General features: G+C 41.9%; 3 protein-coding genes and 1 long non-coding RNA gene across 6 annotated transcripts; all 4 read right to left on the bottom strand.

Moving 5' to 3' along the window:
* Positions 1 to 18,798: 18,798 nt before the first annotated feature.
* Positions 18,799 to 19,803, bottom strand: LOC132131878 (uncharacterized). Its single transcript, XR_009428963.1, has 3 exons — positions 19,668 to 19,803; positions 19,082 to 19,452; positions 18,799 to 18,962 (listed from the first exon to the last, which is right to left on the bottom strand). It is a non-coding gene; the product is annotated as an uncharacterized LOC132131878 (long non-coding RNA).
* Positions 19,804 to 43,286: 23,483 nt separating this feature from the next.
* Positions 43,287 to 53,520, bottom strand: LOC132140119 (MOB kinase activator 3B). 2 transcript variants are annotated; one of them, XM_059548956.1, is made up of 4 exons: positions 53,440 to 53,520; positions 50,216 to 50,715; positions 44,733 to 44,935; positions 43,287 to 44,055 (listed from the first exon to the last, which is right to left on the bottom strand). In XM_059548956.1, exons 2-4 carry the CDS (start codon positions 50,631 to 50,633, stop codon positions 44,026 to 44,028), a joined length of 651 nt encoding a protein of 216 aa, XP_059404939.1. In that variant the 5' UTR covers positions 50,634 to 50,715; positions 53,440 to 53,520; the 3' UTR covers positions 43,287 to 44,025. The 2 variants fall into 2 exon arrangements, with proteins under 2 accessions (XP_059404939.1, XP_059404940.1); XM_059548957.1 differs by lacking the exon at positions 53,440 to 53,520 and adding an exon at positions 52,869 to 52,905.
* Positions 53,521 to 56,215: 2,695 nt separating this feature from the next.
* On the bottom strand, positions 56,216 to 68,548 carry LOC132140117 (THAP domain-containing protein 1-like). The gene is made up of 3 exons (XM_059548955.1): positions 68,471 to 68,548; positions 57,692 to 57,887; positions 56,216 to 57,293 (listed from the first exon to the last, which is right to left on the bottom strand). Exons 1-3 carry the CDS (start codon positions 68,539 to 68,541, stop codon positions 56,892 to 56,894), a joined length of 669 nt encoding a protein of 222 aa, XP_059404938.1. The 5' UTR covers positions 68,542 to 68,548; the 3' UTR covers positions 56,216 to 56,891.
* Positions 68,549 to 100,457: 31,909 nt separating this feature from the next.
* LOC132140116 (transcription factor Jun-like) lies at positions 100,458 to 105,031 on the bottom strand. 2 transcript variants are annotated; one of them, XM_059548953.1, is made up of 2 exons: positions 104,684 to 105,031; positions 100,458 to 104,243 (listed from the first exon to the last, which is right to left on the bottom strand). In XM_059548953.1, exon 2 carries the CDS (start codon positions 104,083 to 104,085, stop codon positions 103,075 to 103,077), a length of 1,011 nt encoding a protein of 336 aa, XP_059404936.1. In that variant the 5' UTR covers positions 104,086 to 104,243; positions 104,684 to 105,031; the 3' UTR covers positions 100,458 to 103,074. The 2 variants fall into 2 exon arrangements, with proteins under 2 accessions (XP_059404936.1, XP_059404937.1); XM_059548954.1 differs by lacking the exon at positions 104,684 to 105,031 and adding an exon at positions 104,443 to 104,676.
* Between the last annotated feature and the right edge of the window lie 34,543 nt (positions 105,032 to 139,574).

Raw genomic sequence — 139,574 nt, 5'->3', positions numbered from 1 at the left:
ACCAGGTTCAGACCTCAGGTCTGGACCTTGGACGTTTCATTCCCCTAACCCTAAAACCACCCAAAACCTAACCAAACCACTCCAAAAACACTTGGGGACCCCCGAAAACCACTGGAAACCACTCAAAACCAACAAAGACCCCACCAAAACCACCCAAAACGTGACTAAGTCCAAAATTCCCAAAAAATACTAAGTCCAACCATTGACTAAGTCCAAAATTCCCCAAAAACACTAAGTCCAACCCCCACAAAAACACTAAGTCCCACCCATACATTCGAAAATCAAGTAAGTGATCAACTCCATATCTCGGCAACTGGTGGCGCTAGACCGACGAAACCAAGTGCAATCAACTGGGGAGGGCCCAAGGAGTATAATAAACCATGTTTCAGCTCTATAGCAGATACGGATCACAAGATATGGGGGGTCGATCAATTCAAAGGTGATCAATCTTCGCATTTATCCCTATAACCTAACTCTAACCCTAACCCTAAAACCACCCAAAACCTAACCAAACCACTCCAAAAACACTTGGGGACCCCCGAAAACCACTGGAAACCACTCAAAACCAACAAAGACCCCACCAAAACCACCCAAAACATGACTAAGTCCAAAATTCCCAAAAAATACTAAGTCCAACCATATGACTAAGTCCAAAATTCCCAAAAAACACTAAGTCCAACCATTGACTAAGTCCAAAATTCCCCAAAAACACTAAGTCCAACCCCCACAAAAACACTAAGTCCCACCCATACATTCGAAAATCAAGTAAGTGATCAACTCCATATCTCGGCAACTGGTGGCGCTAGACCGACGAAACCAAGTGCAATCAACTGGGGAGGGCCCAAGGAGTATAATAAACCATGTTTCAGCTCTATAGCAGATATGGATCACAAGATATGGGGGGTCGATCAATTCAAAGGTGATCAATCTTCGCATTTATCCCTATAACCTAACTCTAACCCTAACCCTAACCTAACCCTAACGCATTTATCCCTATAACCTAACCCTAACCCTAACCCTAACCCTAACCCTCTAACTCTAACCCTCTAACTCTAACCCTAACCCTAACTAACCCTAACCCTAACCCTAACTCTAACCCTAACCCTAACTCTAACTCTAACCTAAGTTTTTTCAAAGATGTACTGCACCATACAACACCCTAACCTTAACACCCATTTTGTTGTGCAAACCTAGTGGAAATAACCACAAATATTTTAACCCCATTTGGGATTTTTTTGCGTTGACTCATGGACTCGGTCTGGCTTGGGTCGGTCTTTAGTGGTCAGTGGACGGATGGACCGTGCACAACCAGGTTCAGACCTCAGGTCTGGACCTTGGACGTTTCATTCCTCTAACCCTAACCCTAAAACCACCCAAAACCTAACCAAACCACTCCAAAAACACTTGGGGACCCCCGAAAACCACTGGAAACCACTCACTAAGTCCAACCATTGACTAAGTCCAAAATTCCCCAAAAACACTAAGTCCAACCCCCACAAAAACACTAAGTGCAACCATATGACTAAGTCCAAAATTCCCAAAAAAGACTAAGTCCAACCATATGACTAAGTCCAAAATTCCCAAAAAACACTAAGTCCAACCCCCACAAAAACACTTAGACCAACCATATGACTAAGTCCAAAATTCCCAAAAAACACTAAGTCCAACCCACCCAAAAACAATAAGTCCCACCCATACATTCGAAAATCAAGTAAGTGATCAACTCCATATCTCGGCACCTGGTGGCGCTAGACCGACGAAACAAAGTGCAATCGACTGGGGAGGGCCCAAGGAGTATAATAAACCACGTTTCAGCTCTCTAGCAGATACGGATCACAAGATATGGGGGGTCGATCAATTCAAAGGTGATCAATCTTCGCATTTATCCCTATAACCTAACTCTAACCCTAACCCTAACCCTACGCATTTATCCCTATAACCTAACCCTAACCATAAAAACCACCCAAAACCTAACCAAACCACTCCAAAAACACTTGGGGACCCCCGAAAACCACTGGAAACCACTCACTGAGTCCAACCATTGACTAAGTCCAAAATTCCCCAAAAACACTAAGTCCAACCCCCACAAAAACACTAAGTGCAACCATATGACTAAGTCCAAAATTCCCAAAAAAGACTAAGTCCAACCATATGACTAAGTCCAAAATTCCCAAAAAACACTAAGTCCAACCCACCCAAAAATACTAAGTCCCACCCATACATTCGAAAATCAAGTAAGTGATCAACTCCATATCTCGGCACCTGGTGGCGCTAGACCGAAGAAACCAAGTGCAATCGACTGGGGAGGGCCCAAGGAGTATAATAAACCACGTTTCAGCTCTCTAGCAGATACGGATCACAAGATATGGGGGGTCGATCAATTCAAAGGTGATCAATCTTCGCATTTATCCCTATAACCTAACCCTAACCCTAATAGAAACGAAGTGCACCCCACCCTATAAGGGGGTGCAATTTCGCATTTTACCCTATATACCTAACTCTAACCCTAACCCTAAAACCACCCAAAACCTAACCAAACCACTCCAAAAACACTTGGGGACCCCCGAAAACCACTGGAAACCACTCAAAACCACTCAAAACCAACAAAGACCCCACCAAAACCACCCAAAAAGTGACTAAGTCCAAAATTCCCAAAAAATACTAAGTCCAACCATATGACTAAGTCCAAAATTCCCAAAAAACACTAAGTCCAACCATTGACTAAGTCCAAAATTCCCCAAAAACACTAAGTCCAACCCCCACAAAAACACTAAGTCCCACCCATACATTCGAAAATCAAGTAAGTGATCAACTCCATATCTCGGCAACTGGTGGCGCTAGACCGACGAAACCAAGTGCAATCAACTGGGGAGGGCCCAAGGAGTATAATAAACCATGTTTCAGCTCTATAGCAGATACGGATCACAAGATATGGGGGGTCGATCAATTCAAAGGTGATCAATCTTCGCATTTATCCCTATAACCTAACTCTAACCCTAACCCTAAAACCACCCAAAACCTAACCAAACCACTCCAAAAACACTTGGGGACCCCCGAAAACCACTGGAAACCACTCAAAACCACTCAAAACCAACAAAGACCCCACCAAAACCACCCAAAAAGTGACTAAGTCCAAAATTCCCAATAAATACTAAGTCCAACCATATGACTAAGTCCAAAATTCCCAAAAAACACTAAGTCCAACCATTGACTAAGTCCAAAATTCCCCAAAAACACTAAGTCCAACCCCCACAAAAACACTAAGTCCCACCCATACATTCGAAAATCAAGTAAGTGATCAACTCCATATCTCGGCAACTGGTGGCGCTAGACCGACGAAACCAAGTGCAATCAACTGGGGAGGGCCCAAGGAGTATAATAAACCATGTTTCAGCTCTATAGCAGATACGGATCACAAGATATGGGGGGTCGATCAATTCAAAGGTGATCAATCTTCGCATTTATCCCTATAACCTAACCTAACCCTAACCCTAACCTAACTCTAACCCTAACCCTAACTAACCCTAACTCTCTAACCTAACCCTAACCCTAACCTAACCCTAACCCTAACCCTAACCCTAACCCTAATCCTCCATCCATACAGATGTCGAGTTTTTTCAAAGATGTACTGCACCATACAACACCCTAACCTTAACACCCATTTTGTTGTGCAAACCTAGTGGAAATAACCACAAATGTTTTAACCCCATTTGGGATTTTTTTTGCGTTGACTCATGGACTCGGTCTGGCTTGGGTCGGTCTTTAGTGGTCAGTGGACGGATGGACCGTGCACAACCAGGTTCAGACCTCAGGTCTGGACCTTGGACGTTTCATTCCCCTAACCCTAAAACCACCCAAAACCTAACCAAACCACTCCAAAAACACTTGGGGACCCCCGAAAACCACTGGAAACCACTCAAAACCAACAAAGACCCCACCAAAACCACCCAAAACGTGACTAAGTCCAAAATTCCCAAAAAATACTAAGTCCAACCATTGACTAAGTCCAAAATTCCCCAAAAACACTAAGTCCAACCCCCACAAAAACACTAAGTCCCACCCATACATTCGAAAATCAAGTAAGTGATCAACTCCATATCTCGGCAACTGGTGGCGCTAGACCGACGAAACCAAGTGCAATCAACTGGGGAGGGCCCAAGGAGTATAATAAACCATGTTTCAGCTCTATAGCAGATACGGATCACAAGATATGGGGGGTCGATCAATTCAAAGGTGATCAATCTTCGCATTTATCCCTATAACCTAACTCTAACCCTAACCCTAAAACCACCCAAAACCTAACCAAACCACTCCAAAAACACTTGGGGACCCCCGAAAACCACTGGAAACCACTCAAAACCAACAAAGACCCCACCAAAACCACCCAAAACATGACTAAGTCCAAAATTCCCAAAAAATACTAAGTCCAACCATATGACTAAGTCCAAAATTCCCAAAAAACACTAAGTCCAACCATTGACTAAGTCCAAAATTCCCCAAAAACACTAAGTCCAACCCCCACAAAAACACTAAGTCCCACCCATACATTCGAAAATCAAGTAAGTGATCAACTCCATATCTCGGCAACTGGTGGCGCTAGACCGACGAAACCAAGTGCAATCAACTGGGGAGGGCCCAAGGAGTATAATAAACCATGTTTCAGCTCTATAGCAGATATGGATCACAAGATATGGGGGGTCGATCAATTCAAAGGTGATCAATCTTCGCATTTATCCCTATAACCTAACTCTAACCCTAACCCTAACCTAACCCTAACGCATTTATCCCTATAACCTAACCCTAACCCTAACCCTAACCCTAACCCTCTAACTCTAACCCTCTAACTCTAACCCTAACCCTAACTAACCCTAACCCTAACCCTAACTCTAACCCTAACCCTAACTCTAACTCTAACCTAAGTTTTTTCAAAGATGTACTGCACCATACAACACCCTAACCTTAACACCCATTTTGTTGTGCAAACCTAGTGGAAATAACCACAAATATTTTAACCCCATTTGGGATTTTTTTGCGTTGACTCATGGACTCGGTCTGGCTTGGGTCGGTCTTTAGTGGTCAGTGGACGGATGGACCGTGCACAACCAGGTTCAGACCTCAGGTCTGGACCTTGGACGTTTCATTCCTCTAACCCTAACCCTAAAACCACCCAAAACCTAACCAAACCACTCCAAAAACACTTGGGGACCCCCGAAAACCACTGGAAACCACTCACTAAGTCCAACCATTGACTAAGTCCAAAATTCCCCAAAAACACTAAGTCCAACCCCCACAAAAACACTAAGTGCAACCATATGACTAAGTCCAAAATTCCCAAAAAAGACTAAGTCCAACCATATGACTAAGTCCAAAATTCCCAAAAAACACTAAGTCCAACCCCCACAAAAACACTTAGACCAACCATATGACTAAGTCCAAAATTCCCAAAAAACACTAAGTCCAACCCACCCAAAAACAATAAGTCCCACCCATACATTCGAAAATCAAGTAAGTGATCAACTCCATATCTCGGCACCTGGTGGCGCTAGACCGACGAAACAAAGTGCAATCGACTGGGGAGGGCCCAAGGAGTATAATAAACCACGTTTCAGCTCTCTAGCAGATACGGATCACAAGATATGGGGGGTCGATCAATTCAAAGGTGATCAATCTTCGCATTTATCCCTATAACCTAACTCTAACCCTAACCCTAACCCTACGCATTTATCCCTATAACCTAACCCTAACCATAAAAACCACCCAAAACCTAACCAAACCACTCCAAAAACACTTGGGGACCCCCGAAAACCACTGGAAACCACTCACTGAGTCCAACCATTGACTAAGTCCAAAATTCCCCAAAAACACTAAGTCCAACCCCCACAAAAACACTAAGTGCAACCATATGACTAAGTCCAAAATTCCCAAAAAAGACTAAGTCCAACCATATGACTAAGTCCAAAATTCCCAAAAAACACTAAGTCCAACCCACCCAAAAATACTAAGTCCCACCCATACATTCGAAAATCAAGTAAGTGATCAACTCCATATCTCGGCACCTGGTGGCGCTAGACCGAAGAAACCAAGTGCAATCGACTGGGGAGGGCCCAAGGAGTATAATAAACCACGTTTCAGCTCTCTAGCAGATACGGATCACAAGATATGGGGGGTCGATCAATTCAAAGGTGATCAATCTTCGCATTTATCCCTATAACCTAACCCTAACCCTAATAGAAACGAAGTGCACCCCACCCTATAAGGGGGTGCAATTTCGCATTTTACCCTATATACCTAACTCTAACCCTAACCCTAAAACCACCCAAAACCTAACCAAACCACTCCAAAAACACTTGGGGACCCCCGAAAACCACTGGAAACCACTCAAAACCACTCAAAACCAACAAAGACCCCACCAAAACCACCCAAAAAGTGACTAAGTCCAAAATTCCCAAAAAATACTAAGTCCAACCATATGACTAAGTCCAAAATTCCCAAAAAACACTAAGTCCAACCATTGACTAAGTCCAAAATTCCCCAAAAACACTAAGTCCAACCCCCACAAAAACACTAAGTCCCACCCATACATTCGAAAATCAAGTAAGTGATCAACTCCATATCTCGGCAACTGGTGGCGCTAGACCGACGAAACCAAGTGCAATCAACTGGGGAGGGCCCAAGGAGTATAATAAACCATGTTTCAGCTCTATAGCAGATACGGATCACAAGATATGGGGGGTCGATCAATTCAAAGGTGATCAATCTTCGCATTTATCCCTATAACCTAACTCTAACCCTAACCCTAAAACCACCCAAAACCTAACCAAACCACTCCAAAAACACTTGGGGACCCCCGAAAACCACTGGAAACCACTCAAAACCACTCAAAACCAACAAAGACCCCACCAAAACCACCCAAAAAGTGACTAAGTCCAAAATTCCCAATAAATACTAAGTCCAACCATATGACTAAGTCCAAAATTCCCAAAAAACACTAAGTCCAACCATTGACTAAGTCCAAAATTCCCCAAAAACACTAAGTCCAACCCCCACAAAAACACTAAGTCCCACCCATACATTCGAAAATCAAGTAAGTGATCAACTCCATATCTCGGCAACTGGTGGCGCTAGACCGACGAAACCAAGTGCAATCAACTGGGGAGGGCCCAAGGAGTATAATAAACCATGTTTCAGCTCTATAGCAGATACGGATCACAAGATATGGGGGGTCGATCAATTCAAAGGTGATCAATCTTCGCATTTATCCCTATAACCTAACTCTAACCCTAACCCTAAAACCACCCAAAACCTAACCAAACCACTCCAAAAACACTTGGGGACCCCCGAAAACCACTGGAAACCACTCAAAACCACTCAAAACCAACAAAGACCCCACCAAAACCACCCAAAACGTGACTAAGTCCAAAATTCCCAAAAAATACTAAGTCCAACCATATGACTAAGTCCAAAATTCCCAAAAAACACTAAGTCCAACCATTGACTAAGTCCAAAATTCCCCAAAAACACTAAGTCCAACCCCCACAAAAACACTAAGACCACCCATACATTCGAAAATCAAGTAAGTGATCAACTCCATATCTCGGCAACTGGTGGCGCTAGACCGATGAAACCAAGTGCAATCGACTGGGGAGTGCCCAAGGAGTATAATAAACCACGTTTCAGCTCTCTAGCAGATACGGATCACAAGATATGGGGGGTCGATCAATTCAAAGGTGATCAATCTTCGCATTTATCCCTATAACCTAACCCTAACCCTAACCCTAACCCTAACCTAACCCTAACCCTAACCCTAACTCTAACCTAACCCTAACCCTAACTCTAACTCTAACCCTAACCCTAACCCTAACTCTAACCCTAACCCTAAACTCTAACCCTAAACCTAACCTAACCCTAACTCTAACCCTAACTCTAACCCTAACCCTAACCCTAACCCTAACCCTAACCTGGTGGCGCTAGACCGACGAAACCAAGTGCAATCAACTGGGGAGGGCCCAAGGAGTATAATAAACCATGTTTCAGCTCTATAGCAGATACGGATCACAAGATATGGGGGGTCGATCAATTCAAAGGTGATCAATCTTCGCATTTATCCCTATAACCTAACCCTAACTCTAACCTCTAACCCTAACTCTAACTCTAAAGATTTTGGGCATTAGGTTTTAGGGTTAGGTTAGGTTAGGTTAGAGTTAGGGTTAGGGTTAGGTTAGGGTTAGGGCTAGGGCTAGGGCAAGCGGTAGGATAGGGTTTTGGGTTAGGTGTTGGATTAGTGGTAGGGTTAGTTGTAGGGGTAGATTTTGGGCATTAGGTTTTAGGGTTACCATATAATATTCAATAGTAATGTATTAAAAATTAGTAGACAGTTTAAATGTAAATGGTCATGGAATTCAAATTTTTAAATTAGCTGTCGAGAAAGCTGACTTTAATAGCTAAAAACAGCTATTAATCAGTAAAAATTCCTGGAAAAAAACAATATTGTCTTGCCAGACATATTTTTAGAAGCACAAGGTCAGTCTAAGCTCAAAAATAATCTTGAACTCACCCTCATATAAAAATTTAAAGAAAAACATAAAAATGGAAGGCCATTTGTAATACTGCATTTTTTTTTTAGAAGTTATCGCATCCAGCGGTTTTCCTTCTGTGAGGATAATATATAATTGTTTTGTCATAACTTCTAGGATTGAGGCCTGCTAGAAGCGTGATGCCCCGGATTATTGTTTCCTGCTACCTCAAATCAGCTAGATTGAAGGAAATGTTCAAGAAAACCTCTTCAGTAGTGTATCCAAGTAGTAGAGAAAATATTTCTATGGAAAATATTCACCATAGTCAAATTTAGAGGAGGCCTCAGGAATGAGGGTGGGGCAGAATCAGCCGCTTCAGGAGCCATATCGGAAGCAGCAGGAGGTGCAGCAGAAGAGTGAGTGGCAGTGGCAGACTGCTAATACAACAACCAAAGGGCATAAAATATAGTGAAATGGCATAACAGCATTTTAATAGATATGTGATGATACATCAAATGTCATTACCTTATTAGTGTGGAATCCACAATTGCAGGCCCTGGAGCCTCCAAAGAGGGTGGTCTGCCCATGGGCCTGCATGGGGCATTTCTCAATCTGAAAAGATAATAATCATTGTTTACTTTACTAACTTGTCTGAACTATTGTCAGGTGATCTGCATACTACATACTATATAATGAATGAATGATAACTTTGCTTTACCTTCGGGTAGAGGTCATACCACTTCCGTTGCCTTGGGGCTGGTCTGTTGCCTTCTCCAGAAGGCCAAACCCCACAGCGGGCAAAAGTCCTCAGCCTGGCCATCCACTCGCCGTCTCCCATGGCCTTGTGGCTTTTTGGCTTAATGCTCATCTACACACAAAATGGTTTCATTCATAATTCCTATTTAAAATGTTAGGTTAGCATTAGTGATTGTTAAAAAGAGAGACTCTACTTGGAAAAATTAAGGGTGGGCAATAAGACCTAAATCTAATTTCAGGATTTGAGAAATTATTTCACAACAGCTACATATCTCAATATAGTTATTTTTGTTATTTAATTATAATTTAAATGAGAACAAAAGAAGTAAATTAAAAACAATAGGATAAATACATTGGTAAAAAATACAGTAGTAATAATAATATTACAACAATGTAATAAGAAATTTACTGATACACATCCGGGTTTCAACCTAATGATTTAAGTCCCCGCTAACACGGGGTGGTGTTAGCGCAGTGGATAAGACACATGTCTTTGGTGTGAGAGACCCGGGTTCGAATCCACTGTGAGACACCAATGTGTCCCTGAGCAAGACACTTAACCCCTAGTTGCTCCGGAGGTGTGCGACCTCTGACATATGTGGGAATTGTAAGTCGCTTTGGATAAAAGAGTCAGCTAAGTAAATAAATGAAATGAAGTCTATTTATTGTATTCATTTATTCAACACGTAAACACAGATGGGCAATTTGAGGTAATGGTGTGTCTTTTTGACCATTCAAGTGCAATAAACTGTCACAGAAAAATGGAATTCGCGATCAGAAGCCGTCTGTGCACGCGCCGCCGCTATGTTCTTATTCTCTGGACACTGTGCATAATAACTTTATTTGACATCAAGCATATTCCTTTCTTTATTTGTATTCATTAATAGACATTCACTCTTACATTGTGTCAATAAATGTAAGCAATAATAATACATACAGCGAAATAAACGATTGAACAAAATCCCTAATGGTCGAAACGTTATATCTTCATTGAGATATAAGCCATCATATCGCCCACCACAATGACCAATTAAGCACATGGTAAACTGAAACAAAGAAAAAATATTATTTACATTGTTCGATGAGAAGAAATACTATCTATCAAATTGCTCGATGATAATTTTGAAATGCGCGCTCATCAGAATAGACTCCGTCACCATCCAATCTCACAGAGCAGCGATTGGCTCTCATAGCTCACATTGGAGAGCACACATAGCGATTGGTGCCTGAAACCTCACATTGGCGAGCGAGCTCAGCGATTGGCTCTCTTCCAATCTGACAATGACAGCCGATCCTGATCCAGGTAGCGCCACAGAGACAGATGGTGTAAGGTCCTATGGGTAACGGTGGGACCTCCAGTGTTTGCAAGCACTGGTGCACCAACACGTTGCCCAACTCATAAGCTCTTCCAATTCCTTTGCATTAGAGAAACATCAAACTGAAAACAAAGCAAAAGCCGTTTCTCAGCTCGGACCACGACACAAACTTGTCCAAGCTCAGAACAGCTTTATTCGGGAGCCAAAGTTGATTTGGCAACACCGTTAGTGCACAGATACAATAGTGCTGCAAGATCCAGTGAAGCGTTTGACTTCTGCACAGAAATCTGTTATAAACAGCGAGTCATCAAGAAATCAGATTGTGTCAGAATTTTACACTTTTTTTGCGTGTGTGTGTGTGCGCATGAAATAAGAAAAGTCACAAACTTTTAGTGGAATTTTCCACTAAATCACACATTATCACTGAAGTTGGTCAGTTCCATATGCTAGAAAAGTAATGGTATATTTAATAAGAGTGGACTACATATATTTTTTGTGTATAAAAAGTAAATTTTGCACCCGTTACTGTTGTTAATAATAGTACATTTTGTATGCATCTTAACTCAAGCTTAGTGCTTTATTGTCAGATCTGCATAAGCAATAAACAAAAGATAAATAAACAAGAAATGAACATGAAATATTAATAGGAACTGCAATTATTAATGCAAAACAATATTAATTTTATGATCAAATTATCTTTATTTTGAATACATCCCACACATCACCCATCATCTGCAGAACTGTCAAATGTTAGTCTGGAGCCCTTCAATATAAGAGTTTTACAAATAATACAGAACAAATGGTCTATTAAACTCAAGAAAATATCAGGGTGTTGATTTATGTCAGTGGTGGACATCATAATTAGTACTGTTAGAAAACAGATCAAATTGTGTTTGTTTTATTTGAATTTTTGTAAGTGTGGGAAAAGTAGTGGGCAATTGAAAGCTAGAGTGAATACTGGAACCTCCTGCTTACAATAAATGACTCAATGTAAGAATAAAACTTCACATTCATCCCTTTATAGGGGTAGTTTATGCTGTTGGAGGCCATGATGGCAACAGGCACATGGAGATGTTTGATCAACACACCAACAAGTGGATGATGAAAGCCTCTATGAACACTAAACTGTATGATGAATAACATTTACATTTATTCATTTAGCTGATGCTTTTATCCAAAGCGACTTACAATTGCTATACCTGCCAGAGGTCGCACGCCTCTGGAGCAACTAGGGGTTAAGTGTCTTGCTCAGGGACACATTGGTGTCTCACAGTGGATTCGGGTCTCTCACACCAAAGACATGTGTCTTATCCACTGCCCCAACACCACCCCACAATAACAAATAACAAGCTTTCATTGACCTGATGTTCTGCTCTAATACTGTTGTTATTCATTGTTGTTTCATTAATATTTATAGTTATAATTTAATTCTCATGGGATTAAAGAGTTATGTCAGTGCACCTGTCCAGCAAAATAAAAATATTGTATGTATTGACTAGGTGTGGAACGGTTTGCGGAAAGAAATCTAACCTTACGGTTCTCCACACACGGTTCGCACACGCTGGAACCGCGGTTCAACTTAAATCTGACAAATAATCTGTAAAATGGTTTGCTGTAACCATTTACGGCACGGAAAACAAACAGGGTTCTGCTAATGTATGTCTGTTGATGGATGCACATTTTGCACAAATATTAAGTTCTCTCTGAAGTATTGTATTTGAATGGACAAATTCACACAAAAGTATGTCAAAATGCCCGTCTTGGTAAGTATCCTACAGCAGACATAGCCTGCTGAATGTTCTGGATCATTCTCTTAAAGTGACAGCACTTTCTTAATGTTAATCAAACAGCAACAACAAAGAAATCACTCACTGCTCTTGACTGAATAACTTTTGTAACTTTAATAAAGATTAATCTTTAGTTTATACAGTCAAATATGCAATTATGTTTTACATTTTATTACTTTATTAAATTTCTGGACCTAAAACTGTTAGACCTACCTAAAATAAACTGAAAATCACTATTTATTTTATTTGTATATTTACTCTGTTGTATTTATTTGTGCTGTTGCTTGTAGATGGGTAGTTAGATTATTTTTATGTTCTTTATTTTTATTTGACAGTATAGCTTAATGATTATTTTATTTTATAAAATAAAAATATATTATTCCTTATTTATGCACTAAATATTGATTTATGCCCTGTAAAAAAAAGTTACATGCAGGAGGTTATTCAGATGATGATCATTAATCTTGCAGGTGATCAGTGCTCTGATGGGTTAAATAAAAAAAGGGAGATCTTGAGGGGAAAAAATAATGGAATGAAAAAATAAAAAAATAACACACTCATAAAATAATGGTTTCTTGTGGCTCCTGTCATGTTACCTTTATTTTTTATAGCACTTTATCAGTGTTGTGCCAGTTCATACTTAAAAAGAACTAGCTCAAAGTTCAGTTCACATATCTAAAAACGAACTAGTTCACGTTCATTTGTTAAATTATTTTTAAGATAGGCCACTATCTTACTCAATAGAACCTCTTTACCATCCATTACCAGCTGCAAATCACTGCCACTCCAAAACTAACCAAAATTATTGTACCAATAAACAAGAGACAATTATTTATACATTTCAAGCTTTGTGTATTTGATGTATTTGTCATGTCTGTGTGAGGCATACACTGAGTTTCGTTAAGTTAAGATGTGCTCTAGTTGACGTGCAATGCAAGTGAGTGCGCGGGCACCTCCGTTATATTTGTTTTGTCGGCCTATTCATTAAATACAGGCAATTGGTTGATGAAAAGTTGATTAAAATTAAGATACAATTTATACAAAACGAAATTCACTTTAAAGAAAGGCTTTCTATAACAACTTCAACTGTCAAAATCATGTCTGACCCGCTCCATGTCTCATATTGCGCATCCTATCTTACTCGGTCGTGCTGTTCACTTTTCATAAATCAACATAAATGGAAAAAAAATAACATTATATTATTTTAACAAATATTAAACGCGTTTTTTTTAATGGCTACAACAGTATAGTATGCCTACATAGCCTACTCTCTATTTGTACAAATTTCTGCACATTAGTTTAATTCTGAATTTTGCACACACAAGTTTAAAGGCATTTGTTCAAATCAAGTTCACGGATAATTGTGCGTGCATTTATTAGCCTAATCATTATGATACTAAAATCCTAACAAATAGGCTATGCTATGTCCAAAAATCAGATGAGCCCATAAAATGAACGGTTAAGCATTTTCCTCCCATAGAAAACCATTATAAGAACGCTTAATGTGGCTTAATGCAGATTAGAATGTCCCCTTATGTCGAAATAACGAGATATCGATACTAGGCTACGGTGTCCACCGTGGTCTCCTTTTTGATCGGCGGAAACGATTTTTGCTTGTTTGGGATCTGACTGTCCAGCATATTTGAAAAAGTTAAGCAAACTTTCCTGTCTTTTTGACATTTTTCCCCTGCGTGAAACGATCGAGGCTAACAGCAATCTCAACTAGTACAACAAGCGTGCAAGTCATGTTTCACAAACATTGAACACTACACAAACAGTATTTTTTTTTCATTTAGGCAATTAATTTTAGTGACACAGGAGGTGCCGGATCCAATGTCGGAGGTGACTGAACATGTTCCGGCTCAAATTAAATCCTGGTAATACCTGACTTTTCAAATGAGCGTGAACGTCAATGTCAATGTCAATGTCACCTTTATATATATAGCGCTTTAAACAAAATACATTGCGTCAAAGCAACTGAACAACATTCATTAGGAAAACAGTGTCAATAATGCAAAAATGATAGTTAAAGGCAGTTCATCATTGGATTCAGTTATGTCATCTCTGTTCAGTTAAATAGTGTCTGTGCATTTATTTGCAATCAAGTCAACGATATCGCTGTAGATGAAGTGTCCCCAACTAAGCAAGCCAGAGGCGACAGCGGCAAGGAACCAAAACTCCATCGGTGACAGAATGGAGAAAAAAACCTTGGGAGAAACCAGGCTCAGTTGGGGGGCCAGTTCTCCTCTGACCAGACGAAACCAGTAGTTCAAAGGTCTGCCTCCCGAACAATGTTAGGTAGGTTATTCCAGAGTTTGGGCGCCAAATAGGAAAAGGATCTGCCGCCTGCAGTTGATTTTGATATTCTAGGTATTATCAAATTGCCTGAGTTTTGAGAACGTAGCGGACGTAGAGGATTATAATGTAAAAGGAGCTCATTCAAATACTGAGGTGCTTAACCATTCAGGGCTTTATAAGTAATAAGCAATATTTTAAAATCTATGCGATGTTTGATAGGGAGCCAGTGCAGTGTTGACAGGACCGGGCTAATATGGTCATACTTCCTGGTTCTAGTAAGAACTCTTGCTGCTGCATTTTGGACTAGCTGTAGTTTGTTTACTAAGCGTGCAGAACAACCACCCAATAAAGCATTACAATAATCTAACCTTGAGGTCATAAATGCATGGATTAACATTTCTGCATTTGACATTAAGAGCATAGGCCGTAATTTAGATATATTTTTGAGATGGAAAAATGCAGTTTTACAAATGCTAGAAACGTGGCTTTCTAAGGAAAGATTGCGATCAAATAGCACACCTAGGTTCCTAACTGATGACGAAGAATTGACAGAGCAACCATCAAGTCTTAGACAGTGTTCTAGGTTATTACAAGCAGAGTTTTTAGGTCCTATAATTAACACCTCTGTTTTTTCAGAATTTAGCAGTAAGAAATTACTCGTCATCCAGTTTTTTTATATCGACTATGCAATCCATTAGTTTTTCAAATTGGTGTGTTTCACCGGGCTGCGAAGAAATATAGAGCTGAGTATCATCAGCATAACAGTGAAAGCTAACACCATGTTTCCTGATGATATCTCCCAAGGGTAACATATAAAGCGTGAAGAGTAGCGGCCCTAGTACTGAGCCTTGAGGTACTCCATACTGCACTTGTGATCGATAGGATACATCTTCATTCACTGCTATGAACTGATGGCGGTCATATAAGTACGATTTAAACCATGCTAATGCACTTCCACTGATGCCAACAAAGTATTCAAGTCTATGCAAAAGAATGTTGTGGTCAATTGTGTCAAACGCAGCACTAAGATCCAATAAAACTAATAGAGAGATACACCCACGATCAGATGATAAGAGCAGATCATTTGTAACTCTAAGAAGAGCAGTCTCAGTACTATGATACGGTCTAAATCCTGACTGGAAATCCTCACATATACCATTTTTCTCTAAGAAGGAATATAATTGTGTGGATACCACCTTTTCTAGTATCTTGGACAGAAAAGGGAGATTCGAGATTGGTCTATAATTAACTAGATCTTTGGGGTCAAGTTGTGGTTTTTTGATGAGAGGCTTAATAACAGCCAGTTTGAAGGTTTTGGGGACATGTCCTAATGACAATGAGGAATTAATAATAGTCAGAAGAGGATCTATGACTTCTGGAAGCACCTCTTTCAGGAGCTTAGATGGTATAGGGTCTAACATACATGTTGTTGGTTTAGATGATTTAAGTTTATACAATTCTTCCTCTCCTATGGTAGAGAATGAGTGGAACTGTTCCTCAGGGGGTCTATAGTGCACTGTCTGATGTGATACTGTAGCTGACGGCTGAATGGTTGCAATTTTATCTCTAATAGTATCGATTTTAGAAGTAAAGTAGTTCATAAACTCATTACTGCTGTGGTGTTGGGAAATGTCAACACTTGTTGAGGCTTTATTTTTCGTTAATTTAGCCACTGTATTGAATAAATACCTGGGGTTATGTTTGTTTTCTTCTAAAAGAGAAGAAAAGTAATCGGATCTAGCAGTTTTTAATTATTTTCTGTAGGATATGTTACTTTCCCGCCAAGCAATACGAAATACCTCTAGTTTTGTTTTCCTCCAGCTGCGCTCCATTTTTCGGGCTGCTCTCTTTAGGGTGCGAGTATGCTCATTATACCATGGTGTCAAACTGTTTTCCTTAACCTTCCTTAAGCGTAAAGGAGCAACTTTATTTAAAGTGCTAGAAAAGAGAGAGTCCATAGTTTCTGTTACATCATCAAGTTGTTCTGAGGTTTTGGATATGCTAAGGAATTTGGATACATCAGGAAGATAACTTAAAAAGCAGTCTTTTTTGTTAGAAGTTATGGTTCTTCCATACTTGTAACAAGAAGTAGAATTTACAATTTTGGCTATATGAATTTTGCAAAGAACTAAATAATGATCTGAGATATCATCACTTGGCTGAATAATTTCAACACCATCAACATCAATTCCATGTGACAGTATTAAATCTAGAGTATGATTTCGACAATGAGTAGGTCCTGGAACGTGTTGTCTAACACCAATAGAGTTCAGAATGTCTATAAATGCTGATCCCAATGCATCGTTTTCATTATCAACATGGATATTAAAATCAACTATTAAAACTTTATCTGCAGCCAGAACTAACTCAGATGTAAAATCACCAAACTCTTTAATAAAGTCTGTATGGTGCCCTGGTGGCCTGTATACATTAGCCAGTACAAACATAACAGGGGATTTATCATTAACATTTGTTTCTTTGGATAATGTTATATGAAGTACCATTACTTCAAACGAGTTATACTTGTAGCCTGCCCTCTGAGAAATCCTGAAAACGTTGTTATAAATTGAAGCAACACCTCCACCTTTGCCTTTTAGACGTGGCTCATGTTTATAACAGTAATCTTGGGGGGTGGACTCATTTAAAATAATGTAATCATCAGGTTTTAGCCAGGTTTCTGTCAAACAGAGTACATCTATATTATGATCAGTGATCATATTATTTACAAAATGTGTTTTCGTAGAAAGGGATCTGATATTCAATAAGCCAAGCTTTATCATTTGTTTATCCATATTGCTTCTGTTTTTTATTTGTTGAACCTCAATTAAATTGTTAATCTTAACTTGGTTTGGATGTTTTTTGTAATTTCTAGTTCGGGGAACAGACAGTCTCTATAGTGTGATATCTAGGTGAAAAAGTGTCTATGTGCTGAGAATTAACTGACCTCTGTGACGGGAGGCAGCTAGCAGACGGTCGGTTTAGCCAGTCTGTCTGCTTCCTGACCTGGGCCCCAGTTAGTCAAGTATAAACACTAAGACTATTTGCCATATTTCTAGAGAGAAGAGTGGCGCCACCCCAGGAGGGATGAAGACCATCTCTTTTAAACAGGTCAGGTCTGCCCCAAAAGCTCGTCCAATTGTCTATGAAACCTATGTTATTCTGTGGGCACCACTTAGACATCCAGCCATTGAGTGATGACAATCTGCTATGCATCTCATCACCACGGTAAGCAGGGAGGGGACCAGAGCATATTACAGTGTCTGACATCGTGCTTGCAAGTTCACACACCTCTTTAATGTTATTTTTAGTGATCTCCGACTGCCGAAGTCGAACATCATTAGCGCCGGCATGAATAATCTTACTGTATTTACGTTTAGCATTAGCCAGCACTTTTAAATTTGCCAAGATGTCAGGCGCTCTGGCTCCCGGTAAACATTTGACTATGGTGGCTGGTGTCTCTATATTCACGTTCCGTACAATAGAATCACCAATAACTAGAGCACTTTCATCAGGTTTCTCAGTGGGTGCATCACAGAGTGGGGAGAACCTGTTTAATGTTTTGATCGGAACAGAAGAGCGGTGTTTTGACCCACGACTACGCTGCCTCACCGTCACCCAGTTGCCCTGCTGCTGGGGCTCTGTTTCCGGAACCGAACAATGTACAGGAATCCCTGAGCTAGACGCATCCAAAGCCGTATCTAGAGCCCTAACATTTTTACTATCCTCAATTAAAGTTTGGATGCGTGTCTCTAATTCTGAAATCTTCTCTGTCAGCCTAACTATTTCCCTGCATTTATCACATGTGAATCCCTCATCAGCGACAGAGATAGATAAACTGTACATGTGGCAAGAGGTGCAAGAAACAATGATAGGAGAAGCCATTACTCACCGTGCTTGATGAAAATTCTTACTGCGGTTGTTTGATGAACTTGTGAAAAACTGGAGCGAGGGAGAGGATAAAAGAAAACAGCGATAGGTTCGAATAAAGACGCTAATGACAAGCTAACGAGTGCTGTAACGGTGTGCTTTATGTTTTCACAGCTGCACTGTTTGAGCTCAGCACAAGTCACAGTGTTTTAGAGATGGCAGGTGTTTACCTCGGCTGGAGCCGGTGACCTGACTGCTGTTGCTGGGCTCTATGGGTGCCGCTGGTGTTGGGGTTGATCAGGGGTTCAGTGTGGTAGCTGTAGATGTCTCCACAGAGGTTTGGATGGTTGTGGCTTGAATTGAGCAGGAAGGGTTTCCGTCAAGCACAGCTGTTTTCTGAGGCCTGTAACAAGTGACTTCTTTCCCTGCAAGACCAACACGTGAGTTTGCAGATTAATAAATCAAATAAAAACAAACATTAAATAGGCAAAGGCATATGCACCATATCTGAAGATAAAACCCAACTAAAAGGACTCGTTCTCACCTATTAATACACCAGAGTCATTCAGCTCTTTGAATAGGCTTGTGAGCGAGCAGGAGCACATCCATGGGTTCTCCTTCAGATCCAAACTCTTCAAATTTCTCACTCCTTTAAAGATGTCTTTGTCAAGGGTTTGCAATCTATTTCCCCTCAGTTTAAGATATCTCAAGGTTTGTGAGATTGTCAAAGGCTCCAGGAAGCAGCGTCTGTATGTGGTTATAAGAAAGGTCTAGCATCTTAATCCTGAGATGTTTCTGTAAGGTGTTTATATCCGAGGCAGACATCACAAGGGAGTTGTTGCTCAGGATCCATCCGGTGATGTTTGTAGGCGTGTCTTCAGGAATCTCTGTCAGGGATTTGTTGCTCATGTCCACCTGAACACAAATGGTGAATGTTTGTTTGACATCGGAGTGTAATGCTTGATGAGCCAAGAGTACAAGAGACTGCAGGTTCCCTTTTCACTGTAGTTTACACCAACTTGTAACTCTCCACTCTATGATTTGGCTATGACTTGTTAGACAGAGACTTAGACATGAATATCTGTTTGATACAGAACATGTTGGTGTAACTGTGTGTGAAAGACACTCACCTGCTGTGCGATCACACCTGAGCTCATCAGAAGCGCTGCGACCCACACTCACACACATCTGTCTCCCGGACATGATCTCCGTTACCTCTGATAACAGAACTGCATCAACCAAACAAACAGCGTCCTGTCCATAAGAGGAAACACAGTTCTTGATAAATGGTTGTCTGTTGTGAGCTGTAGTCATAAGAGCAGAGAAGGTTCTTGAGAAAGTAAAAACCCTCTTCATGAGCAGTGCACAAAGAGGATCTTTGTGCAGACGAGTCAAGTCAAGTCAAGTCACCTTTATTTATATAGTGCTTTAAACAAAATACATTGCGTCTAAGCAACTGAACAACATTCATTAGGAAAACAGTGTGTCAATAATGCAAAATGATAGTTAAAGGCAGTTCATCATTGAATTCAGTGATGTCATCTCTGTTCAGTTAAATAGTGTCTGTGCATTTATTTGCAATCAAGTCAATGATATCACTGTAGATGAAGTGACCCCAACTAAGCAAGCCAGAGGCGACAGCGGCAAGGAACCGAAAATCCATCGGTGACAGAATGGAGAAAAACCTTGGGAGAAACCAGGCTCAGTTGAAGAATCAGAAGAAAAACAGAAGAATCATCCGTTTCCTGTGGTCTTGTCCTGGTGCTCCTCTGAGACCAGGTCTTTACAGGGGATCTGTATCTGGGGCTCTAGTTGTCCTGGTCTCCGCTGTCTTTCAGGGCAGTAGTGGTCCTTTCTAGGTGCCGATCCACCATCTGGTCTGGATAAGTACTGGATCCGGGTGACTGCAGTGACCCTCTGATCTGGACACAGACTGGATCTGGTGGCTACGGTGACCTCGGAATAAGAGAGAAACAGACAAACATTCTTCATTCACTGCTACGAACTGATGGCGGTCATATAAGTACGATTTAAACCATGTTAAAGCACTTCCACTGATGCCAACAAAGTGTTCAAGTCTATGCAAAAGAATGTTGTGGTCAATTGTGTCAAACGCAGCACGAAGATCCAATAAAACTAATAGAGAGATACACCCACGAATCAGATGATAAGAGCAGATCATTTGTAACTCTAAGAAGAGCAGTCTCAATACTATGATACGGTCTAAATCCTGACTGGAAATCCTCACATATACCATTTTTATCTAAGAAGGAATATAATTGTGAGGATAGCAGCTTTTCTAGTATCTTGGACAGAAAAGGGAGATTCAAGATTGGTCTATAATTAACTAGTTCTTTGGGGTCAAGATGTGGTTTTGTGATGAGAGGCTTAATAACAGCCAGTTCGAAGGTTTTGGGGACATATCCTAATGAGAATGAGGAATTAATAATAGTCAGAAGAGGATCTATGACTTCTGGAAGCACCTCTTTTAGGAGCTTAGATGGTATAGGGTCTAACATACATCTTGTTGGTTTAAATGATTTAACAAGTTTATACAATTCTTCCTCTCCTATAGTAGAGAATGAGTGGAACTGTTCCTCAGGGGGTCTATAGTGCACTGTCTGATGTGATACTGTAGCTTATGGCTGAGTGGTTGCAATTTCATCTCTAATAGTATCGATTTTAGAAGTAAAGTAGTTCATAAAATCATTACTGCTGTGGTGTTGGGAAATGTCAATACTTGTTGAGGCTTTATTTTTCGTTAATTTAGCCACTGTATTGAATAAATACCTGGGGTTATGTTTGTTTTCTTCTAAACGAGAAGAAAACTAATTGGATCTAGCAGTTTTTAATGCTTTTCTGTAGGATAGGTTACTTTCCCGCCAAGCAATACGAAAAAACCTTGGGAGAAACCAGGCTCAGTCGGGGGTCAGTTCTCCTCTGACCAGACGAAACCAGTAGTTCAATTCCAGGCTGCAGCAAGGTCAGATTGTGCAGAAGAATCATCCGTTTCCTGTGGTCTTGTCCTGGTGGTCCTCTGAGATAAGGTCTTTACAGGGGATCTGTACCTGGGGCTCTAGTTGTCCTGGTCTCCGCTGTCTTTCAGGGATGTAGATGTCCTTTCTAGGTGCTGATCCACCATCTGGTCTGGATACGTACTGGATCCGGGTGACTGCAGTGACCCTCTGATCTGGATACAGACTGGATCTGGTGGCTACGGTGACCTCGGAATAAGAGAGAAACAGACTAATATTAACGTAGATGCCATTCTTCTAATGATGTAGCAAGTACATAGGGTGTTATGGGAAGTGTTCCCGGTTCCGGTTTACCTAATTAATGCAGCCTAAAAATCCTTTAACGGATTTGGATATTAAAAGCATATTAGTATGTTATGTGTAAACCAGGTTAAAGAGATGGGTCTTTAATCTAGATTTAAACCGAAAGAGTGTGTCTGCCTCCCGAACAATGTTAGGTAGGTTATTCCAGAGTTTAGGCACCAAATAGGAAAAGGATCTGCCGCCCGCAGTTGATATTGATATTCTAGGTATTATCAAATTGCCTGAGTTTTGAGAACGTAGCGGACGTAGAGGATTATAATGTAAAAGGAGCTCATTCAAAACTTCAAACACTGGAATCTCACGTGGTGGCGAGTGTTGAGACTTTTGCTGCTGTATTAGCAGTTCTGTTATTTCTTGATGTTTTTGAAGCATATTCTGTGTGAAACCAAACCTTCCACCATATACTGAAGCAGTTGATCTAGGTCTTGAAGATGCATGTTGCTGTTCATGATGAGATGAAGCAGGTTGTGAGGTAACATCTGTGCTGCTTTGCATTGTAGTCCTTAGCTTTGTCTCAACTTCTGGATGAGCACTCAGGTTACCAACAGCACTTGAAGTATCATTTTATGTAAATTATCCCTTTTTTACCTTCATAATAAACGGGAACACCACCCAAAGAGAGCTAATGTATCTCTTAAATTGTGAGTATAGTTGCATCTGCATTTTTATTCTTTAGCTTGGGTTAAACTAATTTTACTTTGTTGGATCAGCAGCTATGCTAATGATGTCTCTATCTTGTTTCTATGTTTTGCCACGGGATTTACATCCCGTGGTAACTAGGATTTACACAAGCTCCAGTCTGGATCCAGAACACCTGAGAAGAGATGATGCTGACCCTCAGAGGACCCCAGATGATCCTAACCTTGAATCAACAAACAGAACTAACAATTATTGCTACATGTGTGACTGCATCATATAATTACTATTAATTAATAATATTGATAGTTCATCATCTAGCTGACTACGTCTTGTATTATTATTATTATTTTTATTTTTCTAAAATCCTGTCAGTCAAACGTGCACAAACTACTAGCTACTACTAAATATTGTAGAAACATAATTTTCTGTAAAGTTGCTTTGTAACGATTTGTATTGTAAAAAGCGCTATACAAATAAACTTGAATTGAATTGAATTGAATTAATGTTTGGACTCAGAATTTTCTGCTACGCATTGAGAACACCATGCCATCTATGCCGAGGCTTATAGGATAGCCTCAACACAGTAATAACCTATTCCTTTTCGTTGGGAGATGCTTCTGAATTGGACAGGAGTGGCCTGATCGCTTGGATATTGAAAGGATTGCCCATTTCATTGGATTGCTTACCTTTCACGGAGCCTGGAAGTTATAATTAAAACATCTGTAAGTCCTCACGCAGACCGCAATCACGGAAAGCTGGTGGGTACACTTTCATATATTTCTGCTGATGTATGGAATTGGAAAAAGGTGGACTCTCGAAATTGAAATGAAAGACTGTTTCAGTGTTGTTGCTTCTTAAAATTGAAAGTGCTATGTTGTGTGTGCTGTTGGTTGCCTCTGCATGAGCAAGATTAATTGTGCGGTTATCATTCTTTCTGGAAAAAGAACATCTCAAAATGTGTTTGATGTGAAGAAATGTCTAAACAAATATACCACGTTGTGCAATGAGGCTTCAGAAACCCAAACTACGTTGCTGGAAATGCCTATGCCAGATTCTGAATACGACAAACAACAACATTGGCTTGCACATAAAACAGTGGAATTTAATACATTTGAGAATGACGTGAAGAAGTGGTTGGCCGATGCTGCTGCAAAAAATGATGACGAGAATCTTGATGTGCTGTCTATAACAAATGTTGATATAAGGCCTGAAGATAGTATTTCCAATGTCTCAAGTAAAGGGTCAAAACATAAAAATCACTCTTCTGTCCATTCAAAGGCTTCCAATATTAGTTCTGTGCGTTGAAAGGCAAAGGCTGAAAGGGCTGCACTTTTACAGTCTGCAGCTGCTTTGAGAAAAAAGCATGACATTGATGCTGAAGCAGCAGCCCTTCAAATGGAAAAGGCAAAGCTGAAAAGGAAAAAGGAACAGCTAGATGTTGAGGCCAAATTGGCTGTTGCTACGGCTAGATTGTCTGTGTTTGAAAATGTGTGTGGTGGTGAAGATGTGGAGGAGTATGAGAGGATAATGGAGAGGATGCCATGAATGCCTATCGTCATGCTCATTTGAAATCACAAACATCAAGTTATGCGAAAACAGTTCCTGTCTTGCAACTTCCTAAAACTGTCTCTTTCCAATGGGACCATTCTCTGCCATTGGCTGTATGGCCTAAGGAAAGGCCACATATTCCACAAGCCCAGTCTTCTGACAGATCCAGACTCACCAACGCTCCAACAGCAGGGTTTCAACCACTGACCTCACAAGGGAGTACATGTATGCAATCACAGTCGCACCATCATTCCTCTGTTGACCATGTTCAACACCCTACTTTGTATGACCTTCTGCAACAGCAAACTAACATAATCGGTCAGCTGATACAGAACCAAGCCTTAGCCTCTCTTCCGCCACGAGCTATCCCAGAGTTTGATGGTGATCCACTTAAGTATACTGCCTTCATTAGAGCTTTTGAGCAAGCAATTGAAAGGAAAACTACAGATAAACAAGAATGTCTTTATTATCTTGAACAACATACCAGAGGGCAGCCCAGAGAACTGGTTCGGAGTTGCTATAACATGGCTCCTGGGCATGGCTATGAGAGAGCAAAGAATCTATTGAAAGAAAAATTGCTGTAGTTTATATGGAGAAGGCTATGACATGGCCTACGATGAGGGTTGATGACATTAATGCTCTGCAGTCCTTTTCAATCCTTTTAAGGGACTGTAGTAATGTTATGGAAGATTTACAGCATATGGAGGAGTTGAACGTGCCATCCAATCTCATGGAACCATGGGAAATAATAAATAACCAAGGCAAAGATCCTTATGCTCTCAGGACTCTACTGGGGTGGGTCGTGAATGGCCTGCTGAGAGGTGGTGAGCCGCGTAAAGGCAAGATATGCCTTCCTGAAGTCACTGTTAATAGGATCTCAGTCGCCAAGCTACAAGACTTATTGGTTTCCCAATACCATCAGGATTTCAATGAAAAATCAGACCATGTTTGCCTTTCTAGAGAGGATCAAAGATTTATGCAAATAATTGAGTCTTCAATTCAGCTTGAAGAAGGACACTATTGCTTTGACTTGCCATTTAAGGCTAAAGATGTCATCTTGCCAAATAATTATAGCATCGCAAAGCAGCGTCTCTTAAGTCTTCGCAGGAAGTTCAAGAGGAATAAAGATTATCATCAAGAGTACATAGCTTTCCTCTCCGAAGTCATTGAAAAGGGGTATGCTGAGCTTGTACCACATCAGCAGTTGAAGCGAGATGACGGCAAGGTATTTTGAAAGATGGCACCGTTGTGTGTGGCTTGCCGTTGGATGCCTGGTCCAGTCCTTAGTTTGTTTGTTTTATGCTGTTTGATCTTTTATCTAACACAATGCGCTTCCTCAATATTGATATATGACAGACTAACTCTTTTTAAGTTTGCAAACTAGTACAAACGATCTGATATATCAAGCACGAAACGGCTCATCTCATTCATCTCCGTTTCTGACGTCCATACCTGGCTACCTGCGCCGCTGGCCGTGTTCTCTACCGGTGAGGAGACGTAGGAGAAAACGCGGAAGACGGGGTGGCTTTGCCGTTAAGTTGAAGCATTTCCTGGCTCAACAACAACAACAACAACAACTAGAGTCGCGTCGATCCTTTCTGGGTTTCCATGTGAAGGGTTTGGTCGGCGATTTCTCCATTCGCTGGCGCTCTCTGGACCCAGTGTATCAATGGAATAAGAACACTTCAATGATTATGGCTGAAGCTGCTCCGCTACCTGCCTACGGCTCGCCTCGTTTTCACCGCGCTGGAGTTTGTGTGAGTAATCTTCAAAATTTTTCTCGGATTCGGAATTCGGAGTCGACTGAAAATCTACCTGATCTAAGGATGGCGTTGCTAAATGCCAGATCAGTGGTAAATAAGACTGTTATTATTAATGACTTCTCCTCGCGGGACCTTGATTTTTTATTTATTACTGAAAGCTGGCTTACAAATGGGGACTTAAGTCCGTTTTCTGATCTTTTGCCACAAAACTGTTTTTTAATTCACCACGTACAACAGGCCGTGGTGGAGGACTGATCTCTATTTTTAAAGACAGATTTTCTTGCAGCCAAACTATGTTTCATGCTTATCAGAACTGCAGTTGTTTACATTTGATCTGAATGGTCCACTACTGGTTGCTTTGATATACCGTCCTCCTAAGCACAATATACATTTTTTAAACGAGTTTGCAGACTTCTTGGGGGAATTTTTACCCAAATTTGATAAACTGTTAATCCTTGGTGATTTCAACATCCATGTGTGTTGCACAACGGACTCATCTAAAGAATTTTCTAATCTGATAAATGCCTTTGATTTCATTCAGTATGTGAATGTCCCGACTCATCAGTCGGGACATACTCTTGACCTTGTGCTTCCTTATGGCATTTCACTTTACGAGCTTGAAGTAACTGAAAATGGGTTTTCTGACCATAAAACTGTTATGTTTTCTGTTCCCTGGGTATCAACTTGTACTAAAGTTACTAAATGTGTCCGTAAATCTAGAAGAATTACTCCATCTACTAGCTTATCCTTTTCATTAGCTTTCTGTGATGCTGTTCAAAGAGTTGACATAAGTCAGTGTGATCTGAGTCCAGATGAGCTCCTACTTAAATTTAACTCGACTTCTTTGATTATCTTGGATTCAATTGCTCCTGTAAAGACTTTAAAACTCAAACCTAGATTTGGACCCTGGATTGACGATAACGTTCGCGCCTCGAGGCAGTTCTGTAGACGGGCGGAGCGAAAGTGGAAAAAGGACCGGCTCCAGATTTCGCTGGAATTATTAAGAGATTCATTGTTTAATTATCAGAAGGCACTGAAAGAATCAAAATCAAGGTATTTTGCAGACATTATCAATAATAATTTCCATAGGCCCAAAACTCTTTTTACTGTTTTTAACACTGTTGTCAACCCAACGGTATCAAAGTACCCTGCTGTGTCAAAAACAACGTGTGAGGATTTTTTGAGATTCTTTGTTGAAAAGATTAATTCTATTAGACGGGGGATATCTCACCCTGATTCTGATCCGTCCATTTACTCTGTTTGTTGTGCAGAGTTTAGTCAATTCAAACCTATTTCTTTTGAATATCTCCAAGAAATAAAATGCCGGCTTAAGCCGTCAGGCTCTACCGTTGACATCTTGCCTCCTTATTTCCTGAAACAAGTTTTTGATGTAGTGGGTCCATATCTTGTGACTCTGATTAACCGATGCTTTGAAACTAGTTCTGTACCTGATGCGTTAAAACATGCTACAGTATATCCTTTGCTCAAGAGACATAATTTAGATCCTACTGTTTTAGAAAACTATAGACCAATTTCAAATTTGTCTTTTATTACAAAGATCCTCGAGAAAACAGTGCTTCTACAATTGCAGAGTTTTTTAGATGAAAATAAGATATTTGAGGTCTTTCAATCAGGTTTTCGAAAATTCCACTCTACAGAGACTGCACTCCTGAAGGTTTTAAATGATATTCTACTTGCTGGCGACTCTGGAAACCATTCTGTGCTTGTGCTCCTAGATTTGAGTGCGGCGTTTGACACTGTTGACCATGCAGTCCTTCTTACTCGCCTGGAGCACTGCGCAGGCATAACAGGAAACGCTCTTGAATGGTTCAATTCATATCTTTTAAATAGACGTTTTAATGTTAATATGGGTGAACACTCATCTGAGTCAGCTCCTTTAGCATGTGGTGTACCTCAGGGTTCAATCTTAGCTCCGATTCTTTTTTTTTTGTATATGCTACCATTGGGTTCTATTTTTAGGAAGCATGGTCTGTCATTTCACTGCTATGCAGATGACACTCAAATATATTTGCCCTTAAAAAAAAAGAGTTCCAATGGCTTAGAAGCACTCATGACTTGTTTGACTGATGTAAAAGCCTGGCTGTCTTTAAATTTTCTTAATTTTAATGAGTAAAACTGAGATAATAGTATTCGGTCCTTCAGACTCTGTTAGTTCACCAAAAATAAATTTGGGTGAGTTATCTTCCTCTGTAAAACCTTGGGTTAAAAATTTAGGGGTTATTTTTGATGATAAACTGAAATTTGACAAACACATCAATACTGTGGTTAGATCATGTTTCTTTCAGCTTAGACTACTAGCTAAAGTTAAACCCATTTTGACGAGTAAAAACTTTGAACAATTGATCATTACGACGAGACTGGATTACTGTAACTCACTATATTTTGGGATTAGCCAGTCAGCTTTATCCCGGTTACAAATAGTTAAAAATGCAGCAGCTAGACTCTTAACCAGGACTAAAAAACGTTCTTGCACTGGTTGCCCGTGCGTTATCGAGTACATTTCAAACTTATTCTTTTGGTGTTTAAATCATTAAATGGTCTGGCCCCTCCGTATCTTTCGGAACTACTTACTGAGTATCGTCCTGTTCTTTCTCTCCGGTCATCTAACCAGAAGCTGCTATGTATCCCAAAGTCAAAGCTGAGGTGCAGAGGCGACCGGGCTTTTTCAGTAGCTGCCCCCAGATTATGGAATGCTTTACCTCTGTGTATTCGCTCTGTATCATCCTTATCTGTTTTTAAAACTATGCTAAAAACGCATCTTTTTGAATTAGCATATTCTAAGTGAGGAAGTGGTATTGAAATGTTTGTTTTATTATGATGTTTTTATTGCTTATTTGTTTTGTGCAATTGTCTATTACAATATGTGCAGCACATTGGACAACCTCGGTTGGGATAAATGGTGCTATATAAATAAATTTGACATTGACATTGACATCAAGGTGTGGTATATTCCCCATCATGGGGTATACCATCCAAAAAAGAAAACCCTTCGAGTGGTCTTTGAATGTGCTGCTGTGTTTAAAGGAATTTCATTGAATTCTCAGCTGTTGCAGGGGCCTCACCTCACAAGCACCTTACTTGGCGTACTTACTAGGTTTAGACAAGAACGAGTAGCGCTGATGGCAGACATCCAAGCCATGTTCCATCAGGTGAGGGTGACTCCGGAGCACACAGACTTTTTACACTTCTTGTGGTATCCTGATGGCGATACAAGACAAGCTTCCATGCAATACAGGATGAGAGTTCACTTCTTTGGGGCCGTGTCTTCGCCCAGTTGTGCGAATTATGCACTGTGGAGAATTGTGCAAGACTACAAAGACAACTTTGAACCTAGTGTTTTGAACACAATACTCCAAAATTTCTACATGGATTGTTTAAAATCTGTGTCATCAGAGGCTAAAGCCATAAAAATGGCGCATGAATTGACTGAAGCCTGTGCGAAGAGAGAATTCCTCCTGTTGAAGTGGACAAGCAACAGCAGTGAGGTCTTGGCTAGTATTCCTCAGCCACAGCGCTCCAAGACCACAAAGGGGCTTAACCTGGATCAAAAGGCAAGTCCTGTCGAAACAGATCTTGGTCTTCATTGGTGCATAGATACAGACATGCTGACCTTTAGGATAGCCATCGAAGAGCACCCACATACAAGACGTGGCATATTGTCTGTGGTGTCATCTATCTATGACCCTTTGGGTTTTCTTGCACCATTTACTTTACCTGTTAAAAAGGATGCTGCAGGATATGTGTAGGCTGAACATCGGCTGGGACGCCAACATACCTCATGTCTTCTCCGAGCAGTGGTCTAAATGGCTGGCTGATCTCAAATCACATCACTGATCTCACTGTGGACCGGTGCATCAAGCCGAAGGATTTTGAAACACCTACTCACCTGCAGTTGCATCACTTCTCCGATGCCAGTGAGTATGGCTACGGAACTGCGTCATATCTCAGGATGGAGAATAAGAGAAATCTTGTCAGTATTGCTTTTATCTTGGGCAAGGCCAGGGTTGCTACTTTAAAGCAAATAACAATTCCTCGCCTTGAGCTGACTGCTGCTGTCCTGGCTGTCCAGGTGGACAACATGCTGAAGAGGGAGTTGCAGCTGGATTTATACCCATCAGTATTCTGTACAGACAGTACAACTGTTTTAAAGTATATTGGAAACGAGATCAGGAGGTTTCATACATTTGTGGCCAATAGGGTGGCTGTGATTAGAAATGAAATGGATGTTGCACAGTGGAGACACATTGGCACAAAACTTAATCCAGCAGATGAGGCCTCCAGGGGTCTAAGTGCTTAAGAATTTCTTGCATGCAGGCGGTGGCTGAAGGGACCAGACTTTCTCTTGAGGGGAGAGGTGGAATGGCCTAAGACCATCATGGAACAACCTCTAATCCCTTTGGGTGACCCGGAGGTGAAGAAAGATCTACTCATGAATGCCTTTGTATCCCATCGTCCACTGAATGCAACAATGGTGTTTTTAAGCTACTTTTCAGATTTTAAGAAGCTGATAACGTCTGTGGCATGGATGTTCAGACTCAGAGATGTGCTTCTAACCCTGTCCAAAAGGAGAAAGGTTCTTGAAGTGACTACCTCTATGCCGAAATTCAAAGGGAAAAATTGGCACTTCGTGGACAGTCACTGACTGCAGGTGACCTTGAGAGGGCAGAAAGTGCCATCATCTGTTTTTCCCAGCAAGAAAGGTTTTCCGATGAGATTGCAGTTTTGAAAAACTGAGGATCTGTCAAAAGAAACCGTGACCTCTACAAATTCGACCCAGTGTTGGAGGATGGACTGCTGCGAGTGGGAGGAAGGCTTAGTAGGGCTGCCATTCAAGAAATTGAAAAACATCCTGTCATTCTTTCTAAAGAGCAGCATGTGTCCAAACTCATCTTAAAGTATATCCATCAAAGGCTGGATCACGCAGGTAGAAATCACATGCTCTCTTCTCTCAGGAAGCAATACTGGATTACTCATGCCAATTCTGCTTGGAGGAAGGTCATCTCTGAGTGTGTAGTTTGTCGCCGCCTCCAAGGAAAGACAGGGGAACAAAAAAATGGCTGACCTACCAGTAGAGAGGATTGTGCCAGACTTACCTGCTTTCACAAATGTGGGAGTCGACCCCTTTGGGCCAATTGAGGTGAAGAAGGGCAGGGGCAGAGCAAAGCGCTATGGCGTTCTCTTTACCTGCATGGCGAGCAGGGCAGTTCATCTCAAAGTTGCTTATGCTTTAGACACTGACTCATGCATAAATGCCATCCGCCGTTTCATGTGTTGCAGAGGTCAGGTGACACACCTGACATCAGATAATGGCACCAACTTCATAGGAGCTGAGCGGGAGTTAAGGGAAGCCATTGCGGAGTTAGACCAACAGAAGATTCAGCATGTCTTACTGCAGAATGGTCTGACATGGTCCTTTAACCCTCCAGCTGGGTCTCATCATGGAGGGGTTTGGGAGCATCTTATTCGTCTTGTGAAAAGGGTCCTTTCTTCCACGCTCAGACTCCAAACACTGGATGAAGGGTTTCATACCATTCTTTGTGAAGTCGAAGCCATTCTCAATAGTCGTCCCATTACAAAGGCTTCTGATGATGCGAATGACCTCGAAGCACTTACACCCAACCACATCCTACTCTTAAAGTCAAAGCCACACCTCCCTCTTGGGCTCTTTTGTAAGGATGACCTGTATCTGAAGAGAAGATGGAGGCAGGTGCAGTTCCTATCTAATCTTTTTTGGAAACGCTGGGTGAGGGAATACTTACCACTACTCCAGGAGAGACAGAAGTGGATGAGACCAAAAAGAAGCTTTTCTGTTGGAAACATTGTGGTCATAATGGATCCTGTCGGTCCACGAGGGTCCTGGCTGATGGGAAAAATTACGCAGACATACCCTGACAAGAAAGGCTTCGTTCGCTCAGTGCTGCTGAAAACAAAAACGGATCAGCTGGAACAGCCAGTAACAAATATCTGCCTATTGATGGAAGTCGAAGTGTCACAGATGAGATCCTGACTAGCTGATCTGCCCACAGATGTCCTAAGCTCAAGAGAAGAAGATTGTACTTAAGATTATCATTGCACAAATGGCTCCTTTAGTTTAAAATTGGAAATTTGGGTAATTGTTGTTAAAGTAAACATTCACAATTATGGGGCCGGGTGTAGGAGCCATTTATATATTAACCTTCTCTGGATAGGTTAATATTTCTATTATTATTCTAGCCACTGGGTGGGAGTGTTGCAATGTGTGACATGTCACTGGGAGGTAGATATATTTACAGGTGTTGCAATTAGTTAGGAAAGGGTGTGGATGGCGAGGAACACACGGTTCTTACCGTAGCCATGAGCACTCAGGTTACCAACAGCATGACAGCACTTTAATATTCAGCACTGGGTGAAGTATCATTTTATGTAAATTATCCCTTTTTTACCTTCATAATAAACGGGACCACCACCCAAAGAGAGCTAATGTTTGGAGTCAGAATTTTCTGCTACGCGTTGAGAACACCATCCCATCTATGCCAAGGCTTATAGGATAGCCTCAACAGATAGCTTTGCATTGGAGGCTACGATTTTTGCATTGATATCGATTTGTTCCTTACATTTCTGTAACATTTCCAACTGTTGCTCAATATCATGCTCCGCTCTTAAAGACTTTGCTTGAGTGACAAGAGCGGCCCTTTCTGCTTCAAGCTGAATGCGTGCAAGTTGCACAGAGGCATTGGACTTGCTGGAGCCAGAACTGTGGTGGCTACTTTTGTGGCTTGAAGTGCGACTGCTGACCCTTGTTTCTACATTTGAAACGCTATCAATGGGTTTAATTTCACTGACAGCATGATCACATTCCTCCTGTAGCTTATCCAACCATTTATTTACCACAGTGCTGAATTCCGCAACCCATAACATTTGCTTTAAACCAGGTTTCATGCCTGTCTTTCTCTTCACCAGGCAATAAAACAATCAGAGACTCGTGTGCTTCTTTTGCTTCTTTGCATTGTGTTGTAAACTTTTCAAACATACTTTTGACCTCATTTTCATTTTCTCTGTTACCCGTAAACCCTCGTATAGTCTTTTTCAATTGGGATGCTGTGTCAAATTTGTACTTTTTGTTTTTGTAACACATCTAGTTTTGCCATTAACCCCTTAGCAGTAAGCTTAACCTCTCGTTTTCTTACGGATGATTCAACACGCTGCATTCTGGGTTTGAGCCCCATCATGCTCGATTTCAGAACTATGAAACTCCTTTTCATCTGCCATTTTTAAACCTTTAAATACTCACTGCATATATATTTGACAAACATCACCTCAGACATCATAAACATGGGTAAATAATTTCAAAAAAGTTTATGGTTTCACAAACACCCTTTTTTAATCCACCAATGCATTTGATTTTGTTTGTTTTGTGTGCACACTTTTTTATGGCCATTTAAATGAAGTTCAAGTACAAGCGCTTTTCATACCTCAGTTCCCGAAACGCTGAAGGCTGCAAACTTCGGCGTTCGTGTGCGCTGAATCCTCTTTGTTTACGTGTGCGGGTTTGTAGTCCTTTGAAGTCCGCGGTCAATCAAAGCAAAAATCCACAGCAAATTCATCAAACAAAACGATCATGAATGACCATCATCCGACTTGAGATCAGCTGACTTTTCCTGTAGTAGTCCAATGTGATCCGCTTCAGTCGTCGATGTCGGTGTGAAACCTCACACAGGCTCCTCCGGTCAAACTTTTTGACTAAACTTGTAGGGACGCAGATGGAATTTAGAAATCTGTTTCTGACGCGTGCTTTAACTTGAATAAATCAAGTCATTGTTCATAAAAAAGGCGGATATCCCAATCCATTTATTGTCCATCTGGCTTTGCAAATAACAAAATAAAACAAAGGAAAAAATATAACTTACACGTAACTTCGTTTCTACATTAATAAACAAATATTTTCATTCAAACAAACTGTTTAGAAGTACGATCACAATTTCCTCTACCTTCATCACATCACGCACAGCACGATCAAAAAGTTTGTTTGACCTTCCTTTGCGCACCTGTTACTCATCAGCAGTTGGCTTAAATGTACTCAAAAATACTCCTATGCCCTCTAGTGTCACAAATACAAATTACAATGAAATGGCTCCAACATTTAGCATTTCATTTGGAAAACAAAGTCTGGAGCGTGGAGTAAGACTGGAGAGGCAGAGAATCCTAAATCCATTGTGAAGTTTCTGAAGTCAGTGATGATTTAGGGTGTCATGACGTCTGCTTGTGATTCTCCATTGTGTTTTATCAAGTCCAAAGTCAATGCAGCCATCTATTAGGAGATTTTGGTTTACTTCCATCTGCTGACAAGCTTTATGGAGATGCTCATTTCCATTTCCAGCAGGAATTTAGCACCTGCCCACAGTGCCAAAATCACTTCCAATGGTTTGCTGACCATGATATTACTGTACTTGACTGGCCAGCCAACTCACCTGACCTGAACCTCGCAGAGAATCTATGGGGTGTTGTGAAGAGGAAGAGAAGTAACATCTGACAAACAATACAGAGGAGCTGAAGACCGCTATCAAAGCAACCTGGGCTTCAAAAACGCCTCAGCATTGCCACAGACTGATCGACTCCATGCCACGCCGCACTGAAGCAGTAATTTGTGCAAAAGGAGCCCCAACCAAGTATTGAGTGCATAATTAAACTTGCTTTGGAGATCTTGAACATTTCTATTGTGTAAATCTTTTTTTTTTTTTTTTTTTATTTATTGTTCTTTGAGAAAATATTCACATTTTTTTATACTGATTTTTTACTGAAGCTGTATGTCATGACCATCAGAATAATAAAAAAACCTCTTGAAATATTTCCGTTTGTGTTCAATGAATTTAGAATATAAGAAAGTTTGCTTTTATTAATGAAATGACACATAATAAAGATATTTATCATGATATCCACCTTTCTTTTTTAGATGTACCTGTATATGTAAACACTGCACTTCTAATGTGGTATCATTTTCAGCAGACAGGGTTTAACTGTTTCCTTTTCCTTCAGCTGCTTTCTTTCCTGAATCTCTGACAATCACTGTTAATGAAGGTGAAGATGTTAACATCTCTTACTCGAAAAAAAGACAGATTTACAAGAGGATACAGTCATCTCTAAAAACGGTGTGAACTCTGAACACTTAAATAATACAAACAAACACATGTGCCTTGTTTTACAGTTAAGTGTCTTGAGAAGTTAATGCTTCTATAAAAAAAATTAAACTTTTATAATTATATATATATATATATATATATATCATCTATATGTGTTCAGCAATTACCACATCATGCTTGTTTTTTTGGTAAAAATGAAAGGATATCAAGTTGCATTATAGTTTTTGTTGTTCTAGCCATTGTTCCTGTTGTTGTTTTTCCTGCCTGCGGGTGTCGCTGTTGGACAGTGTTTTCTCTACTTCCTGTTGGCTTTCTGTAGCAAATTGTAGCTCCGTGTAGCTGTTTTTATTTTATTTTTTTCTCTAGAATCTTTATCTTACTATCACTCTCTGTTTTTTAAAGTGGTAAAATAGAACTTAATTCACACCATATTTCTGATATTATCGATCAATCTTATCAGATTAACTTTGATCGTTCACTTTTATTTTATTTCCGTGAGTGCAGTACACCTGCAAAGCGTTAGCACTCGTTAGCTTGTCATTAGCGTCTTCATTCGAACCTATCGCTGTATTCTTTTCTCCTCTCCCTCGCTCCAGTTTTTCACAAGTTCATCAAACAACCGCAGTAAGAATGTTCATCAAGCACGGTGAGTAATGGCTTCTCCTATCATTGTTACTTGCACCTCTTGCCACATGTACAGTTTATCTGTCTCTGTCGCTGATGAGGGATTCACATGTGATAAATGCAGGGAAATAGTTAGGCTGACAGAGAAGATTTCAGAATTAGAGACACGCATCCAAACTTTAATTGAGGACAGTAAAAATGTTAGGGCTCTAGATACGGCTTTGGATGCGTCTAGCTCAGGGATTCCTGTACATTGTTCGGTTCCGGAAACAGAGCCCCAGCAGCAGGGCAACTGGGTGACGGTGAGGCAGCGTAGTCGTGGGTCAAAACACCGCTCTTCTGTTCCGATCAAAACATTAAACAGGTTCTCCCCACTCAGTGATGCACCCACTGAGAAACCTGATGAAAGTGCTCTAGTTATTGGTGATTCTATTGTACGGAACGTGAATATAGAGACACCAGCCACCATAGTCAAATGTTTACCGGGAGCCAGAGCGCCTGACATCTTGGCAAATTTAAAAGTGCTGGCTAATGCTAAACGTAAATACAATAAGATTGTTATTCATGCCGGCGCTAATGATGTTCGACTTCGCCAGTCGGAGATCACTAAAAATAACATTAAAGAGGTGTGTGAACTTGCAAGCACGATGTCAGACACTGTAATATGCTCTGGTCCCCTCCCTGCTTACCGTGGTGATGAGATGCATAGCAGATTGTCATCACTCAATGGCTGGATGTCTAAGTGGTGCCCACAGAATAACATAGGTTTCATAGACAATTGGACGAGCTTTTGGGGCAGACCTGACCTGTTTAAAAGAGATGGTCTTCATCCCTCCTGGGGTGGTGCCACTCTTCTCTCTAGAAATATGGCAAATAGTCTTAGTGTTTATACTTGACTAACTGGGGCCCAGGTCAGGAAGCAGACAGACTGGCTAAACCGACCGTCTGCTAGCTGCCTCCCGTCACAGAGGTCAGTTAATTCTCAGCACATAGAGACTTTTTCACCTAGATATCACACTATAGAGACTGTGTCTGTTCCCCGAACTAGAAAATACAAAAAACGTCCAAACCAAGTTAAGATTAACAATTTAATTGAGGTTCAACAAATAAAAAACAGAAGCAATATGGATAAACAAATGATAAAGCTTGGCTTATTGAATATCAGATCCCTTTCTACGAAAACACTTTTTGTAAATAATATGATCACTGATCATAATATAGATGTACTCTGTTTGACAGAAACCTGGCTAAAACCTGATGATTACATTATTTTAAATGAGTCCACCCCCCAAGATTACTGTTATAAACATGAGCCACGTCTAAAAGGCAAAGGTGGAGGTGTTGCTTCAATTTATAACAACGTTTTCAGGATTTCTCAGAGGGCAGGCTACAAGTATAACTCGTTTGAAGTAATGGTACTTCATATAACATTATCCAAAGAAACAAATGTTAATGATAAATCCCCTGTTATGTTTGTACTGGCTACTGTATACAGGCCACCAGGGCACCATATAGACTTTATTAAAGAGTTTGGTGATTTTACATCTGAGTTAGTTCTGGCTGCAGATAAAGTTTTAATAGTTGGTGATTTTAATATCCATGTTGATAATGAAAACGATGCATTGGGATCAGCATTTATAGACATTCTGAACTCTATTGGTGTTAGACAACACGTTTCAGGACCTACTCATTGTCGAAATCATACTCTAGATTTAATACTGTCACATGGAATTGATGTTGATGGTGTTGAAATTATTCAGCCAAGTGATGATATCTCAGATCATTATTTAGTTCTTTGCAAAATTCATATAGCCAAAATTGTAAATTCTACTTCTTGTTACAAGTATGGAAGAACCATCACTTCTAACACAAAAGACTGCTTTTTAAGTTATCTTCCTGATGTATCCAAATTCCTTAGCATATCCAAAACCTCAGAACAACTTGATGATGTAACAGAAACTATGGACTCTCTCTTTTCTAGCACTTTAAATAAAGTTGCTCCTTTACGCTTAAGGAAGGTTAAGGAAAACAGTTTGACACCATGGTATAATGAGCATACTCGCACCCTAAAGAGAGCAGCCCGAAAAATGGAGCGCAGCTGGAGGAAAACAAAACTAGAGGTATTTCGTATTGCTTGGCGGGAAAGTAACATATCCTACAGAAAAGCATTAAAAACTGCTAGATCCGATTACTTTTCTTCTCTTTTAGAAGAAAACAAACATAACCCCAGGTATTTATTCAATACAGTGGCTAAATTAACGAAAAATAAAGCCTCAACAAGTGTTGACATTTCCCAACACCACAGCAGTAATGACTTTATGAACTACTTTACTTCTAAAATCGATACTATTAGAGATAAAATTGCAACCATTCAGCCGTCAGCTACAGTATCACATCAGACAGTGCACTATAGACCCCCTGAGGAACAGTTCCACTCATTCTCTACTATAGGAGAGGACGAATTGTATAAACTTGTTAAATCATCTAATCCAACAACATGTATGTTAGACCCTATACCATCTAAGCTCCTGAAAGAGGTGCTTCCAGAAGTCATAGATCCTCTTCTGACTATTATTAATTCCTCATTGTCATTAGGACATGTCCCCAAAACCTTCAAACTGGCTGTTATTAAGCCTCTCATCAAAAAACCACAACTTGACCCCAAAGAACTAGTTAATTATAGACCAATCTCGAATCTCCCTTTTCTGTCCAAGATACTAGAAAAGGTGGTATCCACACAATTATATTCCTTCTTAGAGAAAAATGGTATATGTGAGGATTTCCAGTCAGGATTTAGACCGTATCATAGTACTGAGACTGCTCTCCTTAGAGTTACAAATGATCTGCTCTTATCATCTGATCGTGGGTGTATCTCTCTATTAGTTTTATTGGATCTTAGTGCTGCGTTTGACACAATTGACCACAACATTCTTTTGCATAGACTTGAACACTTTGTTGGCATCAGTGGAAGTGCATTAGCATGGTTTAAATCGTACTTATATGACCGCCATCAGTTCGTAGCAGTGAATGAAGATGTATCCTATCGATCACAAGTGCAGTATGGAGTACCTCAAGGCTCAGTACTAGGGCCGCTACTCTTCACGCTTTATATGTTACCCTTGGGAGATATCATCAGGAAACATGGTGTTAGCTTTCACTGTTATGCTGATGATACTCAGCTCTATATTTCTTCGCAGCCCGGTGAAACACACCAATTTGAAAAACTAATGGATTGCATAGTCGATATAAAAAACTGGATGACGAGTAATTTCTTACTGCTAAATTCTGAAAAAGCAGAGGTGTTAATTATAGGACCTAAAAACTCGGCTTGTAATAACCTAGAACACTGTCTAAGACTTGATGGTTGCTCTGTCAATTCTTCATCATCAGTTAGGAACCTAGGTGTGCTACTTGATCGCAATCTTTCCTTAGAAAGCCACGTTTCTAGCATTTGTAAAACTGCATTTTTCCATCTCAAAAATATATCTAAATTACGGCCTATGCTCTCAATGTCAAATGCAGAAATGTTAATCCATGCATTTATGACCTCAAGGTTAGATTATTGTAATGCTTTATTGGGTGGTTGTTCTGCACGCTTAGTAAACAAACTACAGCTAGTCCAAAATGCAGCAGCAAGAGTTCTTACTAGAACCAGGAAGTATGACCATATTAGCCCGGTCCTGTCAACACTGGACTGGCTCCCTATCAAGCATCGCATAGATTTTAAAATATTGCTTATTACTTATAAAGCCCTGAATGGTTTAGCACCTCAGTATTTGAATGAGCTCCTTTTACATTATAATCCTCTACGTCCGCTACGTTCTCAAAACTCAGGCAATTTGATAATACCTAGAATATCAAAATCAACTGCAGGCGGCAGATCCTTTTCCTATTTGGCGCCCAAACTCTGGAATAACCTACCTAACATTGTTCGGGAGGCAGACACACTCTTGCAGTTTAAATCTAGATTAAAGACCCATCTCTTTAACCTGGCATACACATAACATACTAATATGCTTTTATTATCCAAATCCGTTAAAGGATTTTTAGGCTGCATTAATTAGGTAAACCGGAACCGGAAACACTTCCCATAACAACCTATGTACTTGCTACATCATTAGAAGAATGGCATCTACGCTAATATTTGTCTGTTTCTCTCTTGTTCCGAGGTCACCGTAGCCACCAGATCCAGTCCGTGTCCAGATCAGAGGGTCACTGCAGTCACCCGGATCCAGTACGTATCCAGACCAGATGCTGGATCAGCACCTAGAAAGGACCTCTACATCCCTGAAAGACAGCGGAGACCAGGACAACTAGAGCCCCAGATACAGATCCCCTGTAAAGACCTTGTCTCAGAGGAGCACCAGGACAAGACCACAGGAAACAGATGATTCTTCTGCACAATCTGACTTTGCTGCAGCCTGGAATTGAACTACTGGTTTCGTCTGGTCAGAGGAGAACTGGCCCCCCAACTGAGCCTGGTTTCTCCCAAGGTTTTTTTCTCCATTCTGTCACCGATGGAGTTTCGATTCCTTGCCGCTGTCGCCTCTGGCTTGCTTAGTTGGGGACACTTCATCTACAGCGATATCGTTGACTTGATTGCAAATAAATGCACAGACACTATTTAACTGAACAGAGATGACATAACTGAATCCAATGATGAACTGCCTTTAACTATCATTTTTGCATTATTGACACTGTTTTCCTAATGAATGTTGTTCAGTTGCTTTGACGCAATGTATTTTGTTTAAAGCGCTATATAAATAAAGGTGACATTGACATTGTTGTTTTGTTTTTCAGGATATTTTGAACACTTGTCACCCTAAAGCGACATTATGGATGTAATTAATTACCAAATAAGCAATGCAAAAGCCCAAAGTCATGCTGGAATATATGCTATCCGTTACATTTCTGAAGCTCCATTCAGCTCCGCAATAACTCGACTGATCGTCAAGAGTAATCCTTCAGTTCTGTTTCTTACCAATCGCCACATTCTCTGTAAAGTATCCAGTAATGTGTGAAATCTATGCAAGTGATGTTTAAATCACAAGTGTCATGATCCTAAAGATTAATAACACTAGCCCTCTGTAACAGTGAGTCAGAGATGTTCGGATGCATGTGCAGTACTTTATTTACAGCGTAGTCAAACAGGCAATAATCAGATAAAAGCATCAGGTATGCAGGACACATCCAAACTCAGAAACAGTACCAGGCAAAGGTTGGGGCAGGTGGCAGAGAATCAAAGTCGGTATTACACAATTCAAAGTCAAACAAGGAAGGAACAAACACACGGGGAAAAATTCTGAAATGCCAGACAGAACTAAACAAGACTTCGCAATTATTGCGACTCCAAACACAGTTTATATAGGGGAGTGGTAATGGGGAATACCTGGTGCTTATTAGCCCTAAGCACAGGATTATGGGAAATGGAGTTGGGAATGGAAATAGACACCAAATGCAATAGTTCTGTGTGGAGTGCCCTCTATAGGAGCTCATGGGCACTCCAGCTGATGATTGTGACAGTCACCCGGATCCAGTACGTATCCAGACCAGATGGTGGATCAGCACCTAGAAAGGACCTCTACATCCCTGAAAGACAGCGGAGACCAGGACAACTAGAGCCCCAGATACAGATCCCCTGTAAAGACCTTGTCTCAGAGGAGCACCAGGACAAGACCACAGGAAACAGATGATTCTTCTGCACAATCTGACTTTGCTGCAGCCTGGAATTGAACTACTGGTTTCGTCTGGTCAGAGGAGAACTGGCCCCCCAACTGAGCCTGGTTTCTCCCAAGGTTTTTTTCTCCATTCTGTCACCGATGGAGTTTTGGTTCCTCTGGCTTGCTTAGTTGGGCACACTTCATCTACACTGATATTGTCGACTGATTTCACAGATACTATTTAAACTGAACTGAGCTGGATGATGAAATCACTGAATTCAATGATGAACTGGCTTTTTGCATTATTGACAAACTACTTTCCTATTTAATATTGCAGAATGCTTTGACACAATCTGTATTGTTAAAAGCACTTTATAAAGGTGACTTGACTTGACGTATAACTGTTTCTTAGCCACATGAAACAAACTAGAGCTGTCACAATACAGTTTCAAAGCATCTTTACAGAAACAACATTCTGATGATAGTGTAATCAATTCACCTGGCAACACAAGTGTCACCGTGTGCAAGTTTTTCTCCCGATTTAGTGATTCAGTCTTGAATCTGGCTGGACGTCCTAATGAGGACAAACATCTGGTCTCTCACGGCTGTCCCTCGGCCGTCTCTCTCTGTGCCATGATCACACACACCTCGTAGACACGGAAGGCAGCGAAGCCGGTGGCCAGCAGACAGACGGCTCCCAGGACGTACCACCAGTTGAAGAGGCCGAAGGAAACTCCTTTGACGATGCAGTAGAGACTGAAACACACCAGAGCCACTGTGGAGAAGAGCTGCACACACAGCGGCGGCCCGGACGAGGACGGTTTCTCACCCATGATGAAGCCTTCAGTCGCTCACACTCAGGCAGACAGACCTGACAGAGAAACTGGCTTGAGAGGAACAACAATGCAACTAATAATTAAGATTGCCTGAGCAGTGAAATCTAAGTGAGTCTGTGTCATGATGGAAGAATGAACAGCACAAATGTCTTCTCAGGAGCTCCAGCGCAGCACTGAGAAGCAGAGAAGTAATCGCTGGCATTTATATCAGCCTCAGCTCACAAATCTTAGATTAAACACAGCAGAAACACCCGTCTAATCCGGCGCAGTCACTATCTCTGGGAATTAAGATGAGCATTTAAGAAACTCCAGCTTCTGTTACGCTGACCAGCAGGTTTCATATAATCAAGGTAAGTGCAACTGATAAAGAGCTTATAGACCGTAAGTTAAGGTTTTTCAGGTCGACTAGAGATACTTTCTGTTGCTGTACAGATTACAGAGACAGAAGAGAAAACGATATCATTGCAAGGAAACATAGAAGTATTGCAAACAGCAGCAGCCAACTTTAACAATCACATTTGTTTTTTTTGTTTTTTTTTATTTATATAGCACATTTCATACACAATGGTAATTCAAAGTGCTTTACATTAAAAGAAAGTACAATAATAATCAAGAAAAATAATAACAAGAATAAAACAAGCAATTTTAAAACTTTTAAAATTATTAAAAAATTTACTTATTTAAAACGAATTTAAAACAGTTAGAAAATGATTTTACATAAAAAAATAATAATAAAAAAACAGTGAAAATATAGTGCAATCAGTTCAGACATGTACAGTGCTCATTCAGTAAATGCACAGCTAAACAGATGAGTTTAAAGTCTAGATTTAAATGTGACTAGTGTTTTAGCACATCTGATCTCTTCTGGAAGCTGATTCCAGCTGCGGGCGGCATAGTAACTAAAGGAGGACTCCCCTTGTTTTGTGTGAACCCTTGGTATTTCTAACTGACTCGATCCTTATGATCTGAGTGCTCTGTTAGGTTTATATTCAGTGAACATATCTGAAATATATTTCGGTCCTAGGTCATTTAGTGACTTATATAAGAGTAAAAGTACTTTAAAATCAATCCTAAATGTAACTGGAAGCCAGTGTAAGGACCTGAGGACTGGTGTGATAAACAAACAAAGAAAACAAACAAACAAAAAAAGTTTTCAATCAAATATTTCAGATAAATGTTCTCATAAATGTCGGGAGCCATACAATTAAATACAATCAAAAATCTTTATTGCATTATTTATGAAATTTACAGGGTCAAGTTTCAAACATAAAAAGATGGACGAGGGCTTAAAAGTGGGAACTCAACACAAAACCTATTAAACTTAATTTATGTTAGTGCATTATAACATTATAACAGAATGCAAATGAGAAATTAGAACAGAATCAGAGCAGATCCGACAGATACTGTGTGACCTTTTCAATTCTCCTCAACTGAAGATGAACACACTGTGATTAGCTGATGAATACTGACGTCCAGTTCACAGAATTACAGTCCGAGGCTCAACTGAACATCAGATTTATAAGACATTTCATCAAATGATCAAGTGACTAAAACTTAACCATTCATTTCAGTGCAACACAAACAGAAATAAAGCAACTTGGAGATGAATGAAAGCAGTTCATCCAAACCTCACAGAGCTGAACATTAAAATTAAGGTATTTGTGTACTTGAACAGATGTCTGAATGAAACAGCTGTCCTCTGAGTGCTCTGTTAGCACAGTGTGAGTAACACGCCTCACCGCTAGATGGCGCTGCATCAGAGCTCTCTGTCAGTCTCTCAGCCTCATCCTAACAGGTCAGTCTGGCTCAGTGATGATGTCACCAGGCTCTGAAATCACCACGGTGATGACCTTATTTCCACGGCAACGTCCAGTTCAAGGATTAAAGCTACTGAGAAAAGCCTCTCAGGTGTGAGTGTTTGGAAACGGTCCAGACGCCGGCGCTCAAAAACACATTCTAGAGGTCATTTCTTTCTGAAATCCCCAGAGAGAGAATTACATTAGTGCAATATCACAAACACACACACACATCACTGCACTGATATGAATACTGAAGGATTAATGATTCATTCTGTCATCATTGATTACAAATCTATTACTTTCTCTCATCTGCAGAACACAAAAATCAGTCCACAGGACTTCACAGAAAGACGTTCAGTGCTTGACAACCAGAGTCTGGGTCTGTTTCTCAACACATGACTTCAGAAAGCCTGTATTAGAGCGAATCTCTTCTGTCTGCTCCTGTACTGCGGTCACCACGTTACACAAGAACTTTTCAGAATCAAAGATGCAGATTCAGATAAATCTATATTTTTATGTAACTGACTTTAAAAAAATTATGACCAGTCTTGTAGGAAAAAACAAATTAAGTGTCTATAACTTTAGAGACTAGTCTAGCAGTTAATGCAACCAGCCACTGGTCAGTTTCTATGTAAACATCACGTAGCATTTCACAGAAGAAAGAAAGTCATACAGCCTCAGATTGAAATCAATAATACAACAATAAAATAATCATGAGAAAAGGTGCTTTCTCTCATTAGCAATTATTCATGAATTCAGGAAGGTTTTATCCAGCTGAATCTATTGCAGAAGGTCCATTTCTAAATGAAGAGAGTTTCAGAAGGAAATGAAATGATGCATTCTGTTCTCACCAGCGGCTCCAGCTCTTTGCGGTCGATCAGGTTGAGTTCAGTGCAGAAGTAGTAGAAGTGTTTGTAGCAGGTGTTAACATGCGCTTCAGCTCCCATCAGAAGGATCCGGTCGAAATGATGGATGTAGACGTGCACAAACACACGGAAAAGACGACACAGGATCTTCTTACAGATCTGGATGAAGTTCTTTGGGAAGGGAATTCCTAAAAGATAAAAACAAAAAGAGGAAGAATGTAGAAAACAGAGAGGAAGTGAAAGAATGAAGATGTGGAGCAGACACCCTCATAACCAGAGGACTAGTTCAACAATCACAGAAATTAAATACAAACATCATCTGAACCTTCACAAGTCACGTTACCTTTATGTATATAGCACTTTATACAATACTGGTTGTGTCAAAGCAGCTTTACATTGTTAAACAGGAAAATAGCTTGTTAATACTGCAAGAGGACAATAACAGAGTCATTTTCCAGCTAAAGTCAGTTCATTGATAATTCATTGATGTCATCATCCAGTTCAGCTCTCTTCAATAGTGTCTGTGCAATCAGTCAAGTGTCCCCAACTAATCAAGCCAAAGAAACCAAACTCCATCGGTGACAGAATGGAGAAAAAAACCTTGGGAGAAACCAGGTTCAGTTGAGGGGCCAGTTCTCCTCTGACCAGACGAAACCAGTAGTTCAATTCCAGGCTGCAGCAAAGTCAGATTGTGCAGAAGAATCATCTGTTTCCTGTGGTCTTGTCCTGGTGCTCCTCTGAGACAAGGTCTTTACAGGGGATCTGTATCTGGGGCTCTAGACACACACACACACACACACACACGGAGCAGTGGGGGGTTCGGTGTCTTGCTCAAGGACTCCTCAGTCGTGGTATCGCCAGCCCGGGACTCTAACCCACAACCCTAGGGTTAGGAGTCAAACTCTCTAATTAGGCCACAACTTCCCCAAAGAGGAAACCACTGTATTTTAATCCCAATCCAATCAAAGATGCTGCATACATGCAACATGACAGCAGGAGCTCTGAATGAGATGCAGATTCACTCTCTAACAGCAGGAGGCGCTCATGGATCCACTCTAAACAAAGCAGCTCTGCGCTAATAAACACTACTTTAATATGCACTATACAGAGACGAGATGAAAAGAAAATATCATCTAAACTTTTCTAAAGACAGTCATTTCCCCTCAGAGATACATTCATATAAACTCCACCCTCAAATGTATGACGATTAATTTAACATCTCAACCGACTTGAATCGTCACATCTATCAGTGCTCAAATGTGCATCATCCCATCCATGCTGAACATGATGATGTCTAGCACCCCAACCCTAATCTATAATATTTGTAATTCTCTATTTCCCTGCAACTAATGCCTTGCTGTTCAAATGACAGATTAGTACAGCAAAACTGACTGTTTAATATGAAAATCACAAACTCTGTAAAAACAGGAAATCACCTGAACACCTACAGGAAGTGTCCTTCTCTACAGCAGCTGACCTGAAAAAAAGAAGCAAAAATGAAAAAGCCCTTTGTGGATGATCTGCTGGGGATGCTTACAGTCAGTCTGTTTATGATGGACCAGGGTCTGAATGGGTTCAAGGAAAACAGCAGGAATAAGTCTTGCATTTGCATCATATTTTAAGTACAAAGAAATCATCAAGCAGTTATTCTTCTGCAAAATAATGCTTGTGTATTGGTGGAAAGATTGTATATAGGGCTGTTGTGCAAGCGTACATGAGTTTGAGTGTTTGTGACACTGAATTAGTGACTTTGTTTCCGAACAAAAGCTCATTATGTTCTGCTCAGGGCCGAATGAAACGCTCCTTGTTTTCTGTGGAGCAGCGTTCAGATCACAGATCAGAGGCTCTCGTGACTCAATCAGACTACAGACTCCGATTACTCTGGATCACAGAAGCAGAGGAAGATGTTCAGTGCTCTGAAGAACAGCGAAACCCTACTTCATCAAGCTTTCAGGCCCATTTTCCTCCGAACCTCTGAGTTCCCATGATTCCTTCAGCCGTAAACAGCTCATTTCACCGAATAGCCACAGATTTCACTTTTCAGGCCATATAGTCATCAGTAAAAAACAAAAGTTAAAGCTGAAGTAGGTAACGTTTGTAAAAATGTATTTGTGAAACCTGTCATTATGTCCTGACAGTAGAATATGAGACAGATAATCTGTGAAAAAATCAAGCTCCTCTGGATCCTCCCAGTGCTCCTACTGCCATTTGCAGAAATTCACCGCTCCCGGTAAGAAACAACCAATCAGAGCTGCGGTCCGTAACTTTTTTTGTGTTCAAGATTTACAAATTGTATATAATAAGCGAGTACACCATGAATCCATTTTCCAAACCGTGTTTTTAGCCTGTCCTGAATCACTAGGGTACATCTATAATAAGTGTTTGTATTCGGACTATTTTACATTGCTTCGGGGGTACTGCGGCAGAGTAACCCAGTACCGTTGTGATTCTTCATAGACATAAACAGAGAGAAGTAGCTCCGGCTACAATGTTCTTCCGCAAGACACAAGCAGTTATGTTTATTAACCGCTAGAGCGTCAAAGGTTACGGACTGCAGCTTTAAACCAAAAGACTCAGAATGACTTATTGAGCATGGTATTATTCAGGTTAAAGCTACTGTACAGTATTTGTACAGATGATGGCGTGACACATTGCTGTTATATAGTGAGTTACGGCTGTGTGTAATTCAATTATCCACAGCATGCAGATATGTTTATAACCCTGTCTGAAAGCCCAGTCAGCGCAGGATAAGCCGAGCTGCTGACCGGTTTAGGCTCTCGTCATGTGATCGGTTGGGGAGAGTGAGTTAGTTACTGTAGGTCATCAGCACTCTTAATCCGCTCATAATACGTCCTGAAAAACAAAGTACTGTGAACATTTATATGCTGCAGCTTGATGAACCTTCACATTCTGAAGCGGACTGACAGACCCTGAGTAGATTCATCGTACTGATAATTCTAGACATAAGTGCTAATTATGAACATGACCGGTTTCTATTAGACAGGATTTTCTTTCAACCCATTGTTTGGCACAGGATGACACAGGAAGTCAAATGTGATGGACAGGATCTTCCTTTTCCTTCCTCTACCTCAAACTGAGAGACATTTCCTGACACTTCTCCCTATGAGAAGAGACTTTCCCAATCCTACCACTCACCAAAATTATTACACCTGCACAAAAACAATGCCTTTCAAAGTAGAGCCAGCACTGGCCCGTATCGGATCTGGCTTGAACTCACATCACAAACAGACTTTTAATGCATGCCACACATGTATTCCAGCATCAGCGTCCTCTAGCTCCAGTGCAGAGGGCAAACAATACCAGCCAGACATTACAAATGAAGTTTGAGAACTTTTTGGGTACTCTCTTAGATCACACTAATGTAGGGCTCAATCTAGCAATGGAAGAACAGCTAAACCATCAAAACTGAAAACCAAAAAATCTGTCAAAAATGGTTTGATCAAGAATCTCTGAGCAATTTGCAAGTGCCTCAGAATGCTGACCAATCAGAAACATGGAAACCCCAATAATAGAGATCCACGGCTTTACTGTGAAACATTAGTACAACACAAAAAGCACAATATATTCACAATCAACTGACAATAACTGAGAAATCATTCAATACAAAACCAGTGTTTGAACAACTGGAACAAACTGTATTAAAAAGATAAAAATAAAAACTGTCCATTAAAATGGAGAAATATGGGGAACTTTTCCCAAACATTTTTTTACAAATCAGAAAAAAAAACAAATTATATATATATATATATAAAACTGCATGTACAAAAACCCTTAGGAAATAAACCGATAACTCAGTATAGTACACTGCACTACACTGCAGGTCTAAACATCAGATCCTAAACACATCTGAACACTGAAGTGGATGATCTGAGAGAGAACGTCCCATAGAGAGATGATTAGAATCTGTGAAAATAACGGTCAAACAAAATCAAGAAATCACCAAATCAGAACAATATCCTCCAGATCCACAGGAACACAACAAATCAGCTTCTGCCAGTGGATCTTAATGCAGTTCTAATGATGTGAACACAAGAGCAGCATTTCTTTTGTGTGCAACTTTATCTTCATTTAACATAATGGATTTTACTTTCAATTATAGACTGTATTTGTTTCTCTTTTTTCCATTAAAAGACATTGATTTACATTTTTTAATTTTTATCTGTATAATTGTTTTAGCCACATGAATGTACAATATCTGTCAGTAAAGCACAAACTGCGCTGAAGAGTGAAGAGTGCTGTTTCAGTATCTCAGGCCGCTGTGGATCACAACAGGGTTCGGTTACAGCTGATGTGTCCTCAGAGCATCTGATGGCCTTGAATTATTGACAGCATGTTTGTGATTGTGCTCCTTCTGCCCTCGGTGATGAATGACCCACAGGAACGACACGACGTTTTCTGTGCATATGATCACACAGAGGGTTACACCAGACAGGGACTCTATGTCCAAAGAAAGCCAATGGAAAACTCAATGGAAATGAATGAACTAATTCCAACAACTCAGACAACTGCTCTCATACAAATCAAAGCGAAAATCACTTGAAATAAGGATCTGTGAGGCGTTTAGCAGCACCAGCATGTCTGCAACCATCCTGACGCCTGAGGATTTGAAGATTAATGGTCCAAAAAAACAGGGATCATTACAGTTAACAGCCCAAGATGCATCGAAATTTAACAAATCCATCACCAGGCAGAAAACTACAAGACGATGGGTTTCTCTGAGTCAGGAGTGAAGTGTAGACATGCTCCAGAAGAGAACCGACGTGCAGCACACATTCATACAACAGCTGTTTATAAACGGCTTCATAAAACTTAGCAAATATAAAGTTTATTCCTACAAATGCAACTCTTTTAAAATCTGTTTTCGTGAGAGACTCCTTAGAACTACAGCAGAAGACCCCTTTCAAATCCAAAAAGATATTCTTTATAAAAGTTAAGACTCGTCCACACATCTCCACGTCACTATATGGGAAGATTTACATTACGCCGCCCAGATGTTCACGCACAGAAAGAAGGTGTACCTTTTATTCTCGTTGTAGTATTGTTGTTGTTGTATAGACGCTGTGTGTTTCACTGTGAAAGTGAAACTGATTTGTTTGGCCTTTTAAAAGAGGACGAGATCCCCTTCATCATACCTGGAGCTGAGGAAATACATCAACTTTGCTCGGTGGATCGGCTTTCACCGTGTACATGTCCAGCCCGGGGTCGCTAACTGACTAAAGCTGGAAAACTGACTGTTTTCTAAGGTCCTCTTGCATTATCAGCACACTATTTTTCTGTTTAATACTGTAAACCTGCTTAAACACAATCTGTACTATATAAAGCGCTATAAAGGTGGCTTGACTTGAATTAAACATTGCAATTTCAGCAACAATAATATTCATAACAAATATAGTCAAAAACGTAATTTCTAATATTCCAGAGATGCTAATGGAACATGAAACACACACCGATGCTGGTGGGGAAGATGTCCTCGTTATTGATCTGCATCTCGATCCAGTCCATCAGCAGGTTCATGTACTGTTGAGCGGGCAGCGGCGTGGGCTTCTTGTACTTGTGCTCGTCCTGCCATCGGTACTCGTATCTCGGGCCGCCGGACATCACCGGACAGCTCTTTTCCGTGCAGAACTCACACACCGTGCCGTAGATGAGGTTGATGCGGTTGAAGAAGTCCACCACGTGCACAGCCACCCAGTCGTTCAGATCCTCGCCGTGTGGCAGCTGGACCGCTGCTCTCAGATCCACGCCCGAGTTTAGTGATGCCTGCGCACGCTTGTGCAGATCGAAGCGCTGCGTGCCCGGATCGAACTTACGCTTGGGCCGGAATGTCTTGTCTTTGTTAAACACTTGTTTGAGTGCGATGGACATGATGTCTAGTGACAGAATGAGTGGAGGACCTTCAGTCAGCGGCGAGTGAATACAGCACTGAGAGTCTGGAAGAGTCTGGATCCTCGGTGTTATAACACGCTCTCCTGAAAAACAAACAGAGTTCAGAACCTGTCCACACACGCTGATGGACTCATCCGCTCACAACATCAGCATTCAGCTCATCGCTCTCAAACAATAAATGGGGCATTCAGAGTCTAACTAACCAAATTTCAGAAATTTGCCTGGCTCAAATTTTTTAATTTGTTCATATTTTTTCTACAGAAAGATAAATATAGTGACTGAAACCAAGATATTAAATGACATGGATGAATATTTAATGTGAATATTCTCCTGTGATTCAGAGCCAAATTACAGGCGTGTAAAAATGACTTTAGAAAGATGGCAGCATCATAATGTTATTTTCACTCAGAGATCACTACGTCTGTTGATCTTTGTAGCATTATATCCCAACGGTGACCATTCATAAATGTGGAAAAGGCAGTTTTTGTGTTATTTTGCCAAAATCTGCATGCCTGTAACTCAAGACGTATTAAAGACATCTTAATGCCTTTTAGATATTGGATCTCAGCAAACTTTCCTTTTGGCTGTTTCATTTTTAAGGCCCTGTATGGTTCAGTTCCAGAGATATGGATGGAAATGTATCCTGTCAAAACAACTGCAATGAACATACCATAAACATTATTTTTCCCAAAGTCTGCATGCCTATAACTCAAGAGATATGGATAGAATTAAACATATTGCAATATAATTTAAGATTCTAGTTCTTCATAATCTTTTCCTTCTGAAACCCTATATCATTCAGTCCCAGAGATATGAGCATCTCAATGCAGCTCTGTGTCCAGACTGTTGAATATTACCCTTTTTCAGTGGTCGAAAACCAAATGCTGCTTAGTTTCTGAAATTCGTTGATGTGACATGGAGTGACCTAAATATGAGAACAACAATTGTTTAGACTAACAATCATCTCAGACAAACATTTGGCCACACTTGACTGAATTTGATGTTTCTCGTGATCTTAAACACCTATCGATCTAAAGACACTAATGCTTAAAAGCTTCAAAATAACTCAGTGTTTTGATAGCATTATAGTGTATACTGAGATGTTCCTCCCTCAGTAGTGTGTAGAAAACATCCCAAAGTGAGCAGAGCTGGGATCTAGACAAGCTCAAATATTAGAAAGTTTTTTGTTTTGATCACTACATTATTCCCATACACATGAAAGAAAGTACAATATATTGACTCTCACTGGTACTGCTAGTCATATCCTATATAATCCTGCAGTGCATAAATCATGACAGCCACTGAGTGAATCGACTGCATCTGTTTCGCTCGAGGCCAAAAGTCATGTAATGACCTCATCCTGAAAAGATTCTCCAGCTTCTGCTGCTCCACAGATTAAACACCATCTAAAACAAGAGATCCAAACCAAAAGACACAGCCAGATGTCATGGGGTGTGATGTGAAGCGTTTTAAGACTTTTCAAATACACTTCTGGTTGTACTGGATTAGACTTTTCCTGATTTTTCCTGTTTTCTGTGTTACGAGTGAGTTTAGCCAGTCAATGTTTAACTCTCATTACCTGCCCTAGTTTCAAACAGGGCAGATAACTAACCAGACATTCTTGTGCTCTGAGTCACTGTGCAGAAGAAATAACACAACGCACTGTTAGATCTATCTGATGTTAAATGCTGAATATTATTCAATCTCAATCTGTAATGCAATGCATTCAAGGTGCGTTTCATCAGTTCACACATTCAGATCTGATCAGTTTCATAAATATTGTCCGATCTCTTTCTGATGAAGTGCTACCAACAGATCGATGGGGTGTTTACTCTGATCAACAGGATCAAGAAAAGGAAATATAGCATAATACCATATGAAAAATATGTTATAATAATGGTCAGATCTGAATCAGTAAAAATATGTTTTCTAGGGGGAAAAAAAAAAGAGCAGAAAAGGTCTGAAAGTGATTGATGAAGAGACATGTGTGAGCAGGATCATACACGTCACACATCTTACACACATCCAGCAGAGAGCAGACTGATTATTATTTATTATTACTATTTTTGATTGCATACACCCAACAATACACAGATCTTACACAGTACACAGGCTAAACATTTTAACATTATACTGTCATCACGGTATGAGGGTTTAGTTTCTAACTGTTCATTTTCAGTAGTTGACAGCCAATAATTAACCCACTGTAGTCACACAAACCATGCACTTAGTACTGATTCCCCCTTCTGTCTGCAATCTGACCAGAAAAGGCCAGAGATCTTTCTTTAGTCGTGTCTCCAGGTGAGAAGTGCTGCTTCATCTGTCAGAGATGGTTCTGTGCTCTATTCCTCATCTATGGTCTCGACCAGGACACGAGCTCTTCTCATCTCATCTATTAGTCTGTCTTCTGTGATATAAGAGTACAGTGTCCTCCTTCAGTCTTACTTCAGGGGATGTGTTCAAAACAAACCCTAAAACTCATCTCATCTCTAGTTCTGAACTCCTTCCTCTAGTTATCAGTTAATTAACACTAACCCTAAAGAACAAAACTCACCTGACTAATGCAAAAGCTGCATACAAACCACGTCTACAGATTGACTCAGTTTCTTTAACTAATAAACTGAATTCACACATCACAAAGTTATATTTACACAAAACAACAAAAGCCAAAACACCGCGACTCTGAAACGGGAGCATGGACACAAAACACACACAACGGAGCTAAAGAAACATCAAACATCAACCGAGTGAGAATGACCTATAATACGATACATTTGTGAGATACTCTTACCGCGACTGCTGTTCCGAATGTGCTCGAGTGTGAGTGTGTGTGTGTGTGTGTGTGTGTGAGAGAGAGAGTCCTCCTCTAACAAACTCAAATGCATGTGGTTTCACTGCTGCTGCAGAATAAGCGAGCAGTGGCGCCATCTAGCGGTCACACAGAGACTCATTCTGTGATCATTCTTCCCTGAAGAACGTTTTCTTAAAATATATATATATATATATATATTTATTTATTATATATATTTCTACACAACAAGTGAATAACCGATAAATGGTGTCATCTAGAGGTCGTATTACAGGATTAGTTTTAGGGTAGACCAATTTACCTGACTAGCCAGCTAATCCAGCTTCATGATACAGGCCCCAGGATGAGTTTTTGCTCATGTGGCTCTAGTCATCCTGGGACCTGTACCATGAAGCCGGATTAGCTGGCTAGTCAGGTAAATTTCAGGTTAGTTTGCACCAATCCTGCTCCAGGGGTTAGAGATCTCAAACTGAAGCTGGACCAATCAGATGTGAGAGAAGTGACACATGTCTGACACAAAGACACTCCAGTTTATCTTGCTCCAAATTAAAGGTCACTAATGCTATAAATATATAAATAAATAATGAAATAAAGTCTGGCTTTAATTATAATTACTGAGTCATTTTATGATTTATATCATTATTATGACTCATATTATTATTATTATTATTTATCTATTACACACAAGCAATTTTAGTTTAACAGTTATTATAAATCATGTATTGTAAATAAATATGAATGTATACAGATCATGTAATATAAATAAGTTGTAGTATCAATAGATTGCACTATTTAAAAAAAAAAAATCTGACCTTACTTGTTGGAGTCTGTCACTATAATATTTGCAAATGTATAAACTAAGTTAACAAGTTTCACTCGTCACTGCACTGATAGAGCAAGATTATTTTATTTGTCCTCCTTCATTTTTCATATGACGTTTAAATTTGTCGTATTCTTCAATCTGTTAACCTTTAGCAAAACCTTTAACCTTTAGTTCTGAATCTCGCTGGGTCTCTCGCGAGAAGTAGATCAAACTTGATTAGTGTTGCAAGGCTCGTGATTGGCTGCTCGCCAGTGATGTCACACATTCATGTGCACGCGCTCCACAAACTCAGGATCAAAGCCTGAGTTGACAAAGAAAGTTGATGAACAGCATCATGGTACCAACAGAGCCAGATTGCAGAGGTTTGGTTTTGTCAACTCAAAACTAATCCTGTAACTCTGAATTTGTTCAGCTTCCATCATGGTACAGGCCCCTGGTCTCCGCTGTCTTTCAGGGATGTAGAGGTCCTTTCTAGGTGCTGATCCACCATCTGGTCTGGATACGTACTGGATCCGGGTGACTGCAGTGAACTCAACTTAACTCCTTGTTACAAATATAGTAGAACCATCATTTCTACCAAAAGACTGCTTTATAAATAATTTTTCTGACCTGTCTCAATTCCTCAACAAATCCAATAGCTCAGAAAAAACTTGATATGATACCAGAAACTACTGACTAGTACTGAGACTGCTCTTATCATCTGATAGTGGATGTATATCTTGTGACAGATTGGTAAATTGTTAGCATATTACTTAATCATATATGATCACATAGTTATGTTTTCAATTATTGGACCAAAAAAAAACAGTACACAGAATCTAGTAGACTACAGTTTACAGTAGACTACAGCAATTAGACAGATGTACTGTTACTTCCTCTACAGTCAAAAATTGTTTGCTTCTTCAATAAACAAGCTACAGGTCGAAAATAGAAATCATATGAAAATATGATCATATTCCCCCAATTTTACAGTCTCTGCACTGGCTACCTATTAAGTTCTGTATCAGTTACAAATTATCATTACTTACCTATAAGGCCCTAAATGGTTTAGCTCCTGCGTACCTAACTAGCCTTCTACCACGCTACAACCCATCACGCACCCTAAGGTCACAAAACGCTGGACATCTCTTTCGCCAAGCATTTAAATAATGTATCTCTTAAATTGTGACTGCAGTTGTATCTGATCAAATGTGCATTCTTATTCTTTAGCTTGGGTTAACCTAATTGATTTTACTCTGTTGGATCAGCAGCTATGCTAATGATGTCTCTGTTTGTTTCTCTGTTTCTGCTGGATCTTCATCTCGTGGTAACTAGGATTTACACAAGCTCCAGTCTGGATCCAGAACACCTGAGAAGAGATGATGCTGACCCTCAGAGGACCCCAGATGATGCTAACCTTGAATCAACAAACAGAACTAACAAATATTGCTACAAGTGTGACTGCATCATATAATAATTGCTGTTAATAGTGTTCATCTGTTTTATTACGTCTTTAATTGATTTTTTTTAAATACATTCCTGTCATAAGCACATAAACTGAGTCACCACTGATGAGCTTCTACTAAATATTGTAGAAACTAAATTTTCTGTAAAGCTGCTTTGCAACAATTAGTATAGTGCAAAGGGCTATACAAATAAACTTCAACTTCGGGTTATTTGAAGCACCTTTACCTCAAACTAATTATACTTCAAACCAGACTTCTGGGAAATACTGAAAATATTACTATAACTGAAGCAACACCTTTACCTTTTGGACGCGGCTCATGTTTATAACAGTAATCTTAAGGGTTAGACTCATTTAAAATAACATAATCATCAGGTTTTACAGTATCTGACCAGCTACTAGTCATATTTACAATTACCTTCCATTAAGTGTGTGTCTGTAATAAACACTAAACTCATTCAAAAACACTCGAGCACAAACTGAGGTCAAGAACGAGAGCCTTGTATTGAAAGTCAAACACATAAACAATTGCGCTGTGACTGTAAGGCAACAATGAGTTTTCCCAGCAAAAATATACTTTTACCCATATATGGCTTAAATTGATTCCACAATTATTAAAGTTTTTTGTAAATAATAAATGAACAAGCAAAGGTGAGAAAGCAACAACGAACAGCTGAAAGCCCTTTGATATGAGACTCTATGGCTGCTGAAGATGTGTTTAGTGAAGTCCAGTTTGGTCATACAACATTAATCAAATCAAAAACTAGTCAGTATAAACTCTAGAGGTTTAAATGAGAAAAAAACATTTAATAACAGAACAAACATGTCAACAGATCTGTAGATGATGAGAACCTGATCCACTGAAGCGTTTGTCACGGCGTCGGTCGAGTCTCATGGCATCTAACCATCTTCACAAGAGCTAAAGAGTTCAGTTTCTCTGTATTCTACACCTGAATCCTCTCACGCAGTTACTGCATGTGGAGTTAGTTCTGCTCTGAAGAGGACGATCTTCTCCTGAAAGGACATTCAGTTCCACAAAGATCTGTGATCAGAACCTCCTTCAGTCACAGAGAACACGTTCACACACACAGAACACAGGTCATGACAGACAGAAGAAGTCAAACCCCTTTAGAACCGTGACTCTCTCACGCTCGACGTCCCTCACAGCGCTCCGATGGTCTCTATTCCTCTCAGGACGTCGTAGATCTCTTTGGGCAGGATGACGTAGCCGTCTCCCAGTGGAGTGTCCTTGCTGGGCTTCTGGACCTGTCTCATGGCTCTGAAGCGCTCCAGCTGTCTCTCCTGCCTCCTGCACTTCTGCTGCACCGTCTTCAGTCTCTTGCGCAGCTTCTCCAGCTGTTCCTGCAGCGTCTCGATGCGTCTCTTCTGCTGCACCGTGTCCTCCACCGTGTAGTTGTGGTCGCAGGAGACGAAGGTGCTGGAGTGGTCTGGGCCGGGCTGGGCTTCAGACGGACGCTCCTCCGGAGTCTCTTCAGCGTCAGACATTGGGAGACTCAGAGGAAATTCCAGGTCTGGGCTGAAGGTTTCCTCAAGAGATGCTGCCTGTGAACAACCAAGGGCAAATTATGTTATTTTTCCTCAGCAAACCTGCCTATGAGGGGATTTATAAGAACTCATGTGATGGGAAATCAAAGTCCATGTCCCACTTGGGGAAAGCATTTGGGACAGGGCCATGTTTGCATCTAACTAATTAGTTATAATGGTTAGACAGAAAACTACAGTATGAGGTAAGGGTCAGGGATAGGGGAAAAAAATTAATGCAATTAAATGTTAATGTTCAGCTGAACTGGGAGCGAAAAAAATAGAGATTATCCAAATGACTGAAATTATAAAATGTCCTTTTAACTTTTTTTTAAAAGAGCGTGACTACACCACATTCATCAGAAACAGGTGTGGATCAGACTGTGGCCTTAGGTAAACGTGGTTAGGCGTTGAGTCACCTCCGTCTGTAGTCTGCTGGAGGTGAAGAGCGAGGGCACAGCGTTGTCCTTCAGCACACGGTTGTTGCACTCGTGCTTGAAGCAGTCTCTGGTGAAGTGCTGAGAGCAGATGTTGCTGTACTTGGTGGGTTTGAAGTTCCTTCTCTTAATAGCAGCCAGCCATCTCCCACAGATGTCCGGCCGCGCCAGAGGAAACCTGTGCCACAAACAACAATCACATCACTAATCACCTCAGAATCACATTACTAATCACAACAGAATCACATCAATAACCTCAGAATCACGTCACTAATCACCTCAGATCACCTTAGAACCACATCACTAATCACTTCAGATCACATCACTAATAACCTCAGAATCAAATCACTAGTCACCTCAGAATCACATCACTAATCACCTCAGATCACCTCAGAATCAAATCACTAATCACCTCAGAGTCAAATCACTAATCACCTCAGAATCACATCACTAATCACCTTAAATTACCTCAGAATCACATCACTAACCACACCAGAATCACCTCAGAATCCCATCACTAATCACATCAGAATCACCTCAGAATCCCATCACTAATCACATCAGAATCACCTCAGAATCAAATCACCTCAGAATCACATCACTAATCACCTCAGATCAACCCAGAATCAAATCACTAATCACAATCAGATCAACCCAGAATCAAATCACTAATCACAATCAGATCACCTCAAGAATCACATCACTAATCACCTTAGATTACCTCAGAATCACATCACTAGACACTTCAGAATCACATCACTAATCACCTCAGAATCACATCATTAATCACTTTAGATTACCTCAGAATCACATCACTAATCACTAGGGCTGTGACGGTTGCCGTGACAACCGCATCACCGCGGTGGTCGGTTGCTACCGCGGTTGTCTACTGCCACCGGCGGTAGTGCACGTGACGTCACAAACATAATACAAAGTTTTGTATATAAGTGTAATAACTGTAATAGTTGCAAATTATAAGTCTATGGTAATTAACAAATTACCTCAAACACAGCGTTTCCTTTAGATTGGCAGATTTGAGCGCGGGAAAATACAGTTTATACATTCAACAAATTAATTTAGTGTTGGGCGATGGATCTTGTTGGGAAAGCAAATACCACCTCACCGATCTGGAGTCATCTGCATTCATGTCACCCATCAGCGTTTACACAAGTTCTCGTGATCGCAAACGCTGGCTGGTAAGGTTTGGTGAGGCTTTCTCCAAACTGGCCAAATACAAACGAGACAGCGATAAATAAAAGATGGTAACAAGAAATATGGCAACGATTCCTATTTCAAAGAGAGCACGTGCAGATGAGGAGTTACTGAGCTTGCTTGGTGGCGGAAAAGTAAACCAGACGCAACAACCGCGTTGCGACAGGTTTAGTCTGTCTAGTATCTATACAGGACATTTGAACTCTGTGTCAGTAGCCTACATCACAGACCGGACGGGGATTTATCATGTCGTGTTGTGCTGCATCCAGTGTAGCATCACTGATTATAATCAGTATTTTCTCGTGTTGCGTCGCTCGCGTCCGTTAGGGTGTATCTTTCTTGTAGCCTAAATAAACATTATTTCTTTGATATTTATTTTAGTGTTTTGCAGGCAGCGTTCACTGACAGAAGTGCTCAAATAAACACGAACTGACAAGTTAAATAGGATGTGTTAATTGAGTGAGACAGTGCTGGGCTGATTTCTAGACGTGCATATAAATATATCCTGTATATAATATATATAAAATATATCACATGCATGCACAGTTTAAGTCAGCTTTAATCACCTTTTTTGGTAATTCCATGAATTAACTGACCACGACACTGCTTGCACATAGTTTATTTCACAGTTTGATATGAAAGGATACGCACAAAGTAAGCGGGCACCGCCTTTGAGCATAGGACCGTCCGCGCTCGCTTAACTTGCACCTGATAATAACTAATATATATATATATTTTTTTTTCAAACACCGCGCCACCGGCGGTTGTTGGTCCATGACTACCGCGGTGGTAAAAATCAGCCACCGTCACAGCCCTACTAATCACCTTAGATTACCTCAGAATTACATCACTAAACACTTCAGAATCACATCACTAATCACCTGAATCGCATCACTAATCATCTCAAAATCAAATCACTAATCACATCACCTCAGAATCACGTCACTAATCACCTCAGAATCACCACAGAATCACATCACTAATCACCACAGAATCACATCACTAATCACCTCAGAATCACCACAGAATCACATCACTAATCACCACAGAATCACATCACTAAACACCTCAGAATCACATCAGATCACCTCAGAATTAGGGGTGCACCGATCGAGATCGGCCGATCGTTATGCGCATCTCATCAGTAAAGCCGGTTGTGTAATCAGCGGTAAATTCCATCAGGTGCGTGATTTCACAGAGAGCAGCTGGTACTACACAGAGCCATTGTTAACTGAGAAGATGCGCAAATCCACATTCATCATCATCATTCGCAACTAGACAGTTAACAACGGCTCTGTGTAGTAACAGCGGCTCTATGTGAAATCACGCACCTGATGGAATTTACCGCTGATTAGATAACCGGCTTTACTGGCGAGATGCGCATTAACGATCGGCCGATCTCGATCGGTGCACCCCTACTCAGAATCACATCACTAATCACCTCAGATCACATCACTAATCACCTTAGATTACCTCAGAATTACATCACTAAACACTTCAGAATCACATCACTAATCACCTCCATCGCATTACTAATCATCTCAAAATCAAATCACTTATCATACCACCTCAGAATCACATCACTAATCACCTCAGAATCACCACAGAATCACATCACTAATCACCACAGAATCACATCACTAATCACCTCAGAATCACCACAGAATCACATCACTAATCACCACAGAATCACATCACTAATCACCTCAGAATCACCACAGAATCACATCACTAATCACCCCAGAATCACATCACTAATCACCTCAGATCAACCCAGAATCAAATCACTAATCATAATCAGATTACCTCAGAATCACATCACTAATCACCTCAGATCAACCCAGAATCAAATCACTAATCATAATCAGATTACCTCAGAATCACATCACTAATCACCTCAGATCACATCACTAGTCACCTCAGATCAACCCAGAATCAAATCACTAATCATAATCAGATCACCTCAAAATCACATCACTAATCACCTCACTAATCACCTTAGATTAGGGCTGGGCGATATATCAAATATTAGCGATAATATCGGAATAATTTTGACGACGATGAAAAATTTGAATATATCGGTAATATCGAATATTTCAAATTAAAGCATACTTTCCCAAAAGAACGCGCCGAATGTCCAAAAAAGGAACCTGTAACTGCTGACTGCTCTACGCCCCTCTACTACGAGAGCTTTAATGATAGCGGTTGCCAGATAACAAGAGTTTAAATCTCCGAATCAGAGCTCCACTGTTACAAGGATACATTTTCTGCCCGGTGTTTGCTTATTTTAAGCAATCTGGCAACCATGCGCACGTGCTCACTCCTCATTGCGGAAGAGCCGCTGACGATAATCTGAAAACACTAACAAGCTGGAATAGAGCGATCTAATGAAAGCGTCGTTCAGCCGGTCTGTGTTCTGTAGTGAGATCTCAACTGTATTGTTTGTATTTGTGATTGCAAAATAAATGCACTTACTCGACCGCTGATGTTTGAATAGAGAAGCATAGGCTATGGCCATTTGGAATTACTATTGGGGAATTTCACTGATATGTTTACCAGTTTCCATAATATAGACCGAGAGAATGCAAAAGTCTTTGGTATTCATTTATATATATTTATATATAAGAAATAGCTATGTGCTTCAGCAACTAGCTCCCCATCTAAGAGGGTTTTTAGTGTCAGTAGGAACATAGTTTCATGCCACAGACCTTCTCTTAAAACCACAGACAGTTGACAGACTTGTGTTCTTAGCTTTAAAACTTGTTAAAAAAACTAAAATAAAATACTTATCCCAGTTGCATAGTTTAAATTGTGAATTGCATGCACTAAAAAGAAGAATGCACTTTCTGTAACTGTTACTTAATTTGCACTGCTTCAGTTACATATAGGCCTACATGTATTCATTTAATAAAAAGCAGTAAGTGATCTCTTGGTCTAGATTTTTTAACTGCTTAAATTAGCTGTTTAATCTAAATAGTTTTTTTTAATGGGCAAAAGAAAATCATGTTTTATTTTTTATTATTTAAATGCAAATGCAAACATATCGAGATATATATCGAATATCGTAACAATTTTGACAATATAGAGATATCTTTTTTTTGGGATATCGCCCAGCCCTACCTTAGATTACCTCAGAATCACATCACTAGACACTTCAGAATTTCATCACTAATCACCACAGAATCACATCACTAGTCACCTCTGATCACCTCAGAATCACATCACTAATCACCACAGAATCACCACAGAATCACATCACTAATCACCTCAGAATCACATCACTAATCACCTTAGATTACCTCAGAATCACATCACTAATCACATCAGAATCACATCTCTAATCACCTCAAAATCACATCACTAATCACCTCAGATCAACCCAGAATCAAATCACTAATCATAATCAGATCACCTCAGAATCACATCACTAATCACCTCAGAATCACATCACTAATCACCTCAGAATCACCACAGAATCACATCACTAATCACCTCAGAATCACTAATCACATCACTAGTCACCTCCGATCACATCACTAATCACCACAGAATCACATCACTAATCACCTCAAAATCACCACAGAATCACATCACTAATCACCACAGAATCACATCACTAATCACCTCAGAATCACCACAGAATCACATCACTAATCACCTTAGATTACCTCAGAATCACATCAGTAATCACATCAGAATCACATCACTAATCACCTCAGATCACATCACTAATCACCTCAAAATCACATCACTAATCACCTCAGATCAACCCAGAATCAAATCACTAATCATAATCAGATCACCTCAGAATCACATCACTAATCACCTCAGAATCACATCACTAATCACCTTAGATTAGGGCTGGGCGATATATCGAATATTAGCGATAATATCGGAATAATTTTGACGACGATGTAAAATTTGAATATATCGGTAATATCGAATATTTCAAATTAAAGCATACTTTCCCAAAAGAACGCGCCGAATGTCCAAAAAAGGAACCTGTAACTGCTGACTGCTCTACGCCCCTCTACTACGAGAGCTTTAATGATAGCGGTTGCCAGATAACAAGAGTTTAAATCTCAGAATCAGAGCTCCACTGTTACAAGGATACATTTTCTGCCCGGTGTTTGCTTATTTTAAGCAATCTGGCAACCATGCGCACATGCTCACTCCTCATTGCGGAAGAGCCGCCACCGATAATCTGAAAACACCTACAAGCTGGAATAGAGCGATCTAATTAAAGCGTCGTTCAGCCGGTCTGTGTTCTGTAGTGAGATCTCAACTGTATTGTTTGCATTTGAGGTTGCAAAATTAATGCACTTACTCGACCGCTGATGTTTGAATAGAGAAACATAGGCTATGGCCATTTGGAATTACTATTGGGGAATTTCACTGATATGTTTACCAGTTTCCATAATATAGACAGAGAGAACGCAAAAGTCTTTGGTATTCATTTATATATATTTATTTATATATAAGAAATAGCTATGTGCTTCAGCAACTAGCTCCCCATCTAAGAGGGTTTTTAGTGTCAGTAGGAACATAGTTTCATGCCACAGAGCTTCTCTTAAAACCACAGACAGGTGACAGACTTGTGTTCTTAGCTTTAAAACTTGTTAAAAAATTAAAATAAAATACTTATCCCAGTTGCATAGATTAAATTGTGAATTGCATGCACTAAAAAGAAGAATGCACTTTCTGTAACTGTTACTTAATTTGCACTGCTTCAGTTACATATAGGCCTACATGTATTCATTTAATAAAAAGCAGTAAGTGATCTCTTGGTCTAGATTTTTTAACTGCTTAAATTAGCTGTTTAATCTAAATAGTTTTTTTTTTTTTTTTTTTTTTAATGGGCAAAAGAAAATTTTTTATTTTTTATTATTTAAATGCAAATGCAAACATATCGAGATGTATATCGAATATCGTAAAAATTTTGACAATATAGAGATATCTTTTTTTTGGGGATATCGCCCAGCCCTACCTTAGATTACCTCAGAATCACATCACTAGACACTTCAGAATTTCATCACTAATCACCACAGAATCACATCACTAATCACATCACTTGTCACCTCCGATCACCTCAGAATCACATCACTAATCACCACAGAATCACATCACTAATCACCTCAGAATCACATCACTAATCACCTTAGATTACCTCAGAATTACATCACTAATCACATCAGAAACACATCACTAATCACCTCAGAATCACCTCACTAATCACCTTAGATTAGGGCTGGGCGATATATCGAATTTTAGCGATAATATCGGAATAATTTTGACGACGATGTAAAATTTGAATATATCGGGAATATCGAATATTTCAAATTAAGTCATACTTTCCCAAAAGAACGCGCCGAATGTCCAAAAAAGGAACCTGTAACTGCTGACTGCTCTACGCCCCTCTACTACGAGAGCTTTAATGATAGCGGTTGCCAGATAACAAGAGTTTAAATCTCAGAATCAGAGCTCCACTGTTACAAGGATACATTTTCTGCCCAGTGTTTGCTTATTTTAAGCAATCTGGCAACCATGCGCACGTGCTCACTCCTCATTGCGGAAGAGCCGCTGACGATAATCTGAAAACACTAACAAGCTGGAATAGAGCGATCTAATTAAAGCGTCGTTCAGCCGGTCTGTGTTCTGTAGTGAGATCTCAACTGTATTGTTTGCATTTGAGGTTGCAAAATTAATGCACTTACTCGACCGCTGATGTTTGAATAGAGAAACATAGGCTATGGCCATTTGGAATTACTATTGGGGAATTTCACTGATATGTTTACCAGTTTCCATAATATAGACAGAGAGAACGCAAAAGTCTTTGGTATTCATTTATATATATTTATTTATATATAAGAAATAGCTATGTGCTTCAGCAACTAGCTCCCCATCTAAGAGGGTTTTTAGTGTCAGTAGGAACATAGTTTCATGCCACAGAGCTTCTCTTAAAACCACAGACAGTTGACAGACTTGTGTTCTTAGCTTTAAAACTTGTTAAAAAATTAAAATAAAATACTTATCCCAGTTGCATAGATTAAATTGTGAATTGCATGCACTAAAAAGAAGAATGCACTTTCTGTAACTGTTACTTAATTTGCACTGCTTCAGTTACATATAGGCCTACATGTATTCATTTAATAAAAAGCAGTAAGTGATCTCTTGGTCTAGATTTTTTAACTGCTTAAATTAGCTGTTTAATCTAAATAGTTTTTTTTTTTTTTTTTTTTTTTAATGGGCAAAAGAAAATGTTTTATTTTTTATTATTTAAATGCAAATGCAAACATATCGAGATGTATATCGAATATCGTAAAAATTTTGACAATATAGAGATATCTTTTTTTTGGGGATATCGCCCAGCCCTACCTTAGATTACCTCAGAATCACATCACTAGACACTTCAGAATTTCATCACTAATCACCACAGAATCACATCACTAATCACCACAGAATCACATCACTAATCACCTCAGAATCACATCACTAATCACCTTAGATTACCTCAGAATTACATCACTAATCACATCAGAATCACATCACTAGTCACCTCAGAATCACATCACTAATCACCTCAGAATCACATCACTAATCACCTTAGATTAGGGCTGAGCGATATATCGAATTTTAGCAATAATATCGGAATAATTTTGATGACGATGTAAAATTTGAATATATCGGGAATATCGAATATTTCAAATTAAATCATACTTTCCCAAAAGAACGCGCCGAATGTCCAAAAAAGGAACCTGTAACTGCTGACTGCTCTACGCCCCTCTACTACGAGAGCTTTAATGATAGCGGTTGCCAGATAACAAGAGTTTAAATCTCCGAATCAGAGCTCCACTGTTACAAGGATACATTTTCTGCCCGGTGTTTGCTTATTTTAAGCAATCTGGCAACCATGCACACGTGCTCACTCCTCATTGCGGAAGAGCCGCCACCGATAATCTGAAAACACCTACAAGCTGGAATAGAGCGATCTAATTAAAGCGTCGTTCAGCCGTCTGTGTTCTGTAGTGAGATCTCAACTGTATTGTTTGCATTTGTGATCGCAAAATAAATGCACTTACTCGACCGCTGATGTTTGAATAGAGAAACATAGGCTATGGCCATTTGGAATTACTATTGGGGAATTTCACTGATATGTTTACCAGTTTGCATAATATAGACAGAGAGAATGCAAAAGTCTTTGGTATTAATTTATATATAAGAAACAGCTATGTGCTTCAGCAACTAGCTCCCCATCTAAGAGGGTTTTTAGTGTCAGTAGGAACATAGTTTCATGCCACAGAGCTTCTCTTAAAACCACAGACAGTTGACAGACTTGTGTTCTTAGCTTAAAAACTTGTTCAAAAAATTAAAAAAAAATACTTATCCCAGTTGCATAGTTTAAATTGTGAATTGCATGCACTAAAAAGAAGAATGCACTTTCTGTAACTGTTACTTAATTTGCACTGCTTCAGTTACATATAGGCCTACATGTATTCATTTAATAAAAAGCAGTAAGTGATCTCTTGGTCTAGATTTTTTAACTGCTTAAATTAGCTGTTTAATCTAAATAGTTTTTTTTTAATGGGCAAAAGAAAATCATGTTTTATTTTTTATTATTTAAATGCAAATGCAAACATATCGAGATATATATCGAATATCGTACAAATTTTGACAATATCGAGATTTTTTTTTTGGATATCGCCCAGCCCTACCTTAGATTACCTCAGAATCACATCACTAGACACTTCAGAATTTCATCACTAAACACCACAGAATCACATCACTAATCACATCACTAGTCACCTCCGATCACCTCAGAATCACATCACTAATCACATCAGAATCACATCAGATCACCTCAGAATCACATCATTAATCACCGCGGAATCACATCACTAATTACATCACTAGTCACCTCCGATCACCTCAGAAACACATCACTAATCACCTCCGAATCACATCAGATCACCTCAGAATCAAATCACTAATCACATCACTAATCACCTCAGAATCACATCACTAATCACCTTAGATCACCTCAGAATCACATCACTAATCACCCCGGAATCACATCACTAATCACCTCAGAATCACATCAGATCACCTCAGAATCAAATCACTAAACACCTCAGAGTCACATCACTAATCACCTCAGAATCACATCACTAAATACATCACTAATCACTTCAGAATCACATCACTAAACACCTCAGAATCACATCACTAATCACCTTAGATCACCTCAGAATCACATCACTAAACACCTCAGAGTCACATCACTAATCACCTCAGAATCACATCACTAATCACCTTAGATCACCTCAGAATCACATCACTAAACACCTCAGAGTCACATCACTAATCACCTCAGAATCACATCACTAAATACATCACTAATCACTTCAGAATCACATCACTAAACACCTCAGAATCACATCAGATCACCTCAGAATTAGGGTTGCACCAATCGAAATCGGCCGATCGTTATGCGCATCTCATCAGTAAAGCCGGTTGTGTAATCAGCGGTAAATTCCATCAGGTGCGTGATTTCACAGAGAGCAGCTGGTACTACACAGAGCCATTGTTAACTGAGAAGATGCGCAAATCCACGTTCATCATCAGCGTTTATTTGCGCAACTAGACAGTTAACAACGGCTCTGTGTAGTAACAGCGGCTCTATGTGAAATCACGCACCTGATGGAATTTACCGCTGATTAGATAACCGGCTTTACTGGCGAGATGCGCATTAACGATTGGCCGATCTCGATCGGTGCACCCCTACTCAGAATCACATCAGATCTCCTCAGAAATCACATCACTAATCACCTCAGAAATCACATCACTAATCACCTCAGAATCACATCACTAAACACGTCAGAATCACATCAGATCACCTCAGAATCACATCACTAAACACCTCAGAATCACATCAGATCACCTCAGAATCACATCACTAAACACCTCTGAATCACATCACTAATCACCTCAGAATCACATCAGATCACCTCAGAATCACATCACTAAACACCTCTGAATCACATCACTAGTCACCTCAGAATCACATCACTAATCACCTCAGAATCACATCAGATCACCTCAGAATCACATCACTAAACACCTCAGAATCACATCACTAAACACCTCAGAATCACATCAGATCACCTCAGAATCACATCACTAAACACCTCTGAATCACATCACTAATCACCTCAGAATCACATCACTAAACACCTCAGAATCACATCACTAATCACCTCAGAATCACATCACTAAAGAAGATATTCTGAAGAATGATGGGAAGCAAAGGGCCACTGATAACAACAAAACACTGCAACATTTCTCCAAATATCTTTTTTTTTTTCCACAGAAGAAATTCATCCAGGCTTCATGAGTGAAGTCGACCAGGACAGCTGCTCTTCACTAAACAAACCAGTCGTGTGTGAAGATAGCAGCCAGTAAAGCCGAACTAACACTTAACTCAAGTTCACCAAACCGAGCCAAGAACACAATACCGTGCTTCGATCTAAACACACAGATGATGGAGCTCACTTGTGAAAGGAGATGTTTTTGTCTTTGTGGTATCTGTTTTTGCATCCGTACGCCGAGCAGGACTGAACCATGTTTCCTGCGATGCGATCTGAATCTGATGATCAGGAATAATGTTCTGAAGATCAGGAATAATATTCGCTCTTCATGACTTCAGACTCGACGCTGAGAGTTTCACTGAGAGCCACGGCTCGCTCCCTTCCTTCTCTCTGTCTTCCTGCAGACTGGACTCCAAGTGTTGTAATCTTGAACAAAAATGAAGTACAGTACCTAACACGCACAAGTCATTTATAAATACGCATGAGCGGTGATCGCGGTCGACTGTGATTGAAGGACTCTCAGCAGCGCGGAGAAAAGTAACGGGCATCAGGTGACAGCGTGCAAAGACGGTCATTTATAGCACATCAGTGGCATTTGCCTGCTTTATACACAGCCAGGAGTTAAACAAGACAGTAAGAGTTTGAAATGAGATCGTTATTACTTAGACCCATCTTATTTGACACATTTGAGAGGAAGTCCGAGCCGCCAAGCCCCGCCCTTTCGCCCTTCACGCGTATTTCCGTTCAGCGTGTTGACTTTGTGTCGGTGCTCAGATCTGATTGGCTGTTCGCGGGGATGACTTCTTCTTCTTGTTTAATGACGAATAACTCCTAAAGGAGCATCATCGCGACCTACTGTAACGCATGTGACGTAAACCTGAAAAGGCGACGAGTCTGAAAATAATAATAATGGTTTCATATTCTCTCCAGTCTATGTCGCACTCAGATCACATTCAGCTCCTCTAACACTCACAATAAACTCTTCATGCCCCAGATTAGCCAGAATACTCCCACCCACACAAATCATAACCTAGATCCTAAACCTGAATCATATATATATATATATATATATATATATATATATATATATATATACATTTTAGGAAAATGATTAATGGATAGAAAGGTACGCACACACACACACACACACACACATTCTATATCTATATATCTATCTATATATATCATCAGACAATTTATCCTCCCTACTCTCTCCCTGTGCTGCTATTATCTTATCTAATTTATCATTTATTAATTAACTTTTTCTTTATAATCATTTTCCCCTTTAGTCACTTTAACATCCACCTCCATCTTATTTAGTGCTTTTAAAAAAAAAAAAAATTGCTAGTTTATCAGCAACTTCATCACTAGATACCCCATCAAAAATAGTCCTCAAAAAAAAGATCATAATCATTAAATTAAACAACACTACCCTGTGGAGTTAGGGTTAGAATGTTATAAGGATCTGATATTTCTTCTCCAATTTTAACCTGAAAGGTACGCTCAAATAGAAAGTCTAACCCATAATTATAAAATTTCCCACCTTTACCTAATTTATTCAGTTTAATAAGCAAACCTTCCCTCCACAAAGTATCATAAGCATTTTCTCTGTCAAAGAATACTGCAAACATGTATTCTTCCATTATATATGCTTTTTAAACTTCATTTTCAAATAATATCAACGCACCTACTGTAGATCTACTTCTCCTAAATCCACTCAGAGAAGTTGATAACATTCCCCTTTTCTCCAGAATGTAATTCAGTCGCCTCCCAGTCATTCTTCCTTGAGTTCAGATGTGGACGAGATGTTCACATTAATACCAAAATCACAACTTTGTATTTAAATCTTATTTTGAATTTACAGATCACGGGAAAATTATCACTTCCAATATCATCTTTAGATACTGAGCAGATGTATTTACCAGCTAATGATGCTGAAACTATCTAAACTATATAAACATGACACCTCTTATTACGTCTATTCTTGTTGGGTTTCCATCATTTAGACACACTTAAGTTTTCTTCCATGAATTCTTCTATTACTTCACCAGTTTTATCTTTGTTCCTTGAAGCCCAAATACTATAGTGTGCATTAAAATCACCACACATGAGCATTTGTTTTGATGATTCTCCCATGGCACTTCTCAGATAATCCTGAACAATGATTATACAAATGTACTAATCTGATTACCCCGTATACCCATTACTTCTATTACTTGCATAACCATGTTTCTTGTATACAAATTACAAATTAGGAGATTTACTCATATCTGCATCATATTTTTTTAACTCCTGCCCATTAGCGATCAAGCTTCTGTCATTCCAGTGAAGCGATAGGAAAGACATGATAATGTCATGTATCACCAGAGATCACTGAGATGCATCACAGCTTGTTGTTAAGCTTCCTTCTCTTTTTTCTTCTTTAGATTTTAATATCTTGTGAATTTGCTCTACTGAAATACTAATTCATTTCAAGAATTAGTTTGCATATTCTACCACAATTTTTATTTTGTCTGATCTTCTTTCCACCTGTGCAGAACCATTCACCACTTCACAGATAATCGCCACAGAATCATCTTAATACTGTCTGTTGAGTCATTTTTTAACAAGTTCAGCTGTGTCATTGACTCATTCACCTGAGAGGTTTGTGCCTGTTCCCTTTGGATTCTTGTTTCTGCTACTTGTTTCAGTCTACCAGCTGCTTGTGTACAGTATATGTTAAATTCTGGATGTAGTTTAGCTCCTGGACCTCAGGATCCTGCTGTTGCTCTTGACATCCTGCGCTCTCTCCACAACTGCAGCATTTCATCTTAGTTTCTTCCTGACACTTCCCATACTCATGCTCTTCTCCACACTTTCCCTTTGCAGACAGACGTGGGATGCTCTATGTGCTGGCAATTATAACAACGAAATATGATTCACTGATCATATTTCACTTTGGAAAGTTTAAGAGGATTCATATACTGTTCTTCTTGTTTGACAAATGTGATCATGACTTTTCCTCTTTACTTGTGATCACCCTTTGTCCGGTCTCCTTAATTTTACTTGAACACATTTGTTCACATTCAAACTATTATATCGGTCTTCGTGGAATTCCATTTCTTGATTATCATCTATTATGTCCACCTACTTTCATTTAAATTACATGTACACTTATTCATTTAGCAGACGCTTTTATCCAAGGCGACTTACAGATGAAGACAGTGGAAGCAATCAAAAACAACAAAAAGCAATGATATATAAGAGCTATAACAAGTCTCAGTTTGTGTACTGTGTACACGTTGCAAGGGCTTTTAAATAATATAATAAATAAAAAGAAAACAGATAGAATAGAAAAAGAATAGAGCAAGCTAGTGTTAGAGGTCTTTATATATATATATATATATATATATATACACACACACACACACACACACACACATAATTGCATAATAAATGAAAAGAAAATAGAATACAAAAAAATTAGGAAGGTAGTTAGATTTTTTTTTTATTAATTAATGACATACCATAATCCAGTCACATACGTTTACTAATATCCACTCCATTAACTAAGTCTTGCCCGACGAGAATAATGCTTTACTCAAATTAACATATTTTTTATGAGCCTATAATATAACATTAAACCTATTAAAAAATGACTTTAAACAGCACATGGTGCCATAGTTTCATCACTTTACATACTGGCAAAGACTCACCTGTCATAGTTTAATGAGCTGAAGATGACATGAAGTGACCCGTGCTGATCTGAAAACAGATGAGGGCACAGCTCCCGATCAGGGCGAAGTTAGGGGGATTTTATCCTCAAAAAGAGCACACATTATTTTCACACTTTCAATACATCAATAAATTTCGTCCCATCTCCAATTTGCCCTTTTTGGCTAAAGTACTTGGCCTCTCAGTTAAATACTCATCTTACTCCTCCAGTCTGACTTCCGCAAACTGCATAGTACTGAAACAGCATTGGTTAAAGTCACCAATGATTTGTTAATTGCTGCTGACTCTGGCTCTCTGTCAATCCTGATTTTACTCAATCTCAGCGCAGCTTTTGACACTTTAGACCATTCTCTTTTACTCTCTTGATTGGAAAAAAGTTTTTGGTGTTACTGACTCTACTTTAAATTGGTTCAAGTCTTATCTATCACATCGTAGGCAGTTTGTGTCCCTGGGTGGTTGCAGGTCCAATATTGGCTCAATGCAGTTTGGTGTTCCACAGGGTTCAATTTTGAGTCCCTTGCTTTTTAGTATGTACATTTTTCCCCTTGGGTTATTTCTAAGATCCCTTGGTCTTAAGTTTCATTTTTATGCAGATGACACTCAAGATTTATATTCACTCAAAACCTGGTGATAATTTGTCTGTTGCCTTTCTTGAACATTGCATATTGGAGGTAAAAATATGGATGTCTCAAATTTTTCTTTGTCTCAACAGTGACAAGACTGAGGTAATGCTGATTGGTTCACCCCATCAAATACGTAAAGCTAGTATTTTAAACTTAAAGATGGATGGGTCTATTACGGAGTTTCAAGCAAAATTAAAAAATCTGGGTGTGATATTTGATTCAAACTTAACTTTTGATCCTCATGTTCAGCACTCACGGATATAAAATAAAAGTGAACGATCAAAATTAATCTGATAAGATTGATCGAAAATAAATAAATAAATAAATAAAAACAGCTACACGGAGCTACGATTAGCAACAGAAGGCCAACAGGAAGTATAGAAAACACTGTCCAACAACGACACCCGCATAACACCCTATGTACTTGCTACATCATTAGAAGAATGGCATCTACGCTAATATTAGTCTGTTTCTCTCTTATTACGAGGTCACCGTGGCCACCAGATCCAGTCTGTGTCCAGATCAGAGGGTCACTGCAGTCACCCGGATCCAGTACGTATCCAGACCAGATGCTGGATCAGCACCTAGAAAGGACCTCTACATCCCTGAAAGACAGCGGAGACCAGGACAACTAGAGCCCCAGATACAGATCCCCTGTAAAGACCTTGTCTCAGAGGAGCACCAGGACAAGACCACAGGAAACAGATGATTCTTCTGCACAATCTGACTTTGCTGCAGCCTGGAATTGAACTACTGGTTTCGTCTGGTCAGAGGAGAACTGGCCCCCCAACTGAACCTGGTTTCTCCCAAGATTTTTTTCTCCATTCTGTCACCGATGGAGTTTCAGTTCCTTTGGCTTGATTAGTTGGGGTCACTTGACTGATTGCACAGAGACTATTGAAGAGAGCTGAACTGGATGATGACATCACTGAATCATCGATGAACTGACTTAAGCTGGAAAACTATTTACTAAGGCAGAAATTAATTTTGTCAGCATTGCTGTGTCACTTTGAAATACTTTCTGAGGAGACTCTGTCTCTCTCGCTGGTGTTTTGTCTTTTTCTTTCTGTAATTTATTTGTAATGTTTCACTGCATCTCACTGAAGATGAAATGCTAATCTCTAGATTTCTGACTGGAGAGTGCAGATGTTTTTCTGAGAGATGCAGCTTCATTCTGAACATCATTTGGACTGCGAGTGTAAACCGCTCCAGCATTACTCAATCATCTGTTGTGTTGTGCTTTATTATGTGCAGAGGTGCATCATACGTTTCATGGTGGGTTTGTGTTTGTGGTGTAAACAGGAAAAAGAGATACACACTAGAACAGGAAACCTGTGAGTGATGCATGTGAGAGATAGTAGACGCTTTGTTTACTCACAAGGAAGGAGTGTGAGCGTGCAGCAGCTCAAACACACACTACACCTGCGTCTGACTCCTGCGGCTTCAGTGAAAACAACTAGAGAGGTATGTCAGCTTTTACACTTGTGAAACAACTTGGTTTACAGTCGTATTTCAGCTGTTTGTTTCAGTGCTTTGACACAGATGTGTGTTTGTCACAATGGCAATGCAGTTTAATACTCGCTCGCTCTCTCTCTCTCTCTCTCTCTCTCTCTCTCTGTCACATAAGTGGAAAAGTTATTCCGTTTGTCTCATTACTATAATATGCATCCTGTTTTATGATGAAGTCGTTTCAAATAAGAAAATTACTCGTCAGTGAGTTGCTTTGTCTCTTTATTTACATGCTGTATTTCTGTCCAAGCCTTTTACACACTATACTAATTCAAAAGACCTTATGAGAGTAAACATTCATTATGATGAATCTATGAGTGCCTGATAAAATGTCTGAGGTGTGTTACACCACGAGAGGGCAGTGAAGCATCACAAAAGCCTGTTTTCCTCCCTAATTTTGATCTGAAGGCCTGCTGAAGCCTAGTCCAGGTTTACAGGTTCTGCTTCACGACACCAAGCACAGGAGCGCTTAATATGGAATGGATTAGACTGGTTCTAGAATTTATAGCTCAGTGAATGTATATTTCATTTAGAGATGCTAGAAATAGAGCACTAAGTCAAGCACAACCAAGTCAAAGAAATGACGATTTAACCCCCATCCAAAATTCATGACACACTTGTATCTGAAGTCTCCCGCAGGCATAAACACACTCAGAAAACCAGTTTCTATCCAAGCAATTGGCGGCGCCGGTTTTAATCTGAACTAAAAATGTACTAAGTCTCCAAATCCACATGGTTTGAAATCAAAGTGTGGAAATGAGGACGCTTGGCTTCTCACCGGAGCTATTTCAGTGTCTCATATATTCGCATGTCTCTATTGACATCTAATTACAGTAATACCCACCTACACCAGGAATTACGGCAGATAAGGCTTTCAGATGGCAGCTATTACTGTCAGCCGCTGGAGCAGAGCATGGCGTGTTGGTGTGCAGATACAAGCAGTTCTCAGAAAGCTGTCTGAGATATCATGGGCTGATTCTGCTGCCGTCGCTGACTTCAATTAGAACGAGCTCTGCATGCAGCAGAGGGGAATATCAGCTCGTCTGATGGTGTTTTGGGCCTTGATCAAATCTATGCTGGAGTTGTGATGCACAGAACGGGTTTGATGGATTGGCTCGTGGCCATGGAGATGCTGCTGCTGGGATCCAGAAGAGCGTTTGACAGAACGCCCACTCCTTTAACTGCTCGAGACGCACACTGATCACTGATCCCCAGCAGGAATGGTGTCGAGATAAAACACACGGATCTCAAGGGCTTCTAGCTTGTGTCAGCTGCATTTGATTCGATGACATTTCACAAACCAGTGTTATTCTATTAACCTCGAGGTTTATGTATTCTTCAGATTCTCCATCCTTCATTTCATGAGGTTGTGTCCCATTTAATTTAAGAGTTATCTAGATGTAGAAATTTTTCATTAGAAAATACGAAATGTCGCATCTGTAATGCAGTGGCTAAGCAGTTTGGAGTGGTTTTATCATATTGGCTATGCAGTTGCTAGGGTGATCTGGATGGTTGCCTCTCTGTAGGAAGGTTTTCATGCACTAATGAATCAAATCTGACTTCAGATCCAGAAAGTTCTGTTTATATGAACCTCAAACGCTGCAATCTGATTCACATTTAATTTACATGTGCGTTAGAAGCATTATGAAAAAAAACTTCAGCGCATCGTTCAGAACTGGAGAAAATATGACAATTGTAGTTTTGTAATTGCAGTATTTGCCTTGATGGCATATGTAGAAATAAAGCTGATAAATGACAAAGCGATTTTAAACAAAGATTTAGTAAATATTTTCCTCCACTGACCAGTTCATAAAACTGTACATCAATTTTGGATGAGAAATGACCCCAAAAAGATCATTTAATGTCACCAAGGTGTTGAAAAGCATTGAGTTGACACTACAAAAAGTAGCTTTAGAAAGAAATATTTTGATTCATTGTCAGCAAGTAAATCTGAAAACCATCTGAAGCTCAGTGTCCGCTAAATCCCCTCCGTCTCTAATAGAGCTTCAGAGCCGTATTTGAGGATGAGCGCATCCCATCAGTCATCATGTTCAGGAACTCACATGCCCCAAAATCCTAAGATGCAGAGGAAAGCTTTGCAGTGTATGTGCACTAGTTTATTGTAGGTATTAGAAGCAATGCAAAGTATTAAAAGCACAAAATGTGTGTAAATAAATCTTAACATCACTATGTGGTGGATGTGTCTCACTGGATTGTCAACAGTTCAACACATACTTGTGGTCTTCACACCCACTTGAACACTGCGGCCAAATACAGGAGATACGTCATGTAAGTAGACGAGTGGTCAAGTGCAGAGACCGCAGGTGTGGGTATTAGGATGGACTCTCTTTACGAGTCACTGAATCATCGACTGACTCGACTCATTCAGTAAGGAATCACGCTCAACTCTTCTGCTGTGGTTTTGATTGGAACTATTTGTGTTTGTGAAATGGAACTAACATACACGACTGACAATACTGTATCTAAAACACAGTATCAGATTTTTGTTTACTGAACTATTTAATCAATATCACATTAGTAATGCTGCAGATATTGGGGAAAAGCAGCACTTTTGCTGATGTGATATTACTAAACTATATCATATGACATAAATATAAGATGGCCATTTATTTTTTGTCCTCATATCTTGAATTTTAGGCTCATATCACTGCATTCTAATAGACTCCTGCATCATGTTCATCAGCAGGTGCATCAGGGTAAGATGAATGCCTTAACCATAATGCATTATCATCAGCAATACAACCCAAACATCATGGGCCTGCACGTGTGCACAAGGTATTTTTGAATCAGACTTAAACACTAGTTGGATTCTTCATCTCATCACCATCAGTCACCATTAGTGCTAGATGTGATGACTGAGTAAGTGAGAAGCACAGTCATTTTTTCAGGGTTGTGGGAACAGGGTTTTACCCTTCATCTACATGACCTGTGAATTCAGGGCCACCGCATGAGATGAAGGATAACAGAGGCTGAAACACGCTGTGAATCCCTCTGAACTGCTGGTGGTGAAACACTGTCAATGGCACTGAACGAATTCAGACACACACCGCAGTAACAAGCATTTCCTGAGTCTTCAGGCGCTCGCAGCACGTTTGAGGCTGAAAGATGTTCAAAATGCTTAATTTGATTAGCAACAACATTGTCTTGGCTTCAAGGCAAACACATTTCAAATGAGAATAAAAGTAATTAAGGAAACAAGTTTTTGTGAAGCAGGCTGGGTTCTGTATGTTGAGCAGACGCACATCTGATTGTGTTGTTGTCTGGTTGTCTTGCTGTAATCAGCGCTCGTCACCTCGTCCAGCCGTAATCAGCACCTGCGGGAGTCTGTGGCTTCATCTGGGTGACTCTTATGGGGTTCAAATACATGTTGCAATCTTATAATAGTGAGAATCTGCCAGAAGGTCATCATTTACTGTCTTTTCTTTCCAGACTGTCTCTCTTTTTTGTATTCTAACTGTAATGTGAATAAATTAAGCCTTACTTTTTCTAAAGCTTTGCTTTTTTTGATATTGCTCTCTGAACTGATTTTTGTGAGCTCCATGTGATGATTGTCTGGCATAACAATTACAACCATTAGAGAAATTACTTCTAATTGAATTTCTTGTCAGATACATACAAAATAATTTTTATCACTTTGTTGTGCTCTGTTGATCATTGTGTCTGATTTAAAACCATTTGTCCACCTTGAACTCTTATGTATTTTAGTATCATATTCACCAGTGGGATAAACATTTACCATGTGACACGAATATCTGTTCTTAACTAACAAAAGTTTTACCACACACACACACACACACACTCACACACACACACACACACACACACACACACACACACACACACACACATGATCTAATGCTGATGTCATTGCTGCTGATAACAGTTTTCAGATGTGTTTTAGCATGCTGCGGCCAGCACAAGGGTGATTTATTCCATTACACACTACACAGGCATCAAGGCCTGTGCCAAATAATCGTACAGTGATGTCACAGTGGATGTGTGGGGCTACACGGGAGGCCGCGGAGCAGCACAAGGCCATGCCAAGGAGTCGCCCGCATAATAATACTGCATAACACAGAGAAGGATATCGTGTGTCGCGTCACTACTACAGTGTTTTTCTCATTCATAGTCACACTTAGACTGCATTCCATTCAAGATAAAACACGTCAGGATTACGCTTTAAAATCACTTTCAGTTTCAGCTGCCGTTTATGGTGGCTTTTCCATCAGTAACACACTGGTTTTCAATTATTATTTGATGTCTAACAATTGAAGACAGATTGAATGCTTGTCCAAAAAGGCTTCCAAGTAGTCTGTTACTGTTTGGCTTTCTTTAATAGAATAAGTGGCTGTATGTGAGACGAGAGCTAAAGGTCTTTCTGTTAAACCCCTCGCTAGCTCAATCTCATCTTTCGTCAGAACGGTTCTCATGGATACAGGGACAATATTTGGCTAAATGAAACACAGGGCTGCGCTAGCATTAAGAGCGATGCTCTCATCAGGAGAGCGTGACCCCTCCGGCGTGAGGTAATCCCTGGAGACCCCATGAAATCAATACTGTAAAAACAAACTGCTTCACGTTTCATAGAGGTTGTGTGATTTAAAATGTGTTCTGACCTTACTCGCCAGAACACCACATCCTGTTAGCAGCAGCAGAGTTTAGAATGGAGTGCTTGGTTCAGACGTGAACATTGATAAAGTGAACAGTGGCTTTATATAATGCAGAACTGTCAAAGTCAATGAGCAGCTAAATCAACTCTGGATTGCATTACCATTATCGCTCAGTTATTTGGGATAAAGTGTTTGACTTTGTAAAGCCTGTCCTACTAATAAAGATCTGAAGTGACACAGAAAAATGTTAATGAGCTGTTAATGCCCTCGTCAATCCTGCAGGTTATTCAAGTTTAACGGGCAGCCGTGTTATATGTACACAAGCCTGCTTGAGGTTTGATGTCAGAAGTTTGGGTGGAACCAAGCCGAAACCAGCGTGAACAGACCAAAGTGACCTTGATTTGTCTTTGCATTTCCTTCAGGATGCTTTTCATAGGCTAATACTTTTCAGCATGACCAATCGGATTAGATCTTAGATTAGAGCTGTTTAGGAATATTGCCTCTCCCAGTTCCTCCAGAGAAACGTCTCTGTCCTGCGCCAGAACAGACATAGACCCTCACAGCCTCAGTGTCGCCACTAACACACTCCTAATCTACATTCACACACGGCTGTATGTCAGCATGGAAAGAGAAAGTCATTCTGTCAGTCTAAAACAAACAGGCCAGTTGGTTTAAAACAGGCTTGCTTCATCATCTGAACATGACTGGAGCAAAACTGCACAGGTCTGGTTCAACTTAGAGGATATTTGAACACCATAAGAATCACTTCCCCCATCAATAAAAACGAAAGAAAGCAAGCAAATTGAGAAGTGTGATCTATAGAATAGCTAGCAGATCAAATTATATGGTTTCTGAATAATCTGATCCACGAGAGAGAATCTTAACGTCAGCAAATGAGCCAGAGTTTCAGTACTGATCTTCACAATACTCCACAGGCTGGCCATTTTCCCCAAGCTTCAGGACATCATATATTTAGCTTTTATTATCTTCTGTCTGAATATGTTGCATTTTTTAGTTTTTGGATTCACTGGGAACGAACCCATGACTTTATATTGGCTACTGAAGTACAGGAACGCTCTTGTACCCTAACCTTAAACATGACTTCAGCTGCAGAGACTTGTTCAGTTGTGTATTATTGGGAGGAAATCATTGGATATATTTGTACATGAATTAAACCGTAATTGCAAGAAATGGTAAAATAGTATATTAATCTACATCAGGGCCGGTTCTAGACATTCGGAAGCCCTAACACACACTGTCACTCGGAACACACCGAGAAACACCACACACAACCCTCACTGTCAATGTCAATGTCACCTTTATTTATATAGCGCTTTAAACAAAATACATTGCGTCAAAGCAACTGAACAACATTCATTAGGAAAACAGTGTCAATAATGCAAAAATGATAGTTAAAGGCAGTTCATCATTGGATTCAGTTATGTCATCTCTGTTCAGTTAAATAGTGTCTGTGTATTTATTTGCAATCAAGTCAACGATATCGCTGTAGATGAAGTGTCCCCAACTAAGCAAGCCAGAGGCGACAGCGGCAAGGAACCGAAACTCCATCAGTGACAGAATGGAGAAAAAAACCTTGGGAGAAACCAGGCTCAGTTGGGGGGCCAGTTCTCCTCTGACCAGACGAAACCAGGGTTAGGTTTATCTCTCACTGAGATAACACACACCGTCACTCAGAACACACCGAGAGGAGAAACACCACACACAACCCTCACTGAGATAACACACACCGTCACTCAGAACACACCGAGAGGAGAAACACCACACACAACCCTCACTGAGATAACACACACCGTCACTCAGAACACACCGAGAGGAGAAACACCACACACACCCCTCACTGAGATAACACACACCGGCACTCAGAACACACCGAGAGGAGAAACACCACACACACCCCTCACTGAGATAACACACACCGTCACTCAGAACACACCGAGAGGAGAAACACCACACACAACCCTCACTGAGATAACACACACCGTCACTCAGAACACACCGAGAGGAGAAACACCACACACACCCCTCACTGAGATAACACACACCGGCACTCAGAACACACCGAGAGGAGAAACACCACACACACCCCTCACTGAGATAACACACACCGTCACTCAGAACACACCTAGAGGAGAAACACCACACACACCCCTCACTAAGATAACACACACCGTCACTCGGAACACACCGAGAGGAGAAACACCACACACAACCCTCGCTGAGATAACACACACCATCACTCGGAACACACCGAGAGGAGAAACACCACACACAACCTTCGCTGAGATAACACACACCGTCACTCGGAACACACCGAGAGGAGAAACACCACACACAACCCTCACTGAGATAACACACACCGTCACTCAGAACACACCTAGAGGAGAAACACCACACACACCCCTCACTGAGATAACACACACCGTCACTCAGAACACACCGAGAGGAGAAACACCACACACACCCCTCACTGAGATAACACACACTCTCACTCAGAACACACCGAGAGGAGAAACACCACACACACCCCTCACTGAGATAACACACACCGTCACTCAGAACACACCTAGAGGAGAAACACCACACACACCCCTCACTAAGATAACACACACCGTCACTCAGAACACACTGAGAGGAGAAACACCACACACACCCCTCACTGAGATAACACACACTCTCACTCAGAACACACCGAGAGGAGAAACACCACACACAACCCTCACTGAGATAACACACACCGTCAATCAGAACACACCGAGAGGAGAAACACCACACACAACCCTCACTGAGATAACACACACCGTCACTCAGAACACACCGAGAGGAGAAACACCACACACAACCCTCGCTGAGATAACACACACCGTCACTCAGAACACACCGAGAGGAGAAACACTACACACAACCCTCACCGAGATAACAAACACCGTCACTCGGAACACACCGAGAGGAGAAACACCACACACAACCCTCGCTGAGATAACACACACCGTCACTCAGAACACACCTAGAGGAGAAACACCACACACACCCCTCACTAAGATAACACACACCGTCACTCAGAACACACCGAGAGGAGAAACACCACACACACCCCTCACTGAGATAACACACACTCTCACTCAGAACACACCGAGAGGAGAAACACCACACACAACCCTCACTGAGATAACACACACCGTCACTCAGAACACACCGAGAGGAGAAACACCACACACAACCCTCACTGAGATAACACACACCGTCACTCAGAACACACCGAGAGGAGAAACACCACACACAACCCTCACTGAGATAACACACACCTTCACTCAGAACACACCGAGACGAGAAACACTACACACAACCCTCGCTGAGATAACACACACCGTCACTCAGAAAACACCGACAGGAGAAACACTACACAGAACCCTCGCTGAGATAACACACACCGTCACTCAGAACACACCGAGAGGAGAAACACCACACACAACCCTCACTGAGAGAACACACACCGTCACTCAGAACACACCAAGAGGAGAAACACTACACACAACCCTCACCGAGATAACAAACACCGTCACTCGGAACACACCGAGAGGAGAAACACCACACACAACCCTCGCTGAGATAACACACACCGTCACTCAGAACACACCGAGAGGAGAAACACTACACACAACCCTCACTGAGAGAACACACACCGTCACTCGGAACACACCGAGAGGAGAAACACTACACACAACCCTCACCGAGATAACAAACACCGTCACTCGGAACACACCGAGAGGAGAAACACCACACACAACCCTCACTGAGATAACACACACCGTCACTCAGAACACACCGAGAGGAGAAACACCACACACAACCCTCGCTGAGATAACACACACCATCACTCGGAACACACCGAGAGGAGAAACACCACACACACCCCTCGCTGAGATAACACACACCGTCACTCAGAACACACCAAGAGGAGATAACACTACACACAACCCTCACTGAGATAACACAAACCGTCACTCGGAACACACCGAGAGGAGAAACACCACACACAACCCTCACTGAGATAACACACACCGTCACTCGGAACACACCGAGAGGAGAAACACTACACACAACCCTCACTGAGATAACACACACCAACACTCGGAACACACCGAGAGGAGAAACACCACACACACCCCTCACTGAGATAACACACACTCTCACTCAGAACACACCGAGAGGAGAAACACCACACACACCCCTCACTGAGATAACACACACCGTCACTCAGAACACACCTAGAGGAGAAACACCACACACACCCCTCACTAAGATAACACACACCGTCACTCAGAACACACTGAGAGGAGAAACACCACACACACCCCTCACTGAGATAACACACACTCTCACTCAGAACACACCGAGAGGAGAAACACCACACACAACCCTCACTGAGATAACACACACCGTCAATCAGAACACACCGAGAGGAGAAACACCACACACAACCCTCACTGAGATAACACACACCGTCACTCAGAACACACCGAGAGGAGAAACACCACACACAACCCTCGCTGAGATAACACACACCGTCACTCAGAACACACCGAGAGGAGAAACACTACACACAACCCTCACCGAGATAACAAACACCGTCACTCGGAACACACCGAGAGGAGAAACACCACACACAACCCTCGCTGAGATAACACACACCGTCACTCAGAACACACCTAGAGGAGAAACACCACACACACCCCTCACTAAGATAACACACACCGTCACTCAGAACACACCGAGAGGAGAAACACCACACACACCCCTCACTGAGATAACACACACTCTCACTCAGAACACACCGAGAGGAGAAACACCACACACAACCCTCACTGAGATAACACACACCGTCACTCAGAACACACCGAGAGGAGAAACACCACACACAACCCTCACTGAGATAACACACACCGTCACTCAGAACACACCGAGAGGAGAAACACCACACACAACCCTCACTGAGATAACACACACCTTCACTCAGAACACACCGAGACGAGAAACACTACACACAACCCTCGCTGAGATAACACACACCGTCACTCAGAAAACACCGACAGGAGAAACACTACACAGAACCCTCGCTGAGATAACACACACCGTCGCTCAGAACACACCGAGAGGAGAAACACCACACACAACCCTCACTGAGAGAACACACACCGTCACTCAGAACACACCAAGAGGAGAAACACTACACACAACCCTCACCGAGATAACAAACACCGTCACTCGGAACACACCGAGAGGAGAAACACCACACACAACCCTCGCTGAGATAACACACACCGTCACTCAGAACACACCGAGAGGAGAAACACTACACACAACCCTCACTGAGAGAACACACACCGTCACTCGGAACACACCGAGAGGAGAAACACTACACACAACCCTCACCGAGATAACAAACACCGTCACTCGGAACACACCGAGAGGAGAAACACCACACACAACCCTCACTGAGATAACACACACCGTCACTCAGAACACACCGAGAGGAGAAACACCACACACAACCCTCGCTGAGATAACACACACCATCACTCGGAACACACCGAGAGGAGAAACACCACACACACCCCTCGCTGAGATAACACACACCGTCACTCAGAACACACCAAGAGGAGATAACACTACACACAACCCTCACTGAGATAACACAAACCGTCACTCGGAACACACCGAGAGGAGAAACACCACACACAACCCTCACTGAGATAACACACACCGTCACTCGGAACACACCGAGAGGAGAAACACTACACACAACCCTCACTGAGATAACACACACCAACACTCGGAACACACCGAGAGGAGAAACACCACACACACCCCTCGCTGAGATAACACACACCGTCACTCAGAACACACCAAGAGGAGATAACACTACACACAACCCTCACTGAGATAACACAAACCGTCACTCGGAACACACCGAGAGGAGAAACACCACACACAACCCTCACTGAGATAACACACACCGTCACTCAGAACACACCGAGAGGAGAAACACCACACACAACCCTCACTGAGATAACACACACCGTCACTCGGAACACACCGAGAGGAGAAACACCACACACAACCCTCGCTGAGATAACACACACCATCACTCGGAACACACCGAGAGGAGAAACACCACACACAACCCTCACTGAGATAACACACACCGTCACTCGGAACACACCGAGAGGAGAAACACTACACACAACCCTCACCGAGATAACAAACACCGTCACTCGGAACACACCGAGAGGAGAAACACCACACACAACCCTCGCTGAGAGAACTGAGAGAACACACACCGTCACTCAGAACACACCAAGAGGAGAAACACTACACACAACCCTCACCGAGATAACAAACACCGTCACTCGGAACACACCGAGAGGAGAAACACTACACACAACCCTCACTGAGAGAACACACACCGTCACTCGGAACACACCGAGAGGAGAAACACTACACACAACCCTCACCGAGATAACAAACACCGTCACTCGGAACACACCGAGAGGAGAAACACCACACACAACCCTCGCCGAGATAACACACACCGTCACTCAGAACACCGAGAGGAGAAACACTACACACACCCCTCACTGAGAGAACACACACCGTCACTCAGAACACACCGAGAGGAGAAACACTACACACAACCCTCACCGAGATAACAAACACCGTCACTCGGAACACACCGAGAGGAGAAACACCACACACAACCCTCGCTGAGATAACACACACCGTCACTCAGAACACACCGAGAAGAGAAACACTACACACAACCCTCACTGAGATAACACACACCGTCACTCGGAACACACCGAGAGGAGAAACACTACACACAACCCTCGCTGAGATAACACACACACCGTCACTCAGAACACACCGAGAGGAGAAACACTACACACAACCCTCGCTGAGATAACACACACCGTCGCTCAGAACACACCGAGAGGAGAAACACTACACACAACCCTCGCTGAGATAACACACACCGTCACTCAGAACACACCGAGAGGACAAACACCACACACAACCCTCGCTGAGATAACACACACCGTCACTCAGAACACACCGAGAGGAGAAACACTACACACAACCCTCACCGAGATAACAAACACCGTCACTCAGAACACACTGAGAGGAAACACTACACACAACCCTCGCTGGGATAACACACACCATCACTCAGAACACACCGAGAGGAAACGCTACACACAACCCTCGCTGAGATAACACACACCGTCACTCGGAACACACCGAGAGGAGAAACACTACACACAACCCTCACTGAGATAACACACACCGTCACTCAGAACACACCGAGAGGAGAAACACCACACACAACCCTCACTGAGATAACACACACCGTCACTCAGAACACACCGAGAGGAGAAACACCACACACACCCCTCGCTGAGATAACACACACCGTCACTCAGAACACACCAAGAGGAGATAACACTACACACAACCCTCACTGAGATAACACAAACCGTCACTCGGAACACACCGAGAGGAGAAACACCACACACAACCCTCGCTGAGATAACACACACTCTCACTCAGAACACACCGAGAGGAGAAACACCACACACAACCCTCGCTGAGATAACACACACCATCACTCGGAACACACCGAGAGGAGAAACACCACACACACCCCTCACACACCGTCACTCGGAACACACCGAGAGGAGAAACACCACACACAACCCTCGCTGAGATAACACACACCATCACTCGGAACACACCGAGAGGAGAAACACCACACACAACCCTCGCTGAGATAACACACACCGTCACTCGGAACACACCGAGAGGAGAAACACCACACACAACCCTCACTGAGATAACACACACCGTCACTCGGAACACACCGAGAGGAGAAACACCACACACAACCCTCACTGAGATAACACACACCGTCACTCAGAACACACCGAGAGGAGAAACACCACACACAACCCTCGCTGAGATAACACACACCATCACTCGGAACACACCGAGAGGAGAAACACCACACACACCCCTCGCTGAGATAACACACACCGTCACTCAGAACACACCAAGAGGAGATAACACTACACACAACCCTCACTGAGATAACACAAACCGTCACTCGGAACACACCGAGAGGAGAAACACCACACACAACCCTCACTGAGATAACACACACCGTCACTCGGAACACACCGAGAGGAGAAACACTACACACAACCCTCACTGAGATAACACACACCGTCACTCAGAACACACCGAGAGGAGAAACACTACACACAACCCTCACAGAGATAACAAACACCGTCACTCGGAACACACCGAGAGGAGAAACACCACACACAACCCTCGCTGAGATAACACACACCGTCACTCAGAACACACCGAGAGGAGAAACACTACACACAACCCTCACTGAGATAACACACACCGTCACTCGGAACACACCGAGAGGAGAAACACTACACACAACCCTCGCTGAGATAACACACACACCGTCACTCAGAACACACCGAGAGGAAAAACACCACACACGACCCTCGCTGAGATAACACACACCGTCACTCAGAACACACCGAGAGGAGAAACACCACACACACCCCTCACTGAGAGAACACACACCGTCACTCAGAACACACCGAGAGGAGAAACACTACACACAACCCTCACCGAGATAACAAACACCGTCACTCGGAACACACCGAGAGGAGAAACACCACACACAACCCTCTTTGAGATAACACACACCGTCACTCAGAACACACCGAGAGGAGAAACACTACACACAACCCTCACTGAGATAACACACACCGTCACTCGGAACACACCGAGAGGAGAAACACTACACACAACCCTCGCTGAGATAACACACACACCGTCACTCAGAACACACCGAGAGGAGAAACACTACACACAACCCTCGCTGAGATAACACACACCGTCACTCAGAACACACCGAGAGGAGAAACACTACACACAACTCTCGCTGAGATAACACACACCGTCACTCAGAACACACCGAGAGGAGAAACACTACACACAACCCTCACCGAGATAACAAACACCGTCACTCAGAACACACTGAGAGGAAACACTACACACAACCCTCGCTGGGATAACACACACCATCACTCGGAACACACCGAGAGGAAACACTACACACAACCCTCGCTGAGATAACACACACCGTCACTCGGAACACACCGAGAGGAGAAACACTACACACAACCCTCACTGAGATAACACACACCGTCACTCAGAACACACCGAGAGGAGAAACACCACACACAACCCTCACTGAGATAACACACACCGTCACTCAGAACACACCGAGAGGAGAAACACCACACACACCCCTCGCTGAGATAACACACACCGTCACTCAGAACACACCAAGAGGAGATAACACTACACACAACCCTCACTGAGATAACACAAACCGTCACTCGGAACACACCGAGAGGAGAAACACCACACACAACCCTCACTGAGATAACACACACCGTCACTCGGAACACACCGAGAGGAGAAACACCACACACAACCCTCGCTGAGATAACACACACTCTCACTCAGAACACACCGAGAGGAGAAACACCACACACAACCCTCACTGAGATAACACACACCGTCACTCGGAACACACCAAGAGGAGAAACACCACACACAACCCTCGCTGAGATAACACACACCATCACTCGGAACACACCGAGAGGAGAAACACCACACACAACCCTCGCTGAGATAACACACACCGTCACTCGGAACACACCGAGAGGAGAAACACCACACACAACCCTCACTGAGATAACACACACCGTCACTCAGAACACACCGAGAGGAGAAACACCACACACAACCCTCACTGAGATAACACACACCGTCACTCAGAACACACCGAGAGGAGAAACACCACACACAACCCTCGCTGAGATAACACACACCATCACTCGGAACACACCGAGAGGAGAAACACCACACACAACCCTCGCTGAGATAACACACACCGTCACTCGGAACACACCGAGAGGAGAAACACCACACACAACCCTCACTGAGATAACACACACCGTCACTCGGAACACACCGAGAGGAGAAACACCACACACAACCCTCGCTGAGATAACACACACCATCACTCGGAACACACCGTGAGGAGAAACACCACACACACCCCTCGCTGAGATAACACACACCGTCACTCAGAACACACCAAGAGGAGATAACACTACACACAACCCTCACTGAGATAACACAAACCGTCACTCGGAACACACCGAGAGGAGAAACACCACACACAACCCTCACTGAGATAACACACACCGTCACTCTGAACACACCGAGAGGAGAAACACCACACACAACCCTCGCTGAGATAACACACACTCTCACTCAGAACACACCGAGAGGAGAAACACCACACACAACCCTCACTGAGATAACACACACCGTCACTCGGAACACACCGAGAGGAGAAACACTACACACAACCCTCACTGAGATAACACACACCGTCACTCAGAACACACCGAGAGGAGAAACACCACACACAACCCTCGCTGAGATAACACACACCGTCACTCGGAACACACCGAGAGGAGAAACACTACACACAACCCTCACTGAGATAACACACACCGTCACTCAGAACACACCGAGAGGAGAAACACCACACACAACCCTCGCTGAGATAACACACACCATCACTCGGAACACACCGAGAGGAGAAACACCACACACACCCCTCACTGAGATAACACACACTCTCACTCAGAACACACCGAGAGGAGAAACACCACACACAACCCTCACTGAGATAACACACACCGTCACTCAGAACACACCGAGAGGAGAAACACCACACACACCCCTCACTGAGATAACACACACCGTCACTCAGAACACACCGAGAGGAGAAACACCACACACAACCCTCACTGAGATAACACACACCTTCACTCAGAACACACCGAGACGAGAAACACTACACACAACCCTCGCTGAGATAACACACACCGTCACTCAGAACACACCGAGAGGAGAAACACTACACACAACCCTCACAGAGATAACAAACACCGTCACTCGGAACACACCGAGAGGAGAAACACCACACACAACCCTCGCTGAGATAACACACACCGTCACTCAGAACACACCGAGAGGAGAAACACTACACACAACCCTCACTGAGATAAGACACACCGTCACTCGGAACACACCGAGAGGAGAAACACTACACACAACCCTCGCTGAGATAACACACACACCGTCACTCAGAACACACCGAGAGGAAAAACACCACACACGACCCTCGCTGAGATAACACACACCGTCACTCAGAACACACCGAGAGGAGAAACACCACACACACCCCTCACTGAGAGAACACACACCGTCACTCAGAACACACCGAGAGGAGAAACACTACACACAACCCTCACCGAGATAACAAAAACCGTCACTCGGAACACACCGAGAGGAGAAACACCACACACAACCCTCGCTGAGATAACACACACCGTCACTCAGAACACACCGAGAGGAGAAACACTACACACAACCCTCACTGAGATAACACACACCGTCACTCGGAACACACCGAGAGGAGAAACACTACACACAACCCTCGCTGAGATAACACACACACCGTCACTCAGAACACACCGAGAGGAGAAACACTACACACAACCCTCGCTGAGATAACACACACCGTCACTCAGAACACACCGAGAGGAGAAACACTACACACAACCCTCGCTGAGATAACACACACCGTCACTCAGAACACACCGAGAGGAGAAACACTACACACAACCCTCACCGAGATAACAAACACCGTCACTCAGAACACACTGAGAGGAAACACTAGACACAACCCTCGCTGGGATAACACACACCATCACTCGGACCACACCGAGAGGAAACACTACACACAACCCTCGCTGAGATAACACACACCGTCACTCGGAACACACCGAGAGGAGAAACACTACACACAACCCTCACTGAGATAACACACACCGTCACTCAGAACACACCGAGAGGAGAAACACCACACACAACCCTCACTGAGATAACACACACCGTCACTCAGAACACACCGAGAGGAGAAACACCACACACACCCCTCGCTGAGATAACACACACCGTCACTCAGAACACACCAAGAGGAGATAACACTACACACAACCCTCACTGAGATAACACAAACCGTCACTCGGAACACACCGAGAGGAGAAACACCACACACAACCCTCACTGAGATAACACACACCGTCACTCGGAACACACCGAGAGGAGAAACACCACACACAACCCTCACTGAGAGAACACACACCGTCACTCAGAACACACCAAGAGGAGAAACACTACACACAACCCTCACCGAGATAACAAACACCGTCACTCGGAACACACCGAGAGGAGAAACACCACACACAACCCTCGCTGAGATAACACACACCGTCACTCAGAACACACCGAGAGGAGAAACACTACACACAACCCTCACTGAGAGAACACACACCGTCACTCGGAACACACCGAGAGGAGAAACACTACACACAACCCTCACCGAGATAACAAACACCGTCACTCGGAACACACCGAGAGGAGAAACACCACACACAACCCTCGCTGAGATAACACACACCGTCACTCAGAAAACACCGAGAGGAGAAACACTACACACACCCCTCACTGAGAGAACACACACCGTCACTCAGAACACACCGAGAGGAGAAACACTACACACAACCCTCACCGAGATAACAAACACCGTCACTCGGAACACACCGAGAGGAGAAACACCACACACAACCCTCGCTGAGATAACACACACCGTCACTCAGAACACACCGAGAGGAGAAACACTACACACAACCCTCACTGAGATAACACACACCGTCACTCGGAACACACCGAGAGGAGAAACACTACACACAACCCTCGCTGAGATAACACACACACCGTCACTCAGAACACACCGAGAGGAGAAACACTACACACAACCCTCGCTGAGATAACACACACCGTCACTCAGAACACACCGAGAGGACAAACACCACACACAACCCTCGCTGAGATAACACACACCGTCACTCAGAACACACCGAGAGGAGAAACACTACACACAACCCTCACCGAGATAACAAACACCGTCACTCAGAACACACTGAGAGGAAACACTACACACAACCCTCGCTGGGATAACACACACCATCACTCAGAACACACCGAGAGGAAACACTACACACAACCCTCGCTGAGATAACACACACCGTCACTCGGAACACACCGAGAGGAGAAACACTACACACAACCCTCACTGAGATAACACACACCGTCACTCAGAACACACCGAGAGGAGAAACACCACACACAACCCTCACTGAGATAACACACACCGTCACTCAGAACACACCGAGAGGAGAAACACCACACACACCCCTCGCTGAGATAACACACACCGTCACTCAGAACACACCAAGAGGAGATAACACTACACACAACCCTCACTGAGATAACACAAACCGTCACTCGGAACACACCGAGAGGAGAAACACCACACACAACCCTCGCTGAGATAACACACACTCTCACTCAGAACACACCGAGAGGAGAAACACCACACACAACCCTCACTGAGATAACACACACCGTCACTCGGAACACACCGAGAGGAGAAACACCACACACAACCCTCGCTGAGATAACACACACCATCACTCGGAAACACACCGAGAGGAGAAACACCACACACAACCCTCGCTGAGATAACACACACCGTCACTCGGAACACACCGAGAGGAGAAACACCACACACAACCCTCACTGAGGTAACACACACCGTCACTCAGAACACACCGAGAGGAGAAACACCACACACAACCCTCACTGAGATAACACACACCGTCACTCGGAACACACCGAGAGGAGAAACACCACACACAACCCTCGCTGAGATAACACACACCATCACTTGGAACACACCGAGAGGAGAAACACCACACACAACCCTCGCTGAGATAACACACACCGTCACTCGGAACACACCGAGAGGAGAAACACCACACACAACCCTCACTGAGATAACACACACCGTATCTCGGAACACACCGAGAGGAGAAACACCACACACAACCCTCACTGAGATAACACACACCGTCACTCAGAACACACCGAGAGGAGAAACACCACACACAACCCTCGCTGAGATAACACACACCATCACTCGGAACACACCGAGAGGAGAAACACCACACACACCCCTCGCTGAGATAACACACACCGTCACTCAGAACACACCAAGAGGAGATAACACTACACACAACCCTCACTGAGATAACACAAACCGTCACTCGGAACACACCGAGAGGAGAAACACCACACACAACCCTCACTGAGATAACACACACCGTCAATCGGAACACACCGAGAGGAGAAACACTACACACAACCCTCACTGAGATAACACACACCATCACTCGGAACACACCGAGAGGAGAAACACCACACACACCCCTCGCTGAGATAACACACACCGTCACTCAGAACACACCAAGAGGAGATAACACTACACACAACCCTCACTGAGATAACACAAACCGTCACTCGGAACACACCGAGAGGAGAAACACCACACACAACCCTCACTGAGATAACACACACCGTCACTCGGAACACACCGAGAGGAGAAACACCACACACAACCCTCACTGAGATAACACACACCGTCACTCAGAACACACCGAGAGGAGAAACACCACACACAACCCTCACTGAGATAACACACACCGTCACTCAGAACACACCGAGAGGAGAAACACCACACACAACCCTCGCTGAGATAACACACACCATCACTCGGAACACACCGAGAGGAGAAACACCACACACAACCCTCGCTGAGATAACACACACCGTCACTCGGAACACACCGAGAGGAGAAACACCACACACAACCCTCACTGAGATAACACACACCGTCACTCGGAACACACCGAGAGGAGAAACACCACACACAACCCTCACTGAGATAACACACACCGTCACTCAGAACACACCGAGAGGAGAAACACCACACACAACCCTCGCTGAGATAACACACACCATCACTCGGAACACACCGAGAGGAGAAACACCACACACACCCCTCGCTGAGATAACACACACCGTCACTCAGAACACACCAAGAGGAGATAACACTACACACAACCCTCACTGAGATAACACAAACCGTCACTCGGAACACACCGAGAGGAGAAACACCACACACAACCCTCACTGAGATAACACACACCGTCACTCGGAACACACCGAGAGGAGAAACACTACACACAACCCTCACTGAGATAACACACACCGTCACTCAGAACACACCGAGAGGAGAAACACTACACACAACCCTCACAGAGATAACAAACACCGTCACTCGGAACACACCGAGAGGAGAAACACCACACACAACCCTCGCTGAGATAACACACACCGTCACTCAGAACACACCGAGAGGAGAAACACTACACACAACCCTCACTGAGATAACACACACCGTCACTCGGAACACACCGAGAGGAGAAACACTACACACGACCCTCGCTGAGATAACACACACACCGTCACTCAGAACACACCGAGAGGAAAAACACCACACACGACCCTCGCTGAGATAACACACACCGTCACTCAGAACACACCGAGAGGAGAAACACCACACACACCCCTCACTGAGAGAACACACACCGTCACTCAGAACACACCGAGAGGAGAAACACTACACACAACCCTCACCGAGATAACAAACACCGTCACTCGGAACACACCGAGAGGAGAAACACCACACACAACCCTCGCTGAGATAACACACACCGTCACTCAGAACACACCGAGAGGAGAAACACTACACACAACCCTCACTGAGATAACACACACCGTCACTCGGAACACACCGAGAGGAGAAACACTACACACAACCCTCGCTGAGATAACACACACACCGTCACTCAGAACACACCGAGAGGAGAAACACTACACACAACCCTCGCTGAGATAACACACACCGTCACTCAGAACACACCGAGAGGAGAAACACTACACACAACCCTCGCTGAGATAACACACACCGTCACTCAGAACACACCGAGAGGAGAAACACTACACACAACCCTCACCGAGATAACAAACACCGTCACTCAGAACACACTGAGAGGAAACACTACACACAACCCTCGCTGGGATAACACACACCATCACTCGGAACACACCGAGAGGAAACACTACACACAACCCTCGCTGAGATAACACACACCGTCACTCGGAACACACCGAGAGGAGAAACACTACACACAACCCTCACTGAGATAACACACACCGTCACTCAGAACACACCGAGAGGAGAAACACCACACACAACCCTCACTGAGATAACACACACCGTCACTCAGAACACACCGAGAGGAGAAACACCACACACACCCCTCGCTGAGATAACACACACCGTCACTCAGAACACACCAAGAGGAGATAACACTACACACAACCCTCACTGAGATAACACAAACCGTCACTCGGAACACACCGAGAGGAGAAACACCACACACAACCCTCACTGAGATAACACACACCGTCACTCGGAACACACCGAGAGGAGAAACACCACACACAACCCTCGCTGAGATAACACACACTCTCACTCAGAACACACCGAGAGGAGAAACACCACACACAACCCTCACTGAGATAACACACACCGTCACTCGGAACACACCAAGAGGAGAAACACCACACACAACCCTCGCTGAGATAACACACACCATCACTCGGAACACACCGAGAGGAGAAACACCACACACAACCCTCGCTGAGATAACACACACCGTCACTCGGAACACACCGAGAGGAGAAACACCACACACAACCCTCACTGAGATAACACACACCGTCACTCAGAACACACCGAGAGGAGAAACACCACACACAACCCTCACTGAGATAACACACACCGTCACTCAGAACACACCGAGAGGAGAAACACCACACACATCCCTCGCTGAGATAACACACACCATCACTCGGAACACACCGAGAGGAGAAACACCACACACAACCCTCGCTGAGATAACACACACCGTCACTCGGAACACACCGAGAGGAGAAACACCACACACAACCCTCACTGAGATAACACACACCGTCACTCGGAACACACCGAGAGGAGAAACACCACACACAACCCTCGCTGAGATAACACACACCGTCACTCGGAACACACCGAGAGGAGAAACACCACACACACCCCTCGCTGAGATAACACACACCGTCACTCAGAACACACCGAGAGGAGATAACACTACACACAACCCTCACTGAGATAACACAAACCGTCACTCGGAACACACCGAGAGGAGAAACACCACACACAACCCTCACTGAGATAACACACACCGTCACTCGGAACACACCGAGAGGAGAAACACCACACACAACCCTCGCTGAGATAACACACACTCTCACTCAGAACACACCGAGAGGAGAAACACCACACACAACCCTCACTGAGATAACACACACCATCACTCGGAACACACCGAGAGGAGAAACACTACACACAACCCTCACTGAGATAACACACACCGTCACTCAGAACACACCGAGAGGAGAAACACCACACACAACCCTCGCTGAGATAACACACACCGTCACTCGGAACACACCGAGAGGAGAAACACTACACACAACCCTCACTGAGATAACACACACCGTCACTCAGAACACACCGAGAGGAGAAACACCACACACAACCCTCGCTGAGATAACACACACCATCACTCGGAACACACCGAGAGGAGAAACACCACACACAACCCTCGCTGAGATAACACACCGTCACTCGGAACACACTGAGAGGAGAAACACCACACACAACCCTCGCTGAGATAACGCACACCGTCACTCAGAACACACAGAGAGGAGAAACACCACACACAACCCTCGCTGAGATAACACACACCATCACTCGGAACACACCGAGAGGAGAAACACCACACACAACCCTCGCTGAGATAACACACACCGTCACTCGGAACACACCGAGAGGAGAAACACTACACACAACCCTCACTGAGATAACACATACCGTCACTTGGAACACACCGAGAGGAGAAACACCACACACAACCCTCGCTGAGATAACACACACCGTCACTCAGAACACACCGAGAGGAGAAACACTACACACAACCCTCACTGAGATAACACACACCGTCACTCAGAACACACCGAGAGGAGAAACACCACACACAACCCTCGCTGAGATAACACACACCGTCACTCGGAACACACTGAGAGGAGAAACACTACACACAACCCTCGCTGAGATAACACACACACCGTCACTCGGAACACACCGAGAGGAGAAACACCACACACAACCCTCGCTGAGATAACACACACCTTCACTCGGAACCCACCGAGAGGAGAAACACCACACACAACCCTCGCTGAGATAACACACACCGTCACTCGGAACACACCGAGAGGAGAAACACTACACACAACCCTCACCGAGATAACACACACTCTCACTCAGAAAACACAGAGAGGTGAATCACTACACACAACCCTCGCTGAGATAACACACACCGTCACTCGGAACACACCGAGAGGAGAAACACCACACACAACCCTCGCTGAGATAACACATACCTTCACTCGGAACCCACCGAGAGGAGAAACACTACACACAACCCTCGTTGAGATAACACACACTCTCACTCAGAAAACACAGAGAGGTGAAACACTACACACAACCCTCGCTGAGATAACACACACCTTCACTCAGAACACACCGAGAGGAGAAACACTACACACAACCCTCACCGAGATAACACACACCGTCACTCGGAACCCACTGAGAGGAAAAACACTAGCATCAAACACCAATACAGAAAATACTCAATTTTCATCTTTACAGTTTGAACAATTTCAGTGACTTCATACAAAGTCATATTTTCTTCAAAGAAAAGAGTGACATTCTTTCACATGATTTATTTACATTTTTAGAACATAACAATTCTTTAAAGTAAATGAAAATTAGCAGTTTGCTTCAATAGTCTGTAGTAATTTACAGAATTGCAGTAATGAGAAAAAAAAGGTAGAAACTAAAAGTACAAACTGTAATTCGAACATAATAATTTTCAGGGCTAATCCTGAAATTGCAATCAGCAGTGTTTGAAATCTCTTCTGTTTTGAATGTGTGCTTCACAGTTTTGACAGCAGTGTGTTAGCATTTGAACAAAGTGCTGTAAATCCACAGTGTTGTGCAGGTTGCGGTTAACGTCGTGGGATAAGTGTGTAGAATTTTTGAAAACTGTGTTCAAGCAATGAAAAACTAACTAGAGTTTGGTCCACATGAACTGCTGCTGTGCAGACTATAGTTAGTTTTGCACATGTGACTCCAGTTGTGCTCACTGTCGTTTAGCAATTGTAAAAAACTGTAATACTGTAGATACTATATTTTACTATATTTTAAAGTGTAATGTATTTCTGTGATGCTCCGCTGTATTTTCAGCATCATTACTCCAGTCTTCAGTGTCACATGATCTTCAGAAATCAGAATAATATGATGATTTACTGCTCAAGAAACATTTCTGATTATTATCAATGTTGAAAACAGTTGTGCTAGTTATTTTGCTCGTCAGCTCCTGATACGATAGCATTCTCTGTACGTGCAAATTTAAAGCATCGTATCTGGGTGTGAAAAACTGGTGAATGATCGACAGAACAATTTTAAATACATTGAAATCACCCCAAAACAGATGGCTTCTCCTCATACTTTTCATAATTAAAGTAGAAACAGTGAAGGGTAAATATACGGGGGTTGTTTTGGATAATTCGGGGTACTTTGAGTCTGAAAGGTTAAGTGTTGACTTGTAATAATCAACAAACTTATCTGCAATGAACGCTCACGATGGGGAAGTGAAGGAGTGTTTCGTGTATCAGAGCCATTTCAGAATGACACGACATACAGTGCACAAGCTTATGGTTCTTCTGAACTATGATTAATGATACGAAGAAAAGAGAATTTCTCTGAGAAGTAGGATATGTGAGGGGAAACACCTCCATATACAGTAATCGTGGTTTCATCTAACAGTTACAGGAAGTTATATTTACAGGAGGACGGTCCTCCTTCTGCCGTGACTGTACAATAAAAAGCAGAAATGTGTGGATGTAGAACAGTGTTGTGCTGGTGATTTCCTCGTCGCTGCAGTTCACGGTTCAGAGATCTCCTCGAGCGTGTCAAGACAACGGCTGTTGCCAAGGCGACGCGGGAGTGTTCACCGGAAATAGCGATTGTGTGCGTGGATCTAATGGCTCTGAGTTCCATTCTCATCTTTTGTTAAAGAGCTCTGGTCTCGGCACTGAAGCACACACACACACACACACACACACACACACACCCAAGAGGGAGTGTGTTCCTCCTACTCACATGTTGCAACCTTGATTACACACCCGCACCCTCCCAAAGCAAATATTCCAGGACACTGATCTGGCTTTCTCTCTTTCTCTTTCTCTTGTGCAGTAGTTGCACTGATAATGACTCGTGATCAGAATGTTTAAAAAAATCCACAGTTCTGCCCTGGAATTCTTGACTGATGTCAGATGTTACACACGGTGCCAACAAGCAGTCATTTCTTTGCAAGATAGCTATTTCAGAAATAAGTAAAACAACAGCCACAGCATTATATAAGACATGACTTCATAGAAAGTATTTGTATTTTCTAAATGATTGTCCCTCTTTTGGGATGATTTCTGGTCTGTGATGCGACAGAAAGCCTATACGGAGTCTGCGGAGAGTCTAAAGAGGCTGAGAATGGACGGAAGTCTTCTGTGACCCAAACCCGCTTTTCCTGCCGCTGTGTGGGAAGCAAGGTGGGCGGAAGTAGAGCGTTAGTCATTCCCAAAAGATTGAGCATCCGCATAACTCTACACACACACACACACACACACACACCAGCAAACCTGCAGAACAAAACTTATTTTGTTGACTTGGAGCCTGAAGACATCACTTTGTAAAGTATCTGCATTCAGCGAATATAAATATATAAATCACACTGAGAAGCCGGTCAACTGTTCAGCTCTGTGTTGAGGTTTGTTTCTCTGGCTTGTGTTTTATCAGTTTGTCATGGTTTTCAGTCTTTGAATGAGACACCCATCAGGACCTGAGAACCCGGTCAGTTTCCAGTTGGGCGGCGATACTCGCTGCACGCTCACGGTAGAACACATTCCCCTTCAACCCCTCAGCTGTGACTTTTACTTTCACAATGACCCAGACAGACGTTCCTTGTGCTTTACTGGAAGTGGCGCTCATCTTTATGGGAAAGGCTCTGACAGGGAGGGTGGGCGGATGTGATGACTGGACGGCTGTGCTTCTCATACAGGACCTGGCAGAGGCACAAAATATGTTTATGACCCTTGTTCAGATAACTGACAGATGACTCCTGCTCAGACTGGCGAGTCATTTCTCAAAGGCCAGATTTGTGTGTGTGAAGCTGCTCATGTATTGGGGTCCGTATGTACACAAAAAAGCTGAATTATGGTATTAAAGAAAAGCATGACATGAGCAAGACAAGTGTTCAGAAACCTACTTCTCTTTATTGTCGATAAAAAGAAAACAAGCGAACAATGAACAGCATGTTATTTTGAAGCAAATAAACCAATACAGCCAGGCAAGTCGCCCCTCAGTCACACGATTGACCACCAGTCTTTGTGTAACTCCCTTGAAGAATGGTAAATGAGGCCGTCAAAATCTGACACTGTTCTGCAGTAACATATTGATATTCAAACTTAGTCTTTGACTCAAAATGCTCGGTCATGAAAGTCACATTAGCGTGAATCTGATTTGGGATCAAGACTGAGAAGATCATTGTTACACAAACGGCCTTCTGTACATGCAAAGTAAACAGAGTAAACTCACTGAACAAAGTATCTGCGATCTTCAGTATGTGTATATATGACACATGGTAAAGATAAAAGACCTTGTGGTCTGCCAACATTTTCTTCGTATTAAAATGTACGATGCGATCAATCTTTAGAGTTGGATCAAAATGAAACAACAAAAAAAAATGGGAGCGATCGATCGCAACACTGTTAAAGTTAGGGTTAAAATAGAGGAACACAGAACAATCAGGGACAAGTCAACAAAATCAAGGACCGGTGGAAAAACTCGAGCACCCGGTGGACAACTGTACCAACAGTAGACGTGTATGAACACAAACCAGCAACACAGAAACGCTTGGAGCCGAGCTCAAATAAAACACCACCACACTGCTCAGGAAAACCACTTCAATAAATAAAGTATTCAGAATGATACAAAGCAATACCGTAGGTACTGTACACAAAAACGTTCAAAACAATTTTGTACAAAAATACAATACGTTTGTGACATCAAAAACCTTATTCAAGTTTCAAAAAATAAATATCTTCTTGTTGCACAAGGTTATTTGACAGTTCTAGCTTCTGTCTCAGGTCCCCCTATGAATCATCTCAAATGGATATAGATATATAAATAAAATGATCTGCATCTACATGAACTTTAAGAAAGGCATTGAACAGCAATTCTGAGTAGCAACACTGACAAATGTACAAGATTCTTTAACACATGTACGGTTTTCACAAAAGCAGGCCTTCTATGAGTCCTTTATCGCAGCGACGTGAAGCTTCGTAACTTCATGGAGCTGATCTGACGTCTGCAGAAGAGCGCTGACTTCTGATCGCCTCGATGTCGATGTCTGAGTGTCAGTACCAACAATCTTTCAGAATTTTGTTCATTTATTATTATAATTTTTTTTATCTACTATAAACAAAGTTGTAGTTATAGATCAAACTGTCACAATGTACACAGAGGATAAATTTTACACATCATTTAATGTTTCTGATATATGTGCAATCATGTAGTTTCCCAAAAATAACGTGTCAACACGACACTAGTATTCCGACCGTGTTCTTCCTCTCCTCAGAAAACAACATAAATACAAATTCTGTATAAATAAAATTGCTTCATAAATTGTTTAAAAAAATTATAATTAAATCAAATCAAATACAGAAAAAAATAAGCAAAATATTATTGATCAAAAGCCCTTTTGTTGTTCAGATTTCTGGTCCATTTTGACGCTTGAGTTGGTGCATTATCCCCTTTCTTTAGTCCAGAGTAGCATTAATACTCTATAGATAATGGCACAAACACACTATCCCATTATTAGAATGTATCTCCCGACGGGAGACTACAGTGCAAAAGGTCTCGGAATGCTCAGGAAATTCCCAACTCAAAAACGGAAAAGGGTACCATTAAAGTTTTGCACAGTACCACAATCCTTTATCCGTAGATGTCTCTTTGCTTATAATGTTTTGATATTAAACAGTAATATAATACTTCTAAAAAAAAGTCTTTGTTTCTATAAAATATTTTTCCCCATATTCACAAATTGCACAATATCAAACCAACCAACCAACAAACAATATTGTTACTGAGACAAGGTGACAGATTAAACCAAGAGATTTCCACTAGAATACAGTTGACATCTCAAAGCAGTATAAAGGGATCGGTTCTTTTTCACGTTTGTAAGAGTCCGTCAGGTGCTTTGGAAAATGTTTGCATAATAGTGCATGTTGTTCAACAATTTTATAAACACAAACCCCTAAAACATATAAAGTTCGTCCATCGGTTGAATGAGACACCGATTATAAAGAAAAAAGATTTGAGTAAACTTTCCATCTGCTTGAAGTGACGAATCTCGGTAAAAACCCGGGGTGTGAAGCAGAAAACAAGAAAAGTATTCAAGTGCAGAATTCCTAGCATGAGTTTTTGTTCCCTTTGTAATCATCCCACCCGCAGTGCATTAGCATCCATGTCACTTTGGCCTTTTTGTCAGCTGTACCCAGCTGACCCGAACAACTTCAAGTCCAAAGAGCAGTCAAAGAACGCACCCTGAGCTTTGGGAGCATGTGCAGGTTTTCAAGGAGGACATTCCTGAAGAGTCGGACAGATGGAAAGCAGGGTTGCTCTTGTGCGTCTCTGACGGGTCTTCCCCTGTATCGCCCCTTCTCTGCTTTCGTGTCATTTCTCCACAGCAGCCACTCAGATGGCGAGAAGAAGTAAGACAGGGTTGAGAGAGACAGAGAATGAGCGTAAGAGTGCGGCCAGGAGATAAAGAGAAAGTCAATAGAAAACCTTGCGTGTGTGTCTTGTGGTTTCAGCAGCTGGTGCTCTCTCCGCTCTTGGCCATGCCGGCAGAGCTGACGGCGATCTGGCAGCCATTAGTGACGTGATTCATGACTTTCTGTTTGAGCTGAGCCACCTGCTCTCTCAGGATGCTGGCGGTGGAGGCCAGATCCGAGTTCTGCGTCTTCAGCACCTTGACCTTCTCCTCCAGCCGCGAGATCCTCTCCAGCTTCCTCTTGCGGCACTTGGAGGCGGCGATGCGGTTCCGCAGCTTCTTGCGCTCCGCCTTGATCCGCTCCTGGGTCTCCAGGTCGATGGGAGAGAGTGAGGGCGGGGAGCTGGCGGGGTCAGCCCCGGGTGGGTGTGGCACCTCGGGCACCGTCTGCGGAGCGTCCAGTCCCCGTCCTTGAGGGTGCTGGCCGGAGTGAGCCGAGGCGTGGACTGCGGATGCATAGGCGATCTGCCCGCCAGGGTAAGAGGAGGGCAGCTGGTTGGGGTTGTAGCTGCTCAGGTTGGTGTAGATGGGCATGTCTCCACCCGGCATCAGGTTCCTCTGGTAAGAGCCCTGGATGGAGGAGGAGGAGGGGGACATGGGGGCCCCGACCAGCTGGTTCTGCTTGTGCAGGTCGGCCAGAGCTTTGACGAAGCCGTCTGCGAATCCCTCCTGCTCGTTCGTGGCCTGGTTTCGGTACATGAAGGGATTAGCAGATGCGTTGGGAGCCGGGCTTGTAGTAACCAGCCCCTGGTTAGACTGGATGATCAGGTGCTCCAGATCTGGAGAGGACAGCTTCAGGAGGTTCATGTCTGGAGAAGACATCAGAGAGCCGTTGGGATTACCATTCATGCCCAGACTGTTGCTCGCAGCTTGTCCCTGCAGGAGTTTGAGGCTCGAGGCATTTCCCACGCTGTTGGAGAAATTATGTGGCATGTTGTTCTTCTTGCTCATAATCTTGTGGCTTTGGTATCGATCGTAATCTGGAATTTGCCCAAAGTTTGGAACGCTATCATCGTGATAGAAAGGCGTTTCCATCTTACCCGTCATTGAAACTGCAAGACAGATTCCTCACAAGACATAATACAGCAAGAAATTATCTGAGCTGCACGTTTTCAGCCATCCACTCAGTCCACGACGGGGGAAAAAAACGAATTAACTGAGCAGTTAGAATTTGGAAGGGCATTCAGAAGTCCTCAGCATTAAACCTACAAAAGATTAAAATAAAAAAAGATGAGGAAAAATAAATCAAGGGATACTGAAGTAAACAATCATGATATTATTTATAACAGAGTGAATAAGCAACATTGACAGAATGAAGGTTTAAGTGTTTTATAGTAAGTTGATGTGATTAATAAATCGCAATCCTTCGACTAAAACGTACGATTCACACAAACATCAAACCACCTGTGTGCCTCGGGCTCTAGATGATAAGACATTATAATGATGAAACCAGGAAGCTCCGTAATAGTTCGAGTTCTTCCAGTAAATAAAGAATCACTGTTGACTTTCCTGGTCTTCATCCAAACAGCTGACCGACCGCTTCTCTTACACTTTCTTATTCATTTCGCCACATGGTCGTTAGAAAAACCCCGTGTCAAAATCCCAAAGCGACTCCCATGACTAAACAGCAGATCGTGTCACTTACTGTGTGTAGGTCGATATAACGCGAGGAAAAGACGCGGATCGATCAGCTCGGATCAGATGAAGAAGCTTCCCACGAAACAATCCACTGCGTCAAAGCTCCGATTAGTCACACTGTAACACAGCGCAGATGTGTAACCCACGCACCGCGCGCGCCGCGCCGTGACAAGCGATGAATCAAGAGCGGCTCATGAACAGCGCGCTCAACGCGTCCTCTCCGGAGCGCTGCGTTTCCTCGTCTGCTCGCTGTCAGAAAGACTGCGGGACTTTCTGCTCGGCTGATTATTAATAACACACGCCCTTCTGTTCTTCTCTCCAGTTCCTGAAACTAGAACGTGCCTCCTCCCTCGAAGCGTCGCGTTTATTGGCCGCTGGAGTGCCGCCGACGGTCGTGATGCGCAGCCCGTGCTCGCTCATCTGAAGGGGCACGTGATCACGGGAAGAATACGTGCTTCTGTTTTATGCATATGCGCTAAACATTACTGTTAGTTTGTTAAATTTCAACCAAAATGCCATGCGTATTTGACAGAAATTGACTTTCTCCAACGGTTTTTGAATTAGCTCAAGTTTATTTAACAACAAATGTACCAAAGTGCTGTACGATGTAAGAAAAATACAGAATTAAATAGAATTAATAAAGTGTTTAAAGAACGTGGACTCGTGAAGCATTCTAATGCGTGCAAATATAACCCTTGTACATCTCAACCAACATCGTATGGGGGAAAAGGAGAGAAAAAAAGAGGGGTTAAGAAAAGAAAGAAAGAAAGAACATGTAAGATATGCTTTTTGTTGTTGGTTGCTTAATATTCTATTTTGATACTTTCCTTCACATAATAAACTATAAAAAAAATTTTTTTTAAATGCATTGATCTCTACTTTAGATTATGCATAAACTTAAAACTTGGCATTGTGCATGAACAGCATGGCTCTAATGACAAACTGTCTCTGATGTGCATTGTTTGTAAATCACTTTGGATAAAAGCATCTGCTTAACAAATGCACACATTGTGGATAAGGACTCTACATTTACACAGATCAGATTCACACACACACACACACTCGCTCCGCTGTCCTCCACAGGTCTGTGTTTAGAGGTTAGTGCACACCTTGCTCGTAGGTAAATCTGGTGCGAGGTTACAGTGATCAGAGCAGGACTAGTGTGGGTCAGTGAGCCTCCAGCGGGTCAGACATGTGTGGCTCGGTCAGACGCTTCACTTCAGTGTGGTTTCCTCGTCTGTATTAGTTAACCGCTCCAAAGGTGATCTGCTCCGGGGTATAACTCCCCTATCAAACACACAACTGCACTCTTAATGATGACTGTTTAGGGGTTGTGTGTGTGTGTGTGTGTGAGAGAGAGAGTGTGTGTGTGTGTGTGTGCTCTTGTTTTTGTGTCATATCAGGACACAACTCTGTATAATGACATGGGTATGACACAGGTATTACAAGGAGAGGGTGACTTATGAGGACATAACCCATGTCCCCATTTTTCAAAACGCTTATAAATCATACTGAATGAGTTTTTTTGAGAAAGTAAAAATGCACAAGTTTCCTGTGAGGGTTAGGGTTAGGTGTAGGGTCATAGAATATACAGTTTGTACAGTATAAAAACCATTACACCTATGGGATGAACACACTTTACACAAAAACAAACATGTGTGTGTGTGTGTGTGTGTGTGTGTGTTCCCTTCAAGGTCATCAGATAAGCCAAGTCTTTCTTTCTATACGTGACTTGATTCATTTAAAAGGAATAATTGCTTATGCATACATTCTTCAAAGAGTTTTTAGCATGTCTTTTTGTGTTGTGCTGTAGTGTTATTGCGTAATATATCAAACTGTATAACGTTCACCTCCACACGTTCTGAATTTGTTTGGTTTCATTTTATTCATTCAGCAATAATGTCTGCATGCACCGTTCTGGAGTGTTTTAGTTCTAATGGAGAGAAATATGAAAAACATTTTGCTTTTATAAATGCTAGTTTGCTATTATATTTATTTTCTATATGTGTCGCACAATTAAGTCACCATATAATGAGATATCGTTTTGCTGGATTACAGAAAAAGGGAGAAACTGATGAACAAAATCATCTGAGTGAAAAATTTGGAGCAGAAATTTAGCATTTCAAAGGCACACAAACTAATAAATTGGCTGTGAAGCAGTAATGAAATAATCTTTCGGCCCATTTGCATCTGATGTGTAAAGAGCTCTGAAACTTGTGCTGTTTGTGTGCATGTAAAATATGTCAGTCTTCCTCCTACGGCTCTCTGCCTTCGTCAATGTTTTGATGTTGCTGTCCACCTCAGAATGGCTAAAATGAAAGCAGACTTTCTTGAATGCACATAAAAACCACATTCAAAAGCTGTAAATGAGCTGCATTCGTTCAGAGACACACCAAACACAAGCCAGGGACTCGTGAAATACTTCTTCTGTTGGCTTTCATCATCAGACTAACACAGCAGGTTCAGCGTGATGTTATCAGACCGTCCTAACATCAGAAGAGTTAGAGGAACGTTATGTTGTGACAGTACATCACAGACGCTTTAACAGATTCAGTCCAGCACAGATCCATCACAGCACTGTTTCTGTTCTGTCTATCAGACTAATACAGTAAATAATAACGAAAAAGCACACCTCTCCTGAAAGCAGAACGTATTTATTTACCAGTTTGTCTTGCCACAAATATGAGTGGAATAAATGAGCGTGTTGAGTCTTTTGAACAAACAGCCATGAGGTAGTGTCTGACGCGGCAGAATAAACATGTTTGCGTCGAGCTTCGAGGAGTGTGTGTGTGTGTGTCTCAGGTTCAGCTCTGTAGTTTATGCTGTTTTATTGACTAAAGAATATTGTGATATCCAGCTCACATGAGCTCTGTTCTGCTGTCTACACAAGCAGCTCTCTTCTGAGGAAGCACCTGAAAATAAAACCTCACAGATGTTAGTCAGGGAAGTGCAATATTTCATATTTGACAGGAATTAAAATTAGGCTTTAAGGGGCTGAAGTACAGCATGTTGAAAAAACTTTCAGTAGACAAAAACTCCATACTCCTTCATACAGTGTGTACCATTGTAAAGACTTTAAGTCTGTTCTTCATCATCCACGTTAAATTCAACATGAATAAAGTCTATAAGGATCTACATTCTGTAGACAGCACAGGCTTTCAGCGCTGACTGAAATATATTTGTCTCGTCAGATTTGTTGTCATGTCCTGATCAACACAAAGAACTGCTGTGTTTGTTAGGATGGGGTTCGAGTCTCACACACTTTCTTCTCCGTTCTCTGCTGTCCAATCAAAATAAAAGGCCAGTTCTCTCTTTCTTTCTTTCTTTCTTTCTTTTTCAGCTCTTGGCAGATCTAAGACCACCTCTGAAAACGATGCCTCCTAATAGTTTGTCCCGAAAGCAGTGTCTTTGAGATCAGTGGTGCTTTCCTCCAGGAGACGCTCACTGCTTCAGGTCCAGAGATGTTGACTCATGCTGCCAGTCATTTCTTTGAGGAATCCTGTTTTGACTGGATCTACAGAGCAGAAGGGAGATTTTGGTTGTAGGTAATAATTAAGTGTCGCAAGATGATTCACATGACTGAGGTGTAATCACAGTGGCAGGGTCAGTTCATGCTTTGTGTCCTTCCTCTTTGACCAAATTCTTGTGGAGAAGATTAATTGTGATGTATAATCTAACAGAGCTCTTGATATCAGTGTGTGTGTATGAGAATAACTTTATTTAATCTCACAAATGGATGAATAGAGTAACAGATACTTACTGTTTTCATAAGCACTCTTTCTTAAGCAGACCTTGCTTAATTAGTGTCCAATATGATAAATCATTCAATCAATGGACATACTGACTGTAAATAAATGTATTCTTTGAGAAGAAATTTAAGACATGAGGGATGTAGGAAATAGCTTCACGAGCCACATGTTATTTCGCTTGGACCTATAAGTCTTTGAATTATTCATTTATTTATTTATTTTTTGCATTGTTATATTTTTTAAATTCATCTTTTAATCAGAAGCTTTTTATAATAAATATATATGACTGTATTTTGGCAGTACTTGAGGCTGGAGTGTCAGTGATACGGAGTAAATGTGTGATCTGCTCTGCTCCTCCTCGGTTCAGTCGGCCTCCTCATCATCCACATGATTCACTCTCTTCTGGTTGCCACAGAAACATCGGTTGAATGTCAAGTTTGGACACTGTGCCGGTTTAGAGCCATCAAGTGCTTCGAAATGAGCAGAGAATGCACAATAGCCTGTTAGAGAGGAGAGAGAGAACAATTCAGATCTGTGGAGACAAATGTGAGCAAAGAATTAAAGAAAGAAAACAGTGTGTCTGGTCAAGTCAAGTCACCTTTATTTATATAGCGCTTTAAACAAAATACATTGCGTCAAAGCAACTGAACAACATTCATTAGGAAAACAGTGTGTCAATAATGCAAAATTATAGTTAAAGGTAGTTCATCATTGAATTCAGTGATGTCATCTCTGTTCAGTTAAATAGTGTCTGTGCATTTATTTGCAATCAAGTCAACGATATCGCTGTAGATGAAGTGACCCCAACTAAGCAAGCCAGAGGCGACAGCGGCAAGGAACCGAAACTCCATCTGTGACAGAATGGAGAAAAAAACCTTGGGAGAAACCAGGTTCAGTTGGGGGGCCAGTTCTCCTCTGACCAGACGAAACCAGTAGTTCAATTCCAGGCTGCAGCAAAGTCAGATTGTGCAGAAGAATCATCTGTTTCCTGTGGTCTTGTCCTGGTGCTCCTCTGAGACAAGGTCTTTACAGGGGATCTGTATCTGGGGCTCTAGTTGTCCTGGTCTCCACTGTCTTTCAGGGATGTAGAGGTCCTTTCTAGGTGCTGATCCACCATCTGGTCTGGATACGTACTGGATCCGGGTGACTGCAGTGACCCTCTGATCTGGACACAGACTGGATCTGGTGGCCACGGTGACCTCGGAATAAGAGAGAAACAGACTAATATTAGCGTAGATGCCATTCTTCTAATGATGTAGCAAGTACATAGGGTGTTATGTGAAGTGTTTCCGGTTCCGGTTTACCTAATTAATGCAGCCTAAAAATCCTTTAATGGATTTGGATATTAAAAGCATATTAGTATGTTATGTGTATGCCAGGTTAAAGAGATGGGTCTTTAATCTAGATTTAAACTGCAAGAGTGTGTCTGCCTCCGGAACAATGTTAGGTAGGTTATTCCAGAGTTTAGGCGCCAAATAGGAAAAGGATCTGCCGCCCGCAGTTGATTTTGATATTCTAGGTATTATCAAATTGCCTGAGTTTTGAGAACGTAGCGGACGTAGAGGATTATAATGTAAAAGAAGCTCATTCAAATACTGAGGTGCTAAACCATTCAGGGCTTTATAAGTAATAAGCAATATTTTAAAATCTATACGATGTTTGATAGGGAGCCAGTGCAGTGTTGACAGGACAGGGCTAATATGGTCATACTTCCTGGTTCTAGTAAGAACTCTTGCTGCAGCATTTTGGACTAGCTGTAGTTTGTTTACTAAGCGTGCAGAACAACCACCCAATAAAGCATTACAATAATCTAACCTTGAGGTCATAAATGCATGGATTAACATTTCTGCATTTGACATTGAGAGCATAGGCCGTAATTTAGATATATTTTTGAGATGGAAACATGCAGTTTTACAAATGCTAGAAACGTGGCTTTCTAAGGAAAGATTGCGATCAAATAGCACACCTAGGTTCCTAACTGATGAAGAAGAATTGACAGAGCAACCATCAAGTCTTAGACAGTGTTCTAGGTTATTACAAGCAGAGTTTTTAGGTCCTATAACTAACACCTCTGTTTTTTCAGAATTTAGCAGTAAGAAATTACTCGTCATCCAGTTTTTTATATCGACTATGCATTCCATTAGTTTTTCAAATTGGTGTGTTTCACCGGGCTGCGAAGAAATATAGAGATGAGTATCATCAGCATAACAGTGAAAGCTAACACCATGTTTCCTGATGATATCTCCCAAGGGTAACATATAAAGCGTGAAGAGTAGCGGCCCTGGTACTGAGCCCTGAGGTACTCCATACTGCACTTGTGATCGATATGATACATCTTCATTCACTGCTACGAACTGATGGCAGTCCTATAAGTACGATTTAAACCATGCTAATGCACTTCCATTAATGCCAACAAAGTGTTCAAGTCTATGCAAAGGAATGTTGTGATCAATTGTGTCAAACGCAGCACTAAGATCCAATAAAACTAATAGAGAAATACACCCACGATCCGATGATAAGAGCAGATCATTTGTAACTCTAAGGAGAGCAGTCTCAGTACTATGATACGGTCTAAATCCTGACTGGAAATCCTCACATATATCATTTTTCTCTAAGAAGGAATATAATTGTGAGGATACCACCTTTTCTAGTATCTTGGACAGAAAAGGGAGATTCAAGATTGGTCAATAATTAACAAGTTCTTTGGGGTCAAGTTGTGGTTCTCTTACGAGAGCTCTCTCGTACTGCGTCTTAGCTAAGACGCTACGGGAAAAGTCTCTTTTCGCGAAATACTGAAGCAAAAAATTATCCTTAATTTTGTATTTTTGTAAAGCGCATTTGCAGCAGTACACAGCCATAGGCGAGACGGCTCGTTCGCTCATTGGCTTGTTCTGCGGCAACTGCACAGCCTATCGAGCGCGGGCTGATGCAACATCAGACCAATAAGGGCGCTTCGCGCCCTTCTTGCCACTTCCCGCCGAAATGGGTGTGGCCCAACCTATAATAAAAGGCTGACTCACCTGATTTTTCATCTCTTCAGCGAAGCTCACGCATCGCTGGATCACGGAGGAAGCAAGCGCCGTCTGAGAAAGCACATCAGCAGGACGAGCCATTCTGAAGCTGCTGGCATCGCCGCCTTCCGCTGCCGTTCCTGCTGCGCTATCCGGCTGCGCTATCCGGCGCCTATATCCTTTCAATTCTGTTATATCCAAGCTGTTCTTTATGTGTGTGTTTGTGTGTTTGCTGCGACACACACTCGTAAAAGAGCTCGCGTCTTTTTTAAGATGCCTTCCTGCGGCTCGTCAGAGCCCCACTCAGCAAGGGAGACCGGTACGTCATCTGTGTCTCCTGCCTGGGTGAAGATCATGCAGCGCTCGCGCTCGCTGACGGCGGATGCCCCCACTGCGAGCTGTTGCCATGGTGACTCTGAGGACTCGCCTGGCCTTTTTCTCTGAGCCTGCATTCTCTGCTGCGCTGAGGCGCCGTAAAAGCATCGCTTCCAGCGGATTCCGGAACCGTCTTCAGCTCAACCAAGCTCGCCGGTTCGCCCTGCTTCACCGGCACCCCCTGCATCGCTTCCCGGTGGGCAAATGCTCGTGGCGAATGCCGGGGCGAATGCTCGTGTTGGCCGCGATGAGTCTCGGCCGCGAGTGGTTTGCACCAGCGCCCTCCCTCTCGTTCCCGGCTGGATGGTATTTCCCTTTCGGATGAGCGTACTTCTCAAAGCCCGCCTCATTTCTTCCTGAGCTTCACGAAGAGGTGGCGAAGGCTTGGAACGCTCCATATTCAGCGCGAACTCGTTCGTCTGTCTCACTAGCATTCTCCACACTGATGATGCTAAAAACAGGAACTACCACTCACTTCCGCCGGTGGAACAGGCGATAGCGATGCACCTTTGTCCACCCTCTGCTGGACGGCGGCAAAAGCGGTGTTGCCATCTAAAGCCTGCTGTGTGACGCTGCGTCGGCACTACTAACGATGGCTGCTTCATCGAAGCGCAGGTGTACGAGTTCCGCTGTGGCCGAGCTCTCACCCAAGCGCGCCGCTGTTTCAGTTCCAGGAATTGTGACTGTCTCAGCGTTTTCTGCAATGCGCAAGCCTGCACAGTTGCCCGCTTGCCTGCACACAAAAGCTGTTATCACAACAGCTTCAGCAACGCAGCTCGAGACCCCCGTTCTCGCTCTACCGGCCGTCACCCTGCGCCGCGGGGACCGCGGCAGAGGATTACGGTGAGGCCAGGAGCCCCGAAGCCATCCTAGGAAAGCCATCTATGCATGCTGCATGACGCTGCGTCGGCACTACACACGATGGCTGCTTCATCGAAGCGCCGGTGTACGAGTTCCGCTGTGGCCGGGCTCTCACCTAAGCACGCCGCTGTTTCAGTTCCAGAGATTGTGACTGTTTCAGCGTTTTTTGCAATGCGCAAGCCTGTACGGTTGCCCGCTTGCCTGCACACAAAAACCGTTATCACGGCTACCCAGATATTTCCCGAAAAAGGTGTAATTTCTGGTGTCCCGGCCACGGCCGATGGTGCTATAAATGTAGTGACGATGCCCACTGCTCAGTGCCCATCTCCACATATAAGCACAGCCCTTCACACAGGGCTCGCGGCCATAAAAGCGACTTAAGTCGATCACGCGCACTACATAGTAGACGTGTCCACTCCTCAGTGCCCACAATCACTATGTCACACGCGTCATGTGGTTTCTGTAAAAACGAAACCCGTGCACGTTCGTCCGGCCACGCCCGATGGTGCTATAAATGCAGTGACGATGCCTACTCCTCAGTGCCCATCTCCACATGTAAGCACAGCCCTGCACACAGGGCTCGCGCACATAAGATCGACACAGATCGGTCGAGCGCGCCGCATAGTAAACGTGCCCACTCCCCAGTGCCCACATACACTATGTCACATACGGCGCGTGGCTTCTGTAAAAACGAGGCCCGTGCACGTACGCTCTGCACAGGCAGACAGCGAGTTGAAAGTGGTAAATGTGCACATATGCAGCCCACAGTTACTCGCAGACATATCGAGTCCCACGGGACCTGCTCAGCCTTCCCCCAGTCGGTTAAGCGCCGGGACGGGGTCGAGGAGGAGCGATCTGCCCGCTGTGATCAGCGCGCTCCCCGCCTCAAATGCGCAGCACACCTGAGCGCCGTTGTTGCCCGGTCAACAGAGCGCGCTTCACATCCAGCCCTTAGCCATTCATGCAGATGCATGGTCAGCGCTTCCAGGGGTTTCGGATTGGGTGCTAGGCATTATAAAGAGAGGCTACTCGCTACAGTTTTTTCGACGCCCTCCGCGCTTTTCAGCGCGCGTCGAAACTACGGTCAAAACAGAAGTAGCACACATACTTCGGGCCGAAATATCAAAACTGTTGATCAAAGGGGCTGTAGAGCCTGTGTCTCAAGCTCAAAGCGAGGGGGGGGTGTACACGGGTGCCGCGCAGAGCGTGGGCGTCTGGCCGGCTGCATCTCAAGGTCAATCAGAGCTGTGTCACAGCTCTGGCACCTTGGACAGCGAACGGTTGGTACCGATCAGGTGTAAGCCTGGGGACTTCCCCGAATGTGAAGATGGTGTCGACGGACGCCTCCACTTCGGGATGGGGAGCGCTGCTCGAGGGCAGACCGTCCTTTGGCCTATGGTCAGAACGGGAAAAGCTCCATCATATCAACTGTCTGGAAATGCTGGCAGTGGAGAATGCGCTGATGCGCTTTTGTCCCCAAATCAAGGATCACCACGTCTTAGTCCATTCGGGCAACATCTCTGTGGTGTCCTACATAAATCGCCAGGGCGGTCTCGGGTCCTGAAACCTGTACAGGTTAGCGGAACGCCTCCTGGTTTGGGCTCAGCGCGACATGCGTTCGCTGAGGGCAGTGCATGTGCCTGGGCTACAGACTGTCCAGAGGCAATGTTCCTACAGTCGAATGGTCTCTACACCCGCAAACAGTCCGGCTGTTGTCGTATAGCAATATTGCCGTATCTACGGATGCTGCTAGATATGGGACGGAGGGCTTTCCCCCTTTTCTGTCCTGGACTCTCTGTGAGTCCCTCAGGTGACTGTGCACTGTAAATCCGGGGCGTTGCTTCAGGTTTATTGGTGTGTGATCCCTGCGCGCACGGCGTTTTGCATTGGGTTCCCGTAGCGTCTTAGCTAAGACGCAGTACGAGAGAGCTCTTGTAAGAGAACGTACTCGGTTACTAAACGTAACCTCGGTTCTCTCTAGAAGAGCGAACGAGTACTGCGTTCTCTGCCGTGCGCACGATTCACTCTGGTTCGCTTCGGCAATGAAATAAATCAGGTGAGTCAGCCTTTTCGAGCTCCTTTTATAGGTTGGGCCACACCCGTTTCGGCGGGAAGTGGCAAGAAGGGCGCGAAGCGCCCTTATTGGTCTGATGTTGCATCAGCCCGCGCTCGATAGGCTGTGCAGTTGCCGCAGAACAAGCCAATGAGCGAACGAGCCGTCTCGCCTATGGCTGTGTACTGCTGCAAATGCGCTTTACAAAAATACAAAATTAAGGATAATATTTTGCTTCAGTATTTCGTGAAAAGAGACTTTTCCCGTAGCGTCTTAGCTAAGACGCAGTACTCGTTCGCTCTTTTAGAGAGAACCAAGGTTACGTTTAGTAACCGAGTACGTTTTTTGATGAGAGGCTTAATAACAGCCAGTTTGAAGGTTTTGGGGACATATCCTAATGACAATGAGGAATTAATAATAGTCAGAAGAGGATCTATGACTTCAGGAAGCACCTCTTTTAGGAGCTTTGATGGTATAGGGTCTAACATACATGTTGTTGGTTTAGATGATTTAACAAGTTTATACAATTCTTCCTCTCCTATAGAAGAGAATGAGTGGAACTGTTCCTCAGGGGGTCTATAGTGCGCTGTCTGATGCGATACTGTAGCTGACGGCTGAATGGTTGCAATTTTATCTCTAATAGTATCATTACTGCTGTGGTGTTGGGAAATGTCAACACTTGTTGAGGCTTTATTTTTAGTTAATTTAGCCACTGTATTGAATAAATACCTGGGGTTATGTTTGTTTTCTTCTAAAAGAGAAGAAAATTAATCGGATCTAGCAGTTTTTAATGCTTTTCTGTAGGTTACTTTCCCGCCAAGCAATACGAAATACCTCTAGTTTTGTTTTCCTCCAGCTGCGCTCCATTTTTCGAGCTGCTCTCTTTAAGGTGCGAGTATGCTCATTATACCATGGTTTCAAACTGTTTTCCTTAACCTTCCTTAAGCGTAAAGGAGCAACTTTATTTAAAGTGCTAGAAAATAGAGAGTCCGTAGTTTCTGTTACATCATCAAGTTGTTCTGAGGTTTTGGATATGCTTAGGAATTTGGATACATCAGGAAGATAACTTAAAAAGCAGTCTTTTGTGTTAGAAGTGATGGTTCTTCCATACCTGTAACAAGAAGTAGAATTTACAATTTTGGCTATATGAAGTTTGCACAAAACTAAATAATGATCTGAGATATAATCACTTGGCTGCATAATTTCAACACTATCAACATCAATTCCATGTGACAGTATTAAATCTAGAGTATGATTTCGACAATGAGTAGGTCCTGAAACGTGTTGTCTAAGACCAATAGAGTTCAGAATGTCTATAAATGCTGATCCCAATGCATCATTTTCATTATCAACATGGATATTAAAATCACCAACTATTAAAACTTTATCTGCAGCCAGAACTAACTCGGATGTAAAATCACCAAACTCTTTAATAAAGTCTGTATGGTGCCCTGGTTGGCTGTATACAGTAGCCAGTACAAACATAACAGGGGATTTATCATTAACATTTGTTTCTCTGGATAATGTTGTATGAAGCACCATTACTTCAAACGAGTTATACTTGAAGCCTGCCCTCTGAGAAATCCTGAAAACGTTGTTATAAATTGAAGCAACACCTCCCCCTTTGCCTTTTAGACGCGGCTCATGTTAATAACAGTAATCTTGGGGGGTGGACTCATTTAAAATAATGTAATCATCAGGTTTTAGCCAGGTTTCTGTCAAACAGAGCACATCCATATTATGATCAGTGATCATATTATTTACAAAAAGTGTTTTCGTAGAAAGGGATCTGATATTCAATAAGCCAAGCTTTATCATTTGTTTATCCATATTGCTTCTGTTTTTTATTTGTTGAACCTCAATTAAATTGTTAACTTGGTTTGGACGTTTTTTGTATTTTCTAGTTCGGGGAACAGACACAGTCTCTATAGTGTGATATCTAGGTGAAAGAGTCTCTATGTGGTGAGAATTAGCTGACCTCTGTGACGTGAGGCAGCTAGCAGACGGTCGGTTTAGCCAGTCTATCTACTTCCTGACCTGGGCCCCAGTTAGTCAAGTATAAAAACTAAGACTATTTGCCATATTTCTAGAGAGAAGAGTGGTGCCACCCCAGGAGGGATGAAGACCATCTCTTTTAAGCAGGTCAGGTCTGCCGCAAAAGCTCGTCCAATTGTCTATGAAACCTATGTTATTCTGTGGGCACCACTTAGACATCCAGCCATTGAGTGATGACAATCTGCTATGCATCTCATCACCACGGTAAGCAGGGAGGGGACCAGAGCATATTACAGTGTCTGACATCGTGCTTGCAAGTTCACACACCTCTTTAATGTCATTTTAGTGATCTCCGACTGGCGAAGTCGAACATCATTAGCGCCGGCATGAATAACAATCTTACTGTATTTACGTTTAGCATTAGCCAGCACTTTTAAATTTGCCAAGATTTCAGGCGCTCTGGCTCCCAGTAAACATTTGACTATGGTGGCTGGTGTCTCTATATTCACGTTCCGTACAATAGAATCACCAATAACTAGAGCACTTTCATCAGGCTTCTCAGTGGGTGCATCACTGAGTGGGGAGAACCTGTTTAATGTTTTGATCGGAACAGAAGAGCGGTGTTTTGACCCACGACTACGCTGCGTCACCGTCACCCAGTTGCCCTGCTGCTGGGGCTCTGTTTCCGGAACCGAACAATGTACAGGAATCCCTGAGCTAGACGCATCCAAAGCCGTATCTAGAGCCCTAACATTCTTACTGTCCTCAATTAAAGTTTGGATGCGTGTCTCTAATTCTGAAATCTTCTCTGTCAGCCTAACTATTTCTCTGCATTTATCACATGTGAATCCCTCATCAGCGACAGAGACAGATAAACTGTACATGTGGCAAGAGGTGCAAATAGGGTGACCACCTGCTAATAAGCCCAAGGGGGGACAAGGGGTACGTTTCTGAGGGACAATGTGGGACACCCCATGGGCAGACTCACTGATAGTGGTTTACCCATTTCTAACACATACCACCTTACATGGTATATTAATAATGCCCTATTCCCCTAAACATGTGTAATTGCTGATGTATACTCATGACAGAATTGACAGATGCACTTCCACTTACGATTTACTTTAGCTATTTTATTAATTTTCATTACAATTTATTCATTTTAAATAAATTATAATATAAAATTATAGGATTAAAATTAAGAGTGAGTGAAGTGACATTCAGCCAAGTACGGTGACCCATACTCAGAATTTGTGCTCTGCATTTAACCCATCCGAAATGCACACACACAGAGCAGTGAACACACACACACTGTGAGCACACACCCGGAGCAGTGGGCAGCCATTTATGCTGCGGCGCCCGGGGAGCAGTTGGGGGTTCAGTGCCTTGCTCAAGGGCACCTAAGTCATGGTATTGAAGGTGGAGAGAGAACTGTACATGCACTCCCCCCACCCACAATTCCTGCCGGCCCGGGACTCGAACTCACAACCTTTCGATTGGGAGTCCGACTCTCTAACCATTAGGCCACGACTTCCCTTAATTGTAGTTGCTCAACACCACAGGAAAAGTAAAAAAAAAAGTCTGACATCACAGCTCAAGGGAAGGGAATTCACTCATTCACTAATCCCTATATAGTGTATGGCAGTTGAGTTCACTATATCAGGAAGCAGTGAATAAATAAATAAGTGAACGGATTCGGACAGTGACGTATAACCTACACTGCGCGTGAGACTTGGAGCTGTTGCAAAAACATTGCCATGTGTACTTTTATATTACATCTACCTAATTTTAGAAAATAATACTAATAGCAATAATACTCAAAATTACTTTATATTGCAGTTATACATACCTCCCGCGTCAGCTTTGTGGTTTCATCGATAGTATATAGTAATAATATATATATATATATATATATATATATATATATATATATATATATATATTGTAATGCTTTTATGTTCATAATCATTAATTGCTATTAAAATAACGTACTGAGAACAAAAATAAACATACATAAACGTTCATAAATATGTATTTATTACTTTTAGTATCTTGACACTTGCTCAAGCAGTGTTTTGAGCTCAGATAAGATGGTTGTTGAGCGTCCACAGGCGACTGTTAATTTTACATCGGAATACACTACCTGTTAGTAACGGAAAAATGTCAATTATCCACCAAATTATCATTTTTGTAAGTTAACAACGATGCCACCTCAGTAAATTAGTCAAATAGTAAACTGAGTTATTGCCTACATAACATATTTTAATATAAATAATGTAGGAAAAATGTTTAAACAGAAATAATAAAGATGTAAACTTCATCCCTCATTCAAACTCGCTCGCTCCCGCTCTCGCAGTAGCATGCTGAACTGTCAAGTAATGTTCGTTTGGCTGCCTGGGGCTCGAGGATATAGAGCCGTCAACTTTTTTTGAGCAAGCATTGATTTTGCATGACACAGTCTCAATTTGCGGGACGCATGAATTGGGCTTCAAACGCTGTGCGCGCACGCGCTACGCGGGACGGGTGGTCACCCTAGGTACAAAGAACAATAGCAGGAGAAGCCATTACTCACCGTGCTTGATGAAATATTCTTACTGCGGTTGTTTGATGAACTTGTGAAAAACTGGAGCGAGAGAGAGGAGAGGAGAAAAGAAAACAGAGATAGGTTTGAATGAAAACGCTAATGACAAGCTAACGAGTGCTAACGCTTTGCAGGTGTACTGCACTCACGGATATAAAATAAATGTGAACGATCAAAATTAATCTGATAAGATTGATCGATAATATCAGAAATGTGGTGTGAATTAAGTTATATTTTATCACTTTAAAAAACAGAGTGATAGTAAGATAAAGATTCTAGAGAAAAAATAAAAATAAAATAAAAACAGCTACACTGAGCTACGTTTAGCTACAGAAGGCCAACAGGAAGTAGAGAAAACACTGTCCAACAGCGACACCTCGTGTTTTAGTGTTTGTGTCCCATCAGGATTCTTAACTAGCTTAACCAGGCACGGTTATGTTGATCAAGCACAGCACCAAACCAGCACTAACCAGACTCTTGAGAAGTGTGTAACTCTGAGGATTGATTGACGATGAATCAAACTAAAGTTCCTCATCTCAGCTGCGAGTCATAGTCTTGATCATTAACTCGAATGCATTATCTTATTTTTCACTTGGAAACAGCAACAGACGTTTAACTGAAAGTGAAAAGCATGCATGATAATTGTCTTGCTGTCGTGATGCTAGCTGTCCTGAGACACGTGATCTGAAGAATCGCTCATGTCTGGAGCACAAACTGAGCAGGTTTTAGTAAATGGCAGCATGAACACAGATTTCCATAAGCATGTTTTGAGTGAATGACCTTTAAAGTCTCAGTTTTCCTCACAACAGGCATGCAATGACACGCCTTGATTACTGGCGTTGATTAACCGTTGGCCAATCGTCATCGACTGCATGAAGGCTGTGAAGTGAAAAGCAAAGACGTGTGATTCCAGGGAGGCGATTGCTCAACAGGCCAATGTTTACAGAAGAAACACAAAATTCATTCTGCTGGGCTGACATAAGGCCCGTTTCACATTCGCGCTCCGCCAATTGGTGCGCTTCCATCCTGGTCCCTAGGCAACCATTGATAATAATGAAATGTCAGGCTTCATTGATTTGAGAAACAAGAGCCTTGGGCTGAAAGTGAAATAAATAATTCATTTCAAAACAGAAGAGTTGAACATTCATTCAATGCATTTCTTTGCCAAATTCAGAACTGAAGAATCTGCTCCCTTTTGTTCGTAAGTGTGAATGTGTATCGATCTGAAATGAGAGGAAGAAGAATTTTACAATTCCATGATCTGAATTCATTTCTCCAACAAAAGATTTACAAGTAATATCGTCCCCTTGGAATTATATGGTTCTATCTGCATTCCCAGTAGTTTTGAGATATTAAGCTTCAAAGTTTTTGTGTTCCATTTGACTGTGTAGATACAACCTTATTGTTTTTTAAATAAAAATCCCATAATGTACAGAACATTAAAAAATATATCACATAATGTAAATATGTTGACACAGAATAAGAAAATGTGAATAACTCAATTTTGACAAAAATGTCAGATAGAACCTTATAATTCCAAGGGGACGATATACAAAATTACAGCTTAATTTATTTTACAAATATTAGTTCCCTGATATATAGACACAGAATCTGCTTAGACTTAGAGTATTTCTCTAAACTCATTTCCTCTAAGCTCATTAATGTCGAAACCATTATTGGGGAACCAATTGGGGAAGTCGTGGCCTAATGGTCAGAGAGTTGGACTTGCAATTGAAGGGTTGTGAGTTCGAGTCTTGGGCTGGCAGGAAATGTAGGTGGGGGGAGTGCATGTACAGTTCTCTCTCCACCTTCAATAACATGACTTAGGTGCCCTTGAGCAAGGCATCGAACCCCCAACTGCTCCCCGGGCGCCGCAGCATAAATGGCTTCCCACTGCTCTGGGTGTGTGTTCACAGTGTGTGTGTGTGTGTGTTCACTGCTCTGTGTGTGTGCACTTCGGATGGGTTAAACGCAGAGCACGAATTCTGAGTATGGGTCACCATACTTGGCTGAATGTCACGTCACTTTCACTTTCATTAACAGCCATCAAAACTTATTTGAAAGCATTGTTTTTATAATGTTTTGCAAAACCTCCATACTGTTTGTTGTGTGTAAGAACATGTGTATGGGTAATTTGCACTGAAGGATGAACAGGTACAGCAGTTATAGGAATGCATTTGAATTCTGTTTTAACTCTGTTTCCTCAAATTAAAATTTGAAGTACAATTTTTGGCATTTTCGCATTCCCATTTTTAAATATGAATGATACACAACCATGATTTCAGTGTTTCATTCACACACACACACACACACACACACACACACACACACACACACGTTTGTTTTTGTGAAAAGTGTGTTCATCCCATAGGTGTAATGGTTTTTATACTGTACAAACTGTATATTCTATGGCCCTACACCAACCCTACACCTAACCCTAACCCTCACAGGAAACTGAACTATTTCACTCCATACTGTGTGATTTATATGCACTTAGACATTTTTCTACTGGTTTGCTATCAGGGTTATGATAATTTCTATCAACTAACCACCCACTAACCCTAACACAGAAACATGTGTAGAACCAGTACTCTCTCTCTCTCTCTCTCTTACACACACACACACACTCACACATCAGGTGAGTCTTGCTGTCTCTGTGCATCAGATGTTCTCAAAGAATCCGTGTGGTTCCCGTGGGATTTCCCTGCCTCCGTTCCTTCTGCCGCTGAGTCCTACTAAATCAAACAGAGAAACTTTTCACAGTATGGCAGAGGCAGTGACTCACGGGGACTTAACTAGTATTTGTGATGCTTAATTCATTTTGACAGTTGGAAATGTTAAATCCTCGGGGCTTTGCACACAGTCATGGCTAAGTAGGTTAAAAAGAACAGAAGCTACAGGGATCGATTTCAGACTGTGTGTCTTCAGCTAAGACTGGCCATACATTTCTGATTTATGTAAACACAGATAAACACATCAAATTAAATCTGTGTTGTCTAGTGTTAGTGTCTAGATATTTGGCTTCTTTTGTATTTATCAAATGCTACTGTGTGTGTGCTTGTTGACGGTTGCGATGCAGGCTTCGTTCAGACTCATGGACTCATGAGGTTGTTCATGCATCTGTATTTTAATGGCACACTGAATGTAAGTCTGGACGTAATGTGATGTATGCGACACCTTCTGTGCTGTGCTCAAGACTGCTGACCCGTGTCATGGACCGCAGTACGGCTCTTTAACAAGGCTGGAACAAACTCTGGCTGTTCACTGTGGGTCAAAGAAAACATTTCATGATTCATTAAAATAGGATCTCGCTCACACAGTATGAGATCGTGCATGTGTGGCATCATCTCAATCCTACAGTATCTACTCATAAGGGTTTAGCAGAGACACTAGTGAGACTCTTCATGGGAACAGATTTGGAGAAATGTAGGATTCCATCACCAGAGTGCTGTGGATTACTTGTGGATTATTGTGATGTTTTTATCAGCTGTTTGGACTCTCATTCTGACGGCACCCATTCACTGCAGAGCATCCACTGATGAGACACTGATGCAGTGCTACATTTCTCCAAACCTGATGAAGAAACAAACTCATCCTATTCTTGAGTCTGAGTTCAAGTCAAGTCAAGTTATTGTATTTTCTGCTACATGTGTGGACATACAGTGGAACAAAATGCTGTGCCTCACAGGACCACGGTGCTACATAAATACAGACATACAACAATGAAGTACAATAAAACAGTATAAACCTATATACAACTAACCTACTGACAGAGGGTGAGCACATTTCCAGCTAATATCAATTTTTGAGTCAACTGTTCCTTTAAACAGAGCCATGGTTGTTTGTATCAAGAGCTTTACACTTTGCATGAGAAGCTAAAGCCACACACACACACACACACACACACAGGTCTTATCATCAGTGATGTCTCTGCACTGCTCATGTGTTCCTGTGACTGAAGTGTTTCTCATGTTGCTCAGTGAGCGACTGCTTTATTTTCCCCCTCTGTCTTTCTGCTTTAATCAAACTCACCCACTCACACCAGAGAAACATGCTGCATTTTCCTACGGCTTCACCAACCCGTGTGTGTGTGGTGTCACTGCACTTGTGTGATGTGAATGAATAGAGAAATCCTTGTGAAACAGTGAGAATCAGAAACATCTGGAATTAAAAAAAACTTGTGTTCTGTGTGTCAAAAATCACAGTGTAAACGAGAACAATCATAGACACTTTAGTAAAAAAAGAGAGACATCAGCTCACAAACATGATAATCTGAACAAACATAAACCTGCGCTGAGATCAAACTAGTGTCTGAAAGAAACACACAGAGAACAGAATGAGACTCTCAGGCTTTTTTATATGGTGCGTTTAATTCACAAAGGTTAGTTTCACAGAAGTCACCCTAAAGTCTTCATATGAAGCATTGATAGGACATACATGCATAAAAGAACAAGAAGAAAATGAAAAGTGTATGCATGTTGCCCTTTCCATCACGAAAACTGCTGGGAATAATCCAATTAAGGGTTTTTTTTTTTGACAAATGCACTTTTTGCCCATCTTCACATTTTCCAAAATGTTTTCTTATTCTTATTAAGAAAATAAACACATTTTAATTTATTTTTGATTTGTTCAATCAAACTATTCTGTATTCACAATGATTTTCATTTTCTTTGTAGTGGATCAGGTAAAAAAAAAACAGAAGGCAAGGCAAGACAAGTTTATTTATATAGCACATTTCAAACATAATGGTAATTCAAAGTGCTTTACATAAAAGAAAAGAAAATAATAATTTTTAAAAAAATCACAACAATAAAACAAAGAGTTTAAAAACTTTGAAAATGATTTAAAAATTGATTGATAAGAGGTTTAAATTGACCTTAAAACAGTTAAGAATACAACCCGAATTCTGGAAAAGTTGGGACGTTTTTTAAATTTTAATAAAATGAAAACTAAAGGAATTTCAAATGACATGAGCCAATATTGTATTCACAATAGAACATAGATAACGTAGCAAATGTTTAAACTGAGAAATTTTACACTTTTATCCACTTAATTAGCTCATTTAAAATTTAATGCCTGCTACAGGTCTCAAAAAAGTTGGCACGGGGGCAACAAATGGCTAAAAAAGCAAGCAGTTTTGAAAAGATTCAGCTGGGAGAACATCTAGTGATTAATTAAGTTAATTGATATCAGGTCTGTAACATGATTAGCTATAAAAGCTTTGTCTTAGAGAAGCAGAGTCTCTCAGAAGTAAAGATGGGCAGAGGCTCTCCAATCTGTGAAAGACTGCGTAAAAAAATTGTGGAAAACTTTAAAAACAATGTTCCTCAACGTCAAATTGCAAAGGCTTTGCAAATCTCATCATCTACAGTGCATAACATCATCAAAAGATTCAGAGAAACTGGAGAAATCTCTGTGCGTAAGGGACAAGGCCGGAGACCTTTATTGGATGCCCGTGGTCTTCGGGCTCTCAGACGACACTGCATCACTCATCGGCATGATTGTGTCAATGACATTACTAAATGGGCCCAGGTCAGGAAGCAGACAGACTGGCTAAACCGACCGTCTGCTAGCTGCCTCCCGTCACAGAGGTCAGTTAATTCTCAGCACATAGAGACTTTTTCACCTAGATATCACACTATAGAGACTGTGTCGGTTCCCCGAACTAGAAAAAACAAAAAACGTCCAAACCAAGTTAACAATTTAATTGAGGTTCAACAAATAAAAAACAGAAGCAATATGGATAAACAAATGATAAAGCTTGGCTTATTGAATATCAGATCCCTTTCTACGAAAACACTTTTTGTAAATAATATGATCACTGATCATAATATAGATGTACTCTGTTTGACAGAAACCTGGCTAAAACCTGATGATTACATTATTTTAAATGAGTCCACCCCCCAAGATTACTGTTATAAACATGAGCCACGTCTAAAAGGCAAAGGTGGAGGTGTTGCTTCAATTTATAACAACGTTTTCAGGATTTCTCAGAGGGCAGGCTTCGAGTATAACTCGTTTGAAGTAATGGTGCTTCATATAACATTATCCAAAGAAACAAATGTTAATGATAAATCCCCTGTTATGTTTGTACTGGCTACTGTATACAGGCCACCAGGGCACCATACAGACTTTATTAAAGAGTTTGGTGATTTTACATCTGAGTTAGTTCTGGCTGCAGATAAAGTTTTAATAGTTGGTGATTTTAATATCCATGTTGATAATGAAAACGATGCATTGGGATCAGCATTTATAGACATTCTGAACTCTATTGGGGTTAGACAACACGTTTCAGGACCTACTCATTGTCGAAATCATACTCTAGATTTAATACTGTCACATGGAATTGATGTTGATGGTGTTGAAATTATTCAGCCAAGTGATGATATCTCAGATCATTATTTAGTTCTTTGCAAAATTCATATAGCCAAAATTGTAAATTCTACTTCTTGTTACAAGTATGGAAGAACCATCACTTCTAACACAAAAGACTGCTTTTTAAGTTATCTTCCTGATGTATCCAAATTCCTTAGCATATCCAAAACCTCAGAACAACTTGATGATGTAACAGAAACTATGGACTCTCTCTTTTCTAGCACTTTAAATAAAGTTGCTCCTTTACGCTTAAGGAAGGTTAAGGAAAACAGTTTGACACCATGGTATAATGAGCATACTCGCACCCTAAAGAGAGCAGCCCGAAAAATGGAGCGCAGCTGGAGGAAAACAAAACTAGAGGTATTTCGTATTGCTTGCCGGGAAAGTAACATATCCTACAGAAAAGCATTAAAAACTGCTAGATCCGATTACTTTTCTTCTCTTTTAGAAGAAAACAAACATAACCCCAGGTATTTATTCAATACAGTGGCTAAATTAACGAAAAATAAAGCCTCAACAAGTGTTGACATTTCCCAACACCACAGCAGTAATGAGTTTATGAACTACTTTACTTCTAAAATCGATACTATTAGAGATAAAATTGCAACCATTCAGCCGTCAGCTACAGTATCGCATCAGACAGTGCACTATAGACCCCCTGAGGAACAGTTCCACTCATTCTCTACCATAGGAGAGGAAGAATTGTATAAACTTGTTAAATCATCTAAACCAACAACATGTATGTTAGACCCTATACCATCTAAGCTCCTGAAAGAGGTGCTTCCAGAAGTCATAGATCCTCTTCTGACTATTATTAATTCCTCATTGTCATTAGGACATGTCCCCAAAACCTTCAAACTGGCTGTTATTAAGCCTCTCATCAAAAAACCACAACTTGACCCCAAAGAACTAGTTAATTATAGACCAATCTCGAATCTCCCTTTTCTGTCCAAGATACTAGAAAAGGTGGTATCCACACAATTATATTCCTTCTTAGAGAAAAATGGTATATGTGAGGATTTCCCGTCAGGATTTAGACCGTATCATAGTACTGAGACTGCTCTTCTTAGAGTTACAAATGATCTGCTCTTATCATCTGATCGTGGGTGTATCTCTCTATTAGTTTTATTGGATCTTAGTGCTGCATTTGACACAATTGACCACAACATTCTTTTGCATAGACTTGAATACTTTGTTGGCATCAGTGGAAGTGCATTAGCATGGTTTAAATCGTACTTATATGACCGCCATCAGTTCGTAGCAGTGAATGAAGATGTATCCTATCGATCACAAGTGCAGTATGGAGTACCTCAAGGCTCAGTACTAGGGCCGCTACTCTTCACGCTTTATATGTTACCCTTGGGAGATATCATCAGGAAACATGGTGTTAGCTTTCACTGTTATGCTGATGATACTCAGCTCTATATTTCTTCGCAGCCCGGTGAAACACACCAATTTGAAAAACTAATGGATTGCATAGTCGATATAAAAAACTGGATGACGAGTAATTTCTTACTGCTAAATTCTGAAAAAACAGAGGTGTTAATTATAGGACCTAAAAACTCTGCTTGTAATAACCTAGAACACTGTCTAAGACTTGATGGTTGCTCTGTCAATTCTTCGTCATCAGTTAGGAACCTAGGTGTGCTACTTGATCGCAATCTTTCCTTAGAAAGCCACGTTTCTAGCATTTGTAAAACTGCATTTTTCCATCTCAAAAATATATCTAAATTACGGCCTATGCTCTCAATGTCAAATGCAGAAATGTTAATCCATGCATTTATGACCTCAAGGTTAGATTATTGTAATGTTTTATTGGGTGGTTGTTCTGCACGCTTAGTAAACAAACTACAGCTAGTCCAAAATGCAGCAGCAAGAGTTCTTACTAGAACCAGGAAGTATGACCATATTAGCCCGGTCCTGTCAACACTGCACTGGCTCCCTATCAAGCATCGCATAGATTTTAAAATATTGCTTATTACTTATAAAGCCCTGAATGGTTTAGCACCTCAGTATTTGAATGAGCTCCTTTTACATTATAATCCTCTACGTCCGCTACGTTCTCAAAACTCAGGCAATTTGATAATACCTAGAATATCAAAATCAACTGCGGGCGGCAGATCCTTTTCCTATTTGGCGCCCAAACTCTGGAATAACCTACCTAACATTGTTCGGGAGGCAGACACACTCTTGCAGTTTAAATCTAGATTAAAGACCCATCTCTTTAACCTGGCATACACATAACATACTAATATGCTTTTATTATCCAAATCCGTTAAAGGATTTTTAGGCTGCATTAATTAGGTAAACCGGAACCGGAAACACTTCCCATAACAACCTATGTACTTGCTACATCATTAGAAGAATGGCATCTACGCTAATATTTGTCTGTTTCTCTCTTGTTCCGAGGTCACCGTGGCCACCAGATCCAGTCTGTGTCCAGATCAGAGGGTCACTGCAGTCACCCGGATCCAGTACGTATCCAGACCAGATGCTGGATCAGCACCTAGAAATGACCTCTACATCCCTGAAAGACAGCGGAGACCAGGACAACTAGAGCCCCAGATACAGATCCCCTGTAAAGACCTTGTCTCAGAGGAGCACCAGGACAAGACCACAGGAAACAGATGATTCTTCTGCACAATCTGACTTTGCTGCAGCCTGGAATTGAACTACTGGTTTCGTCTGGTCAGAGGAGAACTGGCCCCCAACTGAGCCTGGTTTCTCCCAAGGTTTTTTTCTCCATTCTGTCACCGATGGAGTTTCGGTTCCTTGCCGCTGTCGCCTCTGGCTTGCTTAGTTGGGGACACTTCATCTACAGCGATATCGTTGACTTGATTGCAAATAAATGCACAGACACTATTTAACTGAACAGAGATGACATAACTGAATCCAATGATGAACTACCTTTAACTATCATTTTTGCATTATTGACACTGTTTTCCTAATGAATGTTGTTCAGTTGCTTTGACGCAATGTATTTTGTTTAAAGAGCTATATAAATAAAGGTGACATTGACTTTGACATTGACTAAATGGGCCCAGGAATACTTTCAGAAACCACTGTCGGTAAACACAATCCGCCGTGCCATCAGCAGATGCCAACTAAAGCTCTATCATGCAAAAAGGAAGCCATATGTGAACATGGTCCAGAAGCGCCGTCGTGTGCTGTGGGCCAAGGCTCATTTAAAATGGACTATTTCAAAGTGGAATAGTGTTTTATGGTCAGACGAGTCCAAATTTGACATTCTTGTTGGAAATCACGGACGCCGTGTCCTCCGGGCTAAAGAGGAGGGAGACCTTCCAGCATGTTATCAGCGTTCAGTTCAAAAGCCAGCATCTCTGATGGTATGGGGGTGCATAAGTGCATATGGTATGGGCAGCTTGCATGTTTTGGAAGGCTCTGTGAATGCTGAAAGGTATATAAAGGTTTTAGAGCAACATATGCTTCCCTCCAAACAACGTCTATTTCAGGGAAGGCCTTGTTTATTTCAGCAGGACAATGCAAAACCACATACTGCAGCTATAACAACAGCATGGCTTCGTCGTAGAAGAGTCCGGGTGCTAACCTGGCCTGCCTGCAGTCCAGATCTTTCACCTATAGAGAACATTTGGCGCATCATTAAACGAAAAATACCTCAAAGACGACCACGAACTCTTCAGCAGCTGGAAATCTATATAAGGCAAGAATGGGACCAAATTCCAACAGCAAAACTCCAGCAACTCATAGCCTCAATGCCCAGACGTCTTCAAACTGTTTTGAAAAGAAAAGGAGATGCTACACCATGGTAAACATGCCCCGTCCCAACTATTTTGAGACCTGTAGCAGAAATCAAAATTGAAATGAGCTCATTTTGTGCATAAAATTGTAAACTTTCTCAGTTTAAACATTTGCTATGTTATCTATGTTCTATTGTGAATAAAATATTGGCTCATGTGATTTGAAAGTCTTTTAGTTTTCATTTTATTAAAATTTAAAAAACGTCCCAACTTTTCCGGAATTCGGGTTGTAAAAAATTCTTATATATAGAATACAGTGCAATCAGTTTGGACATCGCACGGTGCTCATTAAGTATTTAGGTCCTAGGTCATTGAGTGATTAATAAACGAGTAAAAGTACTTTAAAATCAATCCTAAATGTAACTGGAAGCCAGTGTAAGGACCTGAGGACTGGTGTGATATGCTCAGATTTTCTGGTTCTAGTCAGAATCCTGGCAGCAGTGTTCTGGATGAGCTGCAGCTGTCTAATGACATGACTACTGAAACTAAGGTCTGTCTCCAGAATCACACCAAGATTCCTTGATTTTTAGTTGTTTGTCCCCTAGAGTCAAGGTATACATTCACCTTGAGAACTTCATCTTTGTTTCCAAATGCAATGACTTCAGATTTTTTCCTTGTTTAACTGAAGAAAGTTCTGGCACATCCAACTATTAATTTCATCAATGCATTGGCAGAGGGAGTCAATGGGGCTGTAGTCATTTGGAGATAAGGCTAGGTAAATTTTAGACCCAGTTTTCCAGTCTCTCTAGTAGTATGTTATGATCGACAGTGTCAAACGCAGCACTGAGATCTAGCAATAGCAGCACCGATATTTTGCCAGAATCTGCATTTAAACGAATATCATTTTTTATCTTAATGAGCGCCGTCTCTGTGATGTGAGGTGGTCGGAAACCAGATAATAACAGAAGGTCAAAGACAAGAAACAGGAGTTATTCCAAACATGATTTTCTTATATTTGGAGAATGTATGGAAAATCCATAGTATTAAAACAAACAAGCAAACAAACAAACAAAAACAACTATTGAAGTCAATGGCGACCAACAAATATTTTGGTTACCAACAATCTTCAAAATATTTGTTCTCAGCAGAAGAAAGAAACTTATAAAACTTGAAGGAGAGTAAATGCTGAGATAGTTTTCTCCTTCCTCGGTGGAAGAAACACAAGCTCAGACGCCCATCAAGCAAGAGTTTCAGAGTTTTACAAAAACACGTCTGTGATGTGAGCTACTCATTTCTTCATCTCACTGCTTTGACTTTGCAGATCGGTACTTTTCATCTCTCTGTAGATGGTTTCTTCATGCTGTGTGGGGTTTTTCACTTTCTAACAGTTTGACAAACTAATAATCAGACAAAGTTAAGAGCATCAAAATGAAAGTTTAAACTCTCATTATTAACATGCGGTTACTTTGAGCGAGTTGTGAGAGCAAGGAAAGGAGCAGATAAAAGCAGAAATAAATGAAGAGAAAATGTGTTTCTTTCTACAAAATTTAAATAGAATTAAAAGAAAACAAAAATGGAAGCACATTTCTAGCCATCAGTTCTAGAGTTGAGTTTAGTATGATCCTCCAGTCAATGATACAGTGATGAAGCAGACCTTTGAATGAAGTGTGTGAATCCCCGTCCCGACGGTGCTGTGTGAAGGTGTTTCCAGCACAGACTTATGGGTAATTTCTCTCAGCACTGGAATTCACTCTTAAAGAAACACTTCGCCCCCAAATTCTGTCATTATGTACTGGTGTGGTGATGCATCTGCAGCACTGAGTTAGGGTTTGAGATCAATGAAGCAGACCATTGTCAGTCAATATCCTTTAATATTCTTACATTTATGCATTTGGCAGATGCTTACATTACAATTTAGGGGTACATTTGATCAGTTAATTAATCACATTCTGCTTTTGTGTTTCACGTGTGACATACAACAAAACAAGATGATAATGGAGTGATTAATAAAACAAGCAGAATTATTTAATGAAAATGAAAATTAATTCCATGACTCTCTCTCAGACATCACAAAGGTTAATCTTAATCATTTTAATTAATCTAATCCCGAGTTTAAAGATTAAACTGTAATCTTCATTTGTGGATGAGACGTCTCTTGTGTTGCGGTCGAGTCGGTCAGGTGTGTTTGTAATATTGTACTAGAAACATTACAAATCGATTTTTGTAATTTCTCTGCAAATAGATCTTTTTTCTTTTGGTGAGTGACAGTCATCATCACAATCATCATCATTTGCTCACAGTCAGTGTATCAGATGTCTTTATGTAGGAAGATGAGCAGTGATTGATTATAAAGTGAAAAGTGATAGTTATTGTCCTGTATTTCTGATTTATGGTTTCTTCCTTCATATTATGTGTTGAACATAAATCATGCAGATGAGTTTGGGAGATATCAGAGCTCGTCAGGCTTCTGCTATTGACCCTTTAGTCCTGAGAACAGCCTTAAAACACAGTAAAATTTCATAAATGAAAGGTTTAATGCACACATAGCAGGCGATATCTTCAATCTCTATAGTAGAACAGTGGTTCCCACATTTTTCATCTCTACTTCTCTACACTTCATCTACAGCGATATCGTTGACTTGATTGCAAATAAATGCACAGACACTATTTAACTGAACAGAGATGACATCACTGAATCCAATGATGATCTGCCTTTAACTATCATTTTGCATTATTGACACTGTTTTCCTAATGAATGTTGTTCAGTTGCTTTGACGCAATGTATTTTGTTTAAAGCGCTATATAAATAAAGGTGACTTTGACTTTGACTTTGTCTGACACACCCATTTCAGGTCTTGCAGTCTCTACTAATGAGCTGATGATCTGAATCAGGTGTGTTTGATTAAGGAGACATGGAAAACCTGCAGTGTTGTTGGGACTCCGGGAACATGGTTGGGAACCACTGCAGTAAAATACCATTTAAATCCGTATAAATTAAAGGTAATACATCAAATACTTCCAACGTATAGTACCAGCTTTCTGTTTTTTTCTGAGTATAAATGTGCTTCACTGGCAAGAAAATTATGATTTTTTTCTTTTATTTTGGGGATGAAAGCTGACTTGGCCTGCTTTGTTGAGATTCACCCTGCTGCTCTTTGACCCCGTGACCCTCAGTGGTGTGTTAGCAGCAGTAAACACCCACAGACCACACAACAGATATTAGCTTCCCTCCCTCGAGCACTGATAAACACCTGCTCTTACCGGACGCGCTCACATTCTTCCAAGAATAGCTGTGTTTTGACTATTGTGTGGTCTGTTTTTCTGCATTCAAGTCGACACATTCTCAGAGCTGCGTTAGGATGAGTGCACTCAGCACTTCACATGTTCTGTATGAAACATGTTTCACTCAGTGTAAGAATGAATTTCAGTGAGTGTCATTGATGGTGGACAACTATTAACGTTGGAGTCACGGTGATTGTCCGCTCTCGTGATTCAGAGCTGTTCCACAGCAGTCTTTCTACTCAAAAGCATAAAACACAAGGAGGGTTTGACAAGTTTCTCTTCTGTAGCTTTTTCTTAGCCGATGAGGGTTTGTAATTGACGAACAAGTCATTAACCATATGATGTCACTGCGAGCGCTTGCTTGTGTGTTTGACTGGTTGAACTCTTCATGAACTTGTGACCATCTGTGAATCACAGTGACATGATGTGCAGACGCTCGTGAGGAAACCAGCTGATTGTGAGGAGATTTCTTATTAATTAGTGCTCTGAATCATGTGGGCTGTTTCTCCTGCTTTGTATTCACTGATTATTGGACATTAGTGTACTAGGGTTCCTCAGTAAAGATGGTCACACCTTAACTCTGTCTCTATGGTCTCTACGAATCGTTCACTCGTGCGGCCGGTTCTATAGACATATAAAACAGATTACAGCTTGATTTATAGTTATTCACACAGAAAGGGTTAAGAGTGTTATTAACTGTATTTAACTGAACACACTCATACGGTGTATGAATCATGCTGTCGAAGAGTGAGTGTGAGAAGCTCAGGACAGCAGAGGAGACGTGGTGAGCTCCTGATGAAGTGTGTGTGTGTGTGTGTGTGTGTGTGTGTGTGCCCACTCACGCTCCTCTATCTCTATAGCCAAGATGTGACACCTGCTGAATCACCAGTGAGATTCACCTGAGTCATTTAGCAAAGATAAATAGAGGCTTCAGCAGCAGCGAGACACACAGAACACTGAAGCTTCACTGACGCTTGTGTTTCTCTCAAAGCACGCTTGACAGTCATTAGAAAGAGCCAGGTAAGAGAGCATGTTTGCTGCTGCTTTAACCCTGCGCTGGGCGCTCTGTGTTTAGGGGTACATGCATCAACACGTCATCATGTGTGTTTCTACTGCTGTAATATTGATCTGGAGTTATGAAGATGGACAGTGTGGTTCTTCTTGTGTTCTTATGATGATTTTAGTGGAAATATTCTGTTCTTGACAACACTTTCACCATTAACGGTCACAGAAAGACACATGGAAGCAGCTCTCCTGTGATTAGTGCAGTCATGTGGTTTAGCATGAGCACTTCACATCAGTGTTATATTAACATTGGCATGACATGTTGTGTGTTATGTCAATTACATATTCATTAGCGCCGGCTGCTCTGTTTTGGAGGGTGAAGAGACACTGTGAGCGTATTAATAACTGCCGTTTAGATTAACGTGTGTGTGACGCTCTAATGACATTTCAGCACATCTTCATGTTCATCTCCTCATCAGGGCCGACAGCGGCTCACGACCTCCACGGGCTTTCAGGTTTTTTATTTTATTTTTTGTTTGCTAGATTGAGCTCAAGCCAGATTTTCCAGCTTCAAATGTTTTTCTTCGCAATTCTCTCTCCTGCTTTGTATTCAGCGGCTCGTCTTGGCGCAAGTCTGAAAAACACAAAAGTGGGTCAGAAGCAAATAATTTCTTGAACCCAGTGAATGTCAGAAGACATGAAGGTTCTGAGGGCATTTTAATAACTGCCACCAATATTCACCCCCGCGGACCGACAGGCGGAGAGCGGCCCGGTGACTGCAGGCTCAGGCGTGTAATTTCAGTGCCAGGACCAAGATTTTTTAAGTAAGCCCTTGCAGTGCGCTCGTATGATGAAATGCATTGAGGCATTTAATGCTAAACAGACGCCCCATGAACACGACACTCAGAGAAAGGCATCAGTCCATTAGAATCAGTCAAATCATGTGTGTGGAGGAGAGCGCTGCGATCTGCACCTGCTAGACCTACAACTGCATAGACAACTCCTCCAAAAATCATAAATGATTTCCTCACCCAGCTGAAGGCTGGAGTTCTTGATGGTTGTGTGATGTCATGAAAAGGTGAAATGTGTAATTTCTGCAGCAGTTAGGGCTGGGCAAGTTTTCAGATTTGATTGATTAATTCAAATATGTTTTGCTCCAATTTTATCTTTTTTTAAATTGAGGAATTTCAGTTTCAAATACAATATTAGCTAATATTATATTTAGACACGTCAATCCACCAATATTAAGAGTTGATGTGAGCACAGGATGATGCAGCTGATGAAACATTTACGTTAAGGCACTCTACGAAGGAGCGTAATGCAGAACATATCGCTAGTGCTGAGCGGCTGTTCACACACAAAATGTTTGTGCTGAAAACACAGTGGCAGTGGGATGGGTAAAGAGCAATGTTACAAAACAGCGGTTGAACTTCTTTAAACTTGAGCACCACATTTTTAAGACCACAGAATGTGATTTTTAAACGTTTAACATACGTTAACTTGAGCACCATATTTTTAAAATAGTATTTCAAGTGCGAAATACTGTAAAAGACACAAACGCGTCCATCTAGTGTATGTTTACATAGAAAAAACAATGGAAAAGTAGTACAGTGGAATGAAAAACCTGTACAAAACTACTACAGAATTTGTGCTCTGCATTTAACCCATCCGAAATGCGCACACACACAGAGCAGTGAACACACACACACACTGTGAACACACACCCGGAGCAGTGGGCAGCCATTTATGCTGCGGCGCCCGGGGAGCAGTTGGGGGTTCAGTGCCTTGCTCAAGGGCACCTAAGTCGTGGTATTGAAGGTGCCCTTGAGCAAGGCATCGAACCCCCATTATTTAATTCATTACATTTATATTATATTTACATAGACAGTGGGTATCTCCTCATCCACCACCAAAGTCAAAGTCAAAGTCACCTTTATTTATATAGCGCTTTAAACAAAATACATTGCGTCAAAGCAACTGAACAACATTCATTAGGAAAACAGTGTCAATAATGCAAAATGATAGTTAAAGGCAGTTCATCATTGGATTCAGTGATGTCATCTCTGTTCAGTTAAATAGTGTCTGTGCATTTATTTGCAATCAAGTCAACGATATCGCTGTAGATGAAGTGTCCCCAACTAAGCAAGCCAGAGGCGACAGCGCCAAGGAACCGAAACTCCATCGGTGACAGAATGGAGAAAAAAACCTTGGGAGAAACCAGGCTCAGTTGGGGGGCCAGTTCTCCTCTGACCAGACGAAACCAGTAGTTCAATTCCAGGCTGCAGCAAAGTCAGATTGTGCAGAAGAATCATCTGTTTCCTGTGGTCTTGTCCTGGTGCTCCTCTGAGACAAGGTCTTTACAGGGGATCTGTATCTGGGGCTCTAGTTGTCCTGGTCTCCGCTGTCTTTCAGGGATGTAGAGGTCCTTTCTAGGTGCTGATCCAGCATCTGGTCTGGATACGTACTGGATCCGGGTGACTGCAGTGACCCTCTGATCTGGACACAGACTGGATCTGGTGGCTACGGTGACCTCGGAACAAGAGAGAAACAGACAAATATTAGCGTAGATGCCATTCTTCTAATGATGTAGCAAGTACATAGGGTGTTATGGGAAGTGTGCAGCATCCACCTGGATGATGTGACGGCAGCCATATTGGGCCAGAACGCCCACCACACACCAGTTTATTGGTGGACTGGTATAATGACAGTCATTTTGAGTTTGAATTGTCTTGACTTGTGGAGTTGACTTCTAAAATGGAAATATTACGCATTTCTCTTATTATTTCTGAACATATAGCATTTTTTTAAGAACATTATTTGCTTTCATATTTTTTTCTACAAAGATATTTAATGAGTGAATTTGTTTTACATTTACACCACGCTGAACCTGAAAGAGAGCTTTCTTTAACCAGATGTTTTTGCAGTTGCATTGTGATGCTGAAATGACACACTTTAGCTTTAAAGCATCTCAGATTGAGAAGGCTGAAACACACACACACACACACATGTCTCTAATACACTCGAGTTGATCTGGGACTGTCCTGGAGCATTTACATACTCAATACACACGCCAGCACACGGCTCATGCAGTCAGGCTCTTCAGCTGTGTTTTTGTTTTGGGCGGCACAGCCATGGTAATGTCCTCTGAGAAGAGCGCATGAACGCTGCGTTTGGCACGACGCGATACTGTTGTTTTTATAAGAGAATAAACACAAGCAGCAAGTGTGTGTGTGATTATGAGCCTCACACCCTCCGCACGAGTTTCACCCAATGACGACAGTGACTTTGAAGTCATAATGATTAGAGGTCTTTATGTGTATGCTTGAAAAAAAAACATGTTTGTGTTGGTGGTGTGATTATGGGACTGGGCGGGCGGCAAGTGTTCTGGCAGCATTGAGGCAAGTGTTCTGGCAGCATTGAGGTTTTGTCATGAGTCTGGTGTTCCTCCCCCAGAGCTGCTGATGAGTCATGATGATCTTCACTCATTAGTGCTGTTCCCTACATACTGAACCTGAGAAAGAGTGCAAGAGAATAGCCAGAATCCCTTCTGAGGTGAGAAATGAAGTAAACACACACACACACACACAGCAGAAAGTTTCAAAAGTTTTGCTTCACTTATTGAGACATACCTTCTTTCAAGCTCTTTCACCACGTTAGGACTCCAGCTGTGTGACGAATGAGATGGACACAATCGGCAGCTGGAATCAGGCAATAAACTCCGACCTACAACAACTGCCAAAAATAAAGATTCTGTCATCATTTACTCCCCATCATTTTGGTCAAAACTGTATGACTTTCATTTGTCAGTGTCATTGATCAGAACATTCATGTTGCTCTGTTACATTAAACTTTAAAGTGCACTTCAGACATTCTGCTTACGTACTATATTAACTATACCACTATACTAATAAATCAGCTTAACATCTGCTAATATTTTACTTTGATGGACATCGTACCAACTATAATTAACTTTGCAAGCACAAAATTATTTAAAACTTGATTTAAGTAAAATATTTAAATTAAATTAAATTTAAGACAGTACAATAATTTCGGGTTGCATTAAATACAGTGCAACTCATAAAATATAGTGCGATCATTTCGGACTTCGAACAGTGCTCATTCAAGTCAAGTCAAGCCAATACACCTTTATTTATATAGCCCTTTAAACATAAACAGATTGTGTCAAAGCAACTGAACAGTATTAATTAGGAAAACAGTGTGTCAATAATGCAAAGGCAGTACATCATTGAATTCAGTGATGTCATCTTTCACTAGTATCTGTGCAATCATTTACAATCAAGTCAATGATATCGCTGTAGATGAAGTGACCCCAACTAAGCAAGACAGAGGCGACAGCGGCAAGGAACCGAAACTCCATCGGTGACAGAATGGAGAAAAAAACCTTGGGAGAAACCAGGCTCAGTTGGGGGGCCAGTTCTCCTCTGACCAGACGAAACCAGTTGTTCAATTCCAGGCTGCAGCAAAGTCAGATTGTGCAGAAGAATCATCTGTTTCCTGTGGTCTTGTCCTGGTGCTCCTCTGAGACAAGGTCTTTACAGGGGATCTGTATCTGGGGCTCTAGTTGTCCTGGTCTCCGCTGTCTTTCAGGGATGTAGAGGTCCTTTCTAGGTGCTGATCCAGCATCTGGTCTGGATACGTACTGGATCCGGGTGACTGCAGTGACCCTCTGATCTGGACACAGACTGGATCTGGTGGCTACGGTGACCTCGGAATAAGAGAGAAACAGACAAATATTAGCGTAGATGCCATTCTTCTAATGATGTAACAAGTACAGTGACGTGACATTCAGCCAAGTATGGTGACCCATAATCAGAATTCGTGCTCTGCATTTAACCCATCCAAAGTGCACACACACAGCAGTGAACACACACAAACAAACTGTGAACACACAACCGGTGGTCAGTGGACCCTCTAACCACTATGCCATGACTGCCCCGAAAAATTAGTGAAAGTCAAAAGTCGTGACATTTGCCAAGTATGGTAACCCATACTCAGAATTGGTGCTCTGTATTTAACCCATCCAAGCGCCCGGGGGCAATTGGGGTTCAGTGCCTTGCTCAAGGGCCCTTCAGCCATTCAGCTCCCTTCCACCCTACAGTATTGAGGGTGGAAGGGAGCACTGTTCATTAACTCCCCACACCTACAACTCCTACCAGCACAGAAACTCGAACCTGCAACTTTTAGGTTACAAGTCCAACTAGCTAACCATTAGGCCACAGCTCCCCCCATACATTGGGTGTTATGGGAAGTGTTCCTGGTTCTGGTTTACCTAAGTAATGCAGCCTAAAAATCCTTTAACAGATTTGGATATTAGAAGCATATTCGTATGTTATGTGTAAGCCAGGTTAAAGAGATGGGTCTTTAATCTAGATTTAAACTGCAAGAGTGTGTCTGCCTCCCGAACAATGTTAGGTAGGTTATTCCAGAGTTTAGGCGCCAAATAGGAAAAGGATCTGCCGCCCGCAGTTGATTTTGATATTCTTGGTATTATCAAATTGCCTGAGTTTTGAGAACGCAGCTGACGTAGAGGATATAATGTAACAAGAGCTCACTCAAATACTGAGGTACTAAATCATTCAGGGCTTTATAAGTAATAAGCAATATTTTAAAACCTATACAATGTTTAATAGGGAGCCAGTGGAGTGTTGACAGGACCGGGCTAATATAGTCATACTTCCTGGTTCTAGTAAGAACTCTTGCTGCAGCATTTTGGACTAGCTGTAGTTAGTTTATTAAGCGTGCAGAACAACCACCCAATAAAGCATTACAATAATCTAACCTTGAGGTAATAAACTCATGAATTAGTCTCTGTATTTGACATTAAGAGCATAGGTCATAATTTAGATATATTTTGAGATGGAAAAATGCAGT

Source organism: Carassius carassius, chromosome 4, assembly GCF_963082965.1.
Source record: "Carassius carassius chromosome 4, fCarCar2.1, whole genome shotgun sequence".
Taxonomy (NCBI): Eukaryota; Metazoa; Chordata; class Actinopteri; order Cypriniformes; family Cyprinidae; genus Carassius; species Carassius carassius.
The sequence above is the reverse complement of the archived record's forward strand: the minus strand, read 5'-3'. Positions and strand labels throughout refer to the sequence as shown.

Bases quoted from the DNA above. Each gene is read 5' to 3' on its own strand.
- LOC132140119 (XM_059548956.1), bottom strand. From the start codon at position 50,633: ATGTCCATCGCACTCAAACAAGTGTTTAACAAAGACAAGACATTCCGG. The intron at 44,936-50,215 runs GTGTGTGTTTCA...TTTATCTTTTAG, and splicing joins CATCTTCCCCACCAGCATCG to GAATTCCCTTCCCAAAGAAC. The intron at 44,056-44,732 runs GTGAGAACAGAA...TGGGGATTTCAG, and splicing joins GCAAAGAGCTGGAGCCGCTG to AAAGAAATGACCTCTAGAAT.
- LOC132140117 (XM_059548955.1), bottom strand. From the start codon at position 68,541: ATGGTTCAGTCCTGCTCGGCGTACGGATGCAAAAACAGATACCACAAA. The intron at 57,888-68,470 runs GTGAGCTCCATC...TTTGTGGCACAG, and splicing joins AAAAACATCTCCTTTCACAA to GTTTCCTCTGGCGCGGCCGG. The intron at 57,294-57,691 runs GTGACTCAACGC...GGTTGTTCACAG, and splicing joins CCAGCAGACTACAGACGGAG to GCAGCATCTCTTGAGGAAAC.
- LOC132140116 (XM_059548953.1), bottom strand. From the start codon at position 104,085: ATGACGGGTAAGATGGAAACGCCTTTCTATCACGATGATAGCGTTCCA.